The 121,896-nt window shown below is 35.5% G+C and overlaps 4 protein-coding genes and 1 long non-coding RNA gene across 6 annotated transcripts; 1 reads left to right on the plus strand and 4 right to left on the minus strand.

Moving 5' to 3' along the window:
• Positions 1–63,918: 63,918 nt before the first annotated feature.
• LOC144552015 (uncharacterized) lies at positions 63,919–67,310 on the minus strand. Its single transcript, XR_013510920.1, has 4 exons — positions 67,225–67,310; positions 65,996–66,067; positions 65,520–65,605; positions 63,919–64,457 (listed from the first exon to the last, which is right to left on the minus strand). It is a non-coding gene; the product is annotated as an uncharacterized LOC144552015 (long non-coding RNA).
• Positions 67,311–74,073: 6,763 nt separating this feature from the next.
• LOC144551009 (protein STRICTOSIDINE SYNTHASE-LIKE 3-like) lies at positions 74,074–78,486 on the minus strand. Its single transcript, XM_078298785.1, has 4 exons — positions 78,001–78,486; positions 76,977–77,252; positions 75,063–75,230; positions 74,074–74,843 (listed from the first exon to the last, which is right to left on the minus strand). The coding sequence occupies exons 1-4, from the start codon at positions 78,333–78,335 to the stop codon at positions 74,450–74,452; spliced, it is 1,173 nt and encodes a 390-aa protein (XP_078154911.1). The 5' UTR covers positions 78,336–78,486; the 3' UTR covers positions 74,074–74,449.
• Positions 78,487–86,154: 7,668 nt separating this feature from the next.
• Positions 86,155–90,719, minus strand: LOC144551010 (protein STRICTOSIDINE SYNTHASE-LIKE 3-like). Its single transcript, XM_078298786.1, has 4 exons — positions 90,241–90,719; positions 88,680–88,955; positions 87,152–87,319; positions 86,155–86,932 (listed from the first exon to the last, which is right to left on the minus strand). The coding sequence occupies exons 1-4, from the start codon at positions 90,573–90,575 to the stop codon at positions 86,539–86,541; spliced, it is 1,173 nt and encodes a 390-aa protein (XP_078154912.1). The 5' UTR covers positions 90,576–90,719; the 3' UTR covers positions 86,155–86,538.
• Positions 90,720–96,333: 5,614 nt separating this feature from the next.
• Positions 96,334–101,063, minus strand: LOC144551011 (protein STRICTOSIDINE SYNTHASE-LIKE 3-like). The gene is made up of 4 exons (XM_078298787.1): positions 100,411–101,063; positions 98,861–99,136; positions 97,329–97,496; positions 96,334–97,109 (listed from the first exon to the last, which is right to left on the minus strand). Exons 1-4 carry the CDS (start codon positions 100,743–100,745, stop codon positions 96,716–96,718), a joined length of 1,173 nt encoding a protein of 390 aa, XP_078154913.1. The 5' UTR covers positions 100,746–101,063; the 3' UTR covers positions 96,334–96,715.
• Positions 101,064–115,065: 14,002 nt separating this feature from the next.
• Positions 115,066–120,601, plus strand: LOC144551008 (argininosuccinate synthase, chloroplastic-like). 2 transcript variants are annotated; one of them, XM_078298782.1, is made up of 10 exons: positions 115,066–115,192; positions 115,921–115,979; positions 116,064–116,127; positions 116,411–116,510; positions 116,727–116,775; positions 117,203–117,385; positions 118,320–118,394; positions 118,527–118,712; positions 118,980–119,068; positions 119,855–120,601. In XM_078298782.1, the coding sequence occupies exons 1-10, from the start codon at positions 115,132–115,134 to the stop codon at positions 120,405–120,407; spliced, it is 1,419 nt and encodes a 472-aa protein (XP_078154908.1). In that variant the 5' UTR covers positions 115,066–115,131; the 3' UTR covers positions 120,408–120,601. The 2 variants fall into 2 exon arrangements, with proteins under 2 accessions (XP_078154908.1, XP_078154909.1); XM_078298783.1 differs by having other exon boundaries at positions 115,106–115,192; positions 115,927–115,979.
• Positions 120,602–121,896: the final 1,295 nt, after the last annotated feature.

Consider the following 121,896-nt stretch of genomic DNA (forward strand, 5'->3'; position numbering starts at 1 on the left):
CAAACACGTGTGATAAATGGGTATCGCATGTGTATTGATTACAGGAAACTCAATGCAGCCACGCGCAAGGATCACTTTCCCTTGCCATTTGTTGACCAACTCTTAGAAAGGCTTGCTCACCATTCTTACTTTTGCTATCTGGATGGGTACTCCGGGTTTTTCCAGATACCCATTCACCCACAAGACCAAGAAAAGACCACTTTTACCTGTCCCTATGGTACGTATGCGTATCGTAGGATGCCTTTCGGTCTTTGCAATGCACCTGCGACCTTTCAGAGAGCCATGATGGTCATCTTTTCTGATTTCATTGAGCACGAGGTAGAGATTTTCATGGACGGTTTTTTTGTCTATGGTTCGAGTTTTGAATCTTGTTTGACTAACCTTTGAAATATTTTCCAAACTGGTGTTGTTTTGGGGCATGTAGTGACATCCAAAGGGATCGAGGTAGATAAGGCAAAGATCGAAGTAAATCGAAGTAATCGAGAAACTAGCCGTTCCAAGAAATGTTAAAGGGATTCGGAGCTTTCTGGGCCACGCAGGATTCTACCGTTGCTTCATCAAGGATTTTTCTAAAATCGCGAAACCGTTGACCAATCTACTCGTTAAGGATTCTGAATTTGTCTTCACTGACGATTGTGTCAAGTCTTTTTGCAGGTCGAAGGAAGCCCTTGTTTCAGCACCCATCTTGCAACCACCTGACTGGTCCCTCCCTTTTGAGATCATGTGTGACGCTAGCGACTACGCCGTCGGAGCAGTTCTGGGACAGAGGAAGGACAAGAAGCCGTGCGCAATTTACTATGCTAGCAAGGTGCTAGACCCAGCTCAGATGAACTACATAACCACCGAGAAGGAACTTCTCGTGATTGTGTTCGCTCTCGACAAGTTTAGGTCATACTTGGTGGGATCCAAAATAATTGTTTACACAGTCCATGCCGCACTCAGGTATTTGATGAATAAACAAGATGCTAAACCACGCTTAATCAAGTGGATTCTTCTTTTGCAGGAATTTGATCTTGAAATTAGGGATAAGAAAGGAATCGAAAACACTGTGGTGGACCATCTATCCAGACTCCATTTGGAGGGTGAAAGCTCTGCCACTCTGCCAATCAACGACTCTTTCCCTGACGATCAACTCCTATCAGTTTTTGCACTAAACACCACCGATGTGACCCGCCTTCAGTCTGATGCGACTCGCGTTCCAAGTCATGCTACCCGCACTGGACCTCAGTCAGACCCTTGGTATGCAGACATTGCGAACTACTTAGCCTCTGGGATTCTACCTGATACCATGACCTACCAGCAAAGAAAGAAGCTCAAATTGGATGCAAGGTACTACTTTTGGGATGAACCTTTCCTTTTCAATAGGAATTGATGGTATACTCAGGCGTTGTGTGCCACATGAAGAGACACGTTCCATTCTTGAGCACTGCCATTGGTCAGCATATAGAGGCCATGCTTCATTCTCCAAGACAGCTGCCAAGGTATTGCAATCAGGTTTCTATTGGCCTACTCTTTTCAAGGATGCGCAGACCTTGGTCACAGTCTGTGACAAGTGTCAACGAATTGGGAACATTACCAAACGCAATGAGATGCCTCTCAACTCCATCTTGGAGGTAGAAGTCTTGGATGTCCGGGGGATTGATTTCATGGGACCATTCCCACCATCCTATGGATATGAGTACATTCTGGTTGTTGTGGATTACTTCTCCAAGTGGGTCGAAGCTGTGCCATGTCGAAAGGCTGACTCGAATGCAGTGAAGCGCATGTTTAACGACATCATTTTTCCGCGCTTTGGAGTTCCACAAGCTGTTATCAGTGACGGTGGCAAGCATTTCGTTAATCGTCAATTCAACAATCTCCTGAGTCGCCACGGGGTGACCCACAAGGTTACCACTTCCTATCACCCTCAATCCAATGGTCAAGTGAAATTTCAAACAGGGAAATCAAGTCTATCTTGGAGAAAACCGTAGCAAGGACACGGAAGGATTGGTCTTTGAAGCTGAATGATGCACTGTGGGCGTATCAAACTGCTTCCAAAATGCCGATTGGGATGAGCCCTTTCAAGTTGGTATACGGTAAGCCATGCCATCTACCCGTGGAGATTGAACACAAGGCGTTCTGGACTACACGAGCCATCAACATGGACATGCTGGAGGCTGGAGAGAAGCGTATCCTTGACTTACATGAGTTGGAGGAAATGCGCTTACACTCCTATGAGAACGCAAGGATCTAAAAGGAAAAGACCAAGCAAATTCACGACAAGCATATCAGGTCTCGCGATTTCAATGAAGGAGATCTTGTCATTTTGTTTAATTCTAGATTGAGACTCTTTCCAGGGAAATTGAAGTCTAGGTGGTCTGGACCGTTTGTGGTTAAGAAAGTGTTCAATTTTGGTGCAGTCGAGATTGGGAATGACACGTGTGGAACTTTCAAGGTTAACGGCCAGCGTCTCAAGCACTACGTCACTAATCACCCTCGTCCCGAACGATTTGTGCAGGATCTATCCGATCCTGTTTCAACCAAAACTTAGCGGAAGATGGTCAAGCTAACGACCTAAAAACAAGCGCTCCTTGGGAGGCAGCCTAAGCTTATTCTTTTCAATTATTCTTTTTGATTCTTTGTTTAGCATATTGTTTCACGCTATTCTGCACTTAGGTAGTTTAGTCTATGTAGTCAATGTGACCCGCGTCAATCCCATGCTAACCAAGCGATGCGACCTCCGTTGTCATAGTGCGACCTCTGAAGCTTCGCGCGACTCTCATACCTTGAGACGCGACTCGCATTGCGACCTCTGAAGCTTCGCGCGACTCTCATACCTTGAGATGCGACCTCCGTTGTCATAGACCTGACGCGACTCGTGTCAGCTTCAATGGATGCAGCATTAATGAGGCGCGTTGCCCAAGCGACGCGACTCCTCCTTCTTAAACCCTCCTTCTACCCTTCTCCTCCACCGTAGAGAGAAAGAGAGAAAGAGAGAAAGAGAGAAAGAGCGAGAGAAGAAGAATGGGAGAAAGAGAGAAAGGAAGAACGGGAGGAAGAGAGGAAGAGGGAGATCGGCCACGGACGCGCCATCCTTCTTCCACCGAGCCCTTTGCACCATTGCCGCGCCTCGATCTCCCCTGACGCGACCCGCTTCCTAGCCAACGCGACCCGCGTTAACCCCCACGCGCCTCGTTTCATGGATGCCCCCAGAACCCCCAATGTTCAACGAGCGCCGATCCAAGAACAACCAAGAGCGTAGGCAGCGACTTCTCAAGGAGCAACAAGCACTTCTCGCCCAACAACAACAGATGGCTGCCCGCTCGCCATCTCCCGCACCCGCATCTCCTGCTATGACTGATTCATCACACAGTGGTACTCATTCTCACTTTTCTTCTCATTCTTCTTCTTATCACCCTTCTTCCTCTTCTCATGCTGCAGCAGGGACCAATGTCGAGTACGTCTCGGAGGATTCTGACGCCGTATCTGCTGAGTACACTCCTTGTGCTGAGCAATACCCTGATCCTCACTTCTCTTTCACGAGTCGCGGCATGGTCGATCGGTTTGAACGCCTGAAACAGCGCAAGTTCGAGAATACACGCCGTATCAATGCCGAGGTCCTCCATGCATTTGGAGTTTACATCGACTTCTGCCGCATGACAGAGCAGATAGGGTTCTGCCCGCCTTTTGGGGTATTGAGCGGCCATGCTACGACGAGCTTACTCTCGAGTTTCTCTCTTCTCTCAAGATCAGGTATGACCCTCAAAACCAACCCTACATCAAATTCCAAATGCGTAGTCAGACTTGGCGTGCAGGTATCTCTGAGCTTCGCGAGTGGTTCGGGTTTGCACCAAACCCTGACACCGACTCTCTCAATTTCCGGGTGGGTTTCGACAAAGATCATTTATGGCGCCTGATTACTGGTATGGAGACAGCTACTAGCAATCAGTACAGGGGCCTCGCCATCCCTCACCCAGTCCTTCGTTGAATTCAGCGAGCCCTATCCAACACCATCTTCGCACGAGGCGAGACGGTTGCTAGAGCTAACGAGGAGGATCTACAGTGCTGGACCACATGCTGCGTCGCAATGTGGAGTTAGAGCGGCCCGACCTGATGCTCTTCATGGTCCGACACTGGATCAGCATCTAGCAGAACAAGAAGGTGGGTGGTTCCATCCATATTGGCGCCTATGTGACTCTCATCGCTGACAAGATAGGCGTATCGACCGCAGGTTTCACTCAATCAAAGGGGCCGATTCTCATGGATGCAAAGGCCTATCAGTCAGCAGCTTTCATTAAGATCGCACGAGGCCTGCCAACCACAGTGACCGATATTTTTGGCGCCTGCAGAATGGTACTCAGTTTCAGCTGCCCATCCGAGCACCCATCTCCTATGAGGATGAGAGCACTTGGCTTTTTACTGGACCACAGCCGGCTGAGAGACCCCCATCACCACCTCTTGCTCCTCACCATCCACCATCTCCAGTCATGAGAGTGCCATCTCCTATTATTCCATTTCACCCTCCTCCTCCCATTGCTGATGTGGACATGACTGACGCCCCCAGCTCATCTCACCAGGCCCCTGCCTCTACCTCTGCAGTAGTCCCATCTTACCTAGCTACACTATCTCATCCATCCGACCCCACCATCGATGACCTGTACCGTCTTATCTCGGACATGCAGGCTACTCAGATTTCCATGCAAGCCACTCAGCTTGAGATTCAGTCCACTCTGATCAATCAGGGTGATACTCTCAGTGGCATCCAGATGGATCTGTCAGGTCAGGACTCGCGACTCAGATCACTCAAGGATCAGATGCATGACTGGCGTTTCTATGAGGATCACGGGTACTGGCCCACTCGTCCACCTCCCCATCACTGATCAGGTTCGTTTTTCTTTTCTCCCATCTTTGCTTTATCTTTCGGTCTTGAAGCATTGAGGACAATGCTCGGACTAAGCTTGGGGGGGTGCTTTTACATTTTATTATGACCTTTAGAACCTTTTCTTTTAATAGACCATGTTTACTTTTCTTGCATATGTAGGTAAATAAATTTAAAATTTGCATGAATTGTTTGATTCAGGGATTATGTGAACCATCTTGGTAATAATTAACCTGTTCTTGGATTGATTAGAACTAACACCATGGTTGACTACTCAATTGATTAGATTGAGATTGTTTTGTGAAATTAAAAAGACGAAAACCTGGATTGTATCGACAAAAGCATTTGAAATCTGAAATGTACCTTTCAAAATAAGGAAACGGGATTTCAAGAAAGATTGGGATATTCACTGGTATGAAAGAATATCAGCGAATGTGTGTATTCATGGTATATGTAATAAAAAAAGAATTGAAAAGACGGAGAATATAAGAGTACTGGCAATAAGTCCTTCGGGACGCCTTTGAGCTCGTCTCCCAATTAAAACATAAAAAATAGTACTGGCACAATCCATTCGGATGCCTTTGAGCTCGATAGAACATAAATAGATTTTTGCATATATCAACACGCTATGTCCGCAACTTTCTGACCCAAGTTTGTTTCAAGCTTGGGGGAATCAAGATCCGTAAGAATCACCACGAACAAGGGTACAACTTCAGTCTAAAAGTGAAAATTGATAAAATCCGAGTTCTTAGTCTTTTCAAATAACAAAACATCTCAGAATGAGAAGTTGAGTGATCGTATTGTGCGGTGAATCAAAATCAATTCAAGAAAAGTCCGAATTGTTGTCAAAATGATTCTCGAAATTCCTGATAATAACAACTCATGCAAGGTTTCACATTTAGGAACTTAACCAAGAAGGAGCTACAGCAGAGGTGGATGCATGAAAGCGGGGCGCATCTGATGGGAGGCGGGCCGCGTCATCTCTGGCGCGGGTCACGTCCATGTTAATGTGGGTCGCGTCTGGCATATCCACATCAGGGTCCCGAGGAGAAGAAGGGTGTGGCTGGACAGGAGGGGTGATGGTGGTGCCTGTGCAGCTGGTTACGGCCCAGTGTATAGCCAAGTGCGCTCGTGATCGAATGAGAGGGGTGCGCTGAGGGGCATCTGATGCTGAGTGCCATCCGGCATACGCCAATAGTACCGGTCGCGGTGGTTGGCAGTGCCTCGTTCGATCCTGAGGAAAGTGGCTTGTTGGTAGGCCTTGGCATCCATGATGATCGGACCTCTGGAGATAGTGAGGTCAGTGGTCGGAACAACTACCTTGTCAGCAATGAGAGTGACATAGGCACCGATGGTGACTTGGCCCCTTATCTTCTTGTTTTGCTGGATACCAAGCTAGTGACGGACCATGAAGAGCATCAAATCTGGCCGCTCTAACTCCTGGTCCCTATAGAGCATGAAATCCATCAACTGGAGGTCCTCCTCATTGGCACGGGCCACGGTCTCACCGCATGTAAAGATAGTGACAGCAAGGGCCCGCTGGATGCAACGGAGGACTGGGTGGGGAATAGAAAGACCCCGGTATTGGTTGCTGGTGGTAACCTGCATCCCAGAGATCAAACGCCAGAAGTGGTCCTTATCCATCCCGACGCGAAAATCAAGGGTGGTAGTCTCGGGATCTGGTAGAAAGCCAAACCACTCATGAAGGGTGGCAACAGGAGCACAGTATAGCCCATTGTGCATCCAGAACTTGATGTAAGGCTGATCATTGGGGTTGTACTTGAGCTGGAGAGAGGAGAGGAACTCAAGCGTGAGCTCTTGATAACTGTTGCGCTAGATACCCCAGAAGGCCGGAGTAAACCCAATCCTTTCTGTGAGTCGGGTGAAGTCTATGTAGACTCCCAATGAGTGGAGGGTCCCAAAGTGGGTGTTGTCGTAACGTCTCTGCTGCAGGATCTCAAAGTGGTTAAACATGCGACGGGAGAGGATGGTGAAGTGTGGAGGGTAGTTGTCGGCCCTCACAGTGTAATCACTAGACTGGTGGTGGGAACCCTCAGAATCGTAGAACTCGGCATCAGGTAAACCTACTGCAGCATGTGGAGACGGGTGATAAGAAGAATGAGAAGAAGAATGAGAAGAAGTACCTTGTGGTGAGTCGGGTTCTTGTGGTGGCTCAGAAGACGAGGGTGGGCGCGCAGGTGGTTCTGCTTGGAGTGCCTGCTGGGCACGGAGAGCACGCTGCCGATGCTCGTGGTTCTGCTTGGAATGGCGTTCGTTGAACATTGATGCTCTGTAGTGAAGGTGATGTTGGCTGCGTTGCCTGTGATGCGGGTCGCGTCGGGTTAGGTCAGAGCACAGCAATGGCAAAAGCGGCGGTGAAGAAGAAGAGGTGGTCAAGGCAGCGGCCCGGGATGGTGGTAGGGGTTTGGAGAGATGGGGTGTGCCGCTCAGTGGAGAGGTCTCGGCAACGAGAGGGAGACGGCGAAGGGTGGAGAATCGAGGAGAGATGGGAGAGTACGGCCATGGTTTGGGAATGTGAGGTCGAACTCGGGTAGCGCTGAGAAGAAGAGAAGGAGGTCAGGTGCACTGTAGAGGAAGAAAGGTGAAGCGATGCGGGTTAAGTAGAGGAGGTCACGCCGTTTCAGCGCGTAATGGATGCGCCTCTTTAATGCTGCATCGGTTGGCACTGACGCGGGTCGCGTCGCTCCTCAAGCGGGCCGCATGGACCGTAAGCGAGTCGAGTGTCGGCAACGGAGGTCGCGTTGGTCACCAGGCTCGGAGGTGATGCGCCACGTAATGAAATCCATGCGGGTCGCGTCGAGTCATGAACTGGCTGTCTTTATCCTGTTAACTTCCTAATGCAAAACAGCTGAAAACTAATAATAAGATGAAAGATATGCAAAAATGAACATTTAATTAATCTAAGTGCAAGAAAATTAAAAAAAGAACTTGGGTTGCCTCCCAAGAAGCGCTTATTTTAGGTCTCAAGCCTGACCACCTTTTGCTAAGCTTCGTCTGGCACAGGATCGAAGAGATCCTGAGTGAATCGGTCGGGGCGAGGATGATCAGCAATGTAGTGCTTGAGACGCTGACCATTGACCTTGAAAGTTCCACATGTTTCATTTCCAATGTCAATCGCACCAAAATTGTACACCTTCTTAACCACAAACGGGCTGGACCATCTAGACTTCAGTTTACCTGGAAAAAGTCTCAACCTAAAGTTAAACAAAAGTACAAGATCACCTTATTTGAATTCGCGAGGTATGATACGCTTGTCATGAATCAGCTTGGTATTTTATTTATAGATCCTCGCATTCTCATAGAAGTATAAGCGCATTTCCTCCAATTCGTGTAAGTCAAGGATATGCTTTTCTCCAGCTTCAAGCATGTCCATGTTGATGGCTCACGTGGCCCGAAATGCTTTGTGTTCGAGCTCCACAGGTAGGTGGCATGGCTTTCCCATACACCAGCCTGAAAGGGCTCATCCCAATCGGTGTCTTGAAGGCTGTTCGGTACACCCAAAGTGCAGCTTGACCATTAGATGGACTTGATTTCCCTGTTATAAACTTCAGCTTGACCATTAGATTGAGGGTGATAAGAAGTAGATACCTTATGGGTTACCCCATGACGACTCAGGAGATTGTCGAACTGGCGGTTGATAAAGTTCTTGCCTCCATCACTAATAACAGCTCGTAGTACGCCAAAGCGCGGAAAAATGATGTCATTAAACAGTCGCTTTACTGCATTCGAGTCTGCTTTCTGACATGCCACTGCTTCAACCCATTTGGATACATAGTCTACTGCAACCAGGATGTACTCATACCCACATGATGATGAGAATGGTCCCATGAAATCAATACCCCACACATCAAAGATTTCTACCTCGAGAACTAAATTGAGAGGCATCTCGTTGCGCTTAGTAATGTTCCCGGTTCGTTGACACTTGTCACAGGCCATGACTAAGGTTCATGCATCCCTGAAAAGAGAAGGCCAAAAGAAACCCGATTGCAATACCTTAGATGCTGTTTTGGAGAACGAAGCATGGTCCCCACAGGCAAATGAATGGCATTGCTCAAGAATGGAGTGCAACTCCTCGAATGGCACACATCTTCTGAATACGCCATCAACACCTGTTTTGAAAAGAAAGGGGTCATCCTAAAAATAGTATTTAGCATCTTACCTGAGCTTCTTCTTTTGTTGGTAGGTCATGGTGTCAGGTAGCACCCTGGAAGACAAGTAATTGGCGATGTCTGCATACCAAGGAATGGACTGGCTTCTAACGTGACCTGCGTGGCTGCTCATGCGACCTGCGTTGTTGTTCATGCGGCTTGCATTATGGGTATCCAGGGCTAAAACTGAGAGGAGGTGTTCATCAAGGAACGAGTCATTGATCGGCAACTCGTCAAAGCTCTTTTCTTCCAAGCGAAGTCAAGATAGATGGTCAGCTACGGTGTTTTCGACTCCTTTCTTGTCTCTAATTTCAATATCAAATTCCTGCAAGAGAAGAATCCACCTAATCAAACAAGGTTTTGCATCTTGTTTACTTAGCAAATACCTGAGTGTGGCATGGTCGGTATAGACAACTATCTTCGAGCCAACCAGGTATGATCTAAATTTTTCAAGAGCAAACACAACTGCAAGAAGTTCCTTCTCGGTGATTGTGTAGTTCATCTGGGCTGGATCTAGCACCTTGCTAGCATAATAAATAGCGTACGGCCGTTTATCTTTCCTTTTCCCTAGAACTGCTCCTACTGCATAGTCACTCGCATCGCACATGATCTCGAATGGCAGAGACCAATCAGGTAGTTGTAAAATGGGCACTGAGATAAGGGCTTCCTTCAAACTACAAAAAGACTTAACACAATCATCAGTGAAAACAAATTCAGAATCTTTAATAAGTAAATTAGTCACTGGCTTCTTAATTTTAGAAAAGTACTTAATGAAGCGGCGGTAGAATCCTGCATGGCCAAGAAAACTACTAACTCCTTTAACACATGTGGGGATTGGAAGTTTCTCAATCACTTCGATTTTCGCCTTATGAACCTCGATTCCCTTGGATGTTACAACATGTCCCAGAACAACACCTTCTTGGACCATGAAGTGACATTTCTCCCAATTGAGAATTAAATTCACTTCTTCACATTTCTGCAAAATCTTACACAGGTTAGTTAAACAAGAGTCAAAACAGGCACCATACACAGAAAAGTCATCCATAAAGACTTCAACCTCATTCTCAATAAAATCAGAAAATATGGCCATCATGGCTCTTTGAAAGGTTGCTGGTGCGTTACAAAGACCAAAGGGCATCCTACGATATACAAACGTACCATAGGGACAAGTAAAAGTGGTTTTTTCTTGGTCTTGTAGGTGGATTGGTATTTGGAAGAAACCAGAATAACCATCAAGATAACAAAAGTAAGAGTGATTAGCAAGCCTTTTGAGGAGCTGGTCAACAAATGGTAGAGGGAAATGATCCTTGCGTGTTGCTGCGTTAAGCTTCCTGTAGTCAACGCACATTCGGTATCCAGTCACCACAAGCGTTTGGATCAGTTCATTCTTGTCATTCTTAACCACTGTTGTGCCTCCCTTCTTTGGCACCACATGGATAGGGCTTACCCATTCTCTATCAGAAATCAGGTAGATAATACCTACATCAAGAAGTTTAAAAATTTATTTTTTCACTACCTCTTTCAGATTTGGGTTGAGCCGTCGCTGGTGTTCAACAGATGGTTTGTGATCATCTTCCAGTAAAATCCTATGCGAACAGATAGACGGGCTGATTCCTTTCAAGTCCTTGATTGAATACCCGATTGTGCCTGTGAATCCTCAGCTTTTCCAGAAGTTTGGCGGTTTGATCGGGGTTTAAACCTGCATTGACAATCACAGGAAAAAAGTTATCTGGACCGACGAATTCATACCTAAGATTGGCTGGAAGAGTCTTAAGTTCAAGAGTTGGAGCCTCTGTTTGGACTTTGACGCGGTCCGCGTTGGTGTCATGCAACTCGCGTGCAGACCTCGCATCGATTTCATGCGACTCACTTCCTCTGCGCTCCAAGTCTTCAGACAGTGGGACGCGACTCGTGTCAGATTCATGCGGCTCGCGTCGAAGTCCTTGCAGATCATCTGTCTGCACATCCGCTGCACAAATTGATTCCAATGCATCTGTTTCAACCTGCAACTCAGATAAATAGTCAGCATGTTCATTCATACGCTCATTAATTTGTGCAAGGAAGTAGTCATCTGCCAGATCTGTTAGGCATTCTTCAAATACATCTACTCGAAAACAAGACTCGGTTGGCGAAGGGTACTTCATAGCGCGATCGATTTGGAAATGTACCTTCTCAACTCCTATGTTCAAGGTTAGCGTTCCATGACAGACATCAATTATGGCACCTGCAGTTCTTAGAAAAGGTCGTCCCAGAATAATAGGGACTTCCTTATCCTCTTCCATTTCCATAACAAGAAAGTCAGCAAGTACATAGAATTTACCAACCTGAACTGGCACATCCTCCACTATACCAAGTGGAAGTCTTACCGAAGAATCTGCTAGCTGTAAAGTCATTCACATTGGTTTTAGCTAACCTACTCCCATTCGATCAAAGATAGTGCGTGGCATGAGACTCACGGTAGCTCCCAAATCGCACAGAGCTTTCTTATTCGTGGCTTTCCCTAAAGTGCAAGGAATGAAAAACTTACCAGGGTCTTCTAGTTTATGTGGTAGCTCACTTCTTAGAATGGCACTGCACTATTCTGTCAGTTTCACCATCTCGTGGCCCCCCAAGTTTCGCTTGTTAGATAGGATGTCTTTCAAGAATTTGGCATAGGTGGGCATTTGAGTCAAGGCTTCGGTGAACAGGATGGTTATTTGTAGTTGCTTGATGACTTCAACGAACTTGGCGAATTGTGAGTTCAACCTAGTCTCAGCTAGTCTCTGTGGAAAGGGTACAGGTGGCCAGTACGGTGGTGGTTTTCCAGTCGCCTTCTTTTTTTTACTTTCAGATTCATCTAATGCGATCCACATAGGGCTGTTGCGGTCCGCGTCCACAGGGGCCTCAACACTGACTGCAGGTCGAGTTGGCTCAACACGACCAGTGTTTTCTTCTTCAGGTGGTGACGTGGAGCGCGTGTCAGCGATGCGATCCGCGTGCTCTACGGTCTGGTCTGTTGGCTTGACTGGTCCTTCATAATGAGTCCCACTTCGCAGAGTAATCGCCTTAGCCTCGTTCCTGGGGTTTGGTTCTGGCTGGCCAGGCAGCTTTCCAGGTTGAGGTTGTGTCATGGCTGTGGTGACTATGTGACTCAACTACTCCAATAACTTATTCTAAGCTGTCATTTGAGTAGACATCGATTGTATCTGTTCCCACACTATCTGGTTCATTTTCCCTTGCTCATGTGTGAAATCATTTGCATAGGGAGGCACATATGGTTTGGAAGGATCGGATTGAGGTGCTTGGTTGGGAGGGAAAGAAGTGTTCTGATAGAAGTTCTTGTTGTTGTTGTTGTTGGACGATGGATTGTTAAAGGAGTTGTTTAAGGGTGGTTTGGCAGAGTTGTTGAATGGTGCAGAATTGTTCTGTTTCCACCTCCAGTTTTGTTGTTCAATCGAATCTTTGGAGTAGGATCGGTTGAATGGACGTTTTGGGAAGTAAGACGGCTCGTTGTTGAGAGAATTTACTTGTTCAAGTTCTTCTCTGTCCCTTTGCACCAATGGGCAGTTCTCATGAGAATGTCCCTCATCTCCACACATGACACATGGTTCCGGTTTATGGTTGGCGACAAATTTCACACTCAACTTTTCAACTACCTTCTGCATGGCTTCCAGCTTGGCGGTCAGAGCAGTAATCTGATCAACTTCAAATTTTTCGCCACCTCCAGGTCGGGAGTTGTCGCGACCGAACCATTATTGGTTTTGCGCCATGTTATCGATCAGATCCATAGCTTCCTGAGGTTCTCTTGACATCAGAGCTCCACCTGCAACAGCATCAATAGAGGTACGAGTGCTTTCAGTTAAACCATCATAGAAAGTCTGAATCAACAACCAGTTAGGAATACCGTGGTGCGGACAAGAATACTGTAACTCTCTAAACCTTTCCCATGCCTCATTCAGGGGTTCATGAAACCTTTGCCTAAAGCTGATCAGTTGGGTTCTTACCTTGGCAGTTCTTTTATGATGGAAAAATCTAGTCAAAAACAGTTTGAACAAATCCCTCCAATTTGTAATAGAATCCCTTGGTAGTGACCCTAACCATATCTTGGCCTTATCCCTAAGAGTAAAAGGAAACAAAGCAAGTTTGGTGTAATCGGCTATTGCCCCATTGGTTTTAATGGTGGTACAGCACTCGAGAAAAGTTTGGAGATGGGCATGTGGATCTTCATGATCCATGCCATGGAAGGTGTTCTACTGCACAATATTGACAACTCCCAGATTGAAGTTCGGTTGCTATCCTGCAATTCTTGGCAGCCTGATAGTACCTCTTACATCTCCAGCTCTCGATACATTGAACTCGCGTAAGGTCCTTGGCACGAAATTGCCCATGTCCTCATTGTCAGTTAGATCCGCCTCCATGTCTCTGGCGTTTCTCTCCTCTCGTTCCTTAGCCTCACGTTCCCTGGCTTCCCTGTCCTAATCATTCATCCTTAGTTGTTCGGAATTCACAAAACCTGTCTCTTCCACGTGGGTCTAGTCAGGTGTGACACAGGTCGCATTGAGAGGGACGCGGGTCGCGTTGAGAGGTGGTTGTGCAGAAACAGAGGCGTCAGAAAGTGGCCCTTTGCTCCTCAACTGGTAGTAACCTATGGGAGGTGGTACGAATGCAAGTTTTCCTAAGAGAGAGAAAAAGTAAAGAAAAGATACAAGTTAAAATCTAGATTAACTAAAATAAACAAAAATCTAGTAAACAAATGATGCCGTCCCCGGCAACGGTGCCAAAAACTTGTTCACACAAAAGTATGCACAAGGTTTCAATACAGCAAGCTATACTTTTTAACCTTGTTTACATCTTTCGAGTCGGATTGCAAGTGGACATTCCTATCGAGCAGTATATTCAGGGTATCGATCCACAGGACAGTTCAAATATAGACTGGACTCTGCTTAAATCGATTAGGTACTAGAAGTTTGAAGAAGGTTGATTTGGTTTGTTTTAAGTTCTTAAATTTGATTGTAAGAATTAAAAAACATAAAGTAAAGTTTGGTTTTAATTCAAATTTAAAAAGCGTTTCCAGTGTTTCTGATTTCATCTTCCACTTTGCCTCTCAGCACCAGCCACGCGACCCACTTCCTTTCAGAAGAGACCCTTGTGACGCGACCCACGTCAGGTATGATGCGGCCCGCGTGGGCTTCGAGGGTAATACAACGTGCTCTGTTTCTTTGTTGTTTCTTTGTGTAAGGTTCTACTGACCGTACCTAATGTCCTAAACCTCAACTCTCGTATGTTGGCTTAATAAACTTGGTAACAGAAATGCAATTTCACCTTCTTAGGTTTCCAACTCTAAACTATCGTTTATTTGTATTCAACCTAAGTTATTTGTCAGGTTTACTAAAGGAATCCATTATCTTACAATAAATGGAAAGTTTCACCTCACGATTACTATTTGGCTTTTAAAGACCTACCTCAAATACTTGGTCTGGTTGAGAGAAACATCAAGGTCAAATTACTAGAAGAGATGCTATAGACATCTAACAGTAGACAATCAATAATCATTCAATCAATTTTAACCAAGCAATAGAAATAATACTCAAATAAATAAACACAAATATCAACTCAGATCAAAGTAACATGCATATAAAAACAGAGTTTCGGACTACATCATAACCCTAGAAACTAAATAAACTACTCAGACATGATCAAAAGGCAAATAAAACAAGTGATAAAAGAATTGTTCATGAAAAAACCCGAAGAACAAAGAAGATCCGTGAAGAACTTGCGTCTTTTGCTTCTCAACTTCGTCTCCAAGCAAGCCATCGAGTCCAAAACCTAGGAATTGCTCTCTTGCTCTCAAAAATGTAGAATGAATTGGCCTTCAGCAAGAAATCATGTATTATAGCCTATTTTAACCAACTTTCCTTTAATTGGCCTCTGTATCCCGTTCTGATTTGTTTTCGGAAAAGGCTGACGCGACCCGCGTCAGCTTTGACGCGGCCCGCGTGTCTGTGTTTCTCAAGCGATTGATGAACGTGTTGTTCGTACAATAATCATTTTCGTCTATTTGACTAATTTGCAAAAACATACAATTATTGAATTTTACGATTTCTTCCATTTTAAGATTATGTAGGTTCAAGAAGGTTTGGAATTGCAATGAAATATGCTTAGACAGAAGAAATCATGAAGAACTTCATCAAGAATATAAATTGTAAAATCAGAAGCTTGGTAAAGTAAGTTTGAGGCTATTTTTACAGGGGTAAAATGTTGGTAACGTTTCTAAAACGTTGTAACGTTTTAAAACTGTCAGAAACGATGAAATAAAAGCTTGATTAAAACTAAGAAACAACTAAAAACGTTGCAACGTTTTTATAAAACGTTGTAACGTTTTAGGATTGTCAGAACAGCTAAAAGCAAAGGTGTACAGAACAACTAAAACGTTGTAACGTTTTCATAAAACGTTGCAACGTTTTAATTAATTCTGAGCTTCAAACAATTTCTATTTTAATCAAATTTTTACAGGAGAAAACGTTACATAAGGTTTTACAAACGTTATAACATTTTTGCTGAGCTATCAGAAAATCAAACCCTAAATCGCACTTTGAACTAAAACGTTGGTAACGTTTTACAAAACGTTGGTAACGTTTTACAAAACGTTGGTAACGTTTTATGTCAAATAGCTCATTTTTGAGTTGTCTCTATAAATAGAGAAGTGAGTTTTCTTTCTCACTGATCTCAGCCAACCCTAATTAATTTAAAAGTGATTTTCTGAGAGCTTAGCTTACTCCATTGTTGTGAGAGCTTGAAACTTCAAAATCCCTCAAACAACCTCAAACCCACTTCACTAATCTCAACTTAGATTAGGTTAGAGTGATCTATTGAGTGTTTCTCTTGAGTAGCTTGAACTAAGAGACCTTGTTCTCATCTCCTTGAGTTGGCCGTTTGACTTCCCGCTTGGTGTGTAAGGGCTCAACGGTTCACAAGTTATAATCCTTTCGTATTGGGTAATAGAAAGGCGCACCACTCAAGGTTGCGAAGCCCCGGAGACGTAGGCCTTTGTTTTGCCGAACTCCGTTAACATCCCGCGTGTCAAATTTCTCTAAACTCATCTATTTACTTTCAATTGCAATTTAATTTCAGTTTTTGAGCAATTAGAGGTGCCCCTAAGTGTAACAAATTGGTATCAGAGCAAGTTACTCGAATTAAGACACACTTAATTGGAGATTAGATCAACTTAACAAATGGCACCCTATAGATCCGTGAAGGAACCCCTAATTTTTGGTACTACTACCAAAAATTTCATGCATTGGAAGAAGACCATGATTAATTACTTGAATATCCCTGAGGTATGGTATGTGGTTGAAAAGGGGTATACACCCACATTCACTAATGTCGCTACTGAGGGTTCAACCGAAACCAAAATTGAGACCGTCGATTCCAAACAAACCAAGAAAGACAATGACCTAGCAACCAATGTCATATTCAATTTGGTTGGTGAATCGGTAGCCTCACTCTTTGGGAGTGCATCAAGTGCAAAAGAAATGTGGGATGCTCTTGTAAACCGGTATGAAGGAAATACTCAAATCAAACGAACCAAAATAACCGGTTTAGAAACAAAATTTGAAACTTTTAAAGTTGAAGATGGTGAAAGCATTGAGGATATGTATAATAGACTTATGCATATCCAAAATGAGTTTACCGAATTGGGAGAACCACTTTCTAACAATAAAATTGTAGGAAAGCTATTGAGGGTGATGCTTATGAGGGATAGATGGTCCGGGTTGGTGAGTGCTCTAGAGGCAATCCAAGGCACGCATGATACATTCACACCGGATGACCTCTATGCTCATTTTAGGAGTTTTGAGGAAAAACTTCGACAATCCGGTGATTTGAAGCAAAACTCAAAATCCAAAACCGTAGCTTTTCCGGCACAAAACCGTAACTTTCCAAGCTCCTCAAACACCCGTCTCTCAAATGATCAATTTATCAACAAATTGATCATGAAACATCCAAGGAGGCCCTTCTCTTATCCAAGATGTTCCAAGGGATGCTTGACTTTGAAAGAAAATACAACAAGGAACGAGAAGAGAAAAACAAAAGGGTAATGTGTTTCGCTTGCCATAGAGAGGGGCATTCCATTCAAACATGCTTCAAACTATTTCCACAATTGAAGAACACTGATGGCGACACGCAACAAGATCGAAAACCAAGACAAAAGTATGATGGGTACAAAAAGAAGAAAGCCAAAGCTATGCAAGCTTTGTTCTCGGATAGTGAGACGGAACAATCCGATACGGAATCGGAGAATGAAGAGGAGATCAACCTTGCATTGATGGCAAGTGTAAATGAAGGTCCCTCGAGAATTGACATGAACTCAATTATAGCAAGCAAGAACATCACCGATGAGACAACCATCAACTTTCTCATGGAGCTTGCTAAATCAAGGAATGCCAAGGAGGGAGATAATAGAGTCGAAACCTCAACAAACTTTGCTAATGAGGTACACTCAACACTTAGTCTTGATGGTTATGAGACCGAACTTGAATTTATAAATGAAGGTGGTGAAGAATATAGTGGTGAAATTGATATTGAAAATTGTATAATCACAAATGAGACCAATAATGACTTGTGTACCAATCGGTTAGACACCAATGATGCGAGCACTTTCAAAAATGAAATTCTAATGCACGATGATAATGAATCTAGGTTGAGATTCCTTGATGAGTCCAATAGAACCTTGGTTGAGAAGGAAGGTATTATTCAAAAATTAATTGCTAAAAATGACATGTTAGAACTTGAAAATAAAAAGTTAAAAGCTTCACACTTAGGTGAAATAGGCATTTTAAAAGTTAAAGTTCAAACCTTAGAAATCGAAATTCGGGCATTGAGATCTCCTAGTGAATTATCAAAAGTCACTAGTCTAGATCCCTACTATGTGAGCAAGTTGATACATGATCAATCATATTATAAAAATGATAGAGTTGGTCTTGGATTTGAGAAGGGTAAATCATCACTTAAATCTAATCACATGCAAGGCCCTAAAGAAAAAGGGGAACATTCTCAAACTTCAAGTATTCCAAATGCCAAACTAAAGTTTAATTGTGAACAATATTCAACTTATCAATTTTTTACTAAAAAGAGTTTAACCCCTTTGAACAAGGAGTCATCAAAATTGAAGTATTCTTATGCCTCAAATGCTAAACAAGATCAAAAGTCACCAAATTATGCATTAGGTACAAGTACAATAAAAGAAATTCTAAGAACAAAAATGTTTTTAAAAATAGTGATAGGAACACTTTTAATCCAAAAGAGTCAAACAAAACCTATTTTAAAGGACCCGATGGATGGTTTTATGAATTCAAAAATAAAATTGCTTTACAAAACCAAACTCAAAGAAATGGTTTAGCTAGAGATGTTCCCCAACATCACAATAGATTTGATTCTAACAAAACCAAGAGCATTGCATCTAAAGTTGCAAATAGGTCACATGGTAGTCATAAGAGTAATGTGCATGAAGTGAAGTACCAATCCATTTTCAAACAAGGTTCTACTACTCAAAATCAATCAACTACAATGTGCAACTATTGTTGCAAACTTGGTCACACTTCCTTAAAATGTAGATTTAGGAATGTAAACAACAAACATAGTGTTGTTTGGGTTCCTAAAGCTATACTAACTTAGGTTCACACTTGATCTCCCCTAAAAGTATCATAATTGCCAAACATAAAGGGGAGATTAAAAACAAGGTATATGTTAGTTACTAACTCAATAATAACTAATATATACTTTGTAGGTGTGTTTGATTTCATCTCAAAATGAAAGTGCTTGGATCATTGATAATGAATGCTCACACCATATGACCGGTGACAAATCTAATTTTAAATTCTTAGAACCATATGATGGAGGTACGGTTACCTTTGGCAATAATCAAAGAAAGAGCTCTATTATTGGTATAGACTCAATTGGTAACCAACACTTGACCATATCTAATGTATATCTTGTTGATGGATTAGATTACAACTTACTTAGTGTAAGTAAGCTATGTGATTCGGGATATTATACCAAATTTGATGCTAATGCTTGTCACATAGTTAGGTCTTCGGATGATGCTCTAATTTATTCGGGTAAACGAAAGAAAAATGTTTATTACTTGTATTTTACTCACTTTGATTCCGGTGAAACATGTCTAAGCGCCATATCTAATGGATCATGGTTATGGCATCGTAGATTAGGTCATGTTTCAATTGATACCATTAGGAAATTAGTGAAATTAGATCTTGTGCGTGGTTTACCAACACATAAACTAGAACTTGAAGGATTATGTGAGGCATGTGTTCAAGGTAAACAAACCAAAAGTAGCTTTAAATCCAAGGATATGGTTTCAACCGATCAACCTTTGCAATTATTACATATGGACTTATTTGGACCAATAAGTGTACCAAGTTTAGCCAAGAAGAAATATGCATATGTAATTGTAGATGACTATAGTCGCTTTACTTGGGTTTTGTTCCTACAACACAAGAATGAAGCAATTAGCAACTTCATTGAATTTTGCAAATGTGTTGAAAATGAAAAGGGATCAAAAATCATTAGGATTAGAAGTGACCATGGGGGGGAATTTGAAAATGCAAAATTTGATCAACTTTGCTCTAAAAGGGGATACAAACATGAGTATTCGGCTCCTCGCACACCTCAACAAAATGGGGTAGTTGAGAGGAAGGACCGAACCTTAGTTGAGCTTGCCCGAACCATGCTAAACGAATACTTCTTACCTAAACACTTGTGGGCCGAGGCGGTAAATACGGCATGCTACGTGGTAAATCGCGTAAGCATAAGGACCATATTGAATAAAACACCATATGAGCTATGGAAAGGGTACAAGCCTAAGATATCTCATTTTAGAGTGTTTGGTTCAAAATGCTTTGTTCTCGATGAATCTCCCAAAGTAACTAAATTTGATTCTAAATCAATTGAGGGAATGTTTGTAGGGTATTCCAATTCAAGTAAAGCCTATAGAATTTACATTTCATCTCAAAGAATTGTAATTGAATCTGTGCATGTTAAATTTGATGAAAGTGCTAATCAAAAGGTCGAGAAAGGTATTGAGATTGTAGGTGTTGAAGTGCCGATTCTTGATCAAGATGAAGTCGAGACAAGAATCGATACATTTGAGAATCAACCCGAGTAAACTCAACCCGAATTGAATACAACAAGTGTTGAGACGGATCAAAGACTTGAGGAAGCAACCAATAATGAGACGGATCCTATAGTTGATGGAATGCAAACCGAAGAGATTCAACCTCCACGAATTGAGTACCAAATTCCTCAAGACCTGAGGGAACCTCTCATCCTCTTTCTAATGTAATTGGGGATCCTAGGGAAAGGGTTAAAACAAGGTCTGAATTAAATCAAATGATTGGCCATTGTGCGTTTGTATCTCATATCGAACCCAAAAATTTCAAAGATGCAAATTTAGACCCTAGTTGGATTTGTGTCATGCAAGAAGAACTTGCTCAATTTGAAAGGAACAAAGTTTGGGAACTTGTACCTAAGCCAAATGATAGAATGATTATTGGAACCAAATGGGTCTTTAGAAATAAAAAGGATGAAGATGGAAATGTAATTCGCAACAAAGCTAGGTTGGTAGCTCAAGGGTACAAACAACAAGAGGGTATTGACTTTGAAGAAACCTTTGCACCAGTAGCTCGTCTTGAATCCATTAGAATGCTTTTAGCATATGCCTCAAACAAAAATTTCAAATTATTTCAAATAGATGTTAAAAGTGCATTCTTGTAACGTTCTGGCACGTCAACTTTTTTTTAGTCATCATCATAAATCATCTCGAGAGAACGTAACGACTATTATAAGTATCTATATATATAACACTTCATCACGATGAGGTACATGTAATAATCCGCCAGGTCAACTTTATTATTATTATTATTATATATTGTATTTTGTTTTATTTTATCGATATAAATCTAGGAACAAATAATATTCATACTTTATATATATTCAACCATAAGTTAGATATGGAACGCAATAAATACATTCTAAAATATTAGAATGCTAACATAAAGATCTACAAATTTTATATTATATGATTTTACACTATTCTAAGGCCTAATATGCAAATACTGTATCAAGTAGAATAATCAAGTGATGAAATATTCAAAAGAATAATAATGGATATACAGCGAATATTATAATCATAACTTCTAGCTCTGATTTGAGTAAATTAAAAATATATGTATAGAAAGCTTATTAGGAATCATATAGTTTTTAATATTTTTATGCTTCCTCATATTTGAACGTAAAGTTAGTATATGTGTATAATATAAGACATATAAAAAAATTACGCTCTTAAATTATCTTTTCTTAAATTTCGTTATTTCTTCCTACATTCCCTACTCTCTTCTTCTTCTTCTTTTTTCTTCCTTTCTTTTTTTCCATTTTTCGAATAGTATTTTCTTTTATGTAGCATTTAGTTACAGTTAAGAGGGGAATGATATAATGCCTAGTAATTAAATTGAGGAATAATATAGGCACGACTCAATCTGAATTTAGTCACAGTTAGTAAAAGTAATTACAATATAATATTTGAATTTTGAGGACAAAATTCTTTTTAAGAGGGGAAAGATGTAATATTTTGTCACGTTAATTTTTATTTGTTTATTATTATTTATCAATAAACCTAGAAGTGAATAATTAATACTCATACTTTATGTATAAAATCTAAGATACAAATAAAGATATATGGAAGTATTATATTCCTTTTGTTAGTCATTTGATATAGCCACAGATGATAAACCAAAGTATATAATTGCTCAATTAAACCTTTTGAAACAAAATACATAAAAGCCCAAAGTTATTCTTCTGAACCAATCAAAGTGGCAGGTCTGTAATCATGCACGTACTCAAATCTACAAACATTTCAGAGGTGGTTTCCGAATCGGTCAGAAATATACACTGTGATCGGAACCAGCACTTTCTCATTAAATGAGAAAAAGAATTGACGTATTTCAAAATTTTCAGATCGGAATGGTCACAGCAACAAGAAAAGATTTCTTTTGACGCGATTTGGTAGGAAATTTTCCGCCCAAAATTTTCACGTGAAAAACCAAGAGATTCGGCGGGAGTTGATTTGGCAAAATTTTGGCGTTAATTTATTTCCAGTGATACCCTTCCTCTTCCTCTTTATATTACGCTCCCAATTCAACTAATATCTGTGAACTCTACAAAGCGAAGAGGCAAGTTCCAGCGAAGAAGAGTATTGGTGATTAGTGATTCATTAATTCCTTGATTAGCGATACTGAAGAGGCAAGCTTTTACTGAAGAAATTTTCAACGATTTGGGTGAGATTTTATTGAAAAAAATTTACTTACGATTTTGTTGAAATTTTACTTAGCAATAGTGAAATTTTACTTAACGATAGTGCAGTTAATCAAAATTTGGAAATAGCGATAGTGGAATTAATCAAAATCTCACCACTTCTATACTTAGCAATATCAAACAGAAAGAACAAGTAACATATAAATCTACCTCATACCAGTACTAGGCTCATATTCACCTCCAGTGATTTCTTGTTAACTTTTTTTTTTGTATTTGTTGTATTTATTGCAATAAATAATGTATTTGGATTACAAAAACACCACTTAATCAATGTTACCATATATGATATGTATGGATGCTAGTTACTGGCATGTATGAATCAATTTGATAATGCATGCTCCTTAGTATTTTTGGTGACATTATATTTTATTTATTTCAGTTTGGCAATGATTTGTAGTTTGTGCTTGCTGTAGTTTGCTCCTCTATTATTCAATTTTTTAGATTGTATTTTGCTCCTCTATTACTGGTAAATGGGGAAGGAAAATTAAGTTTGCAAAGTTACTAGCAAGTTACTATTATTCAATTTTTTAGATTGTAGCTTGCTCCTCTATTATTCAATTTTTTAGATTATATTTGGCTCCTCTATTACTGGTAAATGGGGAAGGAAGATTAAGTTTGTACCAAATTAGAACTTCCTGTGGGACTGCAGACATTACCCAAAATATAAGTAGCAGATCAGCACGCAAGTAGATTTGTAGATAAAATAAAGGCCTTGTGATCATATTTAATTTAAACTTCAAAATTATTTCAACAAAAGAAACACTCAAGCAAGGATAAAAGTGTCATTTTCTTTTAAGTGAAATCATTTCTTTCTATTATACAGACTTTCCAATCAAAAACTAGATTTGAATTCAATTCTTTTTTACTTTTGTTCCGATCATCAAATTTCAATTGGAAATCATTTCTATTGAATGCTATTGAATTGAAATCAATTGAACTCCACCAAGTGTATTGTTCCGATCACAGTGATAGTGCTCATGATTTTATTTCAAATATAGATTAAAAAGGCATATCACTAATCACTCCGTAATTCTATCAAATTCCATAATTACTCTAATTGAACTTGGTCACTTACACGCCTAGATGCATCAAGCAAATTCTCTACAAATAATGATGCAATATGCTGCCATTTCATTACCTAGCGGCGTCTCCCTTTCATTAAAAAAATAATAAATAAATAAGTTTTGATAGCTACCCCAAACTAAGGCAGCAGCCCACCCGAGGCGCACCCCCTCTGACCCAGCAGCCACCGTAGCACGTACGCCGCAACAACCTATCCACTGTTGTCGTGCGCTCCCCTATCACATACTGTTAGTTTGTAATAATCTAGAAGTCAATAATACGATAATTTATCATAAAGCTTTGTTCATGAATTGAATGTTTATTTATATCATTTTGTTGCCGTGAATATTATTGCATTTATGGATCATTTCGAGTTCATGACTGAAATTGTGAAACTCCATAATATAGATGATATATATACTCTTAAAAGGTCACTGACCAAGGTAATTAGCAGGAACACTAATTACCGCTATAAGGTTATTATGTGGATTAAAAGATGGTTAAGTTTTACAAACCACTTGACACGAGATGTCATTTTAATCACATAGATACATGTTCTAGGAACATGGTATTTGACAGACCCCGAATGAAACATTAAATAGAATTGTGTTCGTGTCATTAATGTTTTCATTCAGTGTCAAAGTTCTACAGTATGAGATATTTATCGTTCCCACTAAGAAATATATATGAGTAAGTGTTATCTAACGCTGTCCGTAAAAAGCAGCCATAACGGTAGCATTTCCATATGTATAACTTAGCTGAGGAAGTGATAGTCGGCCAAGAATACTACTTGTCCCTCGTATCTCTATACGAGCTATAGCATCACTGGGCCCCTTGATAGAGTTAGATTATCTGCATGCGGTATAATTACAAGAGTAATTATATTTGATAATCTACTCAAGATCAAGAAAAGATACAGTCACCAAGGATGACACACATCTACCTTGAAACTGATCTGATAGCTATGAGACAGAAGAACTAACACAAGTAAATTGTTTACTGGATCGTGATATTGTACAGTACAGCATCATCTGTGTAATTGGATGGTCATAATGTGTTGCCAGACGCCACCCATGATTATAGAAGTTAAAACAGTTTTAACTCTGTTTACCAACATAACACAGATCCTATTGGGTCACACCATATAGGAGCTACTCGGAGAATCTTACTGATTAATTATAAATTGATTATAATTAATATTAAGATGGTTATAATTAATTATACGTGATATAATTGAATTATAAATGTCATTTAGAATGACAAGCAGAAACAACGGTTAATTTATAAACGTACACGTTACGTTGTATAAAAGTTACCGAGCAACAACCGAAAAGAAATATAATTGTACATGACAATTATATATATTTGATTTGGATTTTAATTTGTTAATTATGGATTTGAATTATGGGTTTAAAAGCCCAAAATAATCAAAGCCTTAATTAAAATTAAAAGCCCAAAATCAAAGCCTTTTACTATTCATACCTTAATGGGCCAAGGGCAAAATGGTCATTTCACACCTATGCCACCTTGCATGACACCTTAGGGGTGTAGAAACATGGAGAAGAGTGTGGAAGGGTGTGGAAGGGGTATTTTGGTCTTTTCACATATTAAAGGATGAGGTGTCAAGGGCTTTTGGTAAATAGATTTGTTTTGAGGGGTATTTTGGTCTTTTGCGAACCTCCTCAAAACACTATAAATAGAGGGGTGAGGGTAGAGAGAAAACTTACTAATTCACGTGTTAATCTGATTACTTCGTTAATCGATTTTTCTCTCTTCCTTGATTTCGGTTATTTCGAGATTAGGAAATAATATATTTTGTGTAATCCTGCGGTTTAGCTTTTAAAGCAAAAACTGAGTTACTTCGGGACACAAATATATTTATTTCATCATTTTCTCGATGAATAGTGTTTCTGCAGAATTCCGCGGTTTACGGTATTTCTGGCAGAAGAAGTAAATCGCTCTCCGGTTAGTCCTGGTGGATAACCAATAGAGGTATCACACGTGTGATACTGCGAGTCGATTCCATCCCTGGTGAGGCTCTACTCGCTCGGTCTGCATTCCAACTGAGATTTGGAATCAAGGTATAAATTGTTATATTAATCTATTTAATTTGTAAATAGATTTAATGCTTTAGAAAATCAATTATGTAGTAGATCTGTAAATAGGATTAAATGGATCTTCTTGATTCATTTAATCCGTAGGTTAAGGTAGATGTAAAAATTTTTGTTTTACTCTTTCCGCACCTTAAGCTAAATCAATGGGTTTGAACCGTTCACGAAAACCCAACACATACAACCCGAGACCGCTGCTCCTACTCCAACCTGCAGCTGCCACCCTCCGTCCTGCGTATTCCAAGCTCCGGAGGTAACCCAAGTCCGTTGATTAAATACAAACATTTAAGTTAATGATTCAAATAATAAATCTAAATGTAGTTTAAATTGTGAGAACTAATTAAATCTTATGTCATAATCTAATCTTTGGGTCAAGACATGGCTGAGACCAAGAGTAATATTATTCGTCCGTTCTGAATAAGTGAAAATTCTTATTCGTTCAATCTTCTCTTATTCGCTTATTTTATGTTTCATAACTTAATTATATTACAATTTTTGAAATATTGATGAGTAATTATTTACTAGGCAACTATATTATATAATATACTAAAGGGGAAATAAATATGTCTTACCTTATGATGCACAATAATTAGTTCCTAATATACTTGTACAACTGAATTAATATATTAAATACTTTAGATATTTCCTTCTTGATCTGAAAATTAAGAAAATCATTTACTATATTTTTTTTTCAGTTAACATTTAAATAAAATAGTATATAATTAATATTTATTTATTATACATATATATAGCAAAGTATAAAATCCTAGTTTCAGTTACTAAATTTATGTTATACTTCTCTTTCTAACACCATATACTAAATATTGCTTATGCATAACTTTTGCAAATAATATCTTAATTAATTCTTTTAGCTTGGAATTAGTCTTTGTTCCTACAATTTACATGTCGTTAGCATTTATAAATGCATATTACACTATCTACAGTTATATAACTTATTAATTATTGTTTGCATATATAGTAATATATTTTAGTGACAATAGTTTCTAAAGCAAATTTTATTAATAATATTACAAGTTTTTATATGATTTTGTAATTAACTTCTCACTCTCATTTAGTTATATTAGTAATAATTAACATTCTTTTTGGAGTTATAATTTTTGCTTTTATTCTCGGATATGTTTTTATTATACTTTGATTGTTAAAATGTAACTTTAAATAAAGAACAATTAAAGAACGTTAGAAAATACAGACGAGTGTCATGAAACAATATTAATTAGAAGTAGCATTTACGTGACTTAGGTTCGAATTTCAAAATACTAGAAGACAAGAAGATTGACTAGGATTCTCCTACAGTAACAGGTGCGGGTTTCCTAGACTTTATAAAACTATTTTACTTTCCTATTGTCATTCAATTGTTTATTATTATTGCATTAGTTGGATTTATGCATGTTGTTGTCGAACCATTCGTATGACTTGAGTAGACACAAATAACTTTCATGAAATGATATGATTCATATGTTGACCAATGGACTTGCATGAATAGGATGTATTGAGCATGGCATGAACTGTGTAATTGAATAAATGTGTTTTTGAAAAAAAAGAACGAATATGCTAATTGAACAGGGGCCAATATGCTTGCATATTGGGATGTATACATTGGGTTTAGTTTCGACTGGACCCCTCGTTAACGTGACTGTAGGCGAAAGCGGTCCTGTCACGGATGTGATTGTAGGCTAACGCAGTCCCTTCACGGACGTGATCGTAGGCGCAAGCGGTCCTTTCACGGATGTGATTGTAGGCAGAAGCGGTCCTATCACGCCAAGACCTAGCGGCATATGAATTCACCGTCTAGTGAGGCAAACGAACAAGATTAACGGATTTTTCTTTAAATAAATGAAAGTAAATGAATGAAGTAACAATAGGATATGTATTGCATTGGAAGAAGCATAAGCATTTTATTTATGTATTTTCATATTTGTGAATATAAGTAAATGTTTTATAAGCTCTAGGCTGGAACTAAATCTCGCACTGAGAGAAGGTTCGATCTCTCACTTGTTCCACTTTTATGTGGGTTCCAGGTAATGAAGCAGAAGGATTCGAGCAAAGACAAGAGTGAGACTAAGATGATTAATAAATTGCCACATGTTGTTTAGTTTTGTTTCCATGATTCAATAATTGATACATTCAGTCGGCATGGCAGTGTTGTGTTGATAGCCATGTCGGCCGTGATCATTTGTTTAACTCTTTTGCTTATGAAATAAATGTGGCTTTATTTATATTTTTATTGATAATGTATGTGATGTGCACACGCCTTACGTAGAAATACGTGGCGGGTTGTCCCGGGGTGTGACAATTCTTGAATGGATTCATAGATGAGGAGGTGTATGTTAATCAACCTCAAGGCTTTGTTGATTCAACATTTCCTAATCATGTGTATAGACTCACCAAAGCACTCTATGGACTCAAACAAGCCCCTAGGGCATGGTATGGTAGATTAAGTTCCTTTCTAATTGAAAATTAATTCATTAGAGGCAAAAATGATACAACTCTTTTCACCAAGAAAAGGGATGGATCACTTTTGGTGGTGCAAATTTATGTAGATGATATAATTTTTGGTTCACCTAATGCGGCACTTGCCGAGGAATTTTCTTCTCTTATGAGTAGTGAATTTGAGATGAGCATGATGGGTGAATTGAATTTCTTCTTGGGACTCCAAATCAAGCAACTCGTGGATGGCACCTTTGTGAGTCAAACCAAATATGTGAAGGAGTTGATCAAGAAGTTTGGGATGACCGAATGCAATACAAGCAAAACATCAATGGCTACGAATGCTAACCTTGACTCGGATCCAAATGGCACATCGGTGGACATCACTCAATACCGAGCTATGATAGGTAGCCTACTCTATTTAACCTCTAGTAGACCCGATATAATGTTTGCGGTATGTCTATGTGCTAGGTATCAAGCAAATCCCAAATAATTGCACTTGAAAGCCGTTAAAAGAATCCTTAAATATGTCAAGGGTAGTTTAAATTTGGGATTATGGTATGGCAAACAATCGGATTTAGACTTGATAGGATATGCCGATGCCGATTTTGCCGGGGACCGTATGGATAGAAAAAACACAAGTGGTACATGCCAATTTCTTGGTGGTTCACTTGTATCATGGTCAAGTCGCAAACAAACCTCGGTTGCCCTTTCCACAACAGAAGCCGAGTATGTAGCGGCCGGTAGTTGTTGCACACAAATTCTTTGGATGATCCAATCCTTAAATGATTATGAAATTCGCTTCCGCAACGTACCAATTATGTGTGACAATACAAGTGCCATTATGATATCCAAAAATCCAGTTCTTCATTCTAGAACCAAGCACATAGAAATAAGGCATCATTTTATTAGGGATCACATTGAAAAAGGTGAAATAGAACTCATACATATCGACACCAAAGAACAAATTGCCGATATATTCACAAAACCCTTGAATACTCAACAACACAATGAATTAAGGTTTAAATTAGGCATGCTAGAACTTAAAGAGTAAGGCATACTAAATTTACTTTCCAAATAATTCATAGCAATCAAAATAGTTTACTTTGAAAACTGGTCTTTATAATCAAAACGTTGTAACGTTTTCATCAGATGAACTGAAAAATCAGGCAAAATAGATAAAACGTTGGTAACGTTTATAAAATATTGGTAACGTTTATAAAACGTTGGGAACGTTTTAATTAAAATTTCAAAAATCTGGTAGTTTGTTTTGTGCTAAATGTTACAGTACAAAACATTACATAACGTTTTATAAACGTTGGAACGTTTCTATTCTAAACCTTTCAATTAATTCAACCTTTCATGACAAAACGTTATAACGTTTGCACAAACGTTGGAACGATTCAATCTGATACTTAGCCATTTATGCATCAATTCTACTCTCAAAAATGTTATGTAACATTTTAGAAACGTTGAAACGATTGTCTGACAAGGGTTAATTTGCATAAATTCCATTCTCAAACGTTGTAACGTTTACCAAACGTTGGTAATGATATCTCCATATTATATCTAAATTACAGCCCTAATTTACACTGAAACCTGTGCTTTAAAGCCTATCAATGTGGACTTTTTTACTTATATTTCGATGAAATGTGGTACTGCTATGCTTTGTTTGGTATTTTGCAGGAAAAAGGGCGAAAAACTGGATCTGACTACTTTTCGTCCGGCCCGTACAAGATCTGCCCAACCACACAGAAGGTTCCACAACAGAGGCACAAAGTCTCCAAGACAAAGCATAGGCATACGGCCCGTAGGACGCTAATTCGGAAAATCCAGCTGGAATCTGAAATGAGCATAATTTAAGGAGGCCGAAAAGGAAGCCTCTGGGGGCATAATCTGAGGTATTAAATGAGATATTCCACACCATAAAAAGGGGATTTTCGTGGTTGAACGGGGATAACCTTCCCTAGGGGGAGCGAGGGCTTGGCTTGGAGAACAAGTAGAGAGGAGAAAAACGAGAGTTTGGATGGATCTTCTTCGTTCCTCGAGTTTTGCCATGAGCTCCCTTATCATTATCTTTACTTGTTTTATTTGCTTTCTTTTCTTTTAGTTTCTAGGGCTAAGATGTAGTTTCTAGTTTGGTTTTGTTTGCATGCTACTTGGATTTTGTGTTGAATGCTTTGTTTTTACCTTGTTGTGTAGTATTTTGATTGCTTTATTTGTGGTTGCTTGAATTGATTAGTCATCCCGTTAGATGAATGCGCACATCTAAGTGTTAGGAGCCAAGTCTATGACATTTAATCCAACCGAATAAAGTATATGAAGTAGGGTGAAACCAAGGAGTACCCGAAAGGTGAAACTTTCCTTGAGGCGAAAGTCCTTGGATACTTTTAGTAAACCAACAAGTAACTTGGATAAATTAGGCCAAAATGCGAAAGTTGAGGCTTAACGCATCTAAGAGGGAAGTATTTGAGTCCGGTAATCGGGTACTAGGCCAAAATGCGAAAGCTGAGGTTAGGTATCTAGATCTGGTCGATAGAAACCCTAAACATTAGTTGCAACATCAACTCGGGGTCCCCTACGGGCCGTACGGGAATCCGTACGGGCCGTATGCCTCGGGGCTGAACAGAAATGAAATCTGAACCCTGGAAACGCCTTTTTATTCCTATTAAACAAAACCCCAAAAATATTTATTGTTTTGAATATCATTATTTATCTTTGTAAAACACCAAAATCACATTTGCAACTTCTAAAGTTTATTTAATTTAAGTAAAGTCTAGTTAAGTTTCAACCGTCCCTGTGGATCGATACCTGATAATACTACGCGATTAGGATTGTACACTTGCAATCTGAGTCGAAAGTGTAATCAAGGTTAAAAGGTACAGCTTGCTGTACTGAAACTTTGTGCATACTTTTGTGTGAACAGATAACGATTTAATTCAATTCCTGAAAATCCAAATTTTCAAAACGGTTGTTTAAAGACAGGACAAAACGTTACACAACGTTTTACAAACGTTATAACGTTTTAGGTCAAAACACAGTATTTTAGACAAACGTTGGTAACGATTTACAAACGTTGGTAACGATTTAATGCGAAAAGGTGTTATAATCAGATCCAAACCCATTTCTTCTCCTTCTTCTTCTCCAATTCACATCTCTCCTCCTTCTTTTCTCTCCTTCCCCTATTCCGCCGCGCTCTCTCTCTCTCTACCTATTCCGGCCAACTAACTTCATCAAATCAAGAAATTTTTCTTGATTTCTCTTCTCCTCTCTTCCATCTACTCAATTTTCTTCTCAAAATTTCCCTTCTCTCTCTATTCTCTTCTCTATCCAAAACCCTAGTCAAAATCCTACGCTCAAATCCGGTGATCCAACCGTTAAATTGACGATCCGGCATCACCACTACTCTTCTTGGACTCTTCTCTTCTCGGTTTAGTGCTTCACTTCTCAATTGGTAAATTTTCATTCTCATCTCAATCCAATGGCTCCAAAGAAATCTGCCGTTAATAAGGGTAAGAAAAGACTCCGTTTGGGATCCGAAGAAGGTCAAAATAGTAAGGGTAATATGCAACCAAATTGGAATATACACCGGTCAAATAAATACCTTTTCCGGGATCTAGTTGCATACGAAAATTTTACCGGTCTATTCATGCATCGAAAATTAACCGAATGTTACTACTTTGATAAGGCAACTGTCACGTTTGACCAACCCGAGAATGACAAAATCATTGATTACCTAAACAATTGGAATTGGAATCCTCTTGTGAGTTGTTGTGAACCATACACGGTTCTTTTAACCCGCACCTTTTATGCCAACCTCACAATTGTGGAAGAACCATTCATAGTAAAATCATGGATATGCGGGAAAGAGATTGATCTCTCATTCGAGAATGTAGCCCAATGGCTCGAACTTCCAAATGAAGGGGAAGAATCCTACCCTTTGAGAAATTGGCCTCTCACTGCTCTTGGATCCCCAAATCTCTACAAGAAATGGTTCGACAGAAACAATATTGGTGGACCAATCTATGTCTCAAATTTACCATCTCTACATCGATTGCTTTTCATACTCATAAACAACATCTTAATTCCAAAAGCAACGATCAAAACCAACCTTGAGTGGGGACCAATGTACTACCTCCGTCATCTCATTTCAAGGGATGACAAAACCTTCAACATTCCGTACATCATCATTCGCCACATGAGTAGTGCCTTTACAAGCAGGGTAGCTCTATTGCCATATGCCCATTTAATTCACAAAATCATTCGCCTCAATGGTTTAGCTTTACCTGAGGAGGAACAACTCTATTCCCCAATAAATTTGGTTGATCATTTGACAAGAATTGGATGGATCCATGGTCACTTAATCTCGGGTCTAAGGTGTTACAAACCCGATACACGAGACATAAATGATTGGATAAACAGACAGGGGGCATTGCCAAATCAATACTGGGATCCGGATGAACAAGAAGAGAACCCGGTACAAGGTGAACCAATTCAACCTCAACCATTCCAAGGACCCCAACCTCCAAGGGTACCTCAACCGGGTCAATTTGAACCAATTCCTCAACCACCACAAGACCCAAATCAACAAATGGCATATATACGCCAACTCATGTACTCTCAACGTCTCGAAACTCAACAACAATACCAAATGATGCAAAAGGGTTATGAAAAACTCAAAAGGGGGCAAATGATAATGAGAAAAAGATTGTTACACCAATCCAAAGCCATAAAACACATTGAAGAATCTCAAGAGAGCCTCTCAAACCGTTTTGTGCAACAATATGGAGCATCGGCAACTCCGGCACCTCAAACTCATCAAAGTACGTATCCTGATGAAGATGCACTCCTTGAAGAAGAAGAGCTTCAAAATGTAGAGGAGAATGATGAAGAAGGAGAGGAGGAAGTGGAAGAGGAAGATGCACATGACGACTTGCATGACGACTAGTTCTAATTCTTAAAATTCTATAACTTTTTAAATTAATTATCTTATTTGCTATGGATTGAACTTTTATTTTCTAACTAGCATGCTTAGTTTGAATTTTAATTAAGTTAAGTTTGAATTGTTTTACTTGTTTGAATTGTTTGTTAATTGCTTATTAATTGCTTAGAACTTATTGTTAAATGTGATAAATTGTTGAATGTGATGAATTAGGAGTTGAATTGCTAATTTATGCATCCTATGCATTTTGAAAATTTCAAGTGGATTAAATGCAAAATGTCAATTACTTGAAATGCTTGAATTGTTTTTGAATTGATATTTATGGGATATTTGTCAATTGGTGTTGATATGCATGAGATGTAGAAATTTAAATGAATTGTATGAATTCATAACTTGTCAAGGGTTAAATTGCAAAATTGTTGAATGAGTAGGATTGTATATCTTAGAATCTTGACAACTTGTGTGCTATATTGAAATGCATGAATTGAATTATTTTATATGAATTAATATGCATTGAATTGTTTTGTCGATTGATACTCATTGTTTTAACATTGCGACATTCAAATGGATTTGTAAATTGTCTTGTATGTTAGAGTTATACCCTCAATTATATTCTATTTATGAGTTATCGTTGTTATACTGCAAAATTGAGGGGGAGTGCATATTTTAAGGGGGAGCACTTCAATTAGTGCTAATTTTTCCTCCCTTTCGTCGATTTCCAAAAGGGGGAAGAAATTGGTACCAATTGCTAGACATACAAAATCAAAATTTGGGTAAACCAAATTGGACAATTTTTTATTTATGCACTTACTTGCATTGTATGTTTTTGCAAATCGTCAAAAGGGGGAGATTGTTGTTCGTAGAATAATTATTTTCGTCTATTTGACTAATTTGCAAAAACATATAATTATTGAATTTTACGATTTCTTCCATTTTAAGATTATGTAGGTTCAAGAAGGTTTGGAATTGCAATGAAATATGCTTAGACAGAAGAAATCATGAAGAACTTCATCAAGAATATAAATTGTAAAATCAGAAGCTTGGTAAAGTAAGTTTGAGGCTGTTTTTACAGGGGTAAAACGTTGGTAACGTTTCTAAAACGTTGTAACGTTTTAAAACTGTCAGAAACGATGAAGTAAAAGCTTGATTAAAACTAAGAAACAACTAAAAACATTGCAACGTTTTTATAAAACGTTGTAACGTTTTAGAATTGTCAGAACAGCTAAAAGAAAAGGTGTACAGAACAACTAAAACGTTGTAACGTTTTAATTAATTCTGAGCTTCAAACAATTTCTATTTTAATCAAATTTTTACAGGAGAAAACGTTACATAACGTTTTAAAAACGTTATAACATTTTTGCTGAGCTATCAGAAAATCAAACCCTAAATCGCACTTTGAACTAAAACGTTGGTAACGTTTTATGTCAAATAGCTCATTTTTGAGCTGTCTCTATAAATAGAGAAGTGAGTTTTCTTTCTCACTGATCTCAGCCGACCCTAATTAATTTAAAAGCAATTTTCTGAGAGCTTAGCTTACTCCATTGTTGTGAGAGCTTGAAACTTCAAAATCCCTCAAACAACCTCAAACCCACTTCACTAATCTCGACTTAGATTAGGTTAGAGTGATCTATTTAGTGTTTCTCTTGAGTAGCTTGAACTAAGAGACCTTGTTATCATCTCTTTGAGTTGGCCGTTTGACTTCCCGCTTAGTGTGTAAGGGCTCAACGGTTCACAAGTTGTAATCCTTTCGTATTGGGTAATAGAAAGGCGCACCACTCAAGGTTGCGAAGCCCCGGAGACGTAGGCCTTTGTTTTGCCGAACTCCGTTAACATCCCGCGTGTCAAATTTCTCTAAACTCATCTATTTACTTTCAATTGCAATTTAATTTCAGTTTTTGAGCAATTAGAGGTGCCCCTAAGTGTAACAGAACGTTGCGTCTGTGGTCGCGTTAGGATATGATGCGGCCCGCTTTGGATGCAACGCGGCCCGCGTGAAGACCTTTAGACTTCACAATTTTTCTGATTTCGCTTGTTTTCTGCAAAATAAGAAATGAAAGCGCAGCAGTACCACATTCGATAGATATTCAATGTGAAAGACACGATTTGGTGGCTTGGAACACAGATTTTGGTACAGAAATTGGTCTAAATAATAGGTCAGATAACGAGACATCAGCGGCTTATAATTAAAAAGTACTATCATAGATATAAAGAGGGTTGACTTGACAATGGTTATTTTGAAAGTCTTACTAATGACTTTTTTTTTAAATTTCAGTTTATGCATAATGGAAAAATACATCAAATTTCATCATATTTTACAGACATGATATATGGATAATATAAATCATGCCACCATAATATGGAGAACAAGATGAATGGTTTGGATCGACGTTAGGATTTTAAAAACTCGAATATTGAGCCGTAGCACGGGAGGCCTCTATGCAACCCATAGCATATTAGCCAAATCCTATATATATATATATATATATATAGAGAGAGAGAGAGAGAGAGAGAGAGAGAGAGAGAGAGTGTGTGTGGCTAATATGCTTTCAGTAGCATATGGACCGAAGTGCTACCGGTCCAAATTTGATTTTTCAAAATCTAAACGGTCGATCTGGACCGTTCATCTTGTTCTCCATATTAATATGTGCTTGGAGACCAAATTTTATATTTTTCTGAATTTTTTTACTATTTATTAAGTATTTTACAAAATTGTTGATCCAACGGTGGCTGCTGATTTTACTGTTTTGTTAAGTCACCGTTGGATCAACAATTTTGTAAAATACTTAATAAATAGTAAAATAATTCAGAAAAATGTAAAATTTGGTCTCCAAGCACATATTAATATGGAGAACAAGATAAACGGTCCAGATCGACCGTTTGGATTTTGAAAAATCAAATTTGGACCGGTAGCACTTCGGTCCATATGCTACCGAAGGCATATTAGCCACTCTCTCTCTATATATATATACACACACTCATCTAGTATATTTTATAATTCCTACAGTAGGTGGTCTAATATAATCTTTGGAATTCCAACTAACTGTCAAGTGATCCCTCCTTGTCATATTTTATATACATGATCATATAATCTTTTGATTCCAACTAATAGGTGGACTAATCGATCAATCGTCAAAATAATTAGGCTAAACAAAGTATGATAACTATCAAATCTAAACTAAAACCAGAAAAAAATAAAAAAAAATCACCTTAGCACCACAAATCAGCAACGAACTAGCATTCAACACAACAATTAATAATAACCCTAAATCTCATGCTCGAATTGAGTACCAAATCAGCCATTACCCTAAATTATGCCCCAAATTGATAATAATCCTAAATTATGCCCCAAATTCATCCGAAATTAATCCTAAATCAAACAGTACCAAATCAGCAATTGATTGGTGAATTTCAGTGAATTTCATAAAATCCTATTCAATTCAGTGCATTTCAGAAAATCGAATCAAAATTCAATAAAAATCAGTGAAATACCTGGAGAAGAGACAGTGATGCGACGGACCTGTTGGCTCTTCCTCATACCTTCCTCAATCAGTCGGGCGATGGTCGTGATAGCTGCTGACTAGCCTAGAGAGGAAGGGAAGGGGGCTGCTGGCTACTGACTGGCAGTGGTGCGGCCGCTCCGTCTAGAGAGCTGGTGGTCCAACGGCTACAGTGAGAGAGAGTACAGCGAGAGAAAACGGGAGAGAGTGCATTTGTTTTTTTCGGAAAAAATAATTTCTAGATAGTCATCGTCGCAGTTGTTTTTTGTTTTTCTTTTTTTTTGGGGAAAAACAATTATCTGCTACCGGCGTTAGTGCCGGTCATTGATACCAGTCGCAAAAAAAACTTTCTGCTGTAGTGAAGGTAAAAAGATTTCTACTTTTAAAATACTAATGATCTTTTTTTAACACTTAGCAAAAGATTTTAGTTGACCAGCTTTAGCAATTCAAGATAAAATATTACTTTATGTTTGAAAAAGAATGTTTTTATGACCAAGTTAAAAGACCGTTTTCTGAAGTTTGCCGGTATTAAGATTAGAGATTGAAATTCTTTAATTTTCTGTTTCTTTTCTACCCATAACCTGAGAAACTCTCTTGTTTCTTCATTTCTTCATGTCAGGTCTACTTATGAGAGAAGCTATCACTTGTCAACGAGACGTACTTCTCTATTATACTTGAGCTGGACCTCTATATTTTTGCTTCCATTACTTCTTTAAACCTCCTCTCGGCCAGTACCCTTTTAATGTTTTTTAATGAAGAACAACAGGATTGTTTCCGAATACACCTCATAGTTGGTTGTGTTATTGCAAATAAGATCCAACATTTCTCATATTCGTAACTAACATGACCTATAATTTTTATATAGTTTTATTCTTTTTTAATGGTAAGGGAGGTGATGTTAAGTTAAATTTGTATAGCATATGAGAATTTGTTAGCCAAATCATTACCAGTTGTTAGACGGCGTTGTTAATTTTTTATCGGGGTTTTGCTAATTTTGTAATTTAGTCAATCATGTTGTTGTTTTTCTTCTTACTTTTTAGAATATACAGGGGCAATCATGTTGTTGTTACCAAATTGTTTATTTAATGAGATTCGTATGTTAAAACAAAGTACAACTTATTATAGGAAATTAATTTTTCTTATTATTTTTCACTTTTATTTTGTATTTTGTTAACAATTTCTAACTTCTATAGTGCAAGACGAATTTTAAATCAGTATTCAAAACTTAAAATCAATAAGAAAGTTTTTCTGCTAAACTTGAAGTTGACAGAAATTAGATGTAACAAATAAACTTGGATATATATATGCCACAGTACATTTCAATAATTTTTGTCACTAACACCCCACCAAAATAAAATACCAGCATATTCCTACAGATATAGAGTTGAGTGATTTCAACAAGAATTAATTTAGAAGATACAACAATCTGGTTTCAGCTTTCGAAATATCACCAAAACAATGATCTTTGCAATTTAAACCAAAAATTATCTTTACAAAATTCAGATTGCTAAACTAAAAGCTTCATATACACAGTTTAGCAACTCTACTTCTCTACACCTGCAAAGTGAAAAACAAATGTTTTTTGAAGGAGAAAAAATGATGTACTTATTGTATGGCATACTAGTCAAATTAGATGGTGTAGCAGTGATATGAGAAATTAACTGACACAATGTTTTTTGACATAAATCAAAAAGAAAATAATCCTGGTATCAGTAAGGTTATTTGCTAAATTAGAAAAAAAATACCGGTATGGTGTCCTACTAGTAACAGTAGAGAGTAAAGTGCTTGGCATGGTATTGGTACCAGCACAGGAAAAACAAAAAATCTTCCTTTTGTTTGGTTTCTTCCGAGGATTGATACTAATGACATCAAATAAGTAGGGACACACACCAGCCGTAATTGAAAAAGTGCTTTTGAGTACTTCTCTATGGCTTCTTTAAATATTAGGAATACTATATCATATTATTTATGCTTTCATACAATTTAATTACTATATGGTGTATCCTCATCAACCTTGAAATTCACACTCTTATGTGTTTTTACTTTTTACAATTGCATCCCTCAATTTCTGTAAATAAACATATAGGCAAATCAACAACCACCTTGAGCACTTAAAATTGAGAAGGAATTGAAGCTTTCCCATGTTTTAAAAATTTCACCTTATTTGAATCTTGAGTTGCAGTTTCAGGAATAATCCATGGAGAAGCAAAAGATGAAGATTTTGGGTTTGTTGAGATGCAGTAAAGATTCGTAGATGGACATGGCCTGATTTTGCTAAAAGAAAACACCAAAATGAAATTAAATCAGAGTAAACAAAAGACCAGTGTAATTTAGAGCAACAAATTCAATCAAACTTTGGTATAATCAGAAGAAATAATGAATCAATCGCATGGATAGCCTCTCTGAATCTAATATTTTGATAGCCGTTCATTTTCACGTGACTTCAGTTGCACATAGGTAGTTTGCCACAGTGCCCTAGAGTCAAACTTATGGTAAAATGATACTAATGAAACAATTCTTTTCAAATTTTAGTGATTATACTGATAGCAATTCATAATTAAGGAATCAATTACAGGCAACCATGATTGAAAAACAACAACAATCTATGTTTCAATAAACTACCCATTTTCCAATCCAAGCTTCAAGATCTGAGATTGGGAGAATGGGGTGGTGGGAGACGGAGAATATGGCAGTATAACCAAAGAAGGAATAGATTATGTTGGCAATGGAGAGGAAGCGAGAGCTAAGGTCAGTTCCCATGGTGCAAGAGAGGTTATAAGGAACTCTTTAAATGGAGAAGTAGTTGTTGGAGTAAGATTTTTAAGAGCAGGAAAGAGGGGAAAATCTTAGAACATCAATTATTGTCGGAAGAGAACAAAGACTAACCATTGAGAAGCTTCCAATTTCAGTAATCGAGCGTAGAACATCGAAAACTCAAAATTCGTGGGGGCGGCGGTAAGGACGCCGTTACAGTCAGAGAAGTAGAGATGGGAAAACGATGAGATTGGGGTCGATGGGTTTGAGGGGGCCGCAGTAGGGTTCGAGGTGGGTTCGACGGGTGCTGCAGTAAGGGTGGCGACATTCTCCTCCTGTAGCGGAGAGGAAAAGAAAAATGGACGGGACGAAGAGAGAGACGGAGAGAGATTTACAGGGTTTATTTCGAGTTTCACATAGCGATCGGTTAATCAAAGTAAATATTACAAAATTCCGATCAAACGGTACAAAATGCCCATCGAATAGACTCTGGTCTGATGGGCATCGGACACCCCCCTCTTCCAAATATAACACTTCAATTGAAGATGTTTAGAACACTCTAGTAATATCTTCAGATAGAAAGATAATTGAGCATTTACAACCCTAATACAACACTCCAACTGAATATATTTGGAGCACTCGAATAGCATCTCCAGATGGCAAGATAATAGGGCATTAACAATCCTAATACAACAATCTAATTGAAGGTGTTTGTAGCGCTCTAGTAATATCTACAGATAGCATGATAATAAACCATTTATAACCCAAAAACAACACTCCAATTAAATATGTTTGTAGCACTCTAGTAGTGTCTCCAGATAGCAAAATAATAGTGCATTTACAACCCCAATACAACACTTCAAATGAAGGTGTTTGGAGCACTCAAGTTGTGTCTCCAGAAGGCAAGACAATATGGCAATTACAACCCTAATACAACACTCCAATTGAAGGTGTTTGGAGCACTCTAGTAATGTCTCCAGATGGCATGATAATAGAGCATTTACAATCCTAAAATAACATTCCAATTGAATGTGTTTGGAGCTCTCGAGTTGTGTCTCCAGATTGCAAGATAAAAAGCCATTTACAACACTCCAATTGTTGGTATTTGGAGCACTCTAGTAGTGTCTCTATATAGCAAGATAATAAGGCAATTACAACCCTATAACAACACTCCAATTAATGGTATTTGGAGCACTCTAGTAGTGTGTCTATATGGCAAGATAATAAAGCATTTATAACCTCTAATACAATACTCCAATTGAAAGTGTTTGGAGCACTTTAGTAGTGTCTCCAGATGGAAAGATAATGGAGCGTTTACAACCCTAATACAGCACTCCAATTGAAGGTGTTCGGAGCACTCGAGTAGTGTCTCTATATGACAAGATAATAAAATATTTACAACCCTAATACAACACCCCAATTGAAGACGTTTGGAGCACTCTAGTAGTATCTCCAGATGGCAAGATAATACAGCATTTACAACTCTAATACAACAATCCAATTAAAGGTGTTTAAGCACTCTAGTAGTGTCTCCAAATGGCAAGATAATGTAGCATTTTACAACCCTAATACAACACTCCAATTGATGGCCTTTGGAGCACTCTAGTAATGTCTCTATCTGGCCAGATAATAAGGCATTTACAATCCTAATACAACACTCCAACTGAAGGTGTTTGGACTACTCTAGTAGTGTCTCTATATGACAAGATAATAAAGCATTTATAACTCTAATACAACACTCCAATTGAAGGTGTTTGGGAAACACTACTAGTATCTCTATATGGCAATGTAATAGAGCATTTACAACGCTAATACAACACTCTAATTGGAAGTGTTTGGAGCACTGTAGTAGTCTCTCCAGATAGAAAGATAATAGGGCATTTACACCCCAAATACAACACTCCAATTGAAGTTGTTTGTAGCACTCTAGTAGTGACTCTATATAGCAAGATAATAGGGCATTTATAACTCTAATACAACACTCCAATTGAAGATGTTTGGAGCACTCTAGTAATGTCTCCAGATTGCAAAATAATAGGACATTTACAACCCGAATACAACACTACAATTGAAGGTGTTTATAGCACTCGAGTAGTGTCTCTATATGGCAAGATAATAAAGCATTTACAATCCTAATACAAAAACTCCAATTGAAGGTGGTTGGAGCACTCTAGTAGTGTCTTCAAATGGCAAGATAATAAAGGATTTACAACCTTAATACAACACTTCAATTGAAGGTGGTTGGAGCACTCTAGTAGTGTCTCCAGATGGCAAGATAAAAGGGCTTTTACAACCCTAATACAACAGTCCTATTGAAGGTGTTTGGAGCACTGTAGTAGTGTCTCTGTATGGCAAGATAATTGGACATTTACTACAATCCTAACACAACACTCCAATTTAAAGCGTATGTAGCACTCTAGTTGAGACTCTATGTAGTAAGATAATAGGGCATTGATAGCCCTAATACGATACTTCAATTGAAGGTGTTTGGAACACTCTAGTAATGTCTCTAGATGACAATATAATAGGGCATTTACAACCTTAATACAACACTCCAAATGAATGTGTTTGGACCACTCTAGTAGTGTCTCCAAATGACAATATAATATGACATTTAGAACCCTAACACAACACTCAAATTGAAGGTGTTTGGAGCTCTCTAGTAGTAACTCTATGTAGCAAGATAATAGGGCATTTACAGCCCTAATACGACACTTTAATTGAAGGTGTTTGGGGCACTCTAGTAGTGTAGCTAGATGACAAGATAATATGGCATCTACAACCATAATACAACACTCCAAATAGAGGTGTTTGGACCACTCTAGTAGTGTCTCCAGATGGCAAGATAATAGGGCATTTACAACCCAAATACAATACTCCAAGTGAAGGTGTTTGGAGCACTCTAGTAGTGAATCGATATAGCAAGATAATAGGGCATTTACAACCCCAGTACAGCACTCCAATTGAAGGAGTTTGGGGCACTCTAGTAGTGTCTCTATGGCAAGATAATAGGACATTTACAATCCTAACACAACACTCCAATTGAAAATGTTTGTAGCACTCTCTAGTAATGTCACCAAATGGCAAGATAATAGAGCATTTACAACCCTAATACAACACTCCAAATGAAGGTGTTTGGAGCACTCGATTTGTGTCTCCGAATGGCAAGATAATAGGGCATTTACAACCCTACAACACTCCAATTAATGGTATTTGGAGCATTCTAGTAGTGTCTCTGTATGGCAAGATAATAGGGCATTTACAACCCTAATACACACTCTAAATGAAGGAGTTTGGAGCACTCGAGTTATATCACCAGATGGCAAGGTTATAAGGTATTTACAACCCCAAAATAACACTCCAACGAAAGTTCACTCTAGTAGTGAATCTATATAGTAAGATAATATGGCATTCACGACCCTAATACAACACTCCAATTGTTGGAGTTTGGGACACTCTAGTAGTGTCTCTATATGGTAAGATAATATGACATTTACAATCCTAACACAACACTCCAATTGAATGTGTTTGGAGCACTGTAGTAATGTCTCTGTATGGCAAGATAATTGGACATTTACAATCCTAACACAACACTCCAATTTAAAGAGTATGTAGCACTCTAGTTGAGACTCTATGTAGTAAGATAATAGGGCATTTATAGCCCTAATACGATACTTCAATTGAAAGTGTTTGGAACACTCTAGTAATGTCTCTAGATAACAATATAATAGGGCATTTACAACCTTAATACAACACTCCAAATGAATGTGTTTGGACCACTCTAGTAGTGTCTCCAGATGGAAATATAATATGGCATTTAGAACCCTAACACAACACTCCAATTGAAGGTGTTTGGAGCTCTCTAGTAGTGACTCTATGTAGCAAGATAATAGGGCATTTACAGCCCTAATACGACACTGTAATTGAAAGTGTTTGGGGCACTCTAGTAGTTTCTCTAGATTATAATATAATAGGGCATTTACAACCTTAATACAACACTCCAAATGAATGTGTTTGGACCATTCTAGTAGTGTCTCCAGATGGAAATATAATATGGCATTTAGAACCCTAACACAACACTCCAATTGAAGGTGTTTGGAGCTCTCTAGTAGTAACTCTATGTAGCAAGATAATAGGGCATTTACAACCAAAATACGACACTTTAATTGAAGGTGTTTGGGGCACTCTAGTAGTGTCTCTAGATGACAAGATAATATGGCATCTACAACCATAATACAACACTCCAAATGGAGGTGTTTGAACCACTCTAGTAGTGTCTCCAGATGGCAAGATAATATGGCATTTACAACCCAAATACGATACTCCAATTGAAGGTGTTTGGAGCACTCTAGTAGTGAATCGATATAGCAAGATAATAGGGCATTTACAACCCCAGTACAACACTCCAATTGAAGGAGTTTGGGGCACTCTAGTAGTGTCTCTATATGGCAAGATAATAGGACATTTACAATCCTAACACAACACTCCAATTGAAAATGTTTGTAGCACTCTAGTAATGTCACAAAATTGCAAGATAATAGAGCATTTACAACCCTAATATAACACTCCAAATGAAGGTGTTTGTGTTAGTTTGTAATAATCTAGAAGTCAATAATACGATAAATTATCATAAAGCTTTGTTCATGAATTGAATGTTTATTTATATATCATTTTGTTGCCTTGAGTATTATTGAATTTATGGATCATTTCGAGTTCATGACTGAAATTTTGAAACTCCATAATATATATGATATATACTCTTAAAAAGTCACTGACCAAGGTAATTAACAGGAACACTAATTACCGCGATAAAGTTAGTATGTGGATTAAAAGATGGTTAAGTTTTACAAACCACCTGACACGAGATGTCATTTTAATCACATAGATACATGTTCTAGGAACACTAATTACCGCTATGAGACAGAAGAACGACACAAGTAAATAGTTTACTGGATCGTGATATTGTACAGTACAGCATCATCTGTGTAATTGGATGGTCATGATGTGTTGCCAGATGCCGCTCATGATTATAGAAGTTAAAAAAGTTTTAACTCTATTTACCAACATAACACAGATCCTATTGGGTCACACCATATAGGAGTTAATCGGAGAATCTTATTGTGATTGATTATAAATTGGTTATGATCAATAGTAAGATGGTTATAATTAATTATACGTGTTATAATTAAATTATAAATGTTATGTAAAAATAACAAGCAAAAACATTGGTTAATTTATAAACGTGTGTGACACGTTGTATAAAAGTTAACCGGTTAATTTATAAATGTGCAGGACATGTTGTATAAATTACCGAAACAACAACCGCAAGAAATATAATTGTTCAGAATAATTATACGAATATTATTTGTATTCGAGCCGAGGACATTTGGGTCTTTTCAGATTCGTCCTTATACGCAGGACGTGTCATCGATCCTATCCAGATGACACGTCATCGATCTTATCCACATGTCATCATCCTTATCCATTCAATGACATATCTTGTAAATAGGCCGAACTTGGAGGGCATTTTGGTCTTTTGGAAACCGACCCTAAACCCTATAAATAGGGGTGGAGGAGTAGAGAGAAAAACTCACTAATTCACACGTATCGTTTCGTGCAGAATCGAATCGGTATTTTCTCTCTTTCTCGGTTTCTCTCCCAAATAGTGTTTCGGTTGAGAAAAGAAAGTTATACGTAGTTGACGTATAATCTTGCGGGTTATTGTGAAGTATATTTACGGGATAGATGAATAGTGTTTTACTGAATTTCGCGATATGTCAGTTTTGCTTATTGATAAAACTGAGCAACCAAAAATTCGTGTTTACGGGTTTTCATCTTTTTCTCCGTGAATAGTGTTTTTGCAGAATTCCGCGGTTTATAGTATTTCTGGCAAAAGAAATAAATCGCTCTCCGGTTAGTCCTGGTGGATAACCGATAGAGGCACCATACGTTTGGTGCTCCGAGGAGAATCATTCCCGTGATGTAGCTCTACTCGCTCGGTCTGCATTCCAACTGTGATTTGGAAACAAGGTATATATATGCTATATTAATCTATTTAATTGGTAAGTAGATTAAAGTTTTAGAAATCAATCATAGAGTAGATCTGTAAAAGGATTAAATTGGGTTTTGATGCCAAAGGAATACTGAAGGTGGACCGCCTTGGAAAGTTTCCTGACATACCCCGTTTAATCCTGAGCTTAAGTTGGCCTTAGAAATTTTTGTTCTACGGTCCTTCCGCAACTTAAGCCTAAACGGGTTTTGGTTACCCCGAAACCCAACAGTTTGGAGCACTCGAGTTGTGTCTCCGGATGGCAGGATAATAGGGCATTTACAACCGTACAACACTCCAATTAATGGTATTTGGAGCATTCTAGTAGTGTCTCTGTATGGCAAGATAATATGGCATTTACTGTTAGTTTGTAATAAACTAGAAGTTAATAATACGATAAATTATCAGAAAGTTTTGTTCATGAATTGAATGTTTATTTATATATCATTTTGTTGCCTTGAGTATTATTGAATTTATGGATCATTTCGAGTTCATGACTGAAATTGTGAAACTCCATAATATAGATGATATATACTCTTAAAAAGTCACTGACCATGGTAATTAGCAGGAACACTAATTACCGCGATAAAGTTAGTATGTGGATTAAAAGATGGTTAATTTTTACAAACCACCTGACACGAGATGTCATTTTAATCACATAGATACATGTTCTAGGAACATGGTATTTGACAGACCCCGAATGAAACATTAAATAGAATTGTGTTCGTGTCATTTATGTTTTCATTCAGTGTCAAGTTCTATAGTATGAGGTATTTATCGTTCCCACTAAGAAATATGTATGTGTGAGTGTTATCTAACGCTGTCCGTAAAAAGCAGTCATAACGGTAGCATTTCCATATGTATAGCTTAGCTGAGGAAGTGATAGTCTACCAAGAATACTATTTGTCCCTCGTATCTCTATACGAGCTATAGCATCACTGGGCCCCTTGATAGAGTAAGATTATCTGCTAGCGGTATAATTACAAGAGTAATTATATTTGATAATCTGCTCAAAATCAAGAAAAGATTCAGTTAGCAAGGATGACACACATCTACCTTGAAACTAATCTGATAGCTATGAGACAGAAGAACAGACACAAGTAAATAGTTTATTGGATTGTGATATTGTACAGTACAACATCATCTATGTAATTGGATGGTCATGATGTGTTGCCAGATGCCGCTCATGATTATAGAAGTTAAAACAGTTTTAACTCTATTTACCAACATAACACAGATCCTATTGGGTCACACTATATAGGAGTTAATCGGAGAATCTTATTGTGATTGATTATAAATTGGTTATGATCAATAGTAAGATGGTTATAATTAATTATACGTGTTATAATTAAATTATAAATGTCATATAAGATGACAAGCAAAAACAAACGGTTAATTTATAAACGTACACGTTACGTTGTATAAAAGTTAACCGGTTAATTTATAAATGTGCCGGACACATTGTATAAATTACCGAAACAACAACCGCAAGAAATATAATTGTTCAGAATAATTATACGAATATTATTTGTATTCGGGCCGAGGGTATTCGGGTCTTTTCAGATTCGTCCTTATCCGCATGACACGTCATCGATCCTATCCAGATGACACGTCATCGATCCTATCCAGATGACACGTCATCAATCCTATCCACATGACACCTCACCCCCTAGGTGGCATGCCTTGTCATATGGGTATTTTGGTCTTTTCACATCATTTTAGAGGCTATAAATAGAGGGGTGCATGTAGAGAGAAAAACCACTAATTCACTCATACTGTTTCGTGTTGAAACGGATCGGTATTTTCTCTCTTTCTCGGTTTCTCTCCCAAATAGTGTTTCGGTTGAGAAAAGAAAGGTATACGTAGTTGACGTATAATCTTGTGGGTTGTTGTGAAGTATATTTACGGGATCGATGAATAGTGTTTTCCCGAATTTCGCGGTATGTCAGTTTTGCTTATTTGTGAAACTGAGTAGCTGAAAATTCGTGTTTACTGGTTTTCGTCTTTTCCCCATGAATAGTGTTTTGCAGAATTCCGCGATTTATAGTATTTCTGGCAAAAGAAATAAACCGCTCTCTGGTTAGTCCTGGTGGATAACCGATAGAGGCACCAAACGTTTGGTGCTCCGAGGAGAATCATTCCCGTGATGTAGCTCTACTCGCTCGGTCTGCATTCCAACTGTGATTTGGAAACAAGGTATAAATATGCTATATTAATCTATTTAATTGGTAAGTAGATTAAAGTTTTAGAAATCAATCATGGAGTAAATCTGTAAAAGAATTAAATTGGGTTTTGATGCCAAAGGAATACTGAAGGTGGACAGCCTTGGAAAGTTTCCTGACATACCCCGTTTAATCTTGAGCTTAAGTTGGCCGTAGAAATTTTTGTTCTACGGTCATTCCGCAACTTAAGCCTAAATGAGTTTTGGTTACCCCGAAACCCAACATTTACAACCCTAATACAACACTCCAAATGAAGGTGTTTGGAGCACTCGAGTTATATCACCATATGGCAAGGTTATATGGCATTTACAACCCTAAAATAACACTCCAATTGAAGGTATTTGGAGCACTCTAGTAGTGTCTCTATATGACAAGATAATAAGACATTTACAATCCTAATACAATACTCCAATTGAGGATATTTGGAGCATTCTAGTAATGTCTCCATATGACAATATAATAGGGCATTTACAACTCTAATACAGCACTCCAGTTGAAGGTTTTCGAAGCACTCGAGTAGTGTCTTTATTTGGCAAGATAATAAAGCATTTACAACCTTAATACAACACTCCAATTGAAGGTGTTTAGAGCACTCTAGTAGTGTCTTCCGATGGCAAGATAATAGAGCATTTACAACCCTAATACAACACTACAATTTAAGGTGTTTGAAGCACTCTAGTAGTGTCTCCAGATAGCAATATAATAGAGCATTTACAACTCTAATACAGCACTTCAATTGAAGGTGTTCGGACCACTCAAGTAGTGTCTCTATTTGGCAAGATAATAAAGCATTTACAACCCTAATACAACACTCCAATTGAAGGTGTTTGGAGCACGTTAGTAGTGTCTTCAGATGGCAAGATAATAGAGCATTTACAACCCTAATACAACACTCTAATTGAAGGTGTTTTGAGCACTCTAGTAGTGTCTCTATATGACAAGATAATAGGGCATTTACAACCCAATACAACACTCCAAATGAAGGTGTTTGAAGCACTCGAGTTATATCACCAGATGGCAAGGTTATAGGACATTTACAACCCTAAAATAACACTCCAATTGAATGTATTTGGAGCACTCTAGTAGTGTCTCTATATGGCAAAATAATAAGGCATTTACAATCCTAATACAATACTCCAATTAAGGATGTTTGAAGCACTCTAATAGTGTCTCCAAATGGCAAGATAAAAGAGCATTTATAGCCCTAATACAACACTCCAATTGAAGGTGTTTGGAACACTCTAGTAGTAAATCTATCTAGGAAGATAATAGAAAATTTATAATCCTAATACAACACTCCAATTGAAGAAGTTTGAAGCACTCTAGTAGTGTCTCTATATACAAGATAATAGGACATTTATATTTGTAACAGTATATTATCCTTTTTAATATTTTAATCATATACAGATGTAAACTAAAGGTAGTATCAAAATTGTGTCATCATTTTTTATAATCAGAGAAGTACATTTATTTTATTGCTTTGTATTAACGTTACTTCCACCTCACTCTTCCTATTTAATCTATTAATTATTGTTATTATTTTTCTCATGTCATTATCTGCTCTCACCTATTTATTTATTTTTCCCCTGTGTCAATATTATACATTTTAGTCAAGATTCTCCTTTGGGAAAAATCTTTAGCAACATTATAAAAAGAAATAAAGAAATTCTACTTGATAATTTCTAAATAAAATAATTCTTTGTTTAGTTATCCTCGTATGCAAAAGAAGATGGATTCATTTCAAATTATATGTTTATTTAAAAATTAAATTGAATGCCTCTACTTGATTTAAATTATTGTATGATTTACTAACTAAATATCTCTCTGACATTGTTTAGTATGCCTAATTGCTAATTTTTCTCCTTTATCTAGACGAGAAAACAGTGGCTCTTCTTGAAGGCTTGGTATTTATTTATTTATTTTAAGAAAATGATGATTTGGATCATGATAGAATGACACAAATATTTTATAAGTATTTTGTCAATTGCGTGTGGAGTGTCCCAAGTCAATTTATTATGAAGTTTGAAGTCTTCTATTGGGTACTAACATAATTAAGTGTTTTTTTTTCCAAAAAAAATATATATATACAATAGCTTTCTATAATTTCATATAATATTAACTATGTTAACACTAATTATTTCTTCAAGTACAAGAAACCCTTGGAAATTTATTTTGTTTGTTTGTTTTTTCGACCTTTTGTAATTTTTTTTCTTGGAAACAACATGCAATAATGGAAAAAAATATATAATTTCCTTATGTTACCTCAACCAAATATCTTTATAAAACATCAAATAAATTAGTGGCCAATGTAAAACAAAGAGCATCAAAAGTGTCACAAAAATGGACACCATATCACAAATTGTTTACATCAGTATAATTTTGCAATTTTTTTAATGTCAGTAAAACTAAAATTAAAATATTATATATTTTTTTAAAGAACACTCGTATGCGATATTTATTAATCGACAAATACAATAAAACAGAGGACAATATATAAATAAAAGAAGGAAGCCTTTACGAAATTGCTAAAAAGAGGTATTTATAATGAAAAAAAGAGTATATTTTGTTGTTACAGATTGGTAATATCAATCTCCCCTGTTGTACAAATGAGCGCTAAAATGGCAAATGATTGTGAACAATTTTTCTCTTCGAATTCCTACCTGCTGTATATAATGCATATCTAAGTTCATGATCATATTCATCTCATTTTTATCATAATTCAGTATATGTTTACATGAATTTTGTTGAGATATTAATTATTGTTTTTTTAGATTATATGTTCAAAATCTGAATGAGATAATCACTTATGGATTTTAAATTATTGAATGATTGTATGTAATTAATCTTCATTGATATGTTCGCCGTACAGAAATAAAATAAGAGTGAAGAATTATGATGAAATAATTATCAGAGAATAACACTTGATGGAAAGATAAATACACACACAAAAAAAAAACACCGGACAAAAAAATGGCAGTCACACTCGTGCGTTTTGCCCTAAAATCCACCCTTTTTCACTTAGAATGAAATAGTCTAATTTTTTAGAACCAATTTTTTATTTAGTGGCAAAGCCACATGATTTATGGTAGAGAAACTATGAGTTCGAAATTCAAAAAAAGATTTTTTTTTTTTTACAAAAATAAAATATGTAATTTATGTAAGCGGTGAAACAGAAAAGAGTGTCTTCTTAATAAGAAGTACTGTATTTAATTTTACTCTTAGTTTATATACTCACTGAAAATGATGAATATGGATAAATTTTAATTTGTACATATTTCATTTTTCTGACGTATACAAATTTTGTACAGTGTTTCAGGGCGGACTCAGGATTTTCGTCAGGAGAGGCAGAAAAATATCGAATCGAGTTTAAATAGCTTATCGAATTTAAACTCATTAACTAATTGGGTACTCGATAAAAAAAACAATGTCTTGACTTATATTTTCCAATACCCTAACTTATAATTTATGATCCTATAACTTATAATTAATATTACCAATCATAATTCAAGAAATTTATTTTGATTTTAATACTAAATTTAACCCGAATTACAAATCAAACATCCAGAGAGGTGCAAAAAAATTTTCAGAGAGGGACAAAATCGATTGGTACTAATAGATCACCACTAAAACTCAAAATCCAGGGGGGGGGTGCTACAGTAGATCCGCCTCTTGTTGTGTTTACTTTTTGTCTTGACTCCAAAAAATTACTAAAAATCTTGAACGTAGAACGCGTATATTTTTAATATACTTTTTCATTATATACAAATTTTTACCATACTAAAAATTAATTATGTAGATTTTTTTAATGAGGAGGTTCCAATACCCCACGCCTTTTGTACCTCATCATACCTCATGTTTTATATTTTTATTTTTTAAATTCGAACAGCTCAACATGATATTCATAATAAAATATGTTTGGAGATGAAATTTTATAGTTTTTAGGAAGTTTTACTATTTTTTTTAGATAGGTACAAAATCATTGTTAAATCACTATTTTTGGATCGCTCAATAACAATGATTTTGTAATTATTTTAAAAAATAGTAAAAAAAAATTATAAAAATTGGTCTTCAAGTATAATTTAGTATGGATATTATGTTGAGAGGTTCAGATCAACAGTTTAAATTTTAAAATCAAAAATTTAAAACATGAATTATGTGAAGTATGAAAAGGTATTGGAACCTCCGAATTTTTTAATAATAGAAAATAAATAAATAAAATATCGAAATAAGAAATCGTTTCTAAGTTATATCGAGTTATAGATAGAACGGGACTAAATATCCCATCCAGTTTGGTGGACGGTATAATTTGGCCCGTCCAGATAATAATAAAAAAATGCGAACGGTATAACCGACGTACCTTAACCCAAAATGTGAGTTACTTTAGGTGAAATGAAAAGGGAATCAGTCAAATTAACTCCTAGACGGTATTAAAGAACCCAAAAAAAGGACGGTATGATCAGACACGTCCGCTCCCCTAGGTCGCTAATTCACTCCTAGGCATCCCGTGAGTTCGTATCCTCTGCATTAACTCACAGGAGAATCTTTTGAGTTAATGAATCTTGATCATCTGATTTGTTTTAAGATTTATGCAGACTAAATCCGCACTAATATGAAAGGGCTCCTATATAATAAGTAACGGTCAGATTGAATTCGTTTAAAATCAGACGGTTGAGATCTATTATCTCAAAAGATTCGTTTTTGAGTTAATGCAAAGGATACGCATTCGGCATCCCATCCGTTCCTTTTCTTTCTTTTTTTTTCTAATCATGGACGGAAATTACCACACCGTTCGGTCCTTTTTTTTTAACCCCGGACGAGAATAACTATACCGTCCCCGTTCTTTTCCGTCTCTGCTAAGCTTGGTGATTAACGTGTTATTAAGCCGGACGGAATAATTAGTCCCATCTCGTTGGACAGGATAACTATTTTCGGTCTACCTATATCTCGATAAAACTAAAAAACGATCCCCTATTTCGATATTTTATTTATTTATTTTCTATTAATAAAAAAATTCGGATTGGAACCCTCCCATTTTTTAATTTTATATATAATTCATCATCTTGCATAAAAATGGGTAGAATTCTTAATTTGACCACCATGTTAGCTTTAGACGTCACTCACAGTCACAATAAGCGAAATCTTTTTAATAACTTCATGTACATTTAGCTATCAAATCTTAGGTTCTCATTTCTTTAGACCTTTCAGAGTCAGGATCTAGTCACTATATGGACAAAAGGCCGAAAGCATCGAAAGGTGAACCTCCTCCTGAATAAACAAATGGAAATGGGACCCGCTTCGAACAATCTAGAAATATAATACATTCAAATTAAATAGGAAGTAGAAAATTTGAACTCGTGTTACGATGACGATCCGACGTGTCATATTTCATATACGACAAAAGTGCTATTTAACAAATCACACACTGTCTGCGACTAACTAGCAACAATGCACAATTTATGATAAGAAATAGATCTATTATGTTTGATGGGGCTTCCAATAATGCACAGTCCATCATAAAAAAATTAATACTGTTTACAATTCAGGGAGATAAATGGGACCCGAGATAAATATGATTAGGTAGTGGTCGCTAGGGGTGATTAATGAGCGAGCATGAGCGAGTTAGGGTATGCTCATGCTCGCTCATTAAGTAAATGAGCGAGTTGTTAATGAGTGAGTTTAAATGAGCGGATAAATGAGCGAGTTGTAAATGAGCGAGCTTTTAACGAGCGAGTTATGAGCGGCTCACGAGTTATGACTTATGACTCATAACAAAATTATATAGTGTGTCCACGCATAACAAAATTTGTTAAAAGTCATCGTAATAAAATCCAACAAATTGTTATAATTCATTTAAATGAGTGAGTTGTTATGACTATTACTTGTTTTGGGCTTTTGGCGGAGGTTTTGGTTCTGCCGATTTACAAAAAAAAATGAATATGAAATTATGAATATTAGTATATTACACAGGATTAGATGTTACATTGTACTCATTATATTACACATAATTAAATATGAAACTATGCTCACTATCTATCAATTTTAATGAGGCAAGGTTGATGTTATACAGAATTACATAGGATTAAATGTGGCAGGGATTAGGTGTGACAAATTCTTAATGAGCGAGTTATGAGCGAGTTGGGTCATGCTCATGCTCGCTCATTAAATAAATGAGCGAGTTGTTAATGAGCGAGTTTAAATGAGCGGATAAATGAGCGAGTTTAGATGAGCTTTTAATGAGCGAGTTATGAGCGGCTCACGAGTTATGAGCGATTTACTCACCCCTAGTGGTCGCTCATATAATATATTTAAATTGATAAATAAAAATAGGACCTTGTTAAGCTGCACTGCAATGCACTTATCAAACCATACTATGAATTCTTATTTTTATTTTTAAAGTCTAAACAGACAATTTGAATTGCTTAATATGATTTGCATAGGAAAGTGTATTTGAAGATAAAATTTTACACTTTTATTATTATTATTTTAAATAGATAGAAAAAAAAAATACTATTTTTAGATTGTCCAGAAGCTTTAGATTAGATTTTTTTTATCAAAAAAAAAAAGTAAACCAATTTTAGTTTCAGAAAATGTAATATTTGGTCTTCACTCTTCAAGTACATTTTCACATGGAGCAGATTGAGTGAATCAGATCAACTGTTTGAACTTTAAAAAAATAAATCAATCCATAACATGAGCCGATCTACACTATTGCAAAATACCAATCTCACTTTTAAATGAAATATAATGTTAATTCCTACTAACGATAAATTATTATCGATTATTCATACTAAATTAGATTATGTTTGATTGTGGAGTAAAATTAATAAGAATTTAATGGCTTACTCCATCTTACTCCATATATTTTACATTTCGTTTGATAGTTAACTATATGGTTTAAATTAATATGTTTAAAGAAGTAAGGTGTTGAAAATAGACCTCTGTCTGTAACAACAGACTCTATAGATGAAATAATATAAAGTAAATTAATCCACTGAAGATGTAGAATAATTTACGCAAAATTAACTCACATCTTATTCCTCTTTTTTCACTTCCGTTTAGTAAGATTTTTGCTCCATCTTTTACTCTACAGTCAAACATGGCCTTATATAATGTCTCTACGAATTTTTTTTATAAAAAAGGCTGATATAACACACAATTCAAGGTAGAAAGACAATACATACAGTCATACAGATTTTCTTGCTGGCAGCCAGGAGCCAAAATTAAATGGGTCCACCTGATCCGGGACCAAGAGATGTGATTTTGCCTCGGAATTAAGACCGTGTTTATTCCGATGTCTGGTGTTAACTTTTCATTTATCATAAAAAGCACATGGTCAAAATAATGCAGTTTTCCAGGAGCTTCTAGGAGGAAGAAAACATCTACCTCAGTACTTTTCTAAATGAAAAAAAATAATGAGCACCAGTCTACTCTCCAATTATATTTCCAAGTATTTATGTAGTTATATTCATTTTTCAATTATATTAGAAACGTTGGAAACTTTTTTTTTTTTTTAAAAAGGCTGATATGACACACAATTCAAGATAGAAAGACAATACATACATATTTTCTTGCAGTATGAGCCCAAATTAAATGGTTCGCGTAGCCAGAATTTGAGTCAGGGTAGGCAGAAATTGGGTTTGGATATTTTTTCTAAACAGATTCGGATTCGAATCGCCTCCATAATTCTCTTCCCGCCTCTATCCACATACCAAATTACATCTCTGTATATCAAATCAGTTGTAAAATTGCATGTGCATTGCCGACTTGACCAAAGATTTAAAAATATATTTCTTTCCTAATTAAATTAAACGACTCACAAACATCTCTGAAATATGAACTGACAATCGCTACTTCGAATTGAATCCAGGGGTGCTACCCCTGTGGCACTGTGGCTCCGCCACTGGATCAACCTGATCCGGGAGGATCGGGACCAGATGTGATTTTGCCTCGGAATTAAGAGCATCTCCAATCCAGCAATTGAAATTAATTACTAAATTAACAATTATGAAAATTTAAAAAATTAAGCAATCCACTTCTACATTGGTACAATCAACCAAATAATTGAAAATTAAATATTTGACCAATAAGAATTAAACATTTGGCCAACTCATATTTAGAAAATGATTTCTTATTAAGAAAATTTTTCTAACAATTACTAAATAAACAATAGTCATACAATCCAACAATTACAAAAACAATCGACACATGGTCACTCTAAGACCGTGTTTATTCCGATGTCTAGTGTTAATTCAACTTTTCAGTTATCATTAAAAGCACATGGTCAAACTTGACGAGTTCCAATGCAGTTTTCCGTTTTCCAGGAGCTTTCTATCGAGGAAGAAAACACCTACCTCAGTAATTCTCTGAAAGAAAAAAATAATGAGCACCAGTTTACTCCCCAATTAAATTTCCAAGTATTTATGTAGCTATATATTCATTTTTCAATTATATCTATTTAAAGGATAGGTTCGATTTTTTGTGATTTAAAATCACATCACATCGGGAGATAACTGGGGGAGTCTTTTGGAGTGCGCATTGCAAAGATCAGCAGGCAACGAAAAGGACATGAGATCCGTTTTCACTTCGGTTAATCCAATTACTTGCTCTGCAGTCTGTACAAATTCAGGAGCAAATTGATTCACTACATCTGGTATAAAACTTACAATTGTGTAACTTCCCAGCTATAACCATTAATTACTACTATAATTATAACTATCATTCCACCAAGTATTGATTGATAATATTTTAATTTACCCAGAAAAAGAAAATTATTTTAGTCCTATATAGTAATTTACCACACGAAAGACACACCAATCCCGTCACAGATGACTCGAGGAGTGATGTCATCATCCAATCTCTGTACGTGTCTTCTTCTTTACCTGTTACCATCTCTCGCCCCGCGGCCGCCTTTTCGCATTTTCATCATTCACCTCTGTCTGCGCTTTGCGGCCTTTGACCTCGCCAAGAAACCATCTTTTTTTAACCTTTATATCTATTAAAAAAGAGAAAAATGAATAACGGCAAAATCAAAGCCGTGTAGATCAATTCTACCTCCTTTCTTGTCTCGAAAAGCTACCCTCCAGTTTCAGTCCTAACTTTCCTCTTATTAGTATTAGTACCAGTAGCAAGAGCAAATCCAGACTCTGCCCCCACCTGTCGCCAATTTTATATACGAAGAGAGGGATCCGATCCGGGTATTATAAATCAGCGAGGGTTTTTTGGAGCGTGATAATGGTTCACTAATCATGTCCCGAACGCCTAAACAACCTTCGCCTGATTCAAGGCGGGTGAAGCATTCTAGCCCGGCTGATCAGCCCAAGGCGTCAAAGCAAAAAGCCGGTGTCGCTGAAACGGCTGGACAGGTAACAGCCGACTGCGCTGCTGTTTGCTGTTGTTGTTCTTTTGGCCTGATCAACCTCTTCTACCTCTGCTTCATCAAGCTTCCAACAGGGCTCCTCCTTCACTCGGCTCGTAAGATCAAGCGACGGGCACGCCGGTGCTGCAAATGCCCCGCCACTACATCATGCTCATGTTCAAGCAAGATGAGGAAGTCGGCGTTGCTGTATTCATTTGAGGAAGAGAACGATCCATGTTTTGAAGGGGGGGATCAGGCTCAAGACGAGTTTGTTTGGATTTTTAATCCAGAGCCAACCAAGGATGTTGTAGAGTTCAAGGAACAGATGTGGAGCCACTTCAACAATTCAGGATTTGGCCGGAGTCTCTCTCGCAGATACGAATGATCGATCGACAAATCTGCACCGCTTTCCTTTGTGATTTGCGGTAAGTCGAACTGCCGGGATGCGGGGTGAGGGTGAGAGATTAATGCCTGATTGGGGTAAATGAATGCATCGAATACTCTCATTTGTTTCTGAGATTAAAAAAAAATTGAGACCTGCTTGCGTGATTGAAGAATACATTGGGGTATAATACTGCCTGAGTTTGATCATTGGTTTCATATCTCAGTAACTCATTCGTGGTTTAATTTTTGATTGGATTTTCTGGATGGATTTCATTTTGCTTGCGAATTGCGAGGTCATTGAATTTGTTTGGTTTACTCTGATGCTTTGGGCATGGAGCATTTGGTAAAACTGTAAATACAAATTTACTGTAGCACTTTTGCTGATTGAATGGAAGAGGAAAAGAATCGTCTTTCGTTTTCTTAATTGTTCTCAAGCATTCAATTTTGGTTAATTGTCAAAATCAAATCGGCTTGTTCAGATGTTTATTGTTTGGGTTTATTCTCTGCAATTAGTTTGATCAGGATGCCTCTATTCCATTATCTCAGAAAAGAATAAAATAACTTTCGAAGTCTTGCTATACCCCTCCAGTACAAATAAGTTGTCTTACCTACTATGCAATATGTTGGTGCAGTATTAAGACAATTGTAGTATTAATTAAGAGTGATGCTTCTATGGACATAAGGACCTATTTGTAAAATGAACATATTTTTATTTTCAAAGTTCAAACAGTCGATCCGAACCGTTCATCTTGTTCTCCATATTAATATGTGCTTGGAGACCAAATTTTACATTTTTCTGAATTTGTTTACTATTTATTAAGACGGGTACAAAAAATATCAAATTCAGACCATTGAATTTTATACCCATCTTAATAAATAGTAAAAAAATTTAGAAAAATGTAAAATTTGGTCTCCAAGCACATATTAATATGGAGAACAAAGATAAATGGTTCGGATCGACTGTTTGAACTTTGAAAATAAAAATATGTTCATTTTACAAATAAGTCCTTATGTCCATAGAAGTCTTTGCCATTAATTAATATGGCACTGGCACCTATTTGTTTCGATAGGTGGTAAGATATTGGGAAAATTTTATCTGTAGAAATTAAAAAAAAAATGAAAGAGAGAGAAACAGAAATAATACATTATGTTTTTGATTGGTAGATAGATTGATAGATTTCTACCTATTCTAAAATAAAAAAAAAAATTTGAATCAATAAGAATTCTATCGATTTAAACTTAGGTTTTTTTTTTTTTTTAAAATCTGATGTATAGATTGAGAAAATTCTTATATATATTTCTAGTAAAATATAAAAATATTCAAAAAATAGATTTTTCTAAAATCTTTTTATATTTTACTAGAAAATAATTACAGGAAAAAAGACAAAATTGGTTTGGATCGGTAGAATTCCTATCGATTTAAATTTTTTCATTTGTAGGATCGGTATGATTTCTTCCAATCAAAAATATAATGCACTGCATAGGATTGGTAGGATTTCTACCAATCTTTCATTAACAGAGTAGTTTTTACTTTTTGCAGCACATGGGCAGTAGAGTAAAAAAGCACTGCATATGACTCTTGCCCCAGTATAAAGCAAAAACTGCTCTGTCATATCTTTACCCATAAGCAACCCTTCTTCCGTTTCTTTGTGATTGTTGCATAACTGAACGAAAGAAAATTGAAATTGTCACCGAATTAAAAGAACGAAATAATAAGGTAGAGGGATATCGATCGTGACCTCTTTAGCTCTATCAATCTATTGCGATTATTGCTTGCCGGAACAAGTAAACAATTAAGGGGTGCATCAGAAGCTGTTTTTTATAAATGTTAATTGTTTTTGTTTTATGAGAATTGGTAGCTGTTGCTATCATTAGCCCAGTGAGAAGCGTACGAGAAAAACATATTCACACGGTTTTTTATTTTTCAAGATTGTTTCCAATTTCAGTTACCGTGTAGAACTCATTTGTGCCGACTGCCGACTGCCCGTTCCAATTGAAATAAAATATTTTCATATAATCTTAAATCTTGTACTATCATTTTGAATAGTACCCTGTTAATATTATTCTTGCTAATCAAACGATAACAGCATGGAGTAAGATCTGCTGCTCTGTGCTGGCATCCAAACTTGCATGGATCTGGATCATAATGTTGATAATTTTAATGTTAGTCGTCTCATTGAACAAATTATATTTAGTGTCAAATCATATATTTTATCCATATTGGATCAAATATTAGTATTAGATTTATAATTAATATTCAGATAAATTTAATTCCACTAAACTTTAATTGGAACCGGAAGAAACCGAGCTACTTCATAACGGAAATACTTTGTTCAAAATTTTATAGTATAAAAAATAAGTGATAAATAAGTCTCATAGTGGAAAGATTTAGGCATGACTTATTAGTTATTATGATTTAAATGAGACTACTACTAATTATTAACCAATAGGGAGCGATTTGATGCTGGGGCAGAGGCAGATTTTTATGTTATGGGGTTAAATTTCACAAATTTCGTATGAGGTCAAATTATATAAAATTTTCAGAAAATAAAAATATGAGGGTCAATTATATAAATTTGATACTAATATTAATCAATTTTATAGTATTCATATCATTGACTCTAAATTATATAAAAAAATCGTGTCAAAATATAAATAAATTGAAAATAAACATGGTTAATTGACTCCCATTCAATGTAAGTGGTCGTCAATGATTTGATAGACATCATACCAAATTTGTTTTGATGTCCGATCAAAGTTGTTTGATTCACACAAAGGTTCACGTGTGGACAGTTTTAAGCTTTGAAAGTGAAGATATGAGAAAGAAGTAAATTAAACATTCTCTTTAATTTTCAAAGCAAGTTAGCTCATCTCTCTCTTTCTATATATAGAGAGAGAGAGAGAGAGATTTGGTTATGATCAAAATGTTTGTTCTGGAACCATAGTGCAACCAATTTATTTTTCTATTTTCAAAGTCTAAACGGTTAATCCAAACCATTAGATGTGATCTCTTTATTAAAATGTGCTTAGAGATCAAATTTTACATTTTTAGAAACTTTTTTACTATTTATTCAGCCAGTTTTAAAATCGTTGATTTTGATAAACAATGAAAATTTTCTGGATCATTGAAAATAACGATTTTAAAATTGGTTTAGTAAATAGTAAAAAAAAATTAAAAAAATATAAAATTTGGTCTCCAAGCACATTTAATATAGATTGAATGTTGAACGGTTTGGATCGACTGTTTGGACTTTAAAAATGTAAAACGAAACATTTATTCCCCGATCATGAAACAAATGTTTTAATATTAGTCAATCTCTCTCTATACACACACTATTACAAAAATACTTTAAATTAATATAATTATTTTTCTCAAAATTTTCGAAAGTAACGGAACTTGTAGTTAATAATTGTACATCGCAATGACAAAAAATAAAAAATATACAAATAAAGACAGTAAACTCTTAATGGTCCATCACTGCTCAGTGCTCACTTCTCGTTAGGGGTGTAAAAGGATCAGAAAATATCCGATTTCGTCCTAATTCGAATTCGAAAAAAGTACTTAAATTATCCGATTCGTATTTGTATCCGAGACTATCCGTATCCGTTTCCGTATCCCAAAAATTATAACGAATACGGATACAGTAAGACTTTTAACTATTTATATCCGATCGTTTACACTTTTAAATCACAACAAATGTTATATATGTTCTTAAATTGATTTATTAAATTGCATATTATACGAATAATTTATTAAATTACATATAGATATATATTTTGATGAACAATATAACACTATGACATAATTAGTGACTAATATTTTAATAATATAATATATGTTTTGTAACTAACAAGCTAATTATGAAAAATATCCGTATTCGTCCGATATCCAATCCGTATCCGTATTCGTATCCGAAAAATTATAACGGATAAAAATACAATAAGACCATTATCCAATCCATATCCGACCGTTTACACCGCTACTTCTCATCCACATCAAACATGTTGAATTCACAATTTTACTCCATTTCTTATATATATAGATTAAAAAATAAATTAAACTAATAGTATTATTCATTTTCTCAAAACCTTCCATTAAATGGATAGTTCAATGAAAATTGGAGAGGTGACTTTCATTTTTCCTGCAAAATATATATAAAAAAGAAACAAAATGACAATTAATCACTGTACATAAGTTGCAATGAAAAAAAATACACAAATAAAGACAAATTTAAGTACTATCAATTTAATTATTAATTTTTTATGGTATGAATAAAAATCGACAGTTTACTCGTCCATGAGATGAGACAGCACATGGCCGCACGAGGATATGGAAAGGCATGGTGACTATATAGTGAGCGTGACAGTGTGGGGCCCTTTAACCAGGTTATGTACAAACCACATGTACCATTTTGGACTTGACGTCTCTTCCTTGTCAGCGGTGTTTAGATTTTATTTTCATGTAACGTGACTAGATTCTATTACCATGTGTGCGCATTAATATTTGGTTCTGAAAAATAAATCACAACTTTTTTTATGGTTTAAATGTAATTATACATGCTTACAAATTACAATGTAGTAATGACAATAATAAAAGAAACCGTACTTATGACTTGTGGGTCCAGTTTTTATTTACACCGTGTTCCCTGTTCGAACGAAGGTATGGGGTCCCCTTGGTTCCGTGCAAGAAATAGATATTGCTTCTATAATCAATCTAACCAAAACGAAAAAGAACTAATTTGTGATTTAAAACTGAAAAGTTTGCAAGGAAATATTGAATTATCATAATTTATATTCGAATTATTTTTTGCACAGAAAAAAAATTGATATGAATACCAGAGCCGAAATCAGACTTTTGAACTATGAGTTTCTTTAGAGAACATAACATTTTATTTTTAATTATATAAAAAATTATACATAAAAATAAAAAAAATTGAAAAAAAATAGAGATCAATTGATTTCATTCTTTTTTTCTTAGCTCAACCTATATAAATATCTAGATTATTTAGTCTCATAAAAAGATACTGGTGTTACAAGAGTTTATAAGTTTTGTTAAGCCAAAATTTCCCACATTAGAGATTTATAAGTTTTGTTAAGAAACTCTTATTTGTTATATATATGTTATTAATACTAAATAATGACAAGGATTAATTGACAATTCTTTATTTAGACTATTATTAAAGTTTAAATTTGAAATTATTATAGTTTAAATTTGAAATTCAACATTGTAAGTACGCATATATAATATTATGTCTATTAAAAACATGATAAGGTTTACATGTTTTGACTCGAAATTATTAAAATTATTAAAATAAACAAATATCAAGTAACCCCCCTCCACATTATGGACACTTTGCCATAGATGTAAATGCAATATTTTGTTTGTTTGTGTGTGGGATGGAGTACGTAAGGTTTGAGCCGGCTACTATTCCTTTTCCCTCTTATATTTTTGGGTAAATTTCGCTGTAGGTCACTAAACTTTGTTATTTGTCACGAATTGGTCACTCAAGTTTGATTTGTCCCTTTTGAGTCACTCAACTTTGTTATTTGTCCCAATCAAGTCCCTCTATTTTTTCCATCCAAAATTTTAACGGAATATGCTAATTCTGTTAGTATTTTGGATAGAATATGCTAGTTTCGTTAATATTTTGGAGGGAATGAGTATATTCCGTTAATTTTTTGGACGGAATAGGAATATTCCGTTAAATTTTTGGATGGAAAAGTATAGAAGGACTTGATTGAGACAAATAATAAAGTTTAGTGACTTAAAATGGACAAATCAAACTTGAGTGACCAATTCGTGACAAATAACAAAGTTTAGTGATCTCCAGCGAAATTTACAATATATTTTTACATTGACAAAGTTGAGTTAAAATGGGAACTGTAGCATGACATTTTATATTGACCCATCTTTAAATGCTCTTAGATGATTCTAGATCTTAAACAGTAAGACTGTAAGAGATATAAATCATAGTAGACAAACTACTTGCCTTTCTTTCCTGAAAGTAAATAATTTTCAAGTACCTATTATTTTGTTTTATTGTGCATGAACTTACATGGGGATTGGCGGATTCTTGTGTTTGGCATCATTTTTTACTTATTTCAATGGAGCAGAGAGGGTCAAACTTTGACAATAGATTGAAGTTTAATTAAAAACTAGTTACCTTGTTTGCGGCTACGCCGCAAATGTACAACTGTTCTTTTATTATTGGGCGGATTTTCATTTTTAAAAGTGCATTAATTAAGTAAATATAGAGAAAGTGACTTTTATATATATGCATAAATTTTATTGTATATTTTTTTTTGTGGGAACAAAAAAATTAGATGAGATCAGCTAAGACATACCATTTACACAAAATACTTTGCATTCTTGGAGTCGATGAAAGCTTCGGCAAGAATTGCAGTTTATATATCAGTTTATTATCATTTATTTTTCACAATAATTAAATTATTTCGCTGCATGTAGGACTCACATCAGCGGTACTATTCTTTATAATGTAGGTGAATAGTACCCTCGGATCAGAAAATAGAGAGAAAATATTAAATCTGACACTAATTTTCATTCATTTGTCAAATCTAATTCTAAATTAATAGAGAGAAAATATTAAATCTGACATTAATTTTGTATCGATAGGTGAAACTGAAATCTCACAAAATGTCTGATAGATATTGGTAATCATGATCATTGGTAGTCAGAACTTTTTATTTCTCGACCTAAAAAGAATTACATGTGATTGATGGAAGTCATGAACTCATATTGATCAAATTAACTACATTGATATTTGCATCTTCACATATAAAACTATATCCGGTTGGCAACTTAGTATTTTACTGGCTGATTTGTTTTACCTGTCCGTGTCTGAACTGCTACATTAACATCAAAGCAACGACATAAGAGTAGAAAGAAAAGGGTACCAAAGCTTACACCTGAATATTTTTCCCCATCTTACATGACATGCTACATTGTCAAATCCTTGAAAAATTACACTGAATAAGATATAAGCTGTACAATGTTATTTACACACACAAAAAAAATTGTGCAGCTGTGAACACATAAAATGACTTTTCATATTGCTGTCGCTACCTATCCCGTCCCTCATGTAAATACAACAAAACATGCAAATACAATAAAACACACGGTATTTTCATAAAATTACTTACCTATCTGATAGTGAACTCTTATGATTCAGCTGATATATTTTCTTGCACCTCTTTGATAACTCTCTTAGATCTTCTATTGCTTCCTGACATGAATAACCAGAGGATACGTAAACCTTAAAACCTAACTTGGCTATTGTCAAATATTAACCTTAGGCGTAAATACCTCTAAACCAACACTCAAACATGATATGAGACCTGCACAACACCCTAATGAGAAACAAAGACACCATTCACTCCACTGGTACATCTGAACTGGACATTTAGCAAAAGTAAAACTGTGATTACATAGAGGACTTCAAAATACAACACCTAGACCAATATTTTTCATTTTTTTCGATTATTAACATCATTTGATATGGACTCCTGAAGTTAATTATGTGAAAAATACAAGAATTGCTTAATTCTGCACTTCTTTTACTAACCTACCCCTGCATTCAAGTCCTTGTCAAACATATCCGATCGACCCCAGCAGCACCGGTATCTAGTGCTCTCCCTTCTCCTTCCCTCAACCCCAACACTAATTCCTAGTAAATATTCATTGGATCTAACTTCAGAAAAAAAATATACCAGTAATGGTATTGCCTAGCTTTACTGACTTGTACCAGTGGCACTACTGTACAGTAACTTTTGACTCCAAATAGAAAATAAAATAAATGACAATAAATTTAAGTTCAGTTCTCTTGCAAAAGACCCAACATAAATTATGTTATTCTTGGTTCCTCGTACCAGGATACAAATTGGCTTAAGATTGACGACATTCAGTCCATCAGCTAGAATCCGGCCAATTAATTTGAAAAAATAAATAATAATTACTGCAAACATTTTCCTCGAGCATCTGTCAACTTAATTGAGGCAAGTATCTTTAATAGCAACTACTTATTAGAAAGCGCTATCAAACTAATTTGAAGTTGGTACACTAAAATCCTACCAAGTGGATAAAATATTACCCGTTCACTACATTTTCTACATTGACTTCATAAAACTATAAGAAGTATATGTCAGACAAGATTATAAGTAGACATTTATACATGTAAATGCAGATGCATTAAGAAAAGAACTAAACTGATCTATAAAAATAAGCATTGCTAAAAGCTTAAATAGCTAAAAAAAATGACTAGAAAACATTGAAGTTTGAAAAGGGTTACCAGTGATAGCCGTGCAAGACCGGCCGCGTACTCGTTGGCAGCCTCACCAGTTCCTCAGCATATTAGTGGGTTGCTCTTTGAACTATCTGTTTGTTTATAAAAGAAAATATTCACTTGAGAAAGTGGTACCTACTCTAATCGATTTAAGCACATGCGCCTTAACAAATGCACTAAGAAGTTTGTGAGGCAGGTTAAACCCGAGCACCACAACACTAATTAATTTCAGTAAAACCAAAGATAGTGCATCAATCTGACCATAAGCCTAACAATGCCAGCTTTTTCCCAAATTTTTCATCAGTCGAGGGAAAAGTGCATGTACAGTAATATTTCTCTTTGTAATAGTTTAGACACTAATCATGCTCTCAAGATATACATAGCAGCATATCAATTGAATGCTCTGACTTAGTAAATTTGAAAAATAAGAAAATGAAAGGAGCCAACCTTGCTGCTGAAGTAGAAAACTATAAGGAAGGTACCTTTTTGAAGATGCACAAATGTGTCACCAAGATTCACTGTGATGTCACGTCTAATTGTTTATATTGCAATACCTACAACATATAAAATGAGAGCAATATTTCAGAAAAATACGAGCTCAGATCTTGTAAACTCTTGTTTAGTTAGTTCCACAGTACCAACTGATTAGCATTAGTCGAGGTTGACATAGGAAGGAAATTGTTGTGCGGTGTACGTGAAATTGAGCCATGCCACATAGACAAAAATAATATTTTTAGAAAAAATAGGAAAACAGAAGAGGGAAGGAAAAACATTTAAAATATTGATGCTAAAGGACCATAATGGTCACAGAGAGCATTGTTACTACAGGGCACAGATGAAGTGATTGTCTATCTATATTTTAGGAAAATAGTTAAAATTTTTTACAAAATGTTCAATTTGGTCCGGAAGTATTATTCATATAGAAATTATGTTGAACGATTCGAATCGACCATTAGGATTTTTTAAGCAAAAATATTGATCCATAGTACGGACCCATCCGTGCTATGCATAGTATCATGGACTCACTGAAAGAAATTTCCTACTGGATTTAAAACCCTACACAATTTCTCATGGGTTGAGATGCTTAGCAGCAGGCCCTAATTAATATGATTGTACCGTGGAATGTCAAATGGCTTTCTCATGGATCATAATAATTAGACACTAATCATGCTCTCAAGATATACATAGTAGAATATCAGTTGAATGTTCCCACTTAGTAAATTTTAAAAATGAAAGGAGCCAACCTTGACGCAAAAATTAAAAAAAAATACACGGAAAGTACCTACAATGTACATTTTACAAAAGCATAGAGCCCTTCCAAAATGTTTTCATTAAGACATTTTCAGGGGTATTTATAATTAATTTTTCTTTTCTTTGTTAGAGTATTATCATACCACTTCTATTGGGAAAGAACTCTTACTGCTTCTATTTTGGTAACAGTTGGCAGTACCAGATCATATACTTGTATTTGAGTTTGGTACACTAAAATCCTACCAAGTGGATAAAATATTACCCGTTGACTACATTTTCTACATTGACTTCATAAAACTATAAGAAGTATATGTCAGACAAGATAATAAGTAGACATCTATACATTTAAATGAAAATGCATTAAGAAAAGAACTAAGCTGATCTATAAAAATAAGCATTGCTAAAAGCTTAAATAGCTAAAAAAAATGACGAGAAAACATTGAAGCTTGAAAAGGGTTACCAGTGATGGCTATGCAAGACCGGCTGCGTACTCGTTGGCAGCCTCACCAGTTCCTCAGCATATTAGTGGGTTGCTCTTTGATCTATATGTTTGTTTATAAAAGAAAATGTTCACTTTAGAAATTTGGGATCATTTGAGAATTAATATTAGATGGCTATCACGAGAATTAGTGAAATTTGGGATCATTTGAGAATTAATTCCGAGGATCTGTTGGGATGACCCAATTTTTTTTCATTCTTTCTCATCTATTTTACGGACAAATTTTCAAAGCAGTGTAAATTACTGGAGAAAAAAAATCACGAAGCCAGAACAAATATTTTCCCCAATTTCTCTCACCTCTCTCTTTCCTCGCTCTCTCTCTTCTCTCTTTCTCATCTTGACCGCAACAACATGTGACTTCAAGGTTTTCAAAAAAAAAACACGTGACTTCAAGAATTTATATATGAGTATATCTAGTACGTAAATTGAACTTGTCCTTGTGGGACTAACCAACTTTGCTCCGGCAATTCTTTTGTTACAATTATTAAAATTTAAATAGATGTAATAATAATTTTTTGTATCTTATCAAATAATAATAAATAAGTAGGATTATGCTAACTTTAATCCACTTTATTTAATTATAACAATTATTTTATTAATAAAGATAGTTATAAAATATGAAATATTTTAGAAACAAAATAAAATCTTCTGCAACTAATTCTACAATAAAATCAACATTCATTTCAACACATTCCTCTATTTAGTTATGCACTCCCAATTCTACAATAAAATCAACATTCATTTCAACACATTCCTCTATTTAGTTATGTACTCCCAATTCTACAATAAAATCAACATTCACTTCAACACATTCCTCTATTTAGTTATGTACTCCCGTACATACCCATAACCAGTGTTATTAAATTTGATTCTATGCGGTGCATATACGTTTGCAGTCTTCAACCGCATAAAATAATATGCGGATTCAGCCCACTTAAATTAATTAATTTATTAACCACAAAAAAATCTGATTCATATCCAAATTTTTTTAATACAAATTCGGATCCGCAACCCAATTTTAGTGAATCATCCGGACAAATCCAATCAAGTGAGATTTACCTTGGTCTCTAGTTTCTTTTATAGGCTACCAGCTGGTTCCTTTTATTTAGTTACTTGATGTGGGACTAAAGAATAAAGAGTGAAATCCGAATCCAATGCCTATATTGACGTGAATTTTATATATTATTATTAGATACTTCCACTCATGAGTCACGCCTCACGGCCTGATGGCCTCGGTGCATTCAATTCAAAAAATAAAGGGCAATCTAAGGCCCTGTTCGGTTGCACCAGTGGGAATAGGAATGAGCACGGAAATCCAAAATTTTGAACTGAAAATTACTGTTCATGTGGGAAAAAAAAAATTCAGTCTGAATGAATCTTCATTTTTCCACGTGAGCAGTAAACTTTAGTTTACAGCCGAACAAGCCCTAAATGAGCCGAATTGAATGGGCTATTGTGTATGTACAAATTCAACAAGCTTTATATCTTGTTATTAATTTTTAAATTAGTCCATTTCTTATATATGCAAATGGGTTAGCTGGACTGTATAATTTTTTAAATAGATGTAACTAAAATTATAAATTATATGAATAGACTATTTCTTATATATGCAAATGGGTTAGTGGCCGCATATGCTGTATGCAGTAGCTTTCTGCATACCATATGAAAACTGCATTTTATAACACTGCTCGTACCACTGAGTTCCCATAAATTTAATAGTGAATTTCTATTTCCATCAAATCTCATTTCGTCCCATGACAACCAAACAAACCTGAGTGACTGAGTGCCCTTCTTTGACTAGGTTACTATAATTAATACGTAAATATTTACATAAAAGGATAAAAACTATACACTAAGGCAGTTATCGCGTCTTTGACAAGGTTAATTTAATTGATACATAAAAATTAAATTAAAAGATGAAATTAACATGATTTTTATAGATAAAAATGAGGTTAAGGTCTTCCAGTTTTGTTACCCTTTACCCGGAAATCGTTGCCTTAATCACTGCATCAAACGTGAGTCTCCGATTCCTTTGAATTTAAATTTAGCTACTTGCAGATAAAATGAACGAAAGCAAAATTTAGTAGAGTTCAGATAATTTATAGATTGTCGGAGTTAAGTTCGCAAAAGGTAACAATTTGTTTGCTCTTTACAAATTTTGAGGAAACTATCATATTATTGTCTGAAATTTTTAAAAATACCATTATTCAAAAAAGATAAATCAAATAACCACGATTTTGTGGAAATTCGATTTTTGACATGGCCGCATCTAGGCTGAGCGGCCACCTTTCTGTGGGCTGCATCTAGGCAAAGCAGGCCAAGAATGTGGACCGCATCTAGGGGAAGTGGCCACCCCCAACCCATATATAGTGGCCGATGTTTCCATTTTTGCTCACAATCTCATTTGGTTCTGAATCTCTTCGAATCAGGTAATTTTTTTCTTCTTTTTTTTATTTCAATTTTTAGTTTATATTAGGAGTAGGAGTAGGAGTATGGTTTAGGGTTTAATATTTAAGGTTTAGGATTAGAATTTATGATTTAGATTTGTAATCGAAATTTTAGAAATACCAAATTGTAATTACTTATTGACCAAAATAAATATTGAATTGTACCAAAATTAGTTAATGATCAAAATAATTAGTTTATTTTTTACCAAGAGTAATTATTTTTACCAGATAAATTAAATTAGACCAATACCAACCCGTATTTGTTAGAAGTTAAATTAATCAATATGTTGTTAGAAGTTACATTAAATTAAGTCCAAAATTTAATTACCTACCAAAATTAACACCGATCATGTTTAGACCAATACCCAAATTGTAATTAGTCTAATTTTACGAAATTTAATTGCAAATCCTAATAAGATCAAAATATTAAATACAACATGGCATCTATACAGTCTTCTAGTAGGATGTCCCTTCTTTCAGTAGAGGTGCAGCCCCTATACCCACTTCGTTTGAGATGTCACAATACGTCGAAGAGGCGTTGACATCTGTGGTACCCGGTATCTGGCACCGCACTGATCGGGTATCACACTTTCTCTGGTACGTCGAGGAGGCGTCGACAACCCTTAGGAGCTGGCATCGAGGTCGAGGGATTGAAGAGGACGGGTACGGTATCATTCCAGCCGGCGCACCGTTTGCATCTACGGTATGTTTACTTTTAAAAACTTGCAATATTTACATCTATACAACATTTATATATTGTTTTACTCTCATCTTTGCAAGCCTTATATCTGGTGAAGAGCTATGTCATAGCGGTGATAATGGCCACAGTGCGGGGCTGGAAGAGGCTCGGGAAAGTCATCCTCAAGCACAATGTACTTACGGTGTGCCAATGTTGGTATAAGACGCGCCTTGACTCTCTCCTGAGATGTGCAGGATTGCCTGGATATGATCATATTGATGACATATCAGATGAGCCAGATATCTACGTCCGATACGTTGGTGACGAGGCATTGTGGGCTTCAGTCCAGGATGCTGAGACTGTCGGTCAGGCGTTCGACAAAGGTGTTGAGACGTTGTGCCAGCGCGCCACAGAGCAGACCGTCCCTACTCAGACCGCACAGACTCAAGTATAATTTTTATAAATATACAACTTATACACTTAAAAAAGAAGAAGTAAATATTGCATAACTAATTTGTAAATTTGTAGGAGGACCAAGGTTTCACTATCGGGACAGACTTTGGCATAGAGGGAGATGGTTTGTATTCTCCGGGTTACATTCAGTCGATGCCTCTTGCATATCAGCCAGGGTTTGTTCAGCCTCACCCCCTTCCCATGGTTTCCTGGCACCTCCACACAGCCGACGCAATATCCTCCCTTTTCGGACTTTCCTAGCACCTCCACACAGTATCCTTCCATCTCTATGGATGATCCTATCATGAGATGTGCCTACGGTTTATTCCTGCCGGTTGAGTCTGGACAGACAATAGTATTTGGTCCTGCAGTCCAGCAGTCGATCGAGATTGAGGAGGTTTATGCAGAGGATGCTCAGGCCGCTGAGTCAGATGATTCTCTCGATGAGACGCCACTCGCAGTGTGGATTCGAGGTTTGAGGGTCAAGAAGGTGAGTCAGCCGTTCACTCCTTCTAACTATTAGGTTATAGTTTGTTTTCATACTTTTTTTACTCTAGTGTTTGTTAGATACTTATTTCGTCAGGTACAGTTTATTTATCGTACTATTTTGCTTTTTTATTTGTTGTTTTTATTATTTATAATTTTTTCGTTGCAGCAAAATCTAAACGTAACGACATTTCGAACATAATATTTCTTCCTACAAACGTAAAATCTTTTCAAAATAACATACATAAAAAAAAATACAATTACAACTATTTTGAAAATAAAAAACAACAAATAAATCAAAACAAACAAAAAATATAACATTCTAAAAAAAAAAATAAACTGGGTGGCTGCATCACCTAGAAGCGGACCCCAATTCGAAGTCGCTTTGCCTAGATGCGGCCACCCTAAAAAGTAGCCGCTCCGCATAGATGCGGCTGTGTCAAAAATCGAATTTCCACGAAATCGTGGTTATTTGGTTTATCTTTTTTTGTATTATGGTATTTTTAAAAAAAATTGGTATTATTGCATCATATTTTTTTTTTCTCGTAAACCAAAAAAATTGATGATCCATTCAAATTTCAGTTTTCACAAAATCATACATAAATACATCAAGATCCAAATCTGCTCATTTTCTTAAAAAAGGAAACACCTTTCTTTTCTTTAGATATTTATATAGATGAACCAGATGCTTATATTTATCAACTAAGTGTTTATATAAAAGATTTAGGCGTAGCTTTTCAATGATCCTAGTGGATCCCACTTTTTTAGTATAACGGATCTCATTCTCTGTTGCTTTTGATGAGAGAGAGAGAGAGAAAAGGAGAAGAGAAGGATCCTTCTATTCTCAAGAATAGGAGCAAATTTGATTTGAATCCCCATGCATCATATCTTCGTAGGTTATGTTATATGTTGGAGGATAACAATAAGTGATGGGTGTACAAGGAAGGAATACCACAGGTAAAAATATTATACTGTAGTATTTCATAACAAATACACGATATACAATGCAGTAATCAGCTAGGAAATAAGAGGAACTTAAAATTGAAGCTTAAAATAAATTATGAAAATTTGACCATCTTGCCCTCGAGCACCAATGGATTGGATAATTTATTAAGAGCGCTGTTTTGACTTGATGCAAAGCACGAACACTCCCAATTCCCAAACGAAGAAACTTATGATTGGTGCGTTGGATGAAGTCAATCAGAGTTATCAATAGTTTTACCTAGATTAATGGTGTTTTTACTTTAAATAAGTGTTGTAAATAACGGTATGCGGTCGTCGGACGGATAAGGTACCGTCAAGTGATTAATTGAAAATAATTGGTCATATTCATAAATAATCGTTCAATTAGTTAGAAAAATCTATGACATTTTGGTCACCGTCAACGACTAATCAGTCGATTAATCAGCCTAAATGGACGTTTTTTACAAGTTTATATATCATCAAGTGCTTGTTTGGGCTGGCAAGAAGATTTCGCAACAGGCCTTCGTTAGGCCATGATGTCTTTGGGCCGATCTGATAAAGGTATTTTAAACAAGCCTTGTTTTATAACTGAGTAAATCGTTCTCCATCATCTCTGTTGATAATAGTCGAGTGTTCTTACACTATTGTTGCCAAGATGGTGTTTTTCTTTTCGTTTAGCAAATATAGAATCTAATGATCATTAAATGCAATATTTACTAATTGCTATTATGGATTTACTTTTTTCTTTATCAAATTAATATTTTAGATATTAAGGAGAACACCATAACAAAATCCTCATCAAATGCAGAACACAATAGCATAAGTTCAGAGAAAGTATTTGTGGTTTACACAATTCAACTACAGCAAAGTAAAAAAAAAATCAACAATGTGAATATGGGCATGCATAAAATTTATGCAAATTGAAAGGAGCAATTGCAATAGTGGGAAACAGAAAAATAATTGATCAACCAATAGTTCATATAATTCATATCCTCAAAAGGAAAAAATAAAGCTCAATCACTACCAAATAAAGATACTAATTAATCACAAATAGCAGGTATATAACTTACCAGCAGCAATTCCAAACTTACAAGAATCAATTAGATAGGTGCCAGTGAAACAGAGCAAACCTGTACAAGTATTTTGAAATTAGTTATTCACACAACAAAATAAAAATGCATACATGCCTTCACAAATAGAATTTTGAAATTGGTTTTCTTCAGTTTAACCCCTCTTATTTGTAGAAAAGGCACCAGAAACATCTTCTGAGGCTATACCGACTTATTGCTCATAAGATCTGTCGTGCTCAACAGTTACCAGAAAAACACAGATTCATGCATATGGAATTGCATATTGGTACAAAACTGAGGCATTTTTTTCTTAATTGGTATGACTAACTGGGTCATTATCAATAAATAAATAACATACTTATTTCCGGCCCAAGTGAAAAATATTAAGCGAATAAAGTGCCTTGATACACATTTATTAATCTAATAAACAATTAACATTAGTAAATAAAACTAAACCCAAAGGAATTTATACAGCTATTTTATGAGCATGGGCTTCAGAATAGTGAAAAGCTGCAACCCAATATAATATTAATAATAGTGGGAACTGAGTGTTCTGATGAGCATCAGACCGGATTTGGTTCGCCGTCCATATGAACAGTTTAGATTCATAGAGATATAAACTCGTTCTTACGAATATATTGTGGATCGGACATGTATGCTAATGAAAATTCAGAAGCTAAACCTAAAACAAATAGACAGTGCAATCGACATCAAAACATGAGGATGGAGTTTGTAAGTAAAGGAATCATACATTTTCAAAACACAACAACAGGATCCAGTTACTACTCTATACCACCCTTATTTTATTTTTTTATAATAAACCTAGTTTTATTCAACAAAAAAAATTCTTAGTCTGAGGGAGATCGAGCAAACCTTATCTCCATAAATTATACAATACTTACAACAACAAAAGTTCTACTACATGCTGTAAAGTTTGATTTCTCTGTCACACTTCTGCAGGGTTCTCTGCATTGTTGATCATAACCATACCATCCTCACTTCAATTTTTACAGCCTGGCATATTAACTACTCGACTCACAAAGTATGGATCTCAGAGTGAGAAACAACGAAAGACCGAACTTTCTATATCAATAAACAGCAATAAAAGGCATGAGTACAGATCCCATCCAAAGCTTCCCATCCTTCTCTTCAACCTCACTGACTGCCCGTACCACCTTCCCCTGAGTGTCCTCCAAGATTTCAAGCAATTCGCCATTTGGGCTGTATTTTATGATGGCAGCATGAAGCCTGCCACCGATTTGCATCAGGTAGTGGTACTTGGCAGAGATTGGAAGTTTCATCAGAAACTTCCTTAGTTGGGTCCACTGGCTTAGTAAATGTGCGTACATGGTACGCCGACAATGGATAGCCACCCAGAATTCACCTTTGTCGTTGGTTCTGACATTGTCTGGGAAACCAGGAAGGATCGCAAGGACATCAGTGGTACCGGCTTTCTCTCCCTTTAACCAGTATCTGCTCAGCCTGCATTCATGAATTACAATTGAATCGCTATGTCCTGAATTTTTCCATACCGGGCCCCAGTAAGATGTACACATACATAGTATTTGGTACCTAGAACAGACTACCAACACATACTAGAAAATATATTACTTCACTAATTCGTATCGCAGCAGAACAAAATTGGAAAGACTTTGCAGTCTTAGACAAAGTAGCATGCATAAGGGTATAAGGTATACCAACCTGCCACGGCTTCCTTCACAAAACACAAAGAATGACCCATCCTTGCTCAAGGATACACCGTTCGGGAATTGGAGGTCCCGAAGAAGAACTGTTGTTTCTTTTGTTTTTGGATCATACTTCAAGAGCCGTCCAGAAGGATCAGCCGTGAAGACTAGCTGCATGAAATTCCTGTAGAAATTTGATTTGCTATTGTTAGTGACAGATCTCAACATCAATTAGAACATCATATTTGGAGAGAAAACTTGTAAAATAATTATAATTCAGATCTTGGGACATACGAGTCAGGCCTCAAGCCATTATGACTAACTGGCGGGTCATGCCAATCTCCTTTTTGTTTTAATTTCTTTTTCTTAGTCTGTGCAGAAGAATGGAATTTAGTCCTTTAAGCAAAGCTTCTCTTCAATTTCACAATGCAGGGTTAAAATTGAGGCTTCCTTGAATTTAGGTGAGGCAAACATGGAATTAATTTAGGTTTAAATGCAGAAGAAGAGTTAAGGCTTGTGTTGAACAAACTTGACTCCAGTATGAAACAGCAGAAACTGGCATGTTACAGTAACTGAGCATTTTTTTCTGTCAGAACCAGTAACAGTAAGCACTACCTTAGACTACAATTCTGAGCTCTTTTTATTTGAGAAGTAGCTCAGTTGTTGATAATTATTACAGGAAAAGGCTTTGACAAATTTCAATCAAAAATACAGCCAAAACTCAACTCTTAGAATCTAGCAACTCCACTAAGCAACTCTAACCTCGCCATACCTAGGGGTGTTCATTGGTTCGGTTCGAGGTAAACCGAAGTTATAATTCGGTTTCAAAAATAGAACCGAAATATATTAAATTTTTTATTTAAAGCAATTCATTTATAATAAATCGAAGTATATTAAGAAATAAACCGGGGTATTAAGAAATAAACCGAAGTATTTAAAGCAATTGATTAAGGAATAAACCGGGGTATTAAGAAATAAACCAGGACGGTCCAGACCAATTTCATAATATATAAAAGTTTGGTCGGTTCGGTTATTTTGATTTTGAAAATTACAAACCGAACCGAACCGAAGTTATAATTCGGTTTTAAAAACAAACCGAACCGAACCATTAAACCGAAAAAACTGAACCGTTTGATCTAAACTAATTCGGTTAGGTTCAAAACCGATTAAACCGGACCCAATGAACACCCCTAGCCATACCTACCCCAAAAAATATACACCTGAGAATTGACAATACCTGTGCATCAGATAGGAATATGAATACACTCGGATACACATTGGAAGTGGTCAAACTGTATCCACATACATTTTAATATTTCAAATGCGGATATGAATATGGATACACTCTGATAAAGATATGGATCGGATATTAATCGGATATGGATATGCATATAGTTCAGATTTGAAAGTAAAACAAACACAAACATTATAGTTCAGACATTGAATTTATTAAAAAGTAAATTTTTCGATACTATTATCTATAAACAAACACAAACATTATAATAATGCATACCATGTAATTTTATAATAATGGTAAACAACAATTTTTTTTTGTAACAAGTATTAAATTACAAAGTATATATCTTGCTAATCGGATATCTGCATTCTCAAAAAATCCACTTCCACTTTGTAAATTCAAAACCATATCCGCTTGATAAATCAAATACCAGATATGGGAATCTCAATTTCAAGATAGGAATTGTAACCCTAGTTTCAGATATAAACTATAAATACAATTTCCCGACAAAATTATGCAGTATCAAAATTTGATTTATGCCGCTATATGTAAAAACGATCACCGGAACCAATATATTTTTTTTTTTGCTAGTGCAGCTTTTGTTGGGAAACAATTGCCTCCAGAAAAGGTCATTCTTTGTAATAAGAATCAAACTTTTAATTCAAACAAATCTGATTTACAAATAAAAATAACCTTCTCTGGTACTTGGTGCTGCTGTCAGTGAAATAGATGTTACCCTCGTCGTCAATATCCAGATCGTTGGTAAAATTCAGTGGCACGCCTTCGGCTTCTATGGTCAAAGGAGTGGCCAAACCTCCTTCAGGTCCCACCTTTAACAATCCAAAATAAGCATCGGCAATGTACAAGTCACCAGTTCTTTTGTCGAACCGGAGACCAAGTGGCCGGCCACATATATGCTCATGCTTCAAGTAGCTAAGGGCTGAGGGCTTGGGGTCACACAGCTCTGATCTGGAGTTGTAAAAGATTTTATCAAGTTAGTGGTAGATGCTGGTCTAGATTTTGATCAAGAATCATTACACACCACCTGATGCAAAAGCCAATATGTACAGTATATATAAAGGTGGGTTACGGTGCTTTGCAAAGCACCATGTTCTTGTGCTTGACTCTATATCTCGTTTTGTATATTTAAACTGCCATCTGCGCCATCCAATATAATCTATATATAAAAATATGTTTAAAAGTGGAGTTCTACAATATTTAAAATGTGTGTGATGCCGCTAATTAATATGTACGGTGTCAGTATGCAAATGCAAAAAAGTAAGAACCACGTTCAACCAAATTATCAGAAGTTCCCATATTATGCCTAAATTAAACTGTCATTTCTGATACGGCATAACCTGATCATGAGCTTAATTTATTATAACCCAAACTTTTGGGGGCAAATCCAACTATCCAAGACTAACAGGCCTAATAGAAAATCCGTACTAGTACGACAAATCGTAAAGATCGTGCAAAAAGTTGATTCGCTTTTTACAGTGCACAAATAAAAAAAAAAAGATTCTTTGTATAAGAGCCCATAAAAGTTAAACATATGCAGTCACACCCTCTTTGGATATTAAAACGATCAGAGCAAAATTATGAGAATCTAAAGCTTAAAACCCTGATTCCGCCCAATTACATACAAAAACAAGCTCATAAAGATTAATATGTTAACTGGAGAAAAATAAGTACATGGAAATTTAGAAGAAACACACACCTATTTGGGGAGGTGTAAGCAAACTCTTTCCAGGCAGAGCCGTCCCAAAAGAGAACCCGACCATCAGCAACACCGGTGTAGGGTCCACGGCCAAGGGGGTCAAATACAACGCTCTCTGGTCCCTGGACCTGGTTCATGAACCGTATCTCCGCCTTCTGTAGCTTGTTCTCCCTGTCCTTGGCCGTGGGAAGCTCTGACCAGTGAGGCAGGTCAACCAGAAAAACCTCGAAACCCGGGAAATCCGCCATGGAGCTGTGCTTGAATGGATCCGTGCCACAGTACACCGCTAGCGCCACTGCTAAAGCACCTAGCAGTATTGTACAAACACCGGCCATTTGTTTCTCTCTCGCTCAAACTCTTGCGTCTGCGACTGAAGCCTGGAGATGGATTTCAATTGCTGTAATTGCGAATTGATGGAAGCCCCTCTTAAACCTCCAACCTACCCAGAGCTCGCGATCTCTGCAATTCAATCCTACTGCACGTCAGCACAGGCATTAAAATAATCTAAGAAAAGTAAAAAAAAATGGATTTCATAATTCGGATCCGATAAATATATATTTTATTCATTCATACGGACAACAGAAGAAAATTTTATTCCAGCAATAGTGTGAAATAGTATAAAATAAATAAAAATTTATAGTTACTCGGTAAATGAAATCCAAAGGCCGAGGCGCCAATATACAATTCTACCTACCTACCACCAGGTGCATTCCACGTGAAATACGAAAGGTCTCCTGGAAATTAGAAGCTATCGGAGTCGTATGACCAAACGGCGGTCAAAAAAGGTGTGCAGACTGCTGGAATTATCCTGTTGCAACAGTTCGGCTCTGGAACCCAGACCGTTAGACTCTGGTCCAGAATGAATTAAACCGGCGTGGTCGGTATTTTTACCTTTGTAATGGTCCCTGGACTGTTATACCGGTCATCAACTGTTTTGGAATTTCAGTACTCTTCAAACATGAAACATGTGTATTTTAGTACTCGAGTATCTGATTTTGGCATATAATTACTTTTTGAAAAGCTTATGAAAAGTTGATATTGATTTTGAAGTTTTAGTCTTTATTGGAGCAGTGATGCAGTCAATTATCTCAAGGACAAAGAAAACAGCCTCAATAGTCTTGTTGCATTTCTAAATCTTATGAACTTGCACATATCTCAACTCAAAAAAATTGTTAAATTCAATAAATATATGTTTTGCAAATTTAGTCAAACAGACAAGTAAATTATGGCATAGACCAACACTCTTCTCCCTCCCTTTTCTACTTCCCACACTGACGACTCTTTATTGGGACCTCTGAGTGGTGACTGTCACAGTTTAGTTGATTCAGTGCCTCTATTGAGACTTTTGATTGGTGAATGTTCTGACCAAGTTGATTCAGTTCTCGGTCTAGTTTTGATTAAATGTCTTCTACGATGAAATCTGCCAGCAAGACAACTATGTGCACACAGGAAGCTATTGCTAGACTTTTATCATTTCTATCAAGCAATGATGATCAAAATTGTGTCCATAAGATGCACATACCACTGTGCATTTTTAGTTTGTTTACAGATGAGTACTTTCTAAGATATTTCTTGTCTAATCTTCTACAATGACTGATTTGTAACTCTTTAAATTAATAAAATCGCCTACGAATTTTACTGTAAAAAAAAACATGTGATTCTAATAATTTATATATAAGTATATCCAGGACGTAAATTGAACTTGTCCTGAGACTAACCAACTTTGCTCCGGATCTAACAAATTACAATTCTTTTGTTACAATTATTAAAATTTAAATAGATGTAATAATTATTATTTGTATTTTATCAAATAATAATAAATAAGTAGGATTATATTAACTTTAATCCACTTTATTTAATTATAATAATTATTTTATTAATAAAGATAGTTACAAAATATCAAGTATTTTAGAAAGAAAAATATAATTTTCTGTAACTAATTCTACAATGAAATCAAGCATTCATTTTAACACATTTCTCTATTCAGTCTCATACTCACGAGTTGCCGTAAATTTAACAACGAGTTTCTATTTCCATCCATAAAATCTCATTTTGTCCCATAACAACCAAACAAACCGAAGTGCCCTTCTTTGACTATGTTACTTTAATTAATACTTAAATATTTACATAAAAAGATAAAAAACTATAATCGCGTCTTTGACAATGTTAATTTAATTGATACATAGACATTAAATTAAAAGGTGAAATTAACACGATCTTTTTATATATGAAAATGAAGTTAAGGTCTTCCAGTTTTGTTACCCTTTACAAGGAAATCGTTGCCTTAATCACTACATCAAACGTGATTCTCCGATTCTTTTGAATTTAAATTTTGCATATCAAATGAACAAAGGCAAAATTTAGTTTCAGATAATTTAATAATTTATAGATTGTCGGACTTAAGTTGGCAAAGGGTAGCAATTTGTTTGCTCTTTACAAATTTTGAGGAGACTATCGTATTATTGCATCATATTTTTTTTCTCGTAAATCGGACAAATTGAGTGTACATTATTCAGTTTTCACATAATCATACGTAACGCGCATCGTATTTAGCATAGAACTTCTGTATTTACATCCCATACATCAAGATTCAAATCTGCTCAAATTCTTGAAAAAAGAAACACCCTCCTTTTCTTTAGATGCTTATATAGATGAACCAGGTGCTTATATAGATTAACCAAGTGTTTATTTATAAGAATTAGGTTGTTGCTCTTTAATGATTTCTAGGGATGTACAACGGGTGGGTCGATAATTTTTTATTAAAATTTGAATCCAATCCGATTACACCGGGTTAAAAAAATTCTTTACTTGACCCACCCATAACCCAATCCAACCCATCTATTTTTTTATATACGGGTTATACGGATTAGACGGGTTAAACGGGTTATAATTTTGATTGAAAATTTTAATAAAATATCACCGACCCACCCGTTGTACACCCCTACAAATAGTTTGTTATTATTTTTGTTATATTTGAACTAATTGTTTGTTATTATTTTTAAAAATGATAAAATAATTTTTTATCTAATCATTATATTGTAGCTTGGACATATACTGCAACATTAAATCTTGGTTTTCAATATTTTTCAGACATCTAGAACACCCGGCTTTCTTAAAATCCATCTCTGAACGCACCAATATATAAAGGGGAGTGCTATTTTCAGGTCAACAATTGCAAAATTGAGGGCTGAGAGAAACTTTTTTTCTCTAAATACCTATTTTGCCCCTCAACACTTTCTCTCTCTTATATTTGCCTCATTAATACAGAAAGTTTTTTTTTTTTTGAAAACGTTCACAGAAGCTACGAAGTCGTGAGGAGAAATCGAACTCTCGACCTTTGGATACAACAACTCTAGAACTTTTTTTTAGCCAATTGTACTACCTCCCCTTTCATTAATACAAAAAGTTAACAAAGGAATGTTAAAAAGTAAAATAAAGAAAGTTTTTTAAGGTTGGCAAATCAGATACCCACTAGCAATTGTATTAAAATAGAAAAATATTTTTACAACACATCGTAAGTTAGGTAGACTCACATATATACATAATTACATATTTACAATGCCTAATGTTCTAGGCAAAACAGTACCCTATTATCTATTTACATATTCCCTAATGATGTCCATTGTTTAAAATAAATAAATTAATATCAATCTCTTTAAGAACAAAAAATATATAGAATATAAAGACTATAATAAAATTTATAGGTTTAATCTTTTAATACACGCAACCCCTACGCTTACAAAATATTGATACACTTTGCATATCGGTGGAATGAGAGAATCAATAAAAGTACAAATAAGATAATCAATGGAAGCATTCGTATCTAAAAGGATTAAGGAGATTGGTACACTTTGTACATGCTTAATTACAAGTAACCTAAACTTGATAAAATTAACATTGTTTGCACGACATTGAGAACAAAATATTTGTATTTCCATCTAGCTTTGGAGTAAAACCATTAAACATATTGCATACTTAAAAATTTCTTTTTCTTTGAAGAAGACGTATCTTTTCACTTAAAAGCCGCACCTATCAGAAACTTTTTGACAACAACAAAACTAAGTGATTAAAGTTGCATAAATAAAATTTTGAGATTATTCAATTTGTCTTTTCAAATGTTGAGGCGCATGCTCTACACTTCAGTATAAATAGTTGAAAAGATTTTTAATGAGAATGGCAAAAAAATGTTCAGTTGCATTATTCAAGTTCTTGTTATGATATGTATCATGCACTACATATTTCTGTACCAGTTTAGTATCGATCTAAGTTTTAACATGTTTTATTTGATTTATCTTTTCTCTTTCTTCTTTATTATTTTTAGACCATGAGGTACATAATGATGTTTCTAGTACTGGTTCGACATTGCTCCTATTGAATCATGCACTGTACTAAAAATATAATTATTGACTGTACTAGTGTAATACAATATCGTGGTTCAAATAAAAAATAAAAATGCAGACCAAATTTTGAGTTTAAACAATTCAAATATTCTGAGGTTGATCAAATTAAGATGTGACCCGATATCTCGTTCGTTCAGATCAAGTACAACTTTGTACCTGATTCATATCAGAAAATCCTTTTTACTTAATTCATATTGTATCAAAAGGCTTATTAATTTAACTAATTAAATCCATGACTGGTACGTGAAGGAGCATATTCTAACCATTTGATTAATCATTAATGCGTTCTCACTATTTAATTCTACCATTTGATAATTCATTTCCATATTTGTTGTGTGTAGAGGTTGAAAAATAATTAATGAGAAGACCCGATTCCTTGAATAACTTTTTTTCCTTTATTAACTTTGTCAATTAATTAGACAGATTTAAGAGAAGGAGAAGGGTAAAACAGATATAGAGTGAAAAAAAATTCTCCCAGCTCTCATTTTCGCAATTGTTGACCTGAAAATAGCGCTCCCCATATATAAATACCCCGCAAAAAATAAGGATGGGAATGTATGCCTAATGATTGCCACATAGTGCATGCAACAAAGGATCTGAATAACATGATTATAGTGATGTTGGTGAAGTCAAGTCCACGCCAGTTTTATAGAAGTTCGTCTCATTTATTAATTTTACTCCTGCTCGCACCTCTTTCTTTAAAGTTCAGTCTAATTTTGAATAGTAAAGTTCCGGCCCATTATAAAGAATCTGGTCCGTTTCTTTGGAATGAAATTAAAGGTTTATTTCGTGGTCCCACCGTTCATATCTTTCTTCCCCATTTTTGCATCCCCTTTCGTTTTATTTGCGAACCAGTGATGAAAACTCAATCAAATTTTCATCGAATATGACGATTTTACCAAATGGTGAGGCCCAGTCAGTCAGGAGTAGGTTTAAGGTCGGGTCCGGGTATAAACAGGTTAATAAGAGCAAACTCATGACCCGATCCAGAGTAACGGGTTTGTCAAAATCCAACCCGTACCCGACCCAGTAACATCTCAACCTGGTAAAATAAGGGTCGGGTCGGACGGATCAGACTAGTCGGGTGGGTTGACAGTATTTTTGTACACCTCTAATGATCTCAATGAACCTCACTTTTTTAGCATAGCGGATCCCATTCTCTGCTCTTTTGAAGAGAGAGAGAGAGAAAAGTAGAAGAGAATGATCCTAGAGCAGATTTGAATCTTCATACATCATATCTTTGTAGGTTCTGTCATATGTTGAGGGTAACAAGTGATGGGTGTACAAGATATACCAAAATAAAAATATTATAATGTATTATTTCATAACAAATACACGATATACAATGCAGTAATCAGTAAGGAAATAAGCGGAACTCTGATATTTTTATTAATATCCAACATTAAATAAAAATATTCTATTATGTCCAGGTTTCAACTCTTTTTTTTTAAATATTCAAACCGCAGGATTTTCTTGCGATTTGGAATAAAAATTTCAAACCGCAGGATTTTCTTGCGGTTTGGAATAAAAATTTCAAACCGCAGGATTTTCTTGTGGTTTGGAATAAAAATTTCAAACTGCAGAATTATCTTGCTGTTTGGAATTTTTTTTTCACTATAAATACCTCGTTTCTCTCTCCTCCCTCTCAAACTCACAGAATTCAAAGAGAGAAAGAGAGGAAGAGAAAGAGAAGGCGACTTCAAAGACGATTTTTTTTTGTCACCTCAGAAATCGCCTTCTCTTTCTCTCTTTAAATTATGGTGAATTTGAGAGGAGAAACAGGGTATTTATAATGAAAAAAAAACCCCCAAAACTGCAAGATAATTCTGCGGTTTGAGCATTTTTAAAAAAAAGTTAAAACTTGAATATAATTGGATATTAATAAAAATTTCGGAGAGGAACTTAAAAGTGAAGTTTAAAATAAATTATGAAAAATTTGACCATTTTCCCCCGGGCACCAATGGTTTGGGTAAAATTATTAAGTGCGTTGTTTTGACTTGATGCAAAGCACTAACACCATTAATCTAAGTCAATCAGAGTTATCAATAGCTTTACCTAGATTAATGGTGTTTTTTACTTTATATATCATCAAGTGCTTGTTTGGGCTGGGAAGAAGATTTCGCAATAGGCCTTCGTTAGGCCATGATGGGGTCGTTCGGCAACAAAGGATTAAGAGTGAAGGATTAAGAGCTTAAGGAGCGCTAAGGAACCGATGTTCGGTTGTCTTAATCCGTGGGTTTTGCTAAGGAAGCTAAAGGAAGGGGTATGAGTGCCTTAAAGTCCGGACAGAGGATTAAGATCCGGGCAAAAGGAAACTAAAGGAGATGTTCTTAATCTGTGCTAAAGAACCGGTGTTCAGTAGGATTAAGCGGCTAAGGAAGCTAAAGGAAGCGGATTAAGTCTTAAGGAGACTTAATCCTTTGTTGCCGAACGGCCCCGATGTGTTTAGGCCGATCTGATAAAGGTGTTTTAAACTTTTAATCAAGCTTTGTTTTACAGCTGAGTAAATTGTTCGCCATCATCTCTGTTGATAAAAGTCCAGTGTTCTTACACTATTGTTGCCAAGATGGTGTTTTATTTTCTTTTAGTTTAGCAAATATAGAAACTAATAATCATTAAGTGCAATATTTACTAATTGCTATTATGGATTTACTTTTCTCTTTATCAAATTAATATTTTAGATATTAAGGAGAACACCATAACAAAATCCTCATCAAATGCAGAACACAATAGCACAAGTTCAGAGAAAGTATTTGTGGTTTACACAATTCAACTACAGCAAAGTAAAATAAATAAAAAATCAACAAAGTGAATATGGGAACAATTGCAATAGTGGGAAACAGAAAAATAATTGATCAACCAATAGCTCATATAATTCATATCCTCCAAAGCAAAAAATAAAGCTGAATCACTACCAAATAAAGATACTAATTAATCACAAATAGCAGGTATATAACTTACCAGCAGGCAGCAGCAATTTCAAACCTACAAGAATTAATTAGATAGGTGCCAGTGAAACAGAGCAAACCTGTACAAGTATTTTGAAATTAGTTATTCACACAACAAAATAAAACATTAGAAATACATGCCTTCACAAATAGAATTCATTGATACTCAGAATTGACTTAATTTTAATTTAAAAAAATACCTCCGATGTTGTCAGAAGTGGTTTTCTTCAGTTTAACCCCTCTTATTTGTAGAAAAGGCACCAGAAATGTCTTCTGAGGCTGCACCGACTTATTGCTCGTAAGATCATGTCGTGCTCAACAGTTACCAGCAAAACACAGATTCATGCATATGCAATTGCATATTGGTACAAAATTGAGGCATTTTTTTTCTTAATTGGTATGACCGGCTGTGTCATTATCAATAAATAAATAACATACTTATTTCCCGCCCACGTGAAAAATATTAAACGAATAAAGTGCCTTGATACACATTTATTAATCTAATAAACAATTAACATCAGTAAATAAAACTAAACCCAAAGGAATTTATACTGCTATTTTATGAGCGTGGGCTTCAGAATAGTGAAAAGCTGCAACCCAACAAAATATTAATAATAGTGGGAACTGAGTGTTCTGATGAGCATCAGCCCGGATTTGGTTCGATGTTCAATCTGAACTGTCCACATGAACAGTTTAGATTCATAGAGATATAAACTCATTCTTATGAATATATTGCGGATCGGACAAGTATGCTAACGATAATTCAGAAGCCAAACCTAAAACAAATAGACAGTACAATCGACATCAAAACATGAGGATGAAGTTTGTAAATAAAGGAATCATACATTTTAAAACACAGCAACAGGATCCAGTTACAACTCTATACCTCCCTTATTTTTTTATTTTCTAATAAACCTAGTTTTGTTCCATAAAAAAAACTCTTAGCCTGAGCGAGATTGAGGCCGCCAAACCTTATCTCCATAAATTATACAACACTTGCAACAACAAAAGTTCTACTGCATGCTGTAAAGTTTGATTTCACTGTTACACTTCTTCAGGGTCCTCTGCATTGTTGACCACAACCATACCATCCTCACTTCAATTTTTACAGCCTGGCATATTAACTACTCGACTCACAAAGTATGGATCTCAGAATGAGAAACAACCAAAGACGATCCAAACTTTCTATATCAATAAACAGCAATAAAGGGCATGAGTACAGATCCGATCCAAAGCTTCCCATCCTTCTCTTCAACCTCACTGACTGCCCGTACCACCTTCCCCTGAGCGTCCTCCAAGATTTCAAGCAATTCGCCATTTGGGCTGTATTTTATGATGGCAGCATGAAGCCTGCCACCGATTTGCATCAGGTAGTGGTACTTGGCAGAGATTGGAAGTTTCATCAGAAACTTCCTTAGTTGGGTCCACTGGTTTAGTAAATGTGCATAGATGGTACGCCGGCAATGGATAGCCACCCAGAATTCACCTTTGTCGTTGGTTCTCACGTTGTCTGGGAAACCAGGAAGGATTGCAAGGACATCGGTGGTACCGGCTTTCTCTCCCTTTAACCAGTATCTGCTCAGTCTGCATTCATGAATTACAATTGAATCGCTATGTCCTGAATTTTTCCATACCAGGCCCAAGTAAGATGTACAGATGTATAGTATTTGGTACCTAGAACAGACTACCAACCCATACTAGAAAATAGATTACTTCACTAATTCGTATCATAGCAGAACAAAATCGGAAAGACTTTACAGTCTTAGACAAAGTAACATGGTTAAGGGTATAAGGTATACCAACCTGCCACGCATTCCTTCACAAAACACGAAGAATGACCCATCCTTGCTCAAGGATACACCATTCGGGAATTGGAGGTCCCGAAGGAGAACTGTTGTTTCTTTTGTTTTTGGATCATACTTCAAGAGCCGTCCAGAAGGATCAGCCGTGAAGACTAGCTGCAAGAAATTCCTGTAGAAATTTGATTTGCTATTGTTAGCGACAGATCTCAACATCAATTAGAACATCATATTTGGAGAGAAAACTTGTAAAATAATTATAATTCAGATCTTGGGACATACGAGTCATGCCTCAAGCCATTATGACTAACTGGCGGGTCATGCCAATCTCCTTTTTGTTTTAATTTCTTTTTCTTAGTCTGTGCAGAAGAATGGAATTTAGTCCTTTAAGCAAAGCTTCTCTTCAATTTCACAATGCAGGGTTAAAATTGAGGCTTCCTTGAATTTAGGTGAGGCAAACATGGAATTAATTTAGGTTTAAATGCAGAAGAAGAGTTAAGGCTTGTCTTGAATAAACTTGACTCCAGTATGAAACAGCAGAAACTGGCATGTTACAGTAACTGAGCATTTTTTTCTGTCAGAACAAGTAACAGTAAGCACTACCTTAGACTACAATTCTGAGCTCTTTTTATTTGAGAAGTAGCTCTGTTGATAATTACAGGAAAAGGCTTTGACAAATTTCAATCGAAAATACAGCCAAAACTCAACTCTTAGAATCCAGCAATTCCACTAAGCAACTCTAACCTCGCCATACCTACCACAAAAAATATACACCTGAGAATTTACAATACCTATGCATCAGATAGGAATATGGATACACTCAGATACAGATTGGAAGTGGCCAAACTGTATCCACATACATTTTAATATTTCAGATGTGGATATGAATATGAATACACTCGGATAAAGATATGGATAGGACATTAATCGGATATGGATATGAATATAGTTCAGATATGAAAGTAAAACTTGATTAAATTTTATAAAAAACATTGAATTTATTAAAAAAGTAAATTTTTCGATACTATTATCTATAAACAAACACAAACATTATAATAGAACTAATAATTCACACCATGTAATTTTATAATAATGGTAAACAACAAAACTTTTTTGTAAAAATTACAAAGTATATATCTTGCTAATCGGATATCTGCATTCTCAAAAAATCCGCTTCCACTTTGTAAATTCAAAACCATATCTGCTTGATAAATCAAATACCAGATATTGGAATCTCAATTTCCAGATAGGAATTGTATACGAATTGGATAATATCTGACCCGTTTTCAACCCTAGTTTCAGATATAAACTATAAATACAATTTCCCGGAAAATTATGCAGTATCAAAATTTGATTTATGCTGCCATATATAAAAACGATCACCAGGACCCATATATATATATATATATATATATATATATTTGCTAATGCAGCATTTGTTGGGAAACAATTGCCCTCGGAAAAGGTCATTCTATGTAATAAGAAATCAAAACTTTAAATTCAAACAAAGCTGATTTACAAATAAAAATAACCTTCTCTGGTACTTGGTGCTGCTGTCAGTGAAATAGATGTTACCCTCCTCATCAATATCCAGATCGTTGGTAAAATTCAGTGGCACGCCTTCGGCTTCTATGGTCAACGGAGTAGCCAAACCTCCTTCAGGTCCCACCTTTAACAATCCAAAATAAGCATCGGCAATGTACAAGTCACCAGTTCTTTTGTCGAACCGGAGACCAAGTGGCCGGCCACATATATGCTCATGCTTCAAGTAGCTAAATACCGAGGGCTTGGGGTCACACAGCTCTGATCTGGAGTTGTAAAACATTTTATCAAGTTAGTGGTTGATGCTGGTCTAGGTTTTGAACAAGAATCAATACACATCACCTGATGCAATAGCCAATATGTACAGTATATACAAAGGTGGCCTACGGTGCTTTGCAAAGCACCATGCTCTTGTGCTTGACTCTAAATCTCGTTTTGTATATTTAAACTGCCATCTGCGCCATCCAATATAATCTATATATAAAAATATGTTTAAAAGTGGAGTTGTACAATTTTTAAAATGTGTGTGTCATGTATGATGCCAGTAATTAATACGTACAGTGTCATAATGCATGCAAAAAAAACTAAGAACCACGTTCAACCAAATTATCAGAAGTTCCCATTTTTAACAGAAATACTTATGCCTAAATTAAACTGTCATTTCTGATTCAGCATAACCTGATCATGAGCTTAATTTATTATAACAGGCTACTATAATGAGTCTGCATTGTCAGCATTAACTCAAAAGAGGAGTCTTTAATATTAGTACGGATCTAATTTGCACTATATCATGAGGTCGCATCTTTTGAGTTAATACATATCAGCTGTCCGATTGTAAACGGAATCTATTCGGTTCTCATCTAAAACATAGAGGAGTCTTTAATATTAGTAGGGATCTAATTTGCACTAATTTTGAAGCTGATCGGACAGTCCAGATGCATTAACTCAAAAGATTCTTTTTTGAGTTAATGCAGAGGATACGGATTCCTACTATAATAGCCCAAACTTTTCAGATTCAAATCTACTCATTTTTTTAAGAAAAGGAGCACCCTCATGTTCCTCCATCCGAGCCGTTCAAAATTGATCATACGGCTTCAATTACTTTTTTTCTTTTATATCAATATAATCTATTAAAACAAATCAGATGCAATTGAAGCATGTGATTGATTTTGAACGGCTTGGATAGAAGAATACGAGGGTGCTCCTTTTCTAGCAGATTTGAATCCAAACTTTTGTGGGGCAAATCCAAGACTAACAGGCCTAATAGAAAATCTCGTACACGTACGACAAATCGTAAAGATCGTGCAAAAAGTTGATTCGCTTTTTACAGTGCACAAATCAAAACAAAAAAGATTCTTTGTATAAGAGCCCATAAAAGTTAAACATATGCAGTCACACCCTCTTTGGATATTAAAACGATCAGAGCAAAATTATGAGAATCTAAAGCTTAAAACCCTGATTCCGCCCAATTACATACAAAAACAAGCTCATAAAGATTAATATGTTAACTGGAGAAAAATAAGTACATGCAAATTTAGAAGAAACACACACCTATTTGGGGAGGTGTAAGCAAACTCTTTCCAGGCAGAGCCGTCCCAAAAGAGAACCCGACCATCAGCAACACCGGTGTAGGGTCCACGGCCAAGGGGGTCAAATACAACGCTCTCTGGTCCCTGGACCTGGTTCATGAACCGTATCTCCGCCTTCTGTAGCTTGTTCTCCCTGTCCTTGGCCGTGGGAAGCTCTGACCAGTGAGGCAGGTCAACCAGAAAAACCTCGAAACCCGGGAAATCCGCCATGGAGCTGTGCTTGAATGGATCCGTGCCACAGTACACCGCTAGCGCCACTGCTAAAGCACCTAGCAGTATTGTACAAACACCGGCCATTTGTTTCTCTCTCGCTCAAACTCTTGCGTCTGCGACTGAAGCCTGGAGATGGATTTCAATTGCTGTAATTGCGAATTGATGGAAGCCCCTCTTAAACCTCCAACCTACCCAGAGCTCGCGATCTCTGCAATTCAATCCTACTGCACGTCAGCACAGGCATTAAAATAATCTAAGAAAAGTAAAAAAAAATGGATTTTATAATTCGGATCCGATAAATATATATTTTATTCATTCATACGGACAACAGAAGAAAATTTTATTCCAGCAATAGTGTGAAATAGTATAAAATAAATAAAAATTTATAGTTACTCGGTAAATGAAATCCAAAGGCCGAGGCGCCAATATACAATTCTACCTACCTACCACCAGGTGCATTCCACGTGAAATACGAAAGGTCTCCTGGAAATTAGAAGCTATCGGAGTCGTATGACCAAACGGCGGTCAAAAAAGGTGTGCAGACTGCTGGAATTATCCTGTTGCAACGGTTCGGCTCTGGAACCCAGACCGTTAGACTCTGGTCCAGAATGAATTAAACCGGCGTGGTCGGTATTTTTACCTTTGTAATGGTCCCTGAACTGTTATACCGGTCATCAACTGTTTTGGAATTTCAGCTTCAAACATGAAACATGTGTATTTTAGTACTCGAGTATCTGATTTTGGCATATAATCACTTTTTGAAAAGCTTATGAAAAGTTGATATTGATTTTGAAGTTTTAGTCTTTATTGGAGCAGTGATGCAGTCAGTTATCTCAAGGACAAAGAAAACAGCCTTAATAGTCTTGTTGCATTTCTAAATCTTATGAATCTGTACATATCTCAACTCAAAAAAATTGTTAAATCCAATAAATATATGTTTTGCAAATTTAGTCAAACAGACAAGTAAATTATGGCACAGACCAACACTCTTCTCCCTCCCTTTTCTACTTCCCACACTGACGACTCTTTATTGGGACCTCTGAGTGGTGACTGTCACAGTTTAGTTGATTCAGTGCCTCTATTGAGACTTTTGATTGGTGAATGTTCTGACCAAGTTGATTCAGTTCTCGGTCTAGTTTTGATTAAATGTCTTCTACGATGAAATCTGCCAGCAAGACAACTATGTGCACACAGGAAGCTATTGCTAGACTTTTATCATTTCTATCAAGCAATGATGATCAAAATTGTGTCCATAAGATGCACATACCACTGTGCATTTTTAGTTTGTTTACAGATGAGTACTTTCTAAGATATTTCTTGTCTAATCTTCTACAATGACTGATTTGTAACTCTTTAAATTAATAAAATCACCTACGAATTTTACTGTAAAAAAAAACATGTGATTCTAATAATTTATATATAAGTATATCCAGGACGTAAATTGAACTTGTCCTGAGACTAACCAACTTTGCTCCGGATCTAACAAATTACAATTCTTTTGTTACAATTATTAAAATTTAAATAGATGTAATAATTATTATTTGTATTTTATCAAATAATAATAAATAAGTAGGATTATATTAACTTTAATCCACTTTATTTAATTATAATAATTATTTTATTAATAAAGATAGTTACAAAATATCAAGTATTTTAGAAAGAAAAATATAATTTTCTGTAACTAATTCTACAATGAAATCAAGCATTCATTTTAACACATTTCTCTATTCAGTCTCATACTCACGAGTTGCCGTAAATTTAACAACGAGTTTCTATTTCCATCCATAAAATCTCATTTTGTCCCATAACAACCAAACAAACCGAAGTGCCCTTCTTTGACTATGTTACTTTAATTAATACTTAAATATTTACATAAAAAGATAAAAAACTATAATCGCGTCTTTGACAATGTTAATTTAATTGATACATAGACATTAAATTAAAAGGTGAAATTAACACGATCTTTTTATATATGAAAATGAAGTTAAGGTCTTCCAGTTTTGTTACCCTTTACAAGGAAATCGTTGCCTTAATCACTACATCAAACGTGATTCTCCGATTCTTTTGAATTTAAATTTTGCATATCAAATGAACAAAGGCAAAATTTAGTTTCAGATAATTTAATAATTTATAGATTGTCGGACTTAAGTTGGCAAAGGGTAGCAATTTGTTTGCTCTTTACAAATTTTGAGGAGACTATCGTATTATTGCATCATATTTTTTTTCTCGTAAATCGGACAAATTGAGTGTACATTATTCAGTTTTCACATAATCATACGTAACGCGCATCGTATTTAGCATAGAACTTCTGTATTTACATCTCATACATCAAGATTCAAATATGCTCAAATTCTTGAAAAAAGAAACACCCTCCTTTTCTTTAGATGCTTATATAGATGAACCAGGTGCTTATATAGATTAACCAAGTGTTTATTTATAAGACTTAGGTTGTTGCTCTTTAATGATCTCTAAGGGTGTACAACGGATGGGTCGATGATATTTTATTAAAATTTGAATCCAATCCGATTACACCGGGTTAAAAAAATTATTTACTTGACCCACCCATAACCCAACCCAACCCATCTATTTTTTTATATACGGGTTATTACGGGTTATGCGGGTTAGACGGGTTAAACGGGTTATAATTTTGATTGAAAATTTTAATAAAATATCATAGACCCACCCGTTGTACACCCCTACAAATTGTTTGTTATTATTTTTGTTATTTTTGAACTAATTGTTTGTTATTATTTTTAAAAATGATAAAATAATTTTTTATCTAATCATTATATTGTAGCTTGGACATATACTGCAACATTAAATCTTGGTTTTCAATATTTTTCAGACATCTAGAACACCCAGCTTTCTTAAAATCTATCTCTGAACGCACCAATATATAAATACTCAGCAAAAAATAAGGATGGGAATGCATGCCTAATGATTGCCACATAGTGCATGCAACAAAGGATCTGAATAATATGATTATAGTGATGTTGGTGAAGTCAAGTCCACGCCAGTTTTATAGAAGTTCGGCTCATTTATTAATTTTACTCCTGCTCGCACCTCTTTCTTTAAAGTTCAGTCTAATTTTGAATAGTAAAGTTCCGGCCCATTATAAAGAATATGGTCCGTTTCTTTGGAATGAAATTAAAGGTTTATATCGTGGTCCCACCGTTCAGATCTTTCTTCCCCATTTTTGCATCCCCTTTCGTTTTATTTCCGAACTAGTGACAAAAACTCAATCAAATTTTCATCGAATCTGACGATTTTACCAAATGGTGAGGCCCAGTCAGTCAGGGGTAGGTTTGAGGTCGGGTCCGGGTATAAACGGATTATTAAGAGCAAACTCATGATCTGATTCAGAGTAACGGGTTTGTCAAAATCCAACCTGTACCCGACCCAGTAACATCTCAACCCGATAAAATACGAATTGGGTCGGATGGGTCGGACAGATCGGACGGTCGGACGGATCAGACGGGTCGAGTGGGTTGACAGTATTTTTGTACACCCCTGATGATCTCACTGAACCTCACTTTTTTAGCATAGCGGATCTCATTTCTGCTCTTTTGAAGAGAGAGAGAGAGAAAGTAGAAGAGAATGATCCTAGAGCAGATTTGAATCTTCGTACATCATATCTTTGTAGGTTCTGTCATATGTTGAGGGTAACAAGTGATGGGTGTACAAGATATACCACAATTAAAAATATTATAATGTAGTATTTCATAACAAATACACGATATACAATGCAGTAATCAGTAAGGAAATAAGAGGAACTCTGATATTTTTATTAATATCCAACATTAAATATAAATATTCTATTATATCCAGGTTTCGACTCTTTTTTTTAAAATATTCAAACCGCAGGATTTTCTTGCGATTTGGAATAAAAATTCCAAACCGCAGAATTATCTTGCTGTTTGGGATTTTTTTTCACTATAAATACCTCGTTTCTCTCTCCTCCCTCTCAAACTCACATAATTCAAAGAGAAAGAGAAAAATAAGGCAATTTCTGAGACGAAAAAGGCAACTTTAGAGGCGATTTTTTTTTGTCGCCTCAGAAATCGCTTTCTCTTTCTCTTCCTCTCTTTCTCTCTTTAAATTCTGGTGAATTTGAGAGAAGAAACAGGGTATTTATAATGAAAAAAAAAATCCAAAACTGCAAGATAATTCTGCGGTTTGGAATTTTTATTCCAAACTGCAAGAAAATCCTGCGGTTTGAGCATTTAAAAAAAAAGTTAAAACTTGAATATAATTGGATAGTAATAAAAATTTCGGAGAGGAACTTAAAAGTGAAGTTTAAAATAAATTATGAAAATTTTGACCATTTTCCCCCGGGCACCAATGGATTGGGTAAAATTATTAAGTGCGTTGTTTCGACTTGATGCAAAGCACTAACACCATTAATCTAAGTCAATCAGAGTTATCAATAGTTTTACCTAGATTAATGGTGTTTTTACTTTATATATCATCAAGTGCTTGTTTGGGCTGGCAAGAAGATTTCGCAACAGGCCTTCGTTAGGCCATGATGTGTTTAGGCCGATCTGATAAAGGTGTTTTAAACTTTTAATCAAGCTTTGTTTTACAGCTGAGTAAATTGTTCGCCATCATCTCTGTTGATAAAAGTCCAGTGTTCTTACACTATCGTTGCCAGGATGGTGTTTTATTTTCTTTTAGTTTAGCAAATAGAGAAACTAATGATCAATAAATGCAATATTTACTAATTGCTATTATGGATTTACTTTTCTCTTTATCAAATTAATATTTTAGATATTAAGGAGAACACCATAACAAAATCCTCATCAAATGCAGAACACAATAGCACAAGTTCAGAGAAAGTATTTGTGGTTTACACAATTCAACTACAGCAAAGTAAAATAAATAAAAAATCAACAAAGTGAATATGGGAACAATTGCAATAGTGGGAAACAGAAAAATAATTGATCAACCAATAGCTCATATAATTCATATCCTCCAAAGCAAAAAATAAAGCTGAATCACTACCAAATAAAGATACTAATTAATCACAAATAGCAGGTATATAACTTACCAGCAGGCAGCAGCAATTTCAAACCTACAAGAATTAATTAGATAGGTGCCAGTGAAACAGAGCAAACCTGTACAAGTATTTTGAAATTAGTTATTCACACAACAAAATAAAACATTAGAAATGCATGCCTTCACAAATAGAATTCATTGATACTCAGAATTGACTTAATTTTAATTTAAAAAAATACCTCCGATGTTGTCAGAAGTGGTTTTCTTCAGTTTAACCCCTCTTATTTGTAGAAAAGGCACCAGAAATGTCTTCTGAGGCTGTACCGACTTATTGCTCGTAAGATCATGTCGTGCTCAACAGTTACCAGCAAAACACAGATTCATGCATATGCAATTGCATATTGGTACAAAATTGAGGCATTTTTTTTCTTAATTGGTATGACCGGCTGTGTCATTATCAATAAATAAATAACATACTTATTTCCCGCCCACGTGAAAAATATTAAACGAATAAAGTGCCTTGATACACATTTATTAATCTAATAAACAATTAACATCAGTAAATAAAACTAAACCCAAAGGAATTTATACTGCTATTTTATGAGCATGGGCTTCAGAATAGTGAAAAGCTGCAACCCAACAAAATATTAATAATAGTGGGAACTGAGTGTTCTGATGAGCATCAGCCCGGATTTGGTTCGATGTTCAATCTGAACTGTCCACATGAACAGTTTAGATTCATACAGATATAAACTCATTCTTATGAATATATCGCGGATCGGACAAGTATGCTAACGAAAATTCAGAAGCCAAACCTAAAACAAATAGACAGTACAATCGACATCAAAACATGAGGATGAAGTTTGTAAATAAAGGAATCATACATTTTAAAACACAGCAACAGGATCCAGTTACAACTCTATACCTCCCTTATTTTTTTATTTTCTAATAAACCTAGTTTTGTTCCATAAAAAAAACTCTTAGCCTGAGCGAGATTGAGGCCGCCAAACCTTATCTCCATAAATTATACAACACTTACAACAACAAAAGTTCTACTGCATGCTGTCAAGTTTGATTTCACTGTTACACTTCTGCAGGGTCCTCTGCATTGTTGACCACAACCATACCATCCTCACTTCAATTTTTACAGCCTGGCATATTAACTACTCGACTCACAAAGTATGGATCTCAGAATGAGAAACAACCAAAGACGATCCAAACTTTCTATATCAATAAACAGCAATAAAGGGCATGAGTACAGATCCGATCCAAAGCTTCCCATCCTTCTCTTCAACCTCACTGACTGCCCGTACCACCTTCCCCTGAGCGTCCTCCAAGATTTCAAGCAATTCGCCATTTGGGCTGTATTTTATGATGGCAGCATGAAGCCTGCCACCGATTTGCATCAGGTAGTGGTACTTGGCAGAGATTGGAAGTTTCATCAGAAACTTCCTTAGTTGGGTCCACTGGTTTAGTAAATGTGCATAGATGGTACGCCGGCAATGGATAGCCACCCAGAATTCACCTTTGTCGTTGGTTCTCACGTTGTCTGGGAAACCAGGAAGGATTGCAAGGACATCGGTGGTACCGGCTTTCTCTCCCTTTAACCAGTATCTGCTCAGTCTGCATTCATGAATTACAATTGAATCGCTATGTCCTGAATTTTTCCATACCAGGCCCAAGTAAGATGTACAGATGTATAGTATTTGGTACCTAGAACAGACTACCAACCCATACTAGAAAATAGATTACTTCACTAATTCGTATCATAGCAGAACAAAATCGGAAAGACTTTACAGTCTTAGACAAAGTAACATGCTTAAGGGTGTAAGGTATACCAACCTGCCACGCATTCCTTCACAAAACACGAAGAATGACCCATCCTTGCTCAAGGATACACCATTCGGGAATTGGAGGTCCCGAAGGAGAACTGTTGTTTCTTTTGTTTTTGGATCATACTTCAAGAGCCGTCCAGAAGGATCAGCCGTGAAGACTAGCTGCAAGAAATTCCTGTAGAAATTTGATTTGCTATTGTTAGCGACAGATCTCAACATCAATTAGAACATCATATTTGGAGAGAAAATTTGTAAAATAATTATAATTCAGATCTTGGGACATACGAGTCAGGCCTCAAGCCATTATGACTAACTGGCGGGTCATGCCAATCTCCTTTTTGTTTTAATTTCTTTTTCTTAGTCTGTGCAGAAGAATGGAATTTAGTCCTTTAAGCAAAGCTTCTCTTCAATTTCACAATGCAGGGTTAAAATTGAGGCTTCCTTGAATTTAGGTGAGGCAAACATGGAATTAATTTAGGTTTAAATGCAGAAGAAGAGTTAAGGCTTGTCTTGAATAAACTTGACTCCAGTATGAAACAGCAGAAACTGGCATGTTACAGTAACTGAGCATTTTTTTCTGTCAGAACAAGTAACAGTAAGCACTACCTTAGACTACAATTCTGAGCTCTTTTTATTTGAGAAGTAGCTCTGTTGATAATTACAGGAAAAGGCTTTGACAAATTTCAATAAAAAATACAGCCAAAACTCAACTCTTAGAATCCAGCAATTCCACTAAGCAACTCTAACCTCGCCATACCTACCCCAAAAAATATACACCCGAGAATTGACAATACCTATGCATCAGATAGGAATATGGATACACTCAGATACAGATTGGAAGTGGCCAAACTGTATCCACATACATTTTAATATTTCAGATGTGGATATGAATATGGATACACTCGGATAAAGATATGGATAGGACATTAATCGGATATGGATATGAATATAGTTCAGATATGAAAGTAAAACTTGATTAAATTTTATAAAAAACATTGAATTTATTAAAAAAGTAAATTTTTCGATACTATTATCTATAAACAAACACAAACATTATAATAGAACTAATAATGCACACCATGTAATTTTATAATAATGGTAAACAACAAAACTTTTTTGTAATAAGTATTAAATTACAAAGTATATATCTTGCTAATCGGATATCTGCATTCTCAAAAAATCCGCTTCCACTTTGTAAATTCAAAACCATATCTGCTTGATAAATCAAATACCGGATATTGGAATCTCAATTTCCAGATAGGAATTGTATACGAATTGGATAATATCTGACCCGTTTTCAACCCTAGTTTCAGATATAAACTATAAATACAATTTCCCGGAAAATTATGCAGTATCAAAATTTGATTTATGCTGCCATATATAAAAACGATCACCGGGACCCATATCTATATATATATATATATATATTTGCTAATGCAGCATTTGTTGGGAAACAATTGCCCTCGGAAAAGGTCATTCTATGTAATAAGAAATCAAAACTTTAAATTCAAACAAAGCTGATTTACAAATAAAAATAACCTTCTCTGGTACTTGGTGCTGCTGTCAGTGAAATAGATGTTACCCTCCTCATCAATATCCAGATCGTTGGTAAAATTCAGTGGCACGCCTTCGGCTTCTATGGTCAACGGAGTAGCCAAACCTCCTTCAGGTCCCACCTTTAACAATCCAAAATAAGCATCGGCAATGTACAAGTCACCAGTTCTTTTGTCGAACCGGAGACCAAGTGGCCGGCCACATATATGCTCATGCTTCAAGTAGCTAAATACCGAGGGCTTGGGGTCACACAGCTCTGATCTGGAGTTGTAAAACATTTTATCAAGTTAGTGGTTGATGCTGGTCTAGGTTTTGAACAAGAATCATTACACACCACCTGATGCAATAGCCAATATGTACAGTATATACAAAGGTGGCCTACATGCTCTTGTGCTTGACTCTAAATCTCGTTTTGTATATTTAAACTGCCATCTGCGCCATCCAATATAATCTATATAGAAAAATATGTTTAAAAGTGGAGTTGTACAATTTTTAAAATGTGTGTGTCATATGTGATGCCAGTAATTAATACGTACGGTGTCATAATGCATGCAAAAAAAACTAAGAACCACGTTCAACCAAATTATCAGAAGTTCCCATTTTTAACAGAAATAGTTATACCTAAATTAAACTGTCATTTCTGATTCAGCATAACCTGATCATGAGCTTAATTTATTATAACAGGCTACTATAATGAGTCCGCATTGTCTGCATTAACTCAAAAGAGGAGTCTTTAATATTAGTACGGATCTAATTTGCACTATATTATGAGGCCGCATCTTTTGAGTTAATACATATCAGTCGTCCGATTGTAAACGGAATCTATTCAGTTCTCATCTAAAACATAGAGGAGTCTTTAATATTAGTATGGATCTAATTTGCACTAATTTTGAAGCTGATCGGACAGTCCAGATGCATTAAATTCTTTTTTGAGTTAATGCAGGGGATACAGATTCCTACTATAATGGCCCAAACTTTTGGGATTCAAATCTACTCATTTTTTTAAGAAATTGAGCACCCTCCTATTCCTCCATCCCAGCCATTCAAAATTGATTACACGGCTTCAATTACTTTTTTTCTTTTATATCAATATAATCTATTAAAACAAATCAGATGCAATTGAAGCCATATGATTGATTTTGAACGGCTTGGATAGAAGAATACGAGGGTGCTAGCAGATTTGAATCCAAACTTTTGTGGGGCAAATCCAAGACTAACAGGCCTAATAGAAAATCCCGTACAAGTACGACAAATCGTAAAGATGGTGCAAAAAGTTGATTCGCTTTTTACAGTACACAAAACAAAGCAAAAAAGATTCTTTGCATAAGAGACCATAAAAGTAAAACATATGCAGTCACACCCTCTTTGGATATAAAAACGATCAGAGCAAAATTATGAAAATCTGAAGCTTAAAACCTTCCCTGATTCCGCCAATTACATACAAAAACAAGCTCATCAAGATTTATTTGAACACAAATTAAGAATATGTTGACTGGAGAAAAATAAGTACATGCAAATTTAGAAGAAACACACACCTATTTGGGGAGGTATAAGCAAAATCTTTCCAGGCAGAGCCATCCCAAAAGAGAACCCGACCATCAGCAACGCCGGTGTAGGGTCCACGGCCAAGGGGGTCAAATGCAACGCTCTCTGGTCCCTGGACCTGGTTCATGAACCGTATCTCCGCCTTCTGTAGCTTGTTCTCCCTGTCCTTGGCCGTGGGAAGCTCTGACCAGTGAGGCAGGTCAACCAGAAAAACCTCGAAACCCGGGAAATCCGCCATGGAGCTGTGCTTGAATGGATCCGTGCCACAGTACACCGCTAGAGCCACTGCTAAAACACCTAGCAATATTGGACAAGCACCGGCCATTTGTTTCTCTATCGCTCAAACTCTTGCGTCTGCGACTGAAGCCTGGAGATGGATTTCAATTGCTGTAATTGCGAATTGATGGAAGCGCCTCTTAAACCTCCAACCTACGACCTACCCAGAGCTCGCGACCTCTGCAATTCAATCCTATCCTACTGCACAGGCATTAAAATAATCTAAGAAAAGTCAAAAAATGAATTTCATAATTCGGATCCGATCAATGTATATACTTTTTTATTCATTCATATGGACAACAGAGAAAATTTTATTTTTCCAGCAATATTGTGAAATAGTATAAAATAAATAAAAAATGATAGTTACTCGGTAAATGAAATCCAAAGGCCGAGGCGCCAATATACAATTCTAACTACCAACTACCAGAAGCATTCCACGTGAAATAGTTGGAGCATTCTAGAGTAACTAACTAACCTACCTCGCGTACTTGTAGACATTTGCTAACGGGTTACCCGTGACCCGTTCCGGGTTACCCGTTAGGGGTAACGGGTAGGACGGGTAAAGGGGTAGGTCGGGTACGGGTAAAACCCGTAACGGGTAGACGGGTAATTTTTCCAAAACCTCTATCCGGTCCGTTTATTACCCGTACCCGTTGCGGGTTGACGGGTACGGGTACCGCGGGTACGGATCCGGGTATCCGGGTACGGGTCCGGTCCGCCCGGTTTTTTTTTTTTTTTTTCTGTTTTTTCCCTTTTTTTTCTGTTTTTTTCAAAAAATTCAAATTTTTTTGAAGTGAAACGGGTCGGGTACGGGTAACGGGTACGGGTATGCGGGTAGATGGGTACGGGTAGGCGGGTACGGGTATGCGGGTAGATGGGTACGGGTAGGCGGGTACGGGTAGGCGGGTAGACGGGTACGGGTATAACGGGTTTTTTTTCAAATTAGGTTGTCCGGTCCGTTTATTACCCGTACCCGTCTACCCGTCTACCCGTTTGTACCCGGGCAATGGGTACGGATAGCTCGGATAACGGGTACGGACCGGGCAAAACGGGCTGAACCCGTTAGGGGTTTAGCAAACGTCTACGTACTTGTAAGTCTTCCAACTGCCCAGGGGGCCCGGTCCTTGATTCCAAAAATAAAAAAGTACCAGGTAATTGAGAGAAACTATGAGTGAGTCTACGGTACTATGCATATCACGGGTTAGTCCGTAATATGGTTTAATATTTGACTTTTTAAAATCTTAATGGTCGATCTGAATCGTTTATCTTGTTCTCCATATTAATATGTGTTTGGAGACCAAATTTTACATTTTTTGAAATTTTTTTACTATTTTTTGAAATATTTAGAAAATCACTTGATCTGAAAATTCTGGACCATCCAAAAACAGTGATTTTTAATAAATCTAAAAAAATAGTAAAAAAATTTCAAAAAATGTAAAATTTAGTCTCCAAACACATATTAATATGGAGAACAAGATGAACAGTTCGGATCAACCGTTAGGATTTTGAAAAGTCAAATATTAAGCCGTATTACGGACCAAATCGTAATATGCATAGTACTCACTCAGAAACTATTCTAAGAGATATTATTTGGCAAATATGGTAATTGATAAAAACTATTATCATAATCGGAAAATTAGAACTTCAGACATGTTATTTATTACAGTATTGTAGGTGTCAATTCAATCGACACAAGAAAATGGGAAGTGAATATATACAATATGTATATAATAACCTTCGTATGAAATAATCTTCATATGAATCATGCCGAGTTTTAAAATGCTGGAATTTCTTTAAATGGTACATTTGTTTCTGACCCATAAAGTATAAAATGACACAATCTATAAAGTGGTCACGATATCATTGTTCCACTCATTCCTGAATTGTTATTGAAACTCCCACCGTACTTGGGTCCGGTATACGGTATACCATAATTCGGCTGTAGAAAAAAAAAAGAAAAAAGAAAAAAGAGACTACTTTTTCCTTTTAATTTGCTGTGTCAAGGAAGTGAGTAGGAGGCAATGTGATTGACATCAGATCAAATTCGATCTAATATCTTATCTGAGTCATTTGATTTGTATCAAATTATGTGCATCTAATCAGAAAAAATTATAAACTTGTTTGTACAAATCTTGATAAAAATCAAACAACTCTGACTAGACATTATGACTTGATCTTCATCGGACCGCTCCTGAGTAAATCAAGAAAAGAAGCTGATTGGACAGGGATTTTATATTCTAAATATGAGAGTGACTAATGTGTTCGTATGCATATTGGCCGATATGCATACGATTCAAATTTGAAATTTCAAAATTCAAAACGTCGATACGAACCGTTTATCTTGTTCTCCATATTAATATGTGCTTGGAGACAAAATTTTACATTTTTCTGAATTTTTTTACTATTTATTAAGTCACTTTGAAAATTGTTGATCCAACGGTGGCTACTGATCTTACTGTTTTGTTAAGCCACTGTTGGATCAACAATTTTCAAAGTGGCTTAATAAATAGTAAAAAAAATTAGAAAAAATGTAAAATTTGGTCTCCAAGCACATATTAATATGAAAAACAAGATGAACGGTTCGTATCGACATTTTGGATTTTGAAATTTCAAATTTGGACCATATGCATATCAGATCATATGCATACGAATGCACATTAGTCACTCTCTTCTAAATATATATTAATCACCTTTCTATAAATTTGATTTAAAATTTAGCTTTATTAGATAAAAATAATATATACAAGATGGGGTCTTGGGTGCACACAGGCACACAGCACAGACAAGACAATTTTGTTTTCTTTGAAAGGTATGGTAGTAGCAATCAGCATACAACACCAGACTAGACATAACGGTGCATCCACGCAAAACTCAACGAAGTCAATTGGTAGTCAGCGTTTTAATATTCAGTTTGTATGCGGTAAGCGGAAAAATACCTATATGAAGATTTTTATGCTGACTTATGTATGACTCATGTATGTAAATTTTAAATGAGAATTTATATGTATATAAATTAAATAATATACGGTAATATATGATATAAACCACTTTTAATATATTATAAACTAGTATTTTTATTACTGTTAATATACCCTAAACTGATATTTTTATCATTGTTAATATACTTTAAACCGTTAATATACTCTAAACTAGTAATATATAGTATAAACACTGTTAATGTACTCTAAATCAGTATTTTTATTACTGTTAATATACTCTAAACCGGTAATATGTTCTACATCACATATTCAGATCAATTATAGATTTTCTATTCGGATTGCAACCGAATAGGAATATTCGACCAAATAGACTGAATATTACTACACTAATTAGTACTGTAAACGGCGGCCTCAAGTCAATTTGACCAGCTTTTTCTAATTTTAGAAATTAAAAATAAAACTGATCGTTCTTTTTTTTGATAAATACATAAAATTGGATCAATAATTCCGTTATTTTGTAAGGTGCCAATTAAACCGAATTAATAATTCAGTCCTATTAATATTCACAATTTATTCATACACCAACGATCACACAATATGAAAAATTAATGAATCGAACCAATATTCCCAACAAGAATATGAGTGGAACAAAAAAAAAAAAGAAAAAGAAAAAAGAGGAGAGACTTGCATATTTCATTGTCCTTACTAAAACCGAATATAATATACTTAAAGTGTTTAATATATTTATTTCTTTTATATCTTTTATTAAATTATATAAGCAAATAATATATCGAAACATTATTTATTTCATTATATAATGATAAAGATAAAAGTATGAATAAGAAAGATATATACTTAACGGTTAAGAATATGATACGAGTATAATTAATTTTATATAAATTTGGGTATAAAAATGCCTCCATTTATTTACCCATTTGGTATTTTTTAAATATCCAACATTAAATATAAATTAACAAATTTGACCAACTTAGTTTGATATTTTTGAAAGTGTCCAGAGTCTCATAGTGTATTTACTTTTGAATTTTGATTAGTGCAGCAGCAAGTTGGAGAGAATGTACAATGACAAATTTAAAATTTATAAATAATTTATTTTAAAAATGCATGTAAATATATTAAAATTCTGAAGTTTTAAGGAAAAAATAATAAATAATAATTTGCAAATAATTCAGAAGTAATTAGTAAATTCAAAAATAATTCACAGATAATTTGACAAAACTTCGAAAAAAATTCAAGAATCCCTTTAATTGGGCTATTAATTTAGAAATACTCTGGAAATAAATTAATGCACAAACTATGCATGAACTGTTCATAGACACCAAAGTTTGGTTGATGAACCACGACCACTGGATCAGAGCGTGATTAACGGTCTTGATCTCTTTCTCGGAGAAATACGGTGGCTGTAGAGGATCGTTCTCAACTGGCCTTGGTCTGCTGGGATGGTTCGGTGGTTGTGTGACAGACTCCTTCCCCTTTTTAGCTTCTACCAGAATATCAAAAAAAAAAGAAAAAAACAATTGAGAACTTGAGATAGACTAGAAGTGATGTGGCCTAATTGTTTATATATCTGATACTAGTACTACGAAAAATTCAAAGCTTCTAATCGTTTCTAATATTAATACACTATCAAATATTAAATCTTTTGTAAAGATATTTTTTTTCATATAGATGGTGACCCAGCAGCAAACAGATGACATTAGCCAATTTCCACAGTTGTTTTCTTTAAATAAATAAAAAATTCAGACTGGTCAAACTTTCAGGGGTGGACCCAGGATTGTCGTCAGGGAGGCAAAAAAATATCAAATCGGATTTAAACTCATTAACTAATTGGGTACTCGATAAAAAAATAATATTTTGACTTATATTTTCCAATACCCTGACTTATAATTTTTGATCCTATAACTTATAATTAATATTTCCAATCATAATTCAAGAAATTTATTTTGATTTTAACACTAAATTCAACCCGAATTACAAATCAAACATCCAAATGGGGTAAAAAAAATTCCAGATAGCAACAAAGTCGATCGGTACCAATAGATCACCACTAAAACTCGAAATCTAGGGGGGCGGCTGCCCCCCCCCCCCCCCCCCCCCCGTGCTACAGTGAATGACAACTATTAGTTATATCTTGTGTCTTCTTTTTTTTAGATATTAAATGTTGAGGTATTAAATTAAAATAGTGAATACCATTGAAACTCTGATTTTTTTTTTATAATATCCTCAAAAAATAAAAAACTACTGAATATGTCCTCAATTTTCAAAAAAATTAAAAAATGTCCTGATAGCCCGCACAGAGGGGCGGTCCACCTTAAGACCTAGCCGCCTTACAGTAGAGCGGCTTGCTCCCTGTCCCAGCCACCTCATAGTAGAGCGGTTAATCGATCTGGATATGCTTCTATATTTGTATTACAATTTGTATTGTTGAATTTTATTTTGTTATAAATTGTTGTGTAATATGTTGACGGTGTGTTATAATTTGTTGTGTAATGTTTATAATTTATAATGTTATAATTTTGTTTCGTTTGATTAAAAACAACAAACAAACAAACAAAAAATACTAAAACCACAACATAAAATATAACAATCCAAACATAAAACAATACAATCCAAACATAAAATACTACAATCTAGTCAATTAGAACTAAAGCATAGCATTAAAAACCTAACGACGTCGGCGACGGTCAAAGAGATCCAATCTATCAGGTGGACGGTATTGCATGTGCGGCGGTTGATAGCCTAGTTGAACACCCTCCTCCTCATCAGCATCTATATCCATCTCCTCCTCCTGAATCTCCGACACTCTACAGGCTACTCATGGGTACTCCAACTGAATCACCAACAATGTACGAACCTCCCCCAAAAAAAAACCGACCGTCCCACTGTGGAGCGGCTAGGTCTTGAGGTAGACCGCTTCTATGTGGGACAATCAGGGTATTTTTCAATTTTTAAAAAATTGAGAGTTGATCCAATAATTTTCTATTTTTTTAGGGTATTAATAAAAAAATCGGATTCAAACTTCATGACATAGTAAAGGAGGTGAAACCGTGAAAGAGGCCCCACACGGACACGGTCCAGTAGTCCACACCTCTGATTGCTGATGCCACCTTCGATTAAATGTATATTCATCAATGCCCTAAATTGGAGTCAGATTAAGAGATGTAAGCTTAATTCGTACTTCGGGGCTTGCATATGATTTGATTTGTATTTAGTTTTCTTCGTAGTTTTAGTTCCCTTGTTTAATTGTGTTGTTATTCGATAGCTTGAGTTTTATTAATTCGTCTAGATTTGGATTGATTCGTTCAACTTGAAATATCTATGCAATAGTATGACATAAAATGTTCGCTTTTTTGAGATAAATGTGAAATAATTTCAAACTTAATTTCAAGGTCAACAAAATATCGATAGTGACATATATTATTTACAAAAGAATAATTATTAGAATTTTTGTGACAAAGAATTTCTTAGTTATTAAAAGTTCCTCTAAAAATTTAAAGGCAGACAACTATTGAGGATGGGGACTATTTAATATTTATAAATATATATATATATATTTTGTATTTCGAACCTGTGACACAAACATTATCACACGGAGAATAGAAAACAAACATTTTCAAACTTGTGACCTCTTACGAAGATCAAGCTTCATATCGTAATAGAAAACAGATATTGTCACAAAATGTTATGCTCGTTTGTAATTTCGACTATCGATTTACTTATGTAATGGTCGAATGGGAAGGATTAGCTTCAGCTGCAACTGTATTAAAGAGTGCACTCGACACCAAATTCACAGTAACATGAGGCAAATATTTTTTTGGTTAATGTTAGTTATGCCAATACATATCAATTTATTGCTACTTATAAGAGCGTGAGATATCACGTGCGAGAGCAAGGTGCAGCTAATGAACGACTAGGAAATTACAAAGAGCTCTTTAATCTCCATCATGTACAACTTAGAAACCATATTGAAAAACTTATTGACATTTTAAAAATGCAGTTCCCATTTTAAAAGTTGCAACATATCACGCAATTGATAAACAAGCGGACATAGTTCATGCTTCATATTTTATATCTTTGTTTTAAAATTAAAATTGTTGATCCGAACCATTCAACTTCAACATGATATTCATACTAAAATATGTTTGGGGATAAAATTTTATAATTTTTTGAATTTGTTTACTATATTTTAAGATAGGTACAAAATCATTAATTTTGGACAGTTAGGTACAAAATTATTGTTTCTGGACTGTTCAAAAATAGTTATTTTGTACCTTTTTTTAAAATGAGTAATAAGTTTTCAAAAATTATAAAATTTCATCTCTACGCATATTTTAGTATGAATAACATGTTAAGCGTTTGGATTGATAATTTTAATTTTGAAAACAAAAATGTAAACAATGAAACATGAGATATAAAAAACATGAAGTATTGGAACTCTCCTCTTTATACATAATTGTGGCCGGATTTCCAGCGTGTGGTATGATATCAAAATCAAAGTACATTGATTAATAGCAAATTTTGTGCATTGCATTCAATACATTATTTTTGAGAAATTTTAGATATATATCCATCATAATTTCTTTAATTAAATATTTTCCCATAAAAAATTCAAAATTGGTTATTTCCCCATCTAAATAGATCTATATTATAATTATACCCATTACTCAATTAAATCAATTAATAACATTGATTAATAATAAAAAAATAAAAAAATAAAATAGTTTTGCCCTTCTCTTGCCTCCCGTTTAAGTCCGCCCTCTACTCTCTTCCCTCGGATGCAAGAAACTATATCTCTTACTCAATCTATTTTTAATCTAGTAGTAACGAAAATCATTACGTTGTACTAATTAAAACAGAAATGGTTCTTGCTCTTTATACCAAGCAAACTAAACTCCAGATGTCAAAAGCAGAGTAAATACTGGTTCACGAAATTGAGTACCAACTTTATTGTTTACTTCGGCAATTGTATAAAATTTGCTGAACTGATTTGTAAATTTTAACAATGTACCAAATTGGAGCTTAGAGGCCATCCAATGTATCACGAAATGAGTGTGATAAGTTGAAACTAATAAGTTGCTGCTATCTTTGATATATTTTTTTTGTACCTTTTGACTTATTCCATTATTGCTTTGGTCTTGTAAGAAATGTTGGAGTTGGAATTTTTCTTATGTTGATGTTGTAAGAAATGTTCTACGGGCCAAATGATTTGGGCTGAATTAATATAATAATATATTGGGCTGGATATAATCTGGGCCTAGTGATCTGCTCTAATATCTGGATAAGTCTCTCTGAAGTGGTGTGATTGAATAGGTATATCTGAACTGGTGCATTGATCTGTTCAATTTTCACTAGCAATTATGTTCACTTCATTTCAGAAAACGAGAGAGACAAAGAGAGAAAAGAAGAGGGCTGTCAGTTCGATACTAGCATACCGAATTACAGTAGTTTGTCAGCATGTTCATGTGGATACCAATAGAGACGTAACTGCTATCGCTGATGCATATATTGGAGAAAGAGCGGAAAATGACAATTGCTAGAACAACTAGATAAAGATTTCTGCTACGCGTCTAGTGGTAAATTCTATATTAATCACGGAATTTAGTTTACACATGAATTCTGGTTTTCGAATATTGAACAAACTGATGAACTGAATAGAATTGTTGCACTATAGCCTATTCGGAAACCCTTCAGATGCCATATTCATACAAGTGAACAAACAAATTTTAGTAATCAGAAGAAAAAATTGTCCACTTGAATAAAGAAAAGTTGTGCTGGAAGCATTGAACAATAGTCGTCTCATCCTTAATTAATTCTTTCCTAGTCTGGAACTTAATTTATGAGATTTTAATGACATCTATAACTCTTTTAACTTTGCAAAATATAATATTGGCAATTATCTTGTGTAGGTTCAAGCGGTGAAGCTCTTCTGAAGCACAAGAAGCACAAGAGAGCCTTAGATCAATTTGCTAAAATTCATATATATATATATAGTCATAGAATAGTTACATGTAGTTGCTAAGTGGTGAATTTACATGTGTGTGATTAGTAGAAGGGGACCAGCTGTTAGTTTGCAAAATACTTTTTTTTTTCTTATTTAGTGTGCTTTACAATCAGGTTTGTAAAATAATTATGCTATCATAATTTGTCTTAATGAATTGATAGTTGCGATATCTATTTTATTGGAGGATGGATTCACTTACAACATTTATTAGTTATTACAATATCTTATAATAATTCGGTTTCAGTGGTCCAGAATTGTTTTCAAGGTGACCCACTGACCTTCAAAAATATAATTATATTCCATATTCTTTTGTCCACTGAAAACAAATTGTTTTAAACAATACATGATTTCTCGAGTTTTCCTACAAATAAATAATTAAATAAATAAACAAATTGTTCGAATCTATATTATTTTAGTCTTGTAAATTAAACCACATATCTTTCTAATCCCATATATTATTATAACTTTTCTGAGCTTAACTATCTTTTAGTTATTATTTTTTTGGAAAAAGAATATTGACCTTTTACCATTTATCATGGAAAGTTAACATTAAAATTTGCAGACAAGCTAGAAATTTTAAATTGGAGGACTCACAATTTAACACAGTGTAATTTCATTTTATAAGAAAAACTGAAATATTAATGCATATAAAATTATAAAAAATTTAATAGATGAAATTATAATTTTCAATTTATAAGAAGATTTAGGTCTCTTTTTTTAGTAGAACTAAGGTGTTCCTAACTTCAATAAGTTTTTGTGTACTCAACTCTAAAATTTTTTGGACTGACTTCAAACGACAAACTCAAACCCTTAAAATCTTTTTATTTTATGAGTGACGTCTATATGCGAAAATTTGAAATTTATTTTCATAGAGTCAAGTGGTCAAAAGGCGTTCAAAAAATAAATGCATTAAAATTAATTTATAAACCTTCTAATTTTAACCACTTGACTCTATACAAAATTAATTCGAAAGTTTAAAATTTCCGATGTAGATGCATCACTCGTAAGGTAAAATGATTTAAACGGTTTGAATTCATCGTTTAAAACTAATCCGATAAATTTTAAAGTTGAGTTCACAAAGAAGTTCAGTGAACGAACACCCTAATATTAACTTTTTTTTTTCTCACTACCCTTCGCCCTGAAAACACGAATTCACATCCTCTCCATTACCTGATAAGGGAATCTTTTACAATTACTAGATCTGGACCATTCTACTTGGCACGAATCTCAAAGCTCAATAATATTGCCTCGTGCACCGGTCCAAATTCCAAACCGATTGAGATTTAATCTTAAACCGTAAAATAAAGGTAATCCTCTGCAGTACGATACGAATCCTGAAAACATGATATGAGGAACTGAGAATTGAGAGATGATAATGGCACGCCAATCATTACTGAACTGACATCAGTTCTCGATTAACACGCTGGTGCCACATGAAAAGCATGTCATTGTCCCAATCAACAATGTTAAATATTCAAATGAGGGAGGGGCTTGATTCTGCGAATTAAATGCAATGGTTGAGGAGACTAAACAACCAAAAAGATAACTGATCAAGGGTCTAGTTTAAAGAGTCAAAAGCTCAAGGCCCAAAGGCAGATTTTTGTTTTAGTTGGAGGTTAACTGATCAAGTCACCTAATTATTTAAATAAAAATAAATAAATAGATTTCAAAGAAACAAGCATGTAGCTTGTTGGATTTTGAAAACATCACCTTTGCTAAATCCATGTCAGCTTGTCCAATTTTGGTGGAAGAAAACATAATTTCTCCACTGAATTTCTGTTTTGATGGAGGCACTTTCTGGCCCGTTTATTTTTTCTGCCACAAAAATCTCTCCATATCTTTCCGCCGATCCATATGTTTTGAATCTTTTGATGGAGGCACTTTCTGAATCAGTTTATTGTCATGGTTTATGTTTGATTCAGAACCAAATCGTTGAATAAAGAATTTAGTCTTCACTTAGACCGTGAGACGCAGAATAGACCGGCCTAAAATTGCGCAAGTTAACTTTAGATCGACATAAGTTAAAATATTTTTTAGATGATTAAATATATGAAGAGAGTTATAATATCTCATGTCTTTAATAGCTCATCACACCTTATATTTTGTATTTTCGATATTCATATTAAAATATATCTGATGATGAAATTTTATAATTTAAAAAAAAAAATACCATCTTTTAGATAAGACAAAAAGTCACTATTTTAAAACATTCGAGATACAATAATTTTGTACCTATCTTAAAAATTATCTTATGCCTCCATGCCTCTTTAAGGGAAAATTATTTGTATGCCACTCCAAAACATAAAATTTAGGAATTTGTCATCCCAAAATCTTAAATTAGCTAATTGCCACTCCAAAATTATTATATTTTAGCAAATTGCCACAATTATACATATAATTCAGATATTTAATTAAAATTTACTGAAAAATAGTGTATAATAAAACGTATTTTGATATTTCCAAAATTGTCCTTCAATTGAACTCCTTGAATCCAACTGATCTCTCCGGTCTCATCTTAAATCATTCTTCGTCTAGCCATCTTCTCCTGTCTCCTCGCCAACTGGTCTCTAACCAATAACACCTTATACCATGCCATAACACCATACCCTGCCCTGACATAAAGAGAAACCCTTCCAAATTTCTTTTATAATATATTGCAGTTTTAAATTCCAGACTAATAATCATACAGTAATCTGATAATACTGGTAAAAAAATGAATAAATAACACAAGCATGTTCGTACCATAGCATCTCTAGATGTTATCTCTTTTGTTCTCAAATTATAGTACAAATATCAATACTACTATGAAGTGCGAGAAATGGAAGTATGAACTGCCAATATTACAGTTGACTTGCCTAAATTGAACACCAAATAATTCATCCATAACTAAATATCAAAGTGCATGGATCCAAAAGATACAACACTGCTAATCAAAGCATGAGCTACAAACTGGGTTTTCTAAAAAACAAGCGTGAAATCCGTATTCCCATCCGATCCACATCATGAAATTCTCCTCATTTTAGCCCCTTCAAATCTTTATTATCTTGGAAGCCCTGATTAGGGGATTAGCCCTTGCAATCTCCTCCCTTCCAGCAGATTTATAATAAAAAGAGCAATCATGCATATCACTGTACCGGTGCTTTGCAAAAAATAACTCACCACACTGGCACCTAAAACCAGGGATACCGACCTTTCTATTGCACATGAGGCATCTGCTACAGCTTAATTTGGTACCAGAACAGTTGGTTTCTTTACCAGGTTTAGACATGGTTGCCGGGTCAGGAATACTGGTATCAGGTTTAGAAATCAGGATTTCTTCATGGGGTTTTGGAATTACTGTAGATTGAGGTGGTGTAATTGAAGGAGAAGGGGATGATTTGAGGTGGTGTAATTTCTTCATGATCCCTTGTTCATTATGTCATTTATTTATTTATTTTGTAAAAAAGGCTGTAAACACCAATATATTACTAACAGAAACAGTTGCAATGTATCTAGAACAATCCTACTTGACCCCTAGACCCAAACAAAACCCTTAAATAGGTCCTGAAGTCTCAGCAGTCGACACTATGCTTCATTGACAGAAACTGTCCAGGTAGCTGCTCATCCGTACCAGAAACTGGTACAGGGCTGTAAGCTGAACGTTTCAAGTCTCAACCCCATCTTTATGTCATTTATAATTTTACGGGACTACTTTACTGAGTTCTATTTTATCTCTTTGGTTTTTTAGTTAGAAAACAAAATGCTTGCTGAGAAAGAGAGGGTCGAAAAAGAGCAGAACCTCCAGCTAAAGAATCAAGTTTCTCAACTTCTGAACATAGAACAAGAACAGAAAACACAAATTAGGGATCGTGATTTGACCATTCAATCGCTGCAGGTAAAAGAAAATGGCTTCTATTTTTTGTTTTTACTCTTACATGTCATCTTTAGTTGTGATTTAAAATGTGATCATTTGGTAATATGAAAATGCATCCGCTATCTATAGCTCTCCTTGCAGTATTCATGATTTTTTTTTATTTACAGAACAAATTTAAATTAAAAGGATATTTCGAAGGGAACTCCTTATCTTATTTTCCATTGTTGGTTTTGTTCTTTATCTTTTAGAAAAACTGGTATCTGTTTCAATTGTTAATTTCCTTTTTAAAGATAACTTTTACCAACAGTTAACCTTTTATAGGAAGGCAATCATAATAATAAAGAAGGAATCAATTTAATTTTGGAGATTTTTTTTTTAGGAAAGATTTTGGAGAATTCTTAAAGGTAAAATTCATTTTTATTGGCCTTTCCCTGAATTATGTTTGGTGTTACTGAATTAGGGGTAAGGCTAGAACCCAGTTAAGGTTTGATGTAATTTTAGATTTCCTTTGTAATACAGCAATCCATGAACTGATGAACGTGTTTTACAACAACTGATAAACATTGGTTGCTTCTTTGCAAAAGACCCTTGTTTTCATAAATGATACAATATATAATTTCAGGATGATATATATGTAATTTTGCAATTTACAGGCTAAACTTGAGGCCATCGAGTCCCAGAGTCCCAACTTAAAGAAGCTCAAACTCCAGTGAGGCAAGATCAACTTTTGGTTCAGAATCAGGTTCAACTGGGGTGGTATCTAATACAAAAGCACTGGAGTCGACTGCTGATTCCGTACAAGTAACCAAAAAGCTTGAAGAGGAATATTGCAACTCTCTTGTGCCATCTTCAAATGAGGAATATTGCAGGGCATGGTGTCATGGCATGGTATAAGGTGTTATTGGTTAGAGACCAGTTGGCGAGGAGAAGGATTTAATATTGGCGAGGAGAAGGATTTAAGGGAGGCGAGGAGAGACCAGTTGGCGGGAAAGAAGGGTGGCGAGGAGACAGCCAGACAGGAGAAGATGGCTAGACGGAGAATGATTTAAGAGGAGACTGGAGAGATCAGTTGGATTCAAGGGTTCAATTGAAGGGTAATTTTAAAAATATCAAAATACATTTTATTATATATTATTTTTTAGTAAATTTTAATTAAATATCTGAATTATATGTTTGTGACAATTTGTTAAATATAATAATTTTGGAGTGACAATAAGTTAATTTAAAATTTTGAGATGACAAATTCTTAAATTTTATGTTTTAAAGTGGCATAAAAATAATTTTCCTTAACTTTAAACCCGCATCAAACGTACTTGCGTTCTTCAAATGAAGAGGAATCGTTCAACCGTTCGAGAGTTTGAACTTTTTTGGTGTGATTTGGGCTTACATTACATATCTATATATATCCGGCTATATAATTATTTAGATACAGCTAGGCGGCTGGGCCAAGCCTGTCTCCACCAAAATATGCATTAACGCAATTTTTAGTTAACAGATCTCCACCGTGGGATTGCATCTACAGTTCAGGTTTAATAATCAAAATTCAATTCTTTTTCGCTCTCAGAACCCGACTCCACTTAAAACCCTAAACCTAAACCTCTAACCCTCCGAACCTCCAAAATTAATGGCGCTGTTTTCCATGGTTCCCCGTACCATGGTTTCTGCCTCTTCATCCCCTGTACGAGGTACCAAGCTCTCCCTCCCTCTCACATTTTTCAAGTTTCTAATTGCGCACAATATTAGGTACAGTTCAATGGTAGTGGTTCCAATTCTTGTCCGTCAAGGGTCCGATTGCGCACACTCTCTCTCTATCTCCTTTTCATTTCAATTTGATTAGATCATTGAGGTTTTTTCCTGTTTTTTGTTAAATTTTTTTTGTTCGTCAAGTTTTTGATATAATTGTGGAGACTGTAGTTTGGACATGGACACATGGTTGATATTTTGTCTGTTTGCAGTTGTCAAATCACCTCCTTTTTTTCATGTAATACTCGCAAAATTGAATTTTGTGTTCAAATTTATACTCTTTTTACTGATAGATGTGGTTAATATTTTAAGTTAATACTCGTAAACCTCACCAAAGACCTTGATTGTAATGCTAATTTGATGTTTGGAACTAGCATAAACAAGTAAAGATGATCTTTCATCATAGAAATCAAAAGCTTTGATGATAAAGCAGCAAATTGGAGATTTTGCAGTGGTTTAATGGCAATATAACATTCTCTCTGCGTTAAATGTTACAATATTGTAATTCACATTAAAGTGCCGGAAGCCTACTTGATTCTTTTACTAAAAGAGCTAAGCTTGAAATGACAATTAATGCTTTTTTTATAAAATTGGATGAGATCATTATTTCAGAAAGTTCCTTTTCCAGTAGAAATTATGTTAACTGTCATAAATCTTCCTCTTTATGAAGGTTCAGATCGAATGCATCAAGAGAGCGTGGGCTGTCTGAAGAAGCCTCATATCCTTCAGGTTCAGATCAAGTACATAATGCATCATTATTCAGATTTTTTTTTCACTTTTTAAATAATTGTTCATTTATTTGTGTGAAATCAGGCTGGAGCAAGGTCAAGACTGTTTTCTGGAAGAATATGCACGGGCCAAAGCTCACCTAGAATTGGTATTTTTTTATCAAATGCTAATCATTCTGTTGTAATTTTCATTGTATTTGAATGAAATATAGAATTGTAGAGCAATGACCATGTTTTGCCCCAAGTCTTTAGATATGTTAGCTGTCGACTAGAATTTAGAAATGTTAATCTGGTCAATAGTTGCTCCACAATAACTAATTAATATCAAACAACTGATAGAAAGATTTTCGGCTCAATATATATATATTGTAACATGTGTTTAGAATCTTTGTATTTGCTTTCTGTTAAGTTCAATTTTCTTCTTATGTGCAGCTGTACCTAAAGCAGTACCTAGTGAGAAGCAGACAGTGAATAAGGTTGTGTTAGCATATAGCGGTGGCCTAGACACTTCAGTTATAGTCAGATGGATTAGGTATACAATTATTGTTATAAATACAAATAATTAAGGATCAACAATTTTTGCTGAATATATGTTTGTACTATGTATAGTTTCTCTTCTTTAAACAAAAAAAAGTTTGAAGAGTTTCTTACAATCAGTACCATTTGTGTGAAAATTCCCTGTACACTACTGTTTTTTGACAGACATCATATTGCAACATGTTTTCTCTTTATCTTGCCTAATTTTTAGGGAAAATTATGGATGTGAGGTTGTGTGCTTCACAGCTGATGTGGGACAAGTAAGCTATCCATTATCTATAAGTTCTACAGATCGATTTTAAATTTTACACATATCTGAGAATATTCTATACGATAATTTTTTCATTTTGAAAAATTTAATTGGATATTGGTTAAAATGTTTGGGTGAGCTTTCAATTATGCCCTCTTCCTTTGCTCTCAATGAATTTGGCTCTTTCGCAGCACTCCAATTGTGAAATTTTTAAGTTTGCCTTTAGTATATCAACTTAATTTGTATCTCTGTTAATTAGTTGTTGTCACCATGCTCCTTTTTTTGGGAAAGGCGGATTTTATTGTGGTGTTTTAGGTAAATATGTACTTGTTTTCATTTCCCTTGTGGATTAAGTATCAAGAAATTATACTTGATATCCATGTACTTCCTGTATTGTACATAATTTTTCAGTTGGTTGTTGCGGTGGTGCTATGTAGGGAGATATGGAGCTGGACGGATTGGAGAAGAAGGCAAAAGCAAGTGGTGCAAGCCAACTGGTAGTGAAGGATTTGAAGGAAGAATTTGTGAAGGATTTCATTTTCCCGTGTCTTCGTGCCGGTGCCATTTATGAAAGAAAGTATTTGCTTGGTACTTCCATGGCTCGTCCTGTCATTGCCAAGGTCTTTTTTTTTTTTTTCCCTGTTATAACCTTTCATATTTCCAACTGGTATTCATTGTTTGTGTGTTGTGGGGGGGGGGGGGGGGCGCAATCGTGTCCCATTCTAATCTGATTGGTTAACGGCTTGGGTTCCAGCCATACCTCTTACTCAATACAAGGTCGGGTTGGGTCATGACCTGTGTAACCCGACCCGACCCGACCTGTTTATCATTATTATTTTTATATTACATAATAGTTTAGATTGACTGGAGTTGTTGGGCTGTATGGACTTTGGAAATGTGGAGAAAATCATTCAGAAGTCAGAGATCAACAGTGGGAATCAAAATCACATTGGTCAGGAGAGAAGCCAACTCTCCTACTTAATTTTTGTTGACTATTGTACAATATTGATTGTATTTAAACTTTTTCTTGTACTTGAGTGGGTTTGGGTTGACTTCCGACCCGTTGAGTCAAACAAGGGTCTTGACTCATTGTAGAATATCAATAAAATAGTGTGAACCTGACTCCGATATCCCTTCCCTCATCCCATTTTTTCTTGAATTGGTTGATTTGTAATGGCTAATTGGATTGGAAATAGCTTTGATAATTAATTTGGGCAAATTTGATGCTTAGGGCTGTGAAATTGAGTTAAATGGTTGTGAACTTGTGATGATGTAAAATTGAGAGTTGATCAGATTATGTAGGATACAAGGTGTTATTTAACGGTTTATATACTGTTGTTCTTTTGATAGGTTATTTCCTTTTTGTTTTTTCATATTTTTCTTGGGCATTTTCGTTTTGGATTTTTCTAGTGTTGTATGTCCTCGAGTTTTTTAGAAACTGCGTATCTTATAACTTGATACTTTCTATTTCAACGATACTGGTAACACATGGCTAAAAGAAAAGAGTTTTAAATTAGCAGATTAAGTAATAAGTTTCTTTATTTCTTATAATAGGCGATGGTTGATGTAGCAAGAGAAGTTGGTGCTGATGCGGTGGCTCATGGGTGCACTGGCAAAGGCAACGATCAGGTCTTGTTTGGTTCTTATACATTGGTTCATTCATTATACCTCACCCGATTCTTTTTACTAATATTTTTCTCCTGTTAAATTTATTGTTTTTACTATTGCTGCCATTAATTAGTGTTATCGCTATTTTTTTAGGTGCGGTTTGAGCTCACTTTCTTTGCATTGAACCCCGACCTGAAGGTGGTGGCACCATGGCGTGAGTGGGATATTACTGGCCGAGAGGATGCCATTGAGTATGCAAAGAAGTATGATATTCCTGTACCGGTCACAAAGAAATCCATTTATAGCCGTGACCGCAACCTCTGGCATCTTAGCCATGAGGTTACCATCCATCTGTTTTTATTTACACTTTATTATTTTATTAATGTTATTTATATCTGTGCATAAAGTATCAGCATACTGTATGGCTGCTAAAACATGATAAGCATCATTTCTGTTTCAATGTCTTAATTTCTTGATTTACCCAAACTGGGCCTCCTCTTCTCTTAATTCTCATTTTGCAGGGTTATATGTGAAATTGTCCATTTATCTATTATATTTCAAGACTATGTTTGTAGTTTAATTCTCTCTTGTGTTCTTTATATATAGGGGGATATCTTGGAGGACCCAGCGAATGAGCCTGAGGAGGGAATGTACATGATGAGTGTCAATCCAGTTGATGCTCCTAATCAACCCGAGTATGGACATTTTTATATCCCTTTTCTTATTTAAAACTACATATATAAAAGAGGAGGGCTCAAATGCCCCATTGCTTCCTGTCCTAATCGTACCCAACATCTTTATATTCAACTTCAAAGTTCAAACAGATGATTCAAACTGCTCAACATGATATCCTCATTAATGTACCCCAACATCTTTATCTTCTAACTTCAAAGTTCAAACAGATGATCCGAACCGCTCAACATGATATCCTCATTAACGTACCCCAACATCTTTATCTTCAACTTCAAAGTTCAAACATATGATCCAAACTGCTCAACATGATATCCTCATTAAAATATGATTGGAGACCAAATTTTAAATTTTTGGAATTTTTTTACTATTTTTTAAGATGTCTACAATTTCCTGAAAAACTGTGATTTTGTACCTATCTTAAAAAAATAGTAAAATTTTTTTCAAAAAATGTAAAATTTGGTATACAATCATATTTTAACGTGGATATCATGTTGAGAGGTTCGGATCGTCTATTTGAACTTTGAAATTTAAGATAAAGATATTGGGGCACAATTGGAGCATGAAGCAATGGGGCATTTGAGCCCTCCTGTATAAAAATAGTTGCACATAGCTGTGTATTTTAAGCAATTCCCAGTGCAATAAAACTGCCTTTTGATATACTTGTTTCTACTGACGTCTCTTTTCTGTTTCTTTTTTCGTCATTGAATTCCAAACATTAGACAGTTTATTTATTTCCTCTCCCATTATTGTATAATTTGTTGAGCTAATTCTATAAATTGAATTTGTAGGTACTTGGATATTGGTATTGTCAAAGGCGTCCCAGTTTCTATAAATGGCAAGGAGCTTTCCCCTGCCACCCTCCTTAATGAACTAAACACAATCGGTGGCAAACACGGTATTGGCCGCATTGATATGGTTGAAAACCGGCTGGTTGGTATGAAGTCCCGCGGGGTCTATGAAACACCTGGTGGTACCATTATGTGGTATGCTGTGCGTGAACTTGAATCTCTAATTCTTGACCGTGATAGCATGAAACTAAAAGACTCGCTGGCATTGCAGTATGCTGACTTGGTTTATGCGGGTCGATGGTTTGACCCACTACGTGAGGCAATGGATGCTTTTATGGACAAGATCACTGAGAAAACCACCGGGTCGGTACAGATCAAGTTGTACAAGGGCTCAGCCACGGTTACCTCGCGTACCAGTCCCAATAGCATGTACAGGGCGGACATTTCATCATTTGAGAATGGTGAGATTTACAATCAAGCAGATGCTGAAGGATTCATTAGGTTGTATGGATTGCCAACTCGGGTTCGTGCCATGCAAGAGAAGGAATCTTAATCTGAATCTGAGGAGCTCAATTAGCATAATTTTTGGGCTGATTTTGAAATTTACCATTGATGATATGTTACTAAGTTTTATTGATGGTTGTGTGGGACCCGCCTATTATGCTTATGTTGGACTGTTGAGCTTGTTAATGCTAGAATAAGGAAAAATTCATTCGAAAAAAAAAAAAAAAAAGCTTGTGTTGGGCAGATTTTGATTTGGGTTCTTCTGTGAAGCTATAATTTGTTTTATTTGACTTGGGTTCTTCTGTGAACACAATAGTGTATTTACTTTTGAATTTTGATTAGTGCAGCAGCAAGTCAATTGGAGAGAATATATAGTAACAAATTAAAAATTTATAAATAATTTTTTTTTAAATGCATGCATGTATTTTAAAATTCTGAAGTTTTAAGGAAGAAAAATAATAATAAATAATTTGCGAATAATTTAGAAGTAATTAGCAAATTCATAAATTCACAGATAAATCACAGATAATTTGAAAAAAAAAATTGAAAAAAAATTCAAGAATCCCTTTAATTGGGCTATTAATTTAGAAATACCCTGAAAATAAATTAATGCACGAATTATTCACGGATTTTATTAGTTTGTTGTAGAAGTCACAGCTCTAACAATTAAGAACTTAAGAAGGACTAGAAGTGATGTAACCTAATTATACATATGGTTTATATGTAGAATTTCTTATATTTGATACTAGTACTGCGAAAAATTCAAAGCTTCTAGTCGTTTCTAATATTAATACGCTATCATTTTTTTTTTGAGAAAGTGAGTAATTTCCACCGATTTATTAGAAATCAAATTGTCTTACTGTGCCAATTCCAAAAAACTGAAACTAGAACAGATACAATAGCTGGGACAAGCCAGCAGTCAAACTAAAAACAGTACAACAAAATAGCCTCATCACAGTCAAAGCAACCACATGTACCAAAAACACATTACACCTAACAAGTATCCAAAATAAAGGGAAACTAAACATGTGATGCAACACCATAAAACTACCCAAAACAAACATTCTACATACTATTTAGGAGCTCTAACCCAAGAATATGGGTTATATCTTCCGTTGAATCTGCCACCATTGAATCTCTCTCGATTGTATCCACCTCTTTCTCTAATGGAATTATGACCCGACAGGGAATGTCATTAGTATGTAAAGGTAAAATTAAAGACATTTTTTCATATAGATGGTGGTCCAGCAGCAAACAATTGACATTTGCCAATTTTCATTGTTGTTTTCTTTAAATAAAAAATTAATTCAGACCGGTCAAACTTTGGCTGGCCGAATAATTAATAGGAACATAAATTTGTTAATTTATATTTAATGTTGGATTTAAAAAAAAATCAGTTTCTAAAGGAACAGTGAATGACAACTATTAGTTACATCTTGTGTCTTTTTTTTTTCTAGACATTAAATGTTGAGGTATTAAATTAAAATAGTGAATACCGTTGAAACTATGATTTTTTTATAATATCCTCAAAAAATAAA

Source organism: Carex rostrata, chromosome 3 (genome assembly GCF_964058835.1).
Source record: "Carex rostrata chromosome 3, lpCarRost1.2, whole genome shotgun sequence".
NCBI classification, from domain to species: Eukaryota; Viridiplantae; Streptophyta; class Magnoliopsida; order Poales; family Cyperaceae; genus Carex; species Carex rostrata.

What these genes read in the sequence shown, in the direction of transcription:
- LOC144551009 (XM_078298785.1), bottom strand. Translation starts at nt 78,335, where the DNA reads ATGGCCGGTGTTTGTACAATACTGCTAGGTGCTTTAGCAGTGGCGCTA. An exon ending in GCTTACACCTCCCCAAATAG is followed by an intron (nt 77,253 to 78,000) that starts GTGTGTGTTTCT and finishes TTACAACTCCAG; the next exon opens with ATCAGAGCTGTGTGACCCCA. An exon ending in TGTGAAGGAAGCCGTGGCAG is followed by an intron (nt 74,844 to 75,062) that starts GTTGGTATACCT and finishes TCATGAATGCAG; the next exon opens with GCTGAGCAGATACTGGTTAA.
- LOC144551011 (XM_078298787.1), bottom strand. Translation starts at nt 100,745, where the DNA reads ATGGCCGGTGCTTGTCCAATATTGCTAGGTGTTTTAGCAGTGGCTCTA. An exon ending in GCTTATACCTCCCCAAATAG is followed by an intron (nt 99,137 to 100,410) that starts GTGTGTGTTTCT and finishes TTACAACTCCAG; the next exon opens with ATCAGAGCTGTGTGACCCCA. An exon ending in TGTGAAGGAATGCGTGGCAG is followed by an intron (nt 97,110 to 97,328) that starts GTTGGTATACCT and finishes TCATGAATGCAG; the next exon opens with ACTGAGCAGATACTGGTTAA.
- LOC144551010 (XM_078298786.1), bottom strand. Translation starts at nt 90,575, where the DNA reads ATGGCCGGTGTTTGTACAATACTGCTAGGTGCTTTAGCAGTGGCGCTA. An exon ending in GCTTACACCTCCCCAAATAG is followed by an intron (nt 88,956 to 90,240) that starts GTGTGTGTTTCT and finishes TTACAACTCCAG; the next exon opens with ATCAGAGCTGTGTGACCCCA. An exon ending in AGCACCAAGTACCAGAGAAG is followed by an intron (nt 87,320 to 88,679) that starts GTTATTTTTATT and finishes AAATTTCTACAG; the next exon opens with GAATTTCTTGCAGCTAGTCT.
- LOC144551008 (XM_078298782.1), top strand. Translation starts at nt 115,132, where the DNA reads ATGGCGCTGTTTTCCATGGTTCCCCGTACCATGGTTTCTGCCTCTTCA. An exon ending in CTCTTCATCCCCTGTACGAG is followed by an intron (nt 115,193 to 115,920) that starts GTACCAAGCTCT and finishes CTCTTTATGAAG; the next exon opens with GTTCAGATCGAATGCATCAA. An exon ending in CTCGTCCTGTCATTGCCAAG is followed by an intron (nt 117,386 to 118,319) that starts GTCTTTTTTTTT and finishes TTCTTATAATAG; the next exon opens with GCGATGGTTGATGTAGCAAG.